Source organism: Sarcophilus harrisii, chromosome 4 (genome assembly GCF_902635505.1).
Source record: "Sarcophilus harrisii chromosome 4, mSarHar1.11, whole genome shotgun sequence".
Classification (NCBI taxonomy): Eukaryota; Metazoa; Chordata; class Mammalia; order Dasyuromorphia; family Dasyuridae; genus Sarcophilus; species Sarcophilus harrisii.
The window spans coordinates 331,559,043-331,703,221 of NC_045429.1; the positions used below are offsets into that span (position 1 = coordinate 331,559,043).

General features: G+C 38.4%; 2 protein-coding genes across 6 annotated transcripts; one reads left to right on the plus strand and one right to left on the minus strand.

The window, feature by feature from the left end:
- Positions 1-22,239: 22,239 nt before the first annotated feature.
- On the minus strand, positions 22,240-50,420 carry CALCOCO2 (calcium binding and coiled-coil domain 2). 2 transcript variants are annotated; one of them, XM_003768339.3, is made up of 13 exons: positions 50,318-50,417; positions 41,516-41,706; positions 34,292-34,394; positions 33,869-34,002; positions 32,830-32,955; positions 31,582-31,709; positions 30,878-30,968; positions 30,151-30,273; positions 29,795-29,881; positions 27,122-27,217; positions 24,906-25,041; positions 23,867-23,895; positions 22,240-23,306 (listed from the first exon to the last, which is right to left on the minus strand). In XM_003768339.3, exons 2-13 carry the CDS (start codon positions 41,693-41,695, stop codon positions 23,133-23,135), a joined length of 1,407 nt encoding a protein of 468 aa, XP_003768387.1. In that variant the 5' UTR covers positions 41,696-41,706; positions 50,318-50,417; the 3' UTR covers positions 22,240-23,132. The 2 variants fall into 2 exon arrangements, with proteins under 2 accessions (XP_003768387.1, XP_023358183.1); XM_023502415.2 differs by lacking the exons at positions 22,240-23,306; positions 23,867-23,895; positions 24,906-25,041; positions 27,122-27,217 and adding exons at positions 27,249-27,971; positions 28,253-28,411 and having other exon boundaries at positions 50,318-50,420.
- Positions 50,421-50,550: 130 nt separating this feature from the next.
- Positions 50,551-108,469, plus strand: TTLL6 (tubulin tyrosine ligase like 6). 4 transcript variants are annotated; one of them, XM_031966098.1, is made up of 16 exons: positions 50,551-51,593; positions 72,535-72,615; positions 74,107-74,298; positions 75,077-75,117; positions 76,942-77,060; positions 77,223-77,353; positions 78,207-78,363; positions 79,923-80,066; positions 82,302-82,387; positions 91,764-91,989; positions 94,153-94,328; positions 95,927-96,115; positions 101,428-101,584; positions 102,458-102,739; positions 104,373-104,727; positions 105,562-106,790. In XM_031966098.1, exons 5-16 carry the CDS (start codon positions 77,040-77,042, stop codon positions 105,819-105,821), a joined length of 2,184 nt encoding a protein of 727 aa, XP_031821958.1. In that variant the 5' UTR covers positions 50,551-51,593; positions 72,535-72,615; positions 74,107-74,298; positions 75,077-75,117; positions 76,942-77,039; the 3' UTR covers positions 105,822-106,790. The 4 variants fall into 4 exon arrangements, with proteins under 4 accessions (XP_031821958.1, XP_031821959.1, XP_031821957.1 ...); XM_031966097.1 differs by lacking the exon at positions 50,551-51,593 and adding an exon at positions 64,750-65,261 and having other exon boundaries at positions 75,080-75,117; XM_031966099.1 differs by lacking the exon at positions 75,077-75,117.
- Positions 108,470-144,179: the final 35,710 nt, after the last annotated feature.

Here is a 144,179-nt window from a genome sequence, read left to right on the forward strand (position 1 = left end):
GACCATTTATCAACTGAGGAATGACTTTTATTCTTATAAATTTGAGTTAGTTCTCTATATATTTTAGAAATGAGTCCCTTATCAGAAACACTGGCTGTAGATTTTTTCCCCCAAGTTTTCTGCTTCCCTTCTAATCTTGGCTACATTGGATTTATTTGTGCAAAGCTTTTTTATTTAATATAATTAAAATTACTCATTTTATATTTTTAAATGTTCTTTAGTTCTTCTTTGACCATAAAATTCCTCCCTTCTCCACAGATCCAACAGGTAGGCCATCCCTTGCTCTACTAATTTGCTTAAAGTATCACCCTTTATGTCTAAATTATAAACCCATTTAGATCTTATCTTGGTAAAGAGTGTTAGATATTGGTTAATACCTAGTTTCTTCCATACTATTTTCCAGTTTTCCCAGCAATTTTATCAAATAGTGAGTTCTTATCCCAGAAGCTGAAGTCCTGGGGTTTATCAAACATTAAATTACTATAGTTATTGACTATTGTGTCTCATGTACCTGACTTATTCCATTGATTTGCTATTCTTTTTCTTAGCCAGTACCAAAATGATTTTGATGACCGCCACATTGTAATGTAGTTTTAGATCTGGTATAGTTAAGCCACCTTCCTTTGCATTTTTAAAAATTAATTCCCTTGATATTTTTGACCTTTTGTTCTTCCAGATGAATTTTATTATTTTTTATTGCTCTACAAAGTAATTTTTTAAGCAGTTTCATTGGTATGTCATTGAATAAGTAGATTAATTTAGGTAAAATTGTCATTTTTTATTATATTACTTTGGCCTAACCATGAGCAATTGATATTTTTTCAATTATTTAATCTAACTTTATTTGTATGAAAAGTGTTTTATAATTGTGTTTATATAGTTCTTGGCTTTGTACCCTGGCAGATAGACTCCCCAATTTGGGGTTTTCTTAATAGAGATACTGAAGTGATTTGCCATTTCTTTCTCTGGCTCATTTTATAGATGAGGAAACTGAGGCAAAATGTATTAAGTGACTTGTCCAAAGTGATACAACTAGCCAATGTCTGAGGTTAAATTTAAACTTAGGAAAATGAGTCTTCCTGACCCCAACCCAGTGCTCTACCCATTGTGTCACACAGCTGCCCAGAGGAGTTTCTATTTAACCTTAAACCAAGAGGAGATCACTGGAGTTTATTGAGTAAGTGGGTAACATAGTGAGACATCATTTAGAAAAATTACTTTGGTAGCTGTGTGGATGACTTGAAATGAGCAAAGAGACCAAATAGGGGACTATTGCAATAATCCAGGTAAGCAGTAGTTAATAAGGACCTGAAATAGTGTGGAGACTTTGTTAGTGAAGAAAAAAAAAAGGATATGTGTAAAAGATAGCATAGAGATAGAGATGATAATTTTTGCAGCCTGTGATGGACTTGGCTCTTTTCAGCAATGTGGTGATCCAAGATAGTTCCAATAGACTTGAGATGGAAAATGTCATCCATATCCAGAGAAAGAGCCATAGAGATTGAATGTGGATTGGAAATATTTTTACCTTTTTTTGTTTGTTTGCTTTTTCTTTCTCATGTTTTTTTTTTTTTTTTCTTTTTGGATTAATTTTTCTTGTTCAATATAACAAATATGAAAATATGTTTAAAAGGATTGTACATGTTTAACCTATATCCAATTACTTGCTATTTTGGGGAGGAGAGAGGTAAGGAAGGAAGGGAGAAAAATTTGAAACAAAAAAATCTTACAAAAATGAATGTTGAAAACTATCTTTACATGGATTTGAAAAAATAAAATACTTTTGAGAAAAAAATTAAAAAGAAAAAAATTATGCAATTTGACAGTTGAATAAATATGTGGGATATGTGCAAGTGATGTATTGAGGATGATATCAAAGTCTTGACCTTGGGTGACTGAAAAGACATTTTTAAAAATTGAGAGCAGGGCGGGGAAAAGTTATGAGCTCCGTTTTGGACATGTTGAATTTGAGGCGTCTTAGGTACATTTATTTCAAAATGTCCCCAAGGGAATTAGAATTATAGAACTGGAGCTGGATTTGGCATAAAGTGGTAAATATTTGAATTCAGAGGATCTAATAAGGTGAAAAAGTGTAAAGATAATAGAGAATGGGTCCAGAGTAGAACTTGGGGTTATAGCCACAATTAGTGGGCATACAATATGAAAGATAAAAGAGCAAATAAGATTAAGAAGAAACAGCCAGACAGATAGGAGGAGAACCAGAAGAGAGTGTCAATGAAACTCAGAGATGAATATCCATGACGAGAGGTGAACAACAGTGTCAGATGCTGCAGAGTTAAAGGGTATAAGCATTGAGAAGAAGTCGTTAGATCTGACAATTAAGAAATCATTGGTATCTTCAGAAAGAAAAGTTTCAGTTGAGGGAGGTAGATTTCAAGAGTCTAAGAAGAGGCTGAGAAGCAGCCAGTGGATAGTGCCTTAATCCTGAAGTTGGGAGGATGAGTTCAAATTTGGCCTCAGATACTTACTGTGACCCTGAGCAAGACATTTAACTGTGTCTAAATTAAAAACAAAAAAGTAAATAAGAAGAGAGTGAGAAGAAAATATGTAGAGGCACCAAATGGAATTTGGCTAAGGAAGGGAAGAGAAATATAAATAAATATAGAATGACAATTATCAGGGATGGTGGGATTTAGTGAAGTTTTGTTTTGTTTTGTTTTGTTTTGTTTTGTTTTTTAAGACAATATTTCCCTTAGAAAAGGAAGGCTAGATTAACAGTCAAAATCAGTCAATCATTATCCCAGTCAGTCTTCCAGGGGATTGGCTAGATGAACATGTGGAGATTTCTTGCCCTTTAGCATTCAGTAATTTAAGAACAGGGAAGATCGGAGAGTATAGGCAAAAACCAAGAACAAATTAGCTGCATTACAATATTCCACCCTTCTAGTTCCCCACCTCCTAACCTCTAGCAAAAAGGGGAAAGTATTCTCAACTCTTCTTTGGAGTAGATAATGATATTGTTATTATACTGTGATCCAATTTTTTTTGTTCTTTACACTTACATAGTCATTTTTGTATATATTGTTTTCCTGGGAAAGGAGCTACAGGGCAAAATAGAAAATAAGATTGAAATTTGGGGTATGGCGGGTGATGGCAAACTGCTGGAGGTGAGGAAGGTACAGGATCAAGATATAAGTAGAAGGGGAGCTGTATTACTAGGCTTATATTCCAGATGCTTAAAGACAAAAAGTGGGGTCCCACATACACCAAAATAGTCATAGCAACATAGAAATCAGAAACAAGGTGGATGGTGAAACAGTGTGGGAGGAACCGGGGGAAAGGGCGGAAACAGTAAATAGAATTCTGACCAGGTCCAGAAAACTTGCTTTCAAATCACAGGATGGGGAGGAGAAAGGAAAGGAGAGAGTTCTATTTGGGAATGAAGGGGATAGAAAAAAAACAAAGGATCTCTGTAAATATACTTTTTTTTTTAAATAAAGGGTTTGACTTCACTAATTTTCATTTTAAAGTTGTAAAATTTAGACTTACATTCAGAGCTTTAATTTCCTCATTTGTGAAATGAGTCAAAGGGTTGTAAAGATCAAATGAGATAATATATGCAACCAAAATTAATAACTAACACTTTATAGTCCCAGTTATGTACCAGGTACTATGCAAAATGTTTTATAATTATTATCTCATTTGATCCTCAGAGAAACCCTAGAGGTAAGAGCTACTATTATTTCCAATTTATAGATGAGGAAACAGAGGCAAAAAAAGTGAAGTGATTTGACCTAGCTGCTTCATTATATAAAGGGCTTTGCAAACTTTAAAGTTGTATATAAATTCTGATTTTGCTTATTATTATTACAAATTGTGGTACATGAATATAATGAAATATTTTTGTATTCTAAGAAATAATGAATATGATGAATTCCAAAAAAGATGAAAATAATTTTAACTAAAATAGAATCATCTAAGCAGAACCAGGAAAACAATATACACAGTACATGTAAATGTAAAGAACAACAAAAAAAATTGGACTGCTATGTAATAACAACATTATTATCTACTCCATAGAAAAGTTGAGACTATTACCTCTTCTCCCTTTTTGCTAGAGGTTAGGAAGTGACTAGAAGGATGGAATATTATAATGCTGCTGATTTGTTCTTGTTTTTGCCTGTTATTCTACTTTTTTTTTTTTTTTTGCACAGCATGACAAATATTTTTAGAAGGAAACATTTTTAGAAGAATTACACGTTTAACCTGTATTAGATTGCTTGTGGTCTTGGGTGGGGGGGAGGGAGAAAATGAGAGGGAGAAAAATTTGGAACACAAGGTTTTGCAAAAGTGAATGTTAAGTATTTTTGCATGTACTGGAAAACTAAAATACTATTAAAATAAAAAAAAAAAACTTTGATATAAGGGATAGTTTGCTGGGAAGAGGAGGGAAAAGGAGAGGAAAACTTTATTTTGGAATAAGGGTATGGAAAAAATAAAAGATTTCAATAGATACATTGATTTAAAGATTTATATAAGATTTAATATACACTTAATTATAAAGATTTAACAAAATACAAGATTTAGATATGGGATTTAATATAAGATAAACTATGATTTAAATTAAGATTTTTTTTAAAGTAAGACAAAATTATATAAGATTTTTTAATAATAGAGGGATTGACTTCACTGATTTTCATTTTAAAGCCATTAATTTGTAGCAGGATTAGTGAAGCCTGACTGGCCTTTGGAAGTGTGGCTCTGTCTGCTTAAAGTCAAGTAAGAAAGTATATCTCCTAGCAAAATTATTTTCATGTAAATCTTTTCAGATTTTTCTAAAATCAGCCTGTGCATCATTTTTAATAGAACAATAATATTCCATTGCTTTCATATACCATAATTTAATCATTCATTCCCCAACTGATGGGCATCCATTAATCTTCCAATTCTTTGCCACCATAAAAAGAGCTGCTACAAATATTTTTGCACATGTGGGCTCTTTCCCTTCTTTGTGATCTCTTTGGGATACAGGCCCAGTAGAGATACTCAAACACCCTGGGTAAGTAACTTAAATCTGATTGCCTTCAAAAAACAAAAAAATAAATAATATTCCTGAAGCACAGGACCAGCTATGTCACAATCTCACTAACGTCCAGTATTTCCTAGCCATCTCTATAAATACAATCCAAACTTCTCTGTTAGTAAAGCCTTTCATAATATGGCTTTGATGTGCCTTTCCAGACTTATAAGTTATTAAATTTACAGTTCCAGTCAAACTGATCTTTCCTTTTCCCACACATAATACTTCATCTCTTGTCTCCAAGCTTTTGTACAGACTGTCCTCTCAAGCTTCAGAGCACATTTTCTTTATCTCAGCTTCTTAGAATCTCTGACTTCCCTCAAAGCTCAGTTCAAGGCCACTCCACCTTTCTTTATTCCCTACTCTTCCCTACCCACTGCTATCACTTCCCTCACCTTCTACAAATCTGTTTAACTTTTATTAACTTGGTCTATTTACTTGTCTTTACTATTTACTGTTAACTTGGTTGCTTTTTTCATGTCTACTTCTCAGATAAAAGTTCCTGGATGACGGGCCCGAGTTTTTGACTTGTATTCTCTGTACCTGCCTGGCCCATAGTGAACACTGAATGCAGATTTGTGGAGCTGATTTTAGTGAAAAGAAGGTGGCAGGGACTGGTAGATAGATAAAGCACTGGCCATGGAATCAGGAAACCCTGAGTTCAGACTGGTCCTCAGATCCAAGCTGTATGATCCTGGACAACTCACTTAATCCCAATTATTTCCAAAAAGAAAAAAATAAAATAAGAAAGAAGGTGACCTATGGAGTCAGTCAAGAAACTTGGGGGTCTGATTCCATGTCTTGACATTTACTATGAGACACCTTTGGCAAACTAAAATGTTTGCTCCTTTCTCTGTAAAATGAGGGGTTTAGACCCATTTTAGAGTCAGGATATTTGTAAAGTTTTTTCCATTTTTCAATCCAGTGAGCTCCTGTGAACAATATGAACAGCCACAGCCATATAGGCTTATATTTCATACTTATATTCTGTATCTTGGGGGGGGGAATATTCTAAAAAATTTGAAGTAATATAGAATGCATGAGAGACAGTGTGGCATAGTGGAAATCATGATAATAATCATAATAAAAATAATAATAGTATTTATATTAGCAAATTAAGTTTTATAAAGCAATTTACATATATTATTTTGTTTGATCTTTATAATAACCCTATGAAATAGGTACTATTATTATTAGGATTTTATAGATGAGGAAACTGTGACAAAGAAAAGATAAAATGAATTGCCCAGAATCATACAGCTACTAAGTGCCCGAGGTTAGATTTTTGTTCTTTATGACTCGTAAGATGAAGATTTTTATCCACTGCACTACCTCACCATAAACCCTGGAATTAAGGGAGATTTGGGTTCAAATGCTGCCTTAGATGCCTTTCTGTGATTCTGGGCAATTCACTTGACCTCTAAGGCTTCACTTTCCCTATTTATAAAACGCCAGAGATTGAATTTAAATGATTCTAAACTCTAAATCTACTATCCTCTTTTGTTTCAGCGTAAACTGGGATTTATTGTATTGGAAAGGAGGACAACTGCCAAGCTAGCTTTGCGGAAGGTAGCCTGCTCAGTCTAAATCACTGAATGGGTGTTGCTTCAATCAGTCCCCGCAAGGTCCCCCATTGCATCCAGGGCCATCCCCAGTTGTCCTGATCTGTGTCTGGCCACTGGACCCATTTGGCTCTGGAGGAGAATGTGAGGCAGATGACTTTTCACAGCCCTCCCTCACTCAAATCCAGTTCATTTGCATGTCATGGCAACATCTCCCTGATATTCTGGTTGTCTTTGAGAGAACGAAGGACAAATGACAACAGCCTGCTCAGTTAGAAACTTGAGAATCCTTAGTTGGCAAAATTACTTCCTATGAAAGAGGCAAAGTGCAAAGCCAGGCTGATAACAAGCCAAATAATGCTCATTTCCAAAGGCATTTCTCATATTTGCTGTGCAAAATATTCTATTTTATCTTTTTCCTCTCTTACTTCATGCAGACTGGCACCCATTGCTTAGAATGTTCAGCTCCCTGGAATTCCTCTCTTTTTTATAAGATTAAATCAAGAGTTAACTTCTACAAAAGGGTTTTCCTGATTCTTGTAGTCGTTATTGCTACTTTCCTACCATTGCTTCAAAATTATTTTGTCAGTAATAGCAATGCTCTGGGATGACCAGCTGTAAATGACTTTAAGTACAATCATCTATGACTGATTTGAAGGAATTAGATGAAAAATCCTATCTATACCCAAAGAAGGAACTGATTGTGTCTGAATCAGATTGAAGTATATTCTCTTCCTTTTTAACTTAATTTTTTCTTGAGGATTTTTATTTTCATTAAGGTAGAAAATGTTTTCTTTTACAATTTGACTTTTATGGAAATCTTTTGCATAACTTCACATGTGGTTTTTAAATTGTGGGTGAGGATAAGGGAGAGAACCTGGAACTCAAAAATTTCAAAAGCAAATGTAAAAAAAAGTTTTTTATTTTTAATGTAAATGGGGGAAAATATTAAATTTAAAAATTAAACTATAAAATAACTTTGTCTTTATTTTTTGTATAGTACTCTCTCGACTACTTTCCAAATTTGCATTTGTGTTCAAAAGTTGGTTCTTCATAGGGTAGCTGCTACTACCTTGGGTTTTAGGGACTCACTTTTGGGTCCCTGCTCCTATTACCATAGCTCACAAACACCAAATCTCTGATGTTTCCTATTAACAATTCTCCAATAGATACAATAGCTTTTTTTGGGGGGGGGGTAATAAAATTATAATAATGTTTTGTTTTTCTCAATTAAATAATTTTTGACATTCATTTTTTTAAAATTTTGAATTCTAATTTTTCCCCCCTGAGGCAATTGGGGTTAAGTGACTTGCCCAGGGTCACACAGCTAGGAAGTATCAAGTATCTGAGGCCAAATTTGAATTCAGGTCCTCCTGTGAATTCCAAATTCTTTCTCCCTCCCCCATTTTTTCCTCCCTGAGACAGTATGAAGTTTAATATAGGTTAGATTTGTGCAATCTTGCAAAACATTTCCATATTAATCATCTGACACAACAGCTTTTTGCAAAGATATTTACTGAAGTGGCATATCAAGAACAATAAGTATCAAAGAGCTACAAATCTGTGTATACCTTTTGATCCAGAAATACCACTACTAGGTCTGTATCCTAAAGAGATCAAAGAAAAAGGGAAAAAAGACCCATATGTTACAAAAACATTTATAGCACCTCTTTCTATAGTGGCTATAGAATTGGAAATCTAGGGGATGGCCAACAACTGGGCAATGGTTGAACAAATTATGCTATATCATTGTAATAAAATATTATAAGGAGTGACAAGCAAAATGATTTCAGAAAAACCTGGAAAGACTTACATGAACTGATGCAGAGTGAAGTGAGCAGAACCAGGAGAACACTGTACACAATAATAGCAGTATTGTACAATGATCAACTGTAAATGACCTTAGTACTCTCAGAAATACAATGATCTAAGACAATTGCAGAGATCTCATGAGAAATGCTGTCCATCTACAGAGAAAAAGCTGATGAAGTCTGAATACAAATGGAAGAATACTATTTTTCATTTTATTTTTTATTGGCCTGTTTTCTTTCACAGCATGACTAATATGGAATATGTTTTACATGATTGCATATGTGTAGCCTATATAAAATTGCTTACTATCTCAGGAGGGAATAGAGAAAGAAAGGAGGGACAGATTTAAAAATTAAAAAAAAAATTTAAATGAATTTGAATGAATTTTAAATTATTTGGGTGGGTGTTGCCTCCTGCTGGGTGAGTAGCTTTAGTGCAATATAATGACCAATGGAGGATTCTGATACCTTTAGGAAAGATGTTCATGCTTCATAAAAAAAAGTACTGTAAGTGAATATATGATTAATATCTTGACACCTCATTACTTTTTTAAAAAAAATTTTCTTTTCCCTCAATTGTGTGTAAAAACAATTTAAACATTCATCTTTAAAAATTTTGAGTTCCAGATTCTCTCCCTCCCATCTTCCTCAATGTCTCTCTAAGATGAGAAATAACTTGATATAGGTTATAAATGTTCAATTATACAAAACATATTTACATATTGGGCAGGCTGTGAAAGAAAACACAGACTGAACCGCATATACACAGAGTGAAAAATAGTATGCCTCAATCTGAATTTAGACTGCATCCATTCTTTCTCTGGAAGTAAATAGCATATTTTATCATGAAATTTTTGGGACTGTCTTAGATCAATCTATTTCTGAGAATAGCTAAGTCATTCAAAGTTGATCATTGTACAATATTGCTGTACCTGTGTACAGTTTTCTCTTGGTTCTGCTCACTTCATTCTGCATCAGGTCATGTAAGCTTTCCAGGTTTTTTGAAATTATTCTGCTTGTCATTTTTTATAGCACAATAGTATTCCATTACAATCATATACCACAACTTTTTCAGCCATTCCCCAATTAATGGGCATCCCCTCAATTTCTGATTCTTTGCCATCACAAAAAGAACTGCCATAAATATACTTTCCTCTTCTTCCTCCTTCTTCTTCATCTTTTTGGGACACAGACCTAGTAGTGCTATTGCTGGATCAAAAGGCATATAGTTTTATAGCCTTTTGGACATAGTTCCGAATTGCTCTCCAGAATGGTTGGATCAGTTCATAACTCTACCAACAGTGTATTAACGTCCCAATTTTCCCACATCCCCTCCAACATTTATCATTTTCCCTTTCTGTCATATTGATAGGTGTAAGATGCTACCTATATATACTTCATTACTTCTGTTATCTACTCTTTGTTTTCTGTGACTACAACAGTTGTGGAGGTGGAAGTGAAACCAAATCCCACCTCAACATGTAAATACCTTTTTTATTTACTTATTTAAATAGATGCTGATTTTCCCCAGGAAAATATGAGCTCCTTGAAGGTAGAGACAATTTCATTTTTATCTCTGAATACTCAATGTTCCTGGCATATACTAAATGCTTATTGAATTGAATGGCAAGAATCTCTGACTTGGACTCTCCATTCCAGATGGGGAAACTGGATCCTAGTCTTCCCCCATTCAAAGTACCCCGCAGGATGCTTTTATATGAGTCCTTTCCTCTGTTTCATCCCTTTTGTAATCTATCTTCTGTCCCTCCTATTCTTCTAGTCCCCAGCGTCAGGAAACCTTCCCAGATTCTATCTCCTTTTCAGTGTACACAGGCTTGGAAGTCAAAGTTCTGTTCATCTGGCCCTTATATTACTTTCATGACTTAGGGTATGTTTTTTCTGTTTCATCAAAATGGGAGGGATAGGGTTGAAAGACCTTGAAGGTAATCTAGTTCAATCACTTTCCCAATGCAGGAATCTTATCTGTGAGGCCTTTGATAGTTGTCCAGACTATGCTTGAGCACCCTGAGAACATTCAGTTCAATACATCCCAAAACAGGAAAGATCTCATTGTTAAGGGATCCCTTGTGTAACTTCCTTGTATAGGTCTTAGTTGTGCCCCACTGAGGGCTATATAAAATAAATCTTTCTGCATTATACTTCATATCCTATGCCTTTTCATCTCCCTTTCTGTCAATCCTTATATGATAAGATTTTAGGTTTTTTGTTATCATTCTACTCTGGTCATAAACCATTTGCCATTCCTAAAATGTGGTGTTCCTGTGACACTAAAAAGTTTGAGATAGGTAATTAGTCATTTTATTAATAATGTAACAGTTTAATAAAAGATCAGTAGTATTCTCAAATACCAAAAATAATCATCAGATTGGACTTATTCTAATGAATTTTGATTATGTCATTTATTTCTAAGTTATCCCAAGTTTTGAAAAATCTAAACATAGAATTTGTTCCCACCCAAATCTGAGTGTTAGGTTGGGTGGGATTGACCAAGACTAAGTAGAGTTAATTTAATCTCATTATTAGTAATATTCTTCAAGATATCCTTCAAGAGACTGAACTTTGGAATGAAGAATATAAAAAAGGAAGAAACTCTGGATCTCCTCCAATCATTGGTTATTAATAATCATTTGTCTCAAAACTGAACGCAATACTTGAGAGGTGGTCAGTCATGGCAGGGCACCAGGTGACTACCATTTCTTTTGCTTTAGATGTTCTGCCTCTATGCAGCCTAATGTTGAATTAGCATTTTCTGAAACCACATTACACTATTGATTCATACTGAAAATTGTTATTGTTGTTGGTCAGTCGTTATGTCTGACTCTTCAAGACCCCATTTGGATTTTCTTGGCAGGGATACTGAAGTAGCTTGCAGTTTCCTTCTCTCTAGCTCATTTGCCCAGAGTCATACAACTAGGAAGTATCTGAACTCAAATTTGAATTCAGAAAGATGAACCAGTCTGACTGGAGGCCAGATACTCTATGCATTATGCTACCTAGCTATCTAGTTCACTAAAATTCCCAGATCATTTCCACATGGATTCTTGTTAAGTCACATCTCCCCGAATCTGCATTTGGGTAGTTGGGATTTTTTTTTTTTTTATGTTAAAAACCAATTTTCCTCAGAATTCTTCTCTAGTAGCTTCACCATGACAAATGGTCCGGAGTTTTCAAAGACTATTCCAGTCTGTCAACAGACTGTTTCCGTCATCAAATGGATTCTCTAGCTAAGTTTGCAGATATTTTTCACTAGAAAAGTGGTGATAATTTTTATTTTTTTCATCACAGAAACCCATGATGACTATTAAGACATGCAATGCAAGGGTTGCTGTCTTTACTAGTGGCAAGAATGCAGACCTAACTGTCATCTTAAGTTTTAAAATCTAAATTTCCTTTTCTTATGCACTGACCATAATTCAGATCTTTCCAGATTCTTATGTATCTTGGTGCTCTCTAAGGTCTATGAGGCTCCTAAAACTCCCATTAAAATGTGCTTCAATTTTTGCCTGAGTTTTCTACTGATTCTATAAGCTTCTTGATTTGTCTATCATTGTCTTGACAACTGTCACATCCATATAAAGAATAAATTTGGGACAGCAATATTGAGATATTTATAAAGTACTTTGCAAACCTTAAAGTGCTACATATATACTAGCTATTATTTTTTCTTTTAGCTATTATCGTTTTCAAAATTTCCAATTTTATTTTTACAAGTTGCAGATTGGAGAAAGATAGTTGTCTTCTTCACTTGTGCATTGGAAGTAAGGAGTTGATTTCCAAATGCCTGAGTTTCTTGGAAGGTTGCTCTCCCACTATTTTCCACTGGCTCTAGTGTCAAAGATGTGGGTTCAAATTCTGCTTCTCACACCATGCTGCATATAGCAAGCTTTATATCTGTAAAATGAAGGAGTCATCATACTAGATCAAGTGAAACAGCATATATAAAGGTTTTTTGTTTTCTGCAAATTTTGCGGTATACTATTTGGTTATTTTAGTCATGTTTAACTCTTTGTGATTTCATTTGGGATTTTCTTGTCAAAGATACCAGAGTGGTTTGCCATTTCCTTTTCCAACTTATTTTACAGAGAAACTGAGGCAAACAGAATTGAGTGATTTGCTCAAGGTCCACAGCTGGTTTGAGGTTCCAGCTCTGGCACTCGATATACTTTGCCACTTAGCTGTCCTCAAGGCACTCTATATATGTTAACTATTATTATATTGCCTCTATTTTGTTCTACCTCTGGATATATGTTCCTATGGCTAGGAGAATGTTTCTCTAAGTCAGAGACTTTCCTAGGTGAGAAATCCCAACTTGTATTCTTTCTACTTCTATATCAGGGATTCTTACTTTTTTGTATACCAAAGACCTCTAAGCACTCTGGGAAAGCCTATGGACCCCACCTCAGAATGTTTTTAAATGCAGAAAATACATAGGGTTGCAAAGAAGACCACTGATTAATAAACAAAGATGCATTTGTTTTTTCACATCTAATTCACAGAACTTCTGAAGTCTGTGAAATCCTGAAGCCTAGGAACTCCCAGCACAGAGCTTTGCCTTATAGAAAACAATAGGAATAACCCCTAGAGGGCACTGTCGCACAACAATTAGCTTCCCTTATCCATCTACCCAGTTCATTTCCTCTTCTTTGCCCATTGATCTTTAGTCAAATCTGGGGCTCTCTCTTTCCTGCTACTGGAGGAGGAGATGGAGATGGGCACAGGCCCACCCCAGGAGCAAAAGGTGAAATACGCCTTGGCTCTTAAACAAGCAGAGATTCCAGTGAGTGTCAGCAGGGGCTCGCATTAGAAACACTTGCAAACCAACATCTTCTCTGCTAAACCGGCTCCATCAGTGTCTCAATCTGCTGCTTAGTTCTGCTAAGATCACAAGACCACATTTTGTAGGATTGATACCCGTGTACTGTTCCTTGTATCTAGGACATCTTAGTTAGATGAAAATGTACGGCTTAGTACAACCCATTGCAGATGAGAAAACGGGTCCAATTCAATGTCCTCTCTTGCAGGAAGCCTTTCCTGATCTTAATGGTTGATAATGACATTTTCTCCCACTCCAGATTTCACTTTGATACCTCTCTAATGCATATATCATGTAATACTCCAAACTACAGTACACATGTTGGCATCTTATCCACCTACTGGTTCATAAATCAACAAGTTATGTACCTGGATTGGGCTAGATTGTAAGGGTACAAACTGAAAAAAGTAGAACAATCCCTACATCCAAGCTTATGTCTATTGAATTATGTCTATTTATAGCTGTGCACATTCTATATATTTTGAATATTCAGAATATATAGAATGTGCACAGATATAAATGATGCAATAAAATATACAGTATGTGTAGAATAAACATAAGATAGTTAAAAAAAAAGAATAAAGAGGGTCACTAGCAACTGGGGCAAATCAGAAAGGACTTCCTATAGAAGGAAGCATTTGAGCTTTTTCTTGAAGAGTATGAGGAGCTGAGGAGGAATCCATTCCAGGTAGGGGAACTAGCACAGAAGTGGGAGATAGAATGCCATTTGAATAGAAGAATAACAATTTGGCTGGGAATGTTGAAAGGGGAATAATATATAGAGAAATTGAAAAAATAAGTTGAGACCAGGTAGGGAAGGGTTTTAAAAGCTTATGTTTACTAAGGAGGACATGGTCACATCTTTACTTTTGGCATATCATATTGGCAGTTTGTGGAGGATGTATTGGAGAAGGAAACGACTTGAGACAAGAAGATTACTATAATATATTAGGGGAAAGATGATAAAGGGGGCTGTGACATTAAAAAAAAAAGTTTGAGAGATATAGTTTTTGGATAATCAAGTTATTTAATTAACAATGCTAGCCAGTCAGGGAGAAGATGAGTGGTATTATACAAACCTGGAAAGAGATGAGATTATCCAGGAGGATAGAGTAGGGCATAGTTGTTGTTGTTGAGTTATTTCAATCGTCCTAACTCTTCATGATCCCATTTGGGGTTTTCAGAGATGCTGGAGCGGTTTGCTCTTTCCTTCTCCATCTCATTTTACAGAGAGGAAACTGAGGCAAGTAGGGTTTAGTGACTTGCTCAGGATCACACAACTGGATTTAAACTCAGGTCTTCCTGACTCCAGGGATGGTCCTCTATCCATTGGGTGACCTAGCTACCCCTAATTCCTTTGATTCTAAATCCAATTCATTTTACACTACACTATATGTTGTCTTAAAGAAGACTCACAACAGCCTTCTAAGGCAAGTGGAAATATTAATATAAAAAACAATAACAATAGTAACCATAGCAACAACAATTCACAGTTCCACAGTGCTTTTCCCTCTGCTTTGCTAAAGAAGGTACAATACAAATGGATACAAAATATATTTATGAAGTCTCTTCAGCATGCAGTGTACTGTGCTAGAAGTTAGAGAGGTTTATATAAGATGAATCCTGCCCTCAGGGGATTTTACCATGCAAAAGTTATAAATTATAACCCTATATCTCCATAAGTCGTTTAACCCTGATTGCCTTGCCCTCTCCCTGCACCCCCCCAAAAAAAAAAATCAAAGGAACTGGATTCATATCCTGGTTTTGCTTCTTATCTCTTTAACCTCAGTCTTTTCTCCTTTTCTGAAAAATGAAAGAGTCCAATTAGATATCTAATCATCTTTCATCTCTGAAATCCTATGATCCCATTATTATAAATTGTATGTATGTTAATAGTATTTTATTTTTCCAAATACATGCAAAGATAGTTTTCAACATTCCCCTTTGCAAAGTCTTATGTTCCAAATTTTTCTTCCTTTCCCCCTTCTCCCTCAACAGCATGCAGTCTAGTAACTGCATTCTTCTAAATGCATATTCTTCTAAACATATTTCCATATTTGTCATGCTGCACAAGAAAAATCAAGTCAAAAGGGGAAAAAACAGGAGAAAGAAAAAAATAACAGCAGCAGCAACAACAAAGGGTGAAAATATTGTTTTGATCTATATTCAGTCTCCATCGTTCTCTCTCTGGATAAGAATAGTCACAAGTCTATTGGAATTAAATTGCATATGTTATAATATATGGGAAGGATGATGGGAGATCAATAGAAATGCACCCAGGACAAGGGAGAATGTTCAAAGTCACAGAAGTCTTTATTCTGAAATGTTCAATCAAAAAGAGAAATGCAGAATATTCAGCTGATGTGGCCTTGATCCATGATTGGTTTAAGATTAAGCTAGGCAAGCCAGCTATCTTGAATTAGACAATGGTCAGAGTCCTTGAGATCAGTTCCAATATCCCCATATCAAAGTAAGAAGAAATGGGGGTAAGGATGAGTGTGAGGAGAGATCTTGAAAAGGGAAAGGCCTAGAGATTGGAATCAATGTGAAAAAGATTACAGAGAAGTCATGTAACCAGAAAAATGGATTAGTCACTTCAAACCTTTGTCCCCAACACTGTCCCTAACAGTCATGCTATGTAGAGTAAAATTGCAATTAAATCCACAGAAATAACAAATATGAAGGAAAATGATAACATGATTGTGAAAGTGAATTCGATATAAATCCAATGGTTTAGGCACATGGAACAATAAGAATAAACTCTAAAATGCCTCAAAAGAGAAATAAAATCCATAAAAGAAAACATTAGATATAAATTTAGGTAAGAAACTAGAACTCATAATGGAGAATTGAAAAATGGAATTAGCATTTTAGAAAAACTAAAATCCATGATGGATAATCTCTCTAAAAAAGTAATATAGAGATGAACATATTTGAAACACAAAAAACACATGGAGAATAATTTATCAGAAAAGAAGCAAAAGTCAATAATGTTAGAAAACACATGAATTCTATACAAACCAAAACAAATGATCTTGAATATAAGATTACTCAAAAACAACTTCATGGATCATAGATCTTTTAAAAGAAGATCACAGAATTAAAAAACCTGAACACTATGATGGAAGAAATAACCTAAGAAAATTGTCCAAGATTCCTGAATACACAGACAACAGTGTGTTAAACAAACAAAATAAAAATCACATTTGGCTGCCAGGAAAAAAAAAAACCAAAACACCCAACAACTTTTTTGCTTCAAACTTCAAAACATGTATTGATTAATTAAATTCAGTGGCAAATAACAATTTTGCAAATAGGAGAAAGATCTTCAAATATAAAGGAAAGGAAATTTGAATAACAAAAAATTATTCCAGACTCATAAGAAATTACAGAAGGGAATGAATGGTGTTATATCCTCCCCTATAAAAAAAAAAAAGAAAAAAAAAAAAAAAGGAATTCAAGTTGCAGCCCCAAATGACATATTCCACAAACCTGAGTGTAATCATCAATGATAAATGATGGGGGTTAAACAGAGAGGGATTTAGAACAAAGGATAAGTCTAGATCTGGAAGGAAGAGCAGAAGCCTAGATAGTCCATCCAACCTCCTCATCTGAGTGAGATATTACTCTCCCTTCAAACCCCAAGAAAAAATATGAGCAGAATATTTAACTTGCTAACATCCCAAACAGAAACATAAGTACAACTATCAAGGGAAAATGTTAAGAAATTACATTATTTTGCCTGGAAAAGGAAAGACTTAAGGGATATCATGCAGTACCATCAGATCAAAAAAGAGAAACTGGGATTAATATTAACAGTTCTGCAAAAATGTAAACAAAAACATCACTGTGATGCTGTCAAATTCTGATTAATTGTAACAATAAAACTTGGTTCCAGAAAAAAAAAAAAAGAGAAGACATAGTTACATCCTCTCAATAGGGGTGGAGAATTTAGAGTGAGAATAATGTACATACCATCAGATGTGGTTGCTTGGTCAATAAGGACTGATACAGATTTTTCTTCATTTTGAGTGTAACCCCCCATCCCAAAGCCCATTATTTTCATACATTCTCTTTATTGGGAGATGGATGCCCTGCTTTGCAAGAACCAAAGGACTTTTTGGCACAGGGAGGATCCAAAAAGACATATATTGGGAAATAATTCTGACATTTAAAAAGGTACTGAGGGAAAATGCAGTGACAGAAAACTGATGTTAAAGAATTTTCCAGTGGCAAAGAGTGTGGGCCCTTGGGACAAAATGTGGTAATTTTTTAAAGGGGTATCTCCAAAGGAGGAAGGTTTTCATCTATCTCAGAGGACGAGGGAGAAGGCTATATAGAATGACCTTAAGAAATTTTCCTGGTGATTTCTTCTGGTGAAGAGGTTGTAGACAGTATTCTGGATTCACAACTGATCTCAAAGCAAGGCTGTTTAAAACTCTGTCAGGTCTTGCCTGAAGTTTATTGCCAGGAAATGGCACACCATTGCTTCCAAAGGTCTCTATTTATAGCTCTCTTCTGGGATAGGTTGAGCATCCTTATTTATAGGCAGGAACTGCCTAGCAATAAATGTTTCCCCTTCTCAGTTTATAAAGAATATTGCTGAAGTTGTTAAACGAAGAGAGAAGATTGAAAGAGAAAAGGGAGAGAGGAGGGGGAATGCAGGGAGGAAATAATTTTATTAATTATGATAATTCCTCTTATATGTTATGTCACAAATGTCATAGTGGAGTTTAATAGCTTAAACTTTAATAGCTAAAACTGCACTAAGATAGTTTTGGAATGTACTATATGATGTCATTACAAAGCATTTTCTTTTTTTTTAATATTAGCTTTTTATTTTTCAAAATACATGCAAAGATAATTTTCAACAATGCAAAACTTTGTATTCCATTTCTCTCTCTCCCTCCCCTCACCCCTTCCCTTGACAGCAAGTAATCCAATATAGGTTAAACAAAAGCATTTTCATATATCGTATTTCCAATGATTCTCAAAGCAAATCTGTGAGGTAAGTAGAACAAATATGATTAGCTTCTATTTTATAGATAAGAAAACGGGCTCAGAAGGGATAAATAATCATAATAGCTAACATTTATATAGTGCTTTGAGATTTGTGAAGTGCCTTATAAAGATTGAAGTATTTTATTCTCAAAATAACCCTGGAAAGGAAGTGCTATTATTATCCCCATTTTTCAGATGGAGAAACGAAGGCAGGCAGAGAGATTAAGCCACTTGTCTAAAATAACACAGCTAATAAGTGTCTGAGGCCAAATTTGAATTCAGGTTCTCTGGATTCCAGATTCTGAGTATTTTCCCCCGAGTCATCTAATTGCCCATTTAAGTAACTTGCTCAGAGATGAGTGACTTGTTCCAAATCTCATTGTTCCAAAAATCATTGTTGAACTTTATCTTGTTCTGTCATCATTGAAGTCAAACTAGGAATAATTTTATGATAGAATTTTAAAGAAATCCCAGATTTAAACTTCTCATAAGGAGCATTACAAGACCTTTTTTTTTTTTCTACCTAGGAAACCCTCCTCACCAAAGTGTTCCTAAGTACCTTTTCTTTCTTTAATTTTTTTTTTAATTAAAGCTTTTTATTTTTTTTTCTACCTAGGAAACCCTCCCTCACCAAAGTGTTCCTGGGTACCTTTTCTTTAATTTTTTTTTATTAAAGCTTTTTATGCTTTAACATATGCATGGATAATTTTTCAACATTAACGCTTGCGAAATTTTGTGTTCTCATTTTTCCCTCTTCCCCCTCCCCTCTGCCCTAGATGGCAAGTAATCCAATATATGTTAAACATGGTAAAAATATGTTGAATCGAATATATGCATACATATTTATACAATTATCTTGTTGCACAAGAAAAATCAGATTGAAAAGGAAAAAAAATAAAAAAAATAAAATGCAAGCAAACAACAAAAAGAACGAAAATGCTATGTAGTGATCCACAGTCCTCTCTCTGGGTGTTAATGGCTCTCTTCATCACAAGATCATTGGAATTGGCCTGAACCATCTCATTGTTGAAAAGAGCCTCGTCCATCAGAATCGATCATCATATAATCTTGTTGCCGTGTATAATGAATTCCTCCTGGTTCTGCTCATTTCACTTAGCATCAGTTCATATAAGTCTCTCCAGGCCTCTTTGAAATCATCTGATTGTTTCTTCCTATGTACTTTTTCAAATAAGAACTTAAAACTTCCACTAGGTTTTCATTTCCTAATTTGTATTTAAATTTCTTGGTCAGGCTTCATTCTCCCAAGTGCCTATTGATTCTTTTAATGTATCCTAATTTTGTCAATACTCTTAATTTCAGCAGTGTGTGTCCTCCCTTCTCTATCAGTCTTGGATGATGAGAACATAGCCACAGATGAAGACTATGCCATCCAAATAGACTGGAACCTCTCTGACAGTTGGAGCTCCCCAGTAGGGAATGAATCACATCACAGTGGGAATTTCCTGAGAACAAAGACTGGCTCTTCCCCATATGACTGAGGTCAAAAGAGACTTGAAGGTCTAAAATCATCATTTCCATTAGTCTCATAGGATTGTAGATTTTATAGATAGAATTCTTAGAAATCATGGTCAGCAAATCCAACTCTCTCACTGTACAGATGAGTAAATTGAGCTTTAGAGTTTTTTAAACAATTTGCTCAGGGTCATAGAATGAGTGCCAGAAGTGGAAGGTTTTCATTCAGGTCTTCTAGATGCCCAGTTCAGTATACTACCTACTATATCATACTACCTCAAAGTTCTCCCAGGGTTAAAGACCAATCTATAAAACATTTTAAATTTTTTTAAAAAGCTTTTTACTTTAAAAACATATGCATAATTTTCAACATTCACCCTTATAAAACCTTGTGTTCCAAATTTTTTTCTCTTTCCTTTCCCTTATACTTCCCTCCCCCAGACAGCCAAGTAATACAATATATGTTAAACCTGTGCAATTCTTCTATACATATTTTCATAATTATCATGCTGCACAAGAAAAATCAGATCAAAAAGGGAAAAAAAAAGAAAACAAAATGCAAGCAAATAACAAAAAAAATGAAAATGCTGTTGTGATGCACACTCAGCCCCCATAGTTTTCCCTCTGCATGTAGATGGCTCTCTCCATCATAAGACCATTACAACTGGCCTGAGTCACCTCACTGTTAAAAAGAGCCACGTCCATCAGAATTGATCATTGTATAATCTTGTTGCTGTGTACAATAATCTCCTGGTTCTGCACATTTCATTTAGCATCAGTTCATGGAAGTCTCCCCAGGCCTCTCTGAAAACATCCTGCTTATAGAACAGTAATTATTACATTCATATATCATAACTTATTCAGCTAGTTCCCCACCTGATGGGCATCCACTCAGTTTCCAGTTTCTTGCCATTATAAAAGGGACTGCTACAAACATTTTTGCATATCCTTTTCTTATGATCTCTGTATCCTGGGATACAGGCCCAGTGGACATACTGCTGGATCAAAGGGTATGCACAGCTATGAAACATTCTTTAAAAAAAATCTTCCAAATTGGAATACCATAGTGGGCATTTAATAAATGTTGATTGATTCTGTGTGAGCAAGAGGCCTAGCTACCCTCCTGGAGTTACATTTATTTTTATTCTAGTGGGATAAGTAGAAAATATCAGATTCCTTAATATGATTACTTGAAATTTGTGGACTAGTTAAGGGAACCATCCTTTCAACTTTATTAGTTACATCCATCTCCATGATGAGAGCATTAGTGAATGTTATCTACAACATGGAGACAGATGATCAGATGATCAGAATAGGCAGAAAAGAGAGGCTGCAGGCCACATGTTACTTCTTCAGATAGGATGGAGGCAGAGGTAACTGGGATTTCTAGATTGCTTGTCTTTGTGTTCAGACAACTCAAGTGGACCCACATATCTTTACATAGGAACTCACACATCTTATAATTTTAACAAAAGTAAAAATAGTATTTATTTTCTATCACCTTATAGCAGCCTAAATAAGGTTCTTCACCCAACAGACTTTGAATCTTACTCAATATGATAAGGTTTAGATTTAGGGAACCAAAATGAGATTAGAGTTTCTGGTGATCAGGGAGTTAAATGATAAGGTCTAGTGGCAGGTTTGGGGTTCAGGGAACCAAGTGGAGAGGTTTGGCTACCCTATACCTCCTTGGGATTTGGCGCAAGGGTAGGAAGTTTTGGGGAACCCCCTTCTGGTGGCACAGAGGTTCTCTGTAAAAGAATTTACAGACCCAAAAACTTAGATTGATAAAAGAGATTTATTATAGGGATTGGAAATAAAGTTAGAAATCCTGACAGAGGCATAAAGTCTGGTTAATAAATAGGTGAGGATAAAGAAAGGATGGCACTGGAAAGAGTATTCCAGTGGACAGAGGCATGTTTTGGAACTTCTGCAAAGACAGGGTTTTAGTTTGGCTCTTTTATAATGGGAGCTTTAGCTGAAGGGAACTTGTGGGTGGAGTCCCAAATTAGCTCATCCCTTGGTTTCAACTTGAAGCTGGAATTTGAAATCAAAGAATTTCAGGACTGAGCTGACCCCACCTAGATAACAAGGATGAAACTGTCTGTCCCTCAGGGAAGGGTTCCTCACTAAGGCAAAATTGAAGATTTTCTCCTTTGAGGATTTTTAGAATTTTGGGGTCCCCTCTTCAAATAGAACTGAGGAAGTGAGCTGGGATGGGATATTTTCCTTATGATTTTATATATTTGGGCAAGGGGGTTTTGCAATGAGTTCACAAAAGGATGCTTATATTCTTAATTATGTCTCTGAAACTTGGAATATGGGAGTAAGAATAAGACTCAGGGTTTTCATGATGATTGATCCACTTCCAACTTCTACAGTATGTATTTCTTGGGCCCTTCATTTGTCAAACAGTAGAATGAGGATGGGGTGGGTGGGGTAGATTAGAAGATCTCTGCCTCCCAGCATCCTTTAGGCCATTTCCCCACATCCAACAAAACAAAAGTCACAACTTCATCGACTTAAATCACCAGTCACAGAAATAGATGAAGATTTTATTTGACTTTAGCAATCAAGAGATTAACAGAACTCAGTATCCATTATTCTTGCTTATCCAAAATAATTCAAACCCACCTGCTGCTCAGGAAAACAATTCCAAACCACTGGCTTCTAATTATTCACTATGAAAGGCCATTACAGCAAGGGTTGTATATTTGCATAGAAAAGAGCCTAAGTCAGGAAGTGACAGCCAGAGAGGTATCTCCTGAGATTTCCTGTGCTCAAGATCACAGAACTCCCCCTACTTGTTTCTTTAAAAAAGTTACTTCTATGAGGAAGGGGGAGGCTGGGGCAAGATACTTCACATGGCCAGATGAGAGCCTGGATGTATCAGTTCTCTGCTTTGCTAAATGTGACCAACCAAAGCAGCTAGTTGGAGATAAAGGGTTAGTGAACAAAAGGAAATTCCCAGTCATTTCTTTGAATGAACTCTAAATGCAGGGCTATAACTGAAAGCAGTGCAAATTCACTTGGACTCGCTTCATCTTGGCTTGACCAATTCAACAGCAGTTAGGTGACAAGAGAGGGCTAATCATTTCAGTGCCTAGACCAGGCTCTGGAATGCAAAGCCAGGACAGCCTCATTCTGGGGCTGTCTCACTGAGTCCCTTTATAGAAAAGTAAAGGCTACAGGCTGGTAAAGCCCGAGCTGTTATCTGAGCTAACAAAGACTGATCCAAAAGGATGAAAGTTAAAAAGTATCGTAAAGATGGGTCATCAGGACGCCATCCTCAGAAGAAAGAAGGACTGAGTAGATTTAGTAGTTTCAGATTTAGAATCAATCTTGACCCATTACTCTTAAGAGGGGCTTTTTGGCCTACTCTACCTGAGGCCAAGCAGTTGTGACACTTTTTAAAGTGAGTGGCAGAACACATGGTCATCATACACTTGTCGCTCAGCCTCTGAGAAGACCTCATCACAATATGGACAGTCCAGGATATGGGTCTGCAGGTGCTGCTGGAAGACGGTTTCTTCCACATCATCAGGGAAGACCCCATGGCAGATGGGGCACTTTTTGATAGAGGGCTATGAAGAGGGAGAGACAGAGATCAACAACCATTTAGTCACCTAAGGGGTAGGGGTCTAGTGATTCAGAGGTGGAGTTACCCAAACAGAAGCAAAGCTTAAGCTGTTTCAGATTTGGAAGAAGATATAAAAACTAAACCCATCTCCTGTCCCAGACCGCACTATGCACTCTTTCCCTCTGATGGATCTTTTCTGTCTCTCCATCAGGAGATGTTTAGGATTAGTGATTCACTGAAATGGCTTCCAATTCAGAAGGCACACTATTTCAATCTGAGTCACATCTGTGCAATTATTCTGCTCTTTGCTATTGTTTAGTTGTACCCTATTCCTCATGACCCCAGTTGGAGTTTTCTTGGCAGATATTACACTGTTTGTTCATTTCCTTCCCCAGGTCATTTTACAGAAGAGGAAACTGAGGTAAACAGGGTGAAGTGACTTGCCCAGGGTCACACATCTAATAAGTGTCAGTGGTCCTCAGGATCAGGTTTTATTGGACTTGAGCAGGGAAGGATAATACCTTTAGGATTTACTATTAGAAAGTCTAACAATCAGATACTTACCAGGCTGGGGACATGGATATCTTGGGTAGCTGGAAAAAAACAAAAATGTTTCATTCATAGAAATTATTTTCTCCTTTCTTCTCCAACTCCAATCCTTTAGGCCTTATATGCTTCCCTTCCCTCCCCACTTATCTTTAACTCTCTATGAACACCTCTCTGTATGACTGAGATGGGAGAGCCGAGTCAAGCCGATAAAGGAACAGAATGACAAGAGGAAACAAGAGGGACCAAAGAGAGAGATCCTACCAGTAACAAAAACACCTTAAACCAAAATCAGATCACATAAATTCTGCAGATGCAAATATATTTTATGCAAATAAGATGCAATTAAAAAAAAAAAAGAAAAACAGATGTTGTGACTGTTCCTATTTCACACATTTGGAAATGGCTGAAAAATAATTCCAATGGCACAGTTTCAGGTGACCCTCTGGGACCCTAAAGAAAGCTGTGCCAATAAACCCAAAATCAGACTCCTTCCTTCCTTCAAAAGCATGTTCACTGAAGAGTCTTGAAAGGCAAGCCAAATTGGCCTCTACTCCCTTTCTGTTCTCCCATCTTCTTTGCATATCTAATGAACTACTCACCTCCTTTTCTTTACTAAGATCTCTGTTAGGGGGTTTCCCCCCTTCTCTCCCACCCCTCCCCAGGTGCCTGTTACTGGACAGTACATCTCATCTCTCCTCCCATTTTTGAACCTTAATTAGCTTCCCAGCTTTGGTGTTTAGTGTATATCTTCTACCTAAAGACATTTCTTTGATTTATAAATGGGGTCTATAGCCACGGGACTCAATTTGTGTCTGCTGCCTCTGGGCGAATGATCCGATTTGTGTCTCCCAGGTCCAGATTTATTTCTCAATTAACACCTTCTACCAAGCAATCTTTCTATTGGGTCTTCAGCTTCTGCCCAACAAGCAAATCCTCCCCATGTCTGTCCTGCCAACGGGGATGCTATTTTAATGAGCAGAAGGGAGAGGATTTAGTGGGAGGCAGGGATGAAGGCAGAACATTTCCAACTAGGATGATGTGGGAGGGGCCTTACCAGAATAAGGATTTCCAAAGATGAGTCCAGTGTTTTCTTCTAGGGCTTCTTGAACAGGAGCAGGATTAGAGAGCAGTTTAGAGTCAGACTTCTCGCAGACATAACACAGTAGCTTCTGGTTTTCCTTCTGCAAGAGCTACAAAGAGAATATTTGGATGAAGTAACATCAGCTGATAAATTCTTCAGTGCTATCAGGAAGGGGTTTCACTACAACCACTGGCTTTCAATTTATCCATTGCATAGGAGTGGGGTGGGGAAGCCCATAGCAACAAAATCTTGACACAATCAACAATTTCTATGTAATCTAGGTAATTTTTTAAAAATCTGGCTATGAATTGGTTATTCTATTCATCCTATAAAACACAAAAACAAAGTTTGCATGCTAAACCTAACAGTGGAACAAAGTGGTCTTGGCATATTGTGTCATAGGACGATAAGACTGAAAATTTGCTGTAGATCCCATTATTGATTCAAATCTCTTCATTAGATAACACTTTTAATTTTTTGCACATTGTATATTATTAAACTGATTTAAATTCCCTTTCTCTTTTTTCTCTGTCTCATCTTTAAGCAACCATAGGAACAGGGATAGAGCTAAAGGAAAGTCAGGAAGAGTTATTTTTAACTGTTATATGATTAACTTAATTGCTAATATTTCTATGTTTCTACGTGCAGCATATTTCCCCAGGTGATTTATACCAATATCAAGATCCATTTTGAATAAAGCTTAAAACATGTTATTTCTCCACTTGTTAACAAAATCTTGGGACATCTGTGGAACGGTGAAGAGTAATGACCCCCAAAGTCAGAGTTTAGGTCCCACCTCTGACCTTTGCTATCTCGGTAACTTTGGGCAAGTAGCTTAATTTCCTTGAACTTCAGTTTCCCCATCTATAAAATGGGGAGGCTGGAATAGATGGCTAGCCTTTGATCTACCTTCCAATCAAAGATCTACAAGACCAGCTCCCTCAGCCAAGAAAAATCAATTCCAAACCCAGAAACAGCTGTGGCAGTCAGTCTGAGTGAAAAGAAACAGAATGAGAGCCTTTTCCTAAGTACAAAGGGTGTGCTGAAGACACTAGGATTAAATTTTCTAAAGGAGCATTTACATCTCAAAATAGTAATCTACAAATCAGGACCTGTTCCTTAAGAGTTAATAATGGAAAGTGAAGTCACCAGTGTGTTTGCATCCATTTTTCTGTTGTTAAATACTGAGTATTTATACTGAGTATGCCCCTGCATTGCTATAGGAGGGCGGTAGAAAGCTCAGAGAATGAAGTCACCACCAGACCGGAAGCCTGGTAACTACAGGCGAATGATCATGATCACAATGGGCATTTTTATAGCACTTTGAAGTTTATAAAGTGCTTTCCCCTCAGAGCCTCACAAAACGCCTAGGGTATACTTGCGATTGAGGTCAACATGTTGCTACTCTTGTTCAGTATAGCTCAGAATCACAGCCTGTGAGAGTTGAAAGGAATCTATGAGAGTACCTTATCAACTTTATTTTATAGACAGGGTAACAGGACTAGAGAAATTAAGAGTTTCAGAGATACTGGGCATCTAGCTGCAAGGAAAAAGGAGCTTGAACTCCTAAGTAGCCAGAACATGAACAATGTGTTCACTTTACACATCCTACATTCTGTGGCCTTGGATTGGCAAGCCAAATAACTTTCCTTTTGTTTATTTGCCACCAATGTGGATCCACTAAAATAGGGCTCAATAAATTTTGATGAAATGAATAATATGAAATCACTGATGATAGTGATTTCTGCTGATGATAAGCCAGCGCACCAAGATAGCTGCTGTCTTTTTTGTGCACAGCTTGGCAATGGAAACACTGAGCCAGGGGATCAGTGGTTACTCACATGAAATCAGTGCTGGTATCCAACCCTTTATTCCAGCCTTCTCCCCACCACCCAACATGATGACAGTGAACAGATGAGAAGAAACCAGTGAAGCTCAAATGAACAAATGACCTGTTTCAAATTAAACCACTTTTCGGCAATTTGCCATAGGAAGCTGCAGGTGTCATGCAGAGAGCAACATTTGGGGTAGGACTAGAAAATAAAAAAAAAAAAATTTCTCCCCTTTTCAGAATCCTCTGCCAAAATCACTATCAAAGAAATCTGAAGTTTCTGTTTCATCACCAACCAACAGACCACTGTTTCCCTCCAATTTCGAGGATCTTGTCCCTTGTCCCTTTATATTCTTACATCTTTTTCTCCTTCTACTCTGGTCTTCTCCCTCTGTAGCTCCTGATAGAAAAACTTGTTCTCATCTAGCCTCTTCATCAGGTCACTGATCTGGTTCTGTCAGGAGAAATGAGACCAGATTAAGAACAGAGATTTCAATTTGGGAACTGGGCCCATGGGTGACATGGAGGACAGCAGAAACCTTCCTTGGGTAAGACTGGGGCATGGGGAAGAGCTAGTTGGCACCCAAATGTTGATCCTTTTGATCTGGTCAGGGATATAAGTGAGGGAAAGGGGAAAGTGGGTGGTGAGGTAGAACCCTAAAACTGACCAAAGGGAAATCTGGAAGAGTAGTAGCACAATAATCCTTGTGATGAAAGAGTAACTCATTACAAGAGTTTTTACACTCTACAGTGAATCCTACCTTAGCCTACCTGTCTAGTAAGTCCCCAGTTAAGACTACCAAGTGATTCGAAAAAATTCGAAAGGGTCTTAATCTAAAGTCACAGATGGAAAAAGGATCGAAGTCTTCTGTTTTTCAATTTGGTGGTGTCCCCTTCCTGGCTGAAGGCATGACAAATTAGCTTAACCGTCGCTGGAGTCTTAGGGATTTTTCATTTATGCTTTTCCCACCTCCTCCTACATACATACACATGCACACACCTCAGAAAACACTAAAATTAATTCTCCTTTTTATTAAGGATTTTATTGGAATGCTGGTGCCCAAGCTGCTTTGTGCTTTTAGCTGGCCCTGAGGTAGGAAGGGGGAAAGGGTCTACCCGATGGCAGGGGTGACTGCAGGCTCCTTGCTCCCCAGCCCCACAGGCTCCTGTTGGCTTTTCTTGTCCTTCTGTCTGTCCCCGTTCGCTTCCTCAAAAGGCAGAAATGAAAAAGTACCATCTGAGCCTGTGGAGGAACTTGCCCAACGATGATGGAACCCTTTATGAGATCTTTAGTGAGAATGGGGCTAGTAGGTCTCAGGGGACCCCAAAGCCATGCATATATGCACATACTGATCTCCTTTCCCTACCCCCACCCCAGCCCTTAAATTCCCTTCTACTCTGCAACTGAGAGGACAGCCCCCGGCTTAGCTGCCTGAAGACCCCCAGGCCCTATTCCCCCTGCCTTCCCACCCCTGCCTTGGTCACGTACCAGCACAGCAGCCTTCAGCTGCCTGATCTGTTTGTGGAGGCGCTGACACTCTTTGTACTTCTCTATGAAACAGGCTCTCCCAGCCTCTACCTTCGCCTTCAGCCGTTCCACCTCCTGTACTAACTGCTTCTCCACTGGCGCTTTCTTGTCCCTAGGTCTCTGAAGTACAAGATACATTGCCCCCAGGGTTAGCTGCCTTTTTGAGGGAGGGATATGGTGCTGGTACCCGAGAGGTGGTGGGGCTAGAGGGCCTCAAAATGTATAGCTATAAAAACCAAGGAAACCTAGGCACTGTGAAGCATGCCACGATAAGACCTACCTTTCACAAAACAGCAGGCTAAATCATCAGGCTCCAATCTAATTCAATAATTTATTGTGCCATAGACTGTAGAACCTTTCCTTATCGTTTTATTCTAATGTCTCACTGTGGCCTGGAAGTGACTAGGTATACTCAAAGACTATTTCTGTAAAGCACAAGCTCTGACTGGTCTTTACCAAGGAGATAAAGACTTAGAATCTGGATCTCCAAGGAGACTGTGTCTGTGAATCAAGGTAGCTAAGTGTGAAATGGCATATTGCTTTTATGGCCATGGCTCTTTATAAAACATGGAGAAGGTGCCATCTGGGTCAGTTAAGAGAATGACCACATAGATGAGATCACATATCTTCTCAAATACAAGGGATAGCATCATATTAAAGAGAATCACAACCGACTCCATTCTTGATAATTTTAGGCATAGGGAATATGGGGAGAAGAATTTCCTCCTAAACAAAGCAGACTGGCAGCTGTTCTGAAAATTATTGTTGAATCTTGTGTGTTGTGTCAGTGTCTGTCCTGTGATTTCATCTGGGTAAAGAATTTCTAGGAAGGAATCTAATTCCTAACTACACAAATCACAAACTTACAAGTTACTGTGTCAAAAAGTTGCCTGAGATTCACTGTCTTGACCAGGGTCACATGGACAGCATCACTCAGTCGTCAACTTTGAAATCTGCTTTTCCCAATTCCAAGGTTAGCTCTTTAGTCATTATATTAATCTGCCTCTCATTCATTCACACACTTTCTCTCTCTCTTTCTCATTTATAAAAATTCTCACTATTTGGAATGCTACAAACCTCATTCTCCTGAACAGTTACAAATTTCACATACAGTACATTAAATGGGTATGTCCTGATACCATCTCTGTGAGGAGAAAGCAAAGGACTGTGACCGTCTTTTTCCTAGTGGGGCAACCAAAGCCCTCAGAAGGCAGAGGACTTGGGGAACTCACACAATATGTGAACAAGAAAGTGGAGAGCACTGGAATCCAGGATTCCTACCTCCTTGTTCAGGATACATCATGAGGTAACAGTTAGCTTTCTAAATATCTTCATCACTTATTTTCTACAGGAAAACCCTCACCACCCTCTATTGCCTTCAATAGCCTCTCTTTCCCTACTTGTACAGAAACAGGATGGTCAGAAAGACAATGCTGTCCTCCCTAAAACAATCTCCATCTCCTCTTCTCTCAGGCCCCTTCCCTCAGAACCACTCAGACGTGCCGTGAGTTCCTGGTGCTTCCGGGTTGATGCAGTTTCCTTTTGCTTCATTTCCTCCACAGTCTGTTCAAGCTTCTGCTGGTGCTCCCTCTGCACAAAAACACAAACTTAAGCCAAGCATCATCACTGGGGCAGGGGGAAAGAGGGACTGTGGGTGAACAGAATTCAAGGGGGCCCCTCCTCCTCAACTTCTGGGAGAAAAAAAATCCACTGAGACACCAACATTCCAGATGGGCTCCCCTGACATCCCCTCGAGTCACATGCAGATAAAGAGGCTAATAACAACAATGTGCAAAATAGCATGTCATTTATAAAGGTTTACACAAATTGTGTATTTCTATCGTTCCCCATGGTTCTACCTGTTTTGTCAAACTGAGAAGTAGCTGTTCGTTTTCCTTCTTCAAATGCTCCAACTGCTCTGTCTTGTCCCGGTCTCCCTGAGACAGCTTCTCCATTTCTTTCTCTTGTATGGAAATCTGTTCCTATTAAAAAAAAAGGCCAAAAGGATAAAAATAGAGAGGAAGCAACATGAAAGAGAGCTGATATTTTGTGAAGCACATCAAAAGACATGTATTCGCAAGGCAGGCCCCAGACCCTCACATAAAACATCTCTTGGCAGTGTCCCACCTTATTCATGACTTTATCTCCACACATTTCCATGACATCTCCCAAATGGGAGATTTGCTCTTAGGGGACAGAGTCTAGCCCAGTTCATGAGAATCCAAGGGTTCTCTCTGCAGGGCCTGGCCCTTCTTTGTACATAGAAATTGTCCTCAAGATTAGATCACATCGAGGAGGCTGGAGGGACTGGTATGCAGTTGTAGAAGTATGCATTTTAAACAGGAACTAAAATAACCAAATACTTAAACTACTTGTAGACTCTGGGATGGAAGGATACGTGGGCCAGGCCTTAAAAGAAATGAGGTGAGGCAAATCAGAATTGTATAAATAGAAATACAAACAGATTCTGATCTAGTGCCTTTTAAGCCTAAATGCTTATTATGCCAAACTACATCATCAAGTCTTTGAGGAGGAGAGACAGAACAGAGATATGCAAGATAATAGGGGCAACTTCTTATTGCCCACCTGAAGCTGATCAAGATGATCAAGAGTAGTCTTCAGCCTGACACATATTTTCTCATTTTCTGAGGCCACATTCTGGTTCTGTACTTTAAATCTAAGAAAAGAAAAGATAGATTTCAACATCTGCCCTTGTGACTCATTCATAAGGTTCAGGAAAGCAAGATCAATTATGTCCTATAGATATTTTGAATGGTTTAAACTATGGCAGCTTCACCTTATTCTTGCCCAGGCCCCATGAAAACCACTAATCCCTCCTTTTTGTTGTATTGACTGCTTGACTCTTGAGTTGTGATCCAGAATCCTGGAACACCCCATTTGAAAGGGGATCCATCCTCTTAGCTTTTGGGATAAACATGCTCTTAAGAGAGGCAGTATGGTAGAGTGGGAGGAGCCATGAAGTTGGGACAGGATCTGAATCTCATCTCTCACACTTACTAATTGTGTAACACTTCTTAGCATGTAAGACTTAATTTATTCTTATATAAAATAGAGAAAATACTGATACTCCCTACCTCACAGAGCTGTTGTGAGGATCACATGAAATTGGGCATATTAAATGCTCTGTAGGTCTTAAAGTCCTAAGGTTAATGTTCGTTACTATGATTACAATCAAGAGCATCTCTTCCAATGGCTTCTAACACTTTATTCAGGATCATCAGGGATATGTTATCTGTTAGTATTGCAGACGTCCATAAAGGCATACTCACTGAAGTAATTCTGTCTCCCAACAGCCCTTCTGTACTTTCAGACTCTTGTTTTCTTCATTCAGGACATTGACCTTCTGCTCCAATGTTTTGTTGATCTCTGTCAGCGACTCTAGTCTCTCCTGCAGTTCCTGAAAGGGAACACACATAAAGGCTATGAGTAGAGCCACTTCATCCCAGGAATTTTTACAGTGTTTAATACTCATTCAGAGAATCCTGTGTATCTCTGTTCATTCCTGCCCTCTTTCGGTGTCTTATCTTCAAAAATGCATCAGACCTGAAATGTTTTCAATATTCCACTCTGAGGAATACAGCAATATGGGAAAGACAATACAGACCACAAGATATGATCAGCTTCTCTTAAGTGTGTTCAAAGGGAACTTTGTTGAAGATAGAACAAAGAACATGGAAAGAAAAAAACAAAAAAAGACCAAAAGGGAGGAAGCAATAAAAAGGAACTCACGAAAGAAAGATCACAATTGAGAAATAAGAGGAAGAAAGCGTTTTAGCTCTATATAGCACTGAAACAATTCCAGGACTTCAATGGGAAAGTAGGAATCAATGAGCACTATGTTTTATTTCTTTCAGGAATTCTATGGATTGGGAAAGGCCTAGAAAGATGAAGCAAAAATTGTTAATAGCCTTTTATAATAATCCTACAACAGAATTTTATAAAATGTGGACTGGGGGTTATGAAAAAGCCTCAAAGTCATTAGCAATAAAGCTCAAGAAATAAAGAAAAAAAATATATAAAGTTGTAGGAGAGGAAGACCCATGATTCCAGGGTTTATTTTGTCTTATATCCTTCATTTCTTCCTCACAGTTCCTATTTTCTACTCCTTGCCTTGTATTTTTTTTTTTTTTAACATTTCTTCTCTTAAATTTCATAATCTACTTCTGTTCAGAAATTATCAGTGTTTTATAGAATCTGAACTAAATTTGTTAGTTAATACACTTTAAAGTATTAATACAGTCTATATTTACACACTCATATTCTAGATCAATCTCTAAATTTCAGTCAATTTGTAATGATTTAGGACATGCCTGTCAAACAGCTATTCAGATTCAGATTATTTTTCTCTTTCTTTAGCTATCCATCGTATTCCAGTCACTTACTGTAAAATGATGCAATTTAGCTAGATAATCTTCTGATACACTAAGAGTTGTTTTATACACAGGAGATGAGGAAAGGCTAAATTCACAAGCCGCCAAAAATGGAGCTCAAAGTTCCTCTTATAGGAGCCACCATACCTGAGTTTTTTGGAGTTCAGCATGCATGTCTGAGTTCTGTTTCTGGAGACTAACACAGTTGTCTTTCAGCTCCTGGTTTTGTTGGCGAAGTTCCTTATTGAGCTGCTCAATCTCCTCCACTTCTCCCTGGAAAACAACATCTGCTTAGATCCAAAATGAAAAATAACAATTCCAATTAGCAAAAAACGATATGGAGTACTCCTGACTGAGATTCACTCTGTCTTCTCTGCTACTGATCATACCTCAATAAAATGGAGAATGAAATCCAACTGACATTTTTATTTTCTGAATATTATTCATAATCCAGAAGCTAGAAAACCTTCTAGATTGATAACTATTTATAACCATTAACAATTCTAGAGTGTCATGTTCCCAGGCACAAATATTGGCTAATGCTATTTCCTATATGCTAAGTGCTCTCCCTTCTTTTATCCACCAAACCATACTGCTCACCTGTCTCAAAATTTATCTCCTCCAAACTGTCTTCTATAATGAATCTCACTTAATTATGAATAATTTCTCTACTCCCTTGGTATTTATACTATTTGTATTCACTATTTTGCATCAGTCAAAACCTACTTATTGAACATATACGATGCACTAATAGCTAATAAACAGAATGAACCATTTTAGCCCTCAAAGGACTCATAGTCGTCCAGTTAGGAACCTGAAACATACATAGTCAGACAGTGGACAGTAAATTCATTTCAGAGAAGATAAAGAGCAGTTACTACTATTTAGCTTGTAATGATTTTATGTTATTTCAGATGTACAATTTGGGCTCCCCAACTAGACCAGAAGATCTCTCAGGGCAGGAGCCAATGTCTGTTATTTCTTCAGGATCAGTTATTCAGTACTCAAAAAATGCATATGAACTCTAACCTAGAATTTGGAAATAAATTATTTCCTAATTCCAAATTGGAAGTGCTTCTCTTAAACCTGAGCAGGAGAAACTGGGGGTGGGGGTGGGGGGAGAGGAGGGAAAGAGAGAAGTGGTGGTTGTAGAGGGAAGCAGAGGAAAGAGGACAAATCTGCACACCTGAGTGGTGACCACCAAGATGTCCTCCTCACTTTCTGGACGGAACTGGAAAGGGACACTGGCTCCCCGGACAACACCATCCTGATCCACATAGCAGAACTGATAATATTCATCATCTTTAGGTAGGTAGTAAGCTGAAAAGACAGTCATATATCTTAACTCAAAAGGGAGTTTTCTATAGCCAGGAAATCCTGAAAATCTGGGAGAATTTTGTGTCCTCCATGGAAAATTTAATGTAGAAACTATAATCAGAGGAAACAACATTAACTATGGTTAGTTATAGCTAGAGTTCTGCTTGGTTGACCTACATGTCATTATGGTTAAGAGAGGTTCTTTCCAAGGCCTATCTATAGCTAGGAACACAGGGGAGGAGGGTCTATCATCAAAAGGGGGCAGGGCTGCTGACTCAGCACTGTTTCTTACCTTTAAACTGCACTTGTTGCTGCAAGGATGATTTACTATTGAGGTCAGCAGGCAAAGTAGCCCACATAAAGGTGTAATATTCTCGGGTTGTCTTCCATCCTACCTGGAGTAACAAAGAAATGATAAAAGCAATTTAGCAAAAATTTGCTTGTTAGGTACAGAGCACTGTGCAGAAGTTGAAATGGCTACAAAGTTTAAATAAAACACAATTCCTATCCTTATAGTAAGAGAAATAATTTAAATACATGAATAACTATAATAAAAATGATGCATGATGGCTTAATAAATTCAAGATTACAAAACATTCAGGAATGAATAACAATGATTCAATAATAAATACTGGAAAAACTGAAGATGGTGAAAAATGGGATTAAATCTGTTTGTCCTATATATGACAAATGCTAAGTGGATTCATGATCTAAATACAAAAAAGTATACTTCTATTAAAAAGTCAACATATACCACTATAAAAAATGAGAAGAAAAAGAATACTTTTATCTCAACTGCAGAAAAAGATGAAACATTTTTATTTATCTGCAAATTAAGACAACTCTGAGATACCCCTACACACCTCTCAGACTGGCTAGGATGACAGGAAAAGATAATGCGGAATGTTGGAGGGGATGTGGGAAAACTGGGACACTGATACATTGTTGGTGGAATTGTGAATACATCCAGCCATTCTGAAAAGCAATTTGGAACTATGCTCAAAAAGTTATCAAAGTCAGCATACCCTTTGACCCAGCAGTGTTACTACTGGGCTTATATCCCAAAGAGATCTTAAAAAAGGGAATGGGATCCACATGTGCAACAATGATAGTGGCAAGAAACTGGAAACTGAGCAGATGCCCATCAACTTGAGAATGGCTGAATAAATTGTAGTAAATGAATGTTATGGATTATTATTGTTCTGTAAGAAATGACCAGCAGGATGATTTCAGAAAGGCCTGGAGAGAGTTACATGAACTGGTACTGAGTGAAATGAGCAGGACCAGTAGATCATTATATACTTCGACAACAATACTATATGATGATCTATTCTGATGGACATGGTTCTTTTCAACAATGAGATGAACCAAATCAGTTCCATTTGTTCAATAATGAAGAGAACCAGCTACATCCAGCAAAAGAACTCTGGGAAATGAGTGTGAACCACAGTATAGCATTTCTACTCCCTCTTGTTTTTGTCTGTTTGCATTTTTGATTTCCTTCTCAGGTTAATTTTACCTTATTTTTAAGTCCAATTTTTCTTGTGCAGCAAAATAACCTTTTGGGTATGTATATGTATTTTGTATTTAACATATACTTTAACATATTTAACATGTATTGGTCTACCTGCCATCAAGGGGAGGAGGTGGGGGGAAGGAGGGGAAAAGTTGGAACAGAAGGTTTTTCAAGGGCCATTGCTGAAAAATTACCTATGCATCTATCTTGTAAATAAAAAGCAATAAAAAAAATTAAAGATGCACAGTAACAGCAAAAAAAAAAAAAAAAAAAAAGATTCTTATTTATCACACAAATGTTAGAAATTTCTGGGCACAAGAGATGAAATTTATTATGTAAAAATAAAGGTATTCAAGATAAGGAAAAGAAAATCTTTGCAGTAAATACACCTGATAAAAACCAGATGACATCCAGGCCATAAAGATCTGATGTGAATTTAAGAAGTTCAAATATGCTGATTAATAAATAGATGATTAACAGTCAAAAGACATAAACAGACAAAGGAGAAGCCCATTGAGGAAGGAACTTAAATGGAGGAAGACATTTTTTAAAAGAAATGATATAAAATTAAAAGGTATCAATAAAAAATGTAAGAAAGATATGAACAGTTCATGAAGATATACAAATTACTAATAATCACTTAATCAAACTTTCTAAAGTCAGAGATTAAAAAACTTAAAGTCAAAATTAAACAATTTTGAGATATCCTCTTACATTTATCAAAATAGGCAAAAAGTTTTAAAATGACAAAATTCATTACTAGTAGGATTGTAATTACATATTATTACATTGTTAGTAAAACTGTGAATTGGTACATTTTAGAAATCAAGCAACCTAGAAATTTAAAATACAAAACTTATCACTTTGACCAATGATCCCATTGCCAAGACATCCTAATCATGTTTGAAAAAGTATGGAGAAAGGCTAAACAAGCAACTTTTATGTGTTAACAGTAAAAAGCTGGAAAGTATACATGTCAAATAATAGAAATAGCTAAATAAATTATAGTATATTAATGCAATGGAATATAATTGTACCCTAAGAAATAATTAATGAATGGAATAAATGAATGTAAAAAACCTTACATGACATCATAATGTGAAATAAATAAAAATGAATCAGAGCAATAGGATATGACTACATAAAAATAACAAACTAAAGAAGAAATTTGAAATGATGCCACCCCAATGCCTTTGGGGAAGAAGGTGTCCATATATATTGAAGATTGCAATACCAGAATTAAGCTAGGTGGCACACTGGATAGAGCACCAAGCCAGGGGCCAGGAAGACCTGAGTACAAATCTGGCCTCAGACATTCACTAGTTTTGTGACATTGTTTTTTTTTGATTGTTTTTTGCTGAGGCAAGTGGAGTTAAGTGACTTGCCCGGGGTCACACAGCCAGGTAGTGTTAAGTGTCTGAGATCAGATTTGAATTCAGGTCCTCCTGACTTCAGGGCTGGTGCTCTATCTACTGTACCACCTAGCTGCTTCATTTTGTGACATTGTTCATGAAAACCTGCCTATTTCCTTCTCAAATGTTTATTAAAGATGCCCTTAGTATGCATATTAACTCTTCCTATTTTCCTGAAGATTTTGTGGCCACAAGAAAGTATTAACTGGTAGTTACTGATAGCCTCTCAATTTCCCTTTTTGGAACTATGAGTGTGATTTTTTTTTCTAATCACTCATTCTTTTCTCTTCTTTCAAGTATCATGAAAATCAATTCTTCATATGCCTGTTCTGTTATGGTCTTCTTGTCTTTGTTTCTTTTTAATAATTTGTCTACTTTCTCATGTAAGTACATCAAGGACTATGACAGGAATCCCAATGTGGTGGTTCCATTGTCATTAATGATTCTAATCTCTTAACTGAAATGAAGGCTTCTGAACACCAATGCTCTCTGCTTGTAAGACTATCTAGCTTCATACCATGGGACACCACAATTTCCTGGCAGTTAAAATTGCAGGTCATCCTAAAAGTAATGAGAAAAGACATGGTGCCTATAGGTAGGCTACAGTATATTACAAATGATACACTAGTTTAAAAAATAATTTGAAAAAAAGTTATCAGAGGTATTTATCTATAACAGAATTGCGGATTTAGAGCTGGAAAGTACCTAAGAAATTTTCTGGTCCAACCTCCTCATTTTACAGATGAGGAAACAGATGAAATGAAGTGACTTTCCCAAGATGAGACTTGTACTTAGTGTCACAGTTGGACTTTGTATCCAGCACTCTCTGGGCCTGACAAGTATGGTGAACAGGGGATAACAGATAAATAGCCATGGTGGTACCTTGTGCAATGCCACAGGATCAAAAGGAAGGTCTCTTCCATGTATGGTGGAATATCAAGAGAGCAGAACAGAAATAATTTCCTAGGAAGAAGTTATGGCAGGGACACAGATAATGAGAAGGTTGGCAGAATTTATTAGTCATCAATGGGTTCTGATCTAAACAACTGGAAGAAAGAAAATCCACCTTCAGGAGCTCACAGATCCATCACCCTAACACTTTATATTGTACATATTTGTCCAAGCCAATCTTGCAGTATGTCTCAACCTAGGAGCTGCCAGACGTCTAGATTTGCTTATTTTTTTTATGTATAAAGCAATATGTAACATAAATTAAAGTTTTCTAGTGACAATAACTATGATTCAGTGACTATAAAAAACCTTTCAAGACACTGATAGAAATAAACGTCTTATGGTAGAAGACTTTAGGTAGAAAAGGGGGAACCCCCAAGAGATGCCCCAAAGGTAAAAGACCCACCCAAATTAGTTATGGAAGAAGAACCTGTCAGAGAAAGGCAAGGGTATACTGCAACTGCACTTTCTGAGATCCTGCACAGCAAATAAACTAAATCAGCTTATTTGCTATATTTTGAAACTGCCCAGGCCCAGTGGGGGAAAAGGAGAACTAAAAATAAATTCAACTTTAGTTTATTAAAAAGTTAAAGTAGAGTTGAAAAGGCCACAATGAAAACTTAACAACATACTAAGGCATGTTTTAATGTCTAATTAGCATACACCCCAGCTGTTATATATAGGAGTCATCACAACCTGAGGAGGTCTACAAAAACTGGGTTTTTAGAATCCTCATTCATATCCTGCAGTTTCTTAATGTCTTGTGTCCAAAATATCAAGTTGAAAAGCCTCAGAATTATGGCTTCCTCCAAACAGAAGGATTATTTTTATTTGTATGTGATTTCTATTTTTTGGCTTCTTCACTGAGCCAGAGTTAGGAGGAGAATCTCTAGAGTTTATGCTATCACTTTATGACTCTTATCTCTAACACAAATTCATTTCCTTCTTTTGGGGCCTTAGCCATTGTCAAGTGGCTAAAAAAACAGGAGCCTAGCCAGGAAACAGTAACTGTAGAATGAACAGGGATTTCATATGGGGAGATCTAAAATCTCTAGTATCAGGTCAATTACTGGTTTGTGGTGTTCTCCATTTATAAAATGGTTCTTACCACAACAATTCTCACATCCTGTTTCAAAGAATGAAATGAATTCTTACAGAGAAATCCCTGGAAGCCAGAAATGAAGGATAGAACTTTTAAGATACAGTCAAGTCTCAATGATCTATTTTGACTCCCATGATACCTACCCACACATTCAGCTCATGTGAGTTAATAAAAACACCACACTGGTTCAAACCAGAGATCAACTGAGTCACATTTCTATCTCTCACATTGGCTCAAAGGGAAAATTTATAGTAAAGTGAAGCAATAGTACTTCATAAATGTATCCCTAACTTCTTTTTAATAAGTCACAGATTTATTATAAATTAAATTTATCTATCTGAATCATTCAAATGTTTTCATATTTTCATCTCTATCAACTTTTATGATAAAAAGTCCAACATCATGAAACCACAGAGCTGAAATAGATATAAAAAATCATATGAACTAATCTTCTCTGTAAAAAAAGTTGAGGAAACTGAGATAACAAACTGACTTGTCCAAAGTCAGTAGAAATTAGCCACCCATCCTAATCAGCTAAGTAATGATTAAAATCTATAATCCAGGCTTCCTGATTCCAGTTTAAGTATTTTTTTTTTTAAACAATACCAATCATTTTCTATATAAATTTTTTTCTTTTTTTTTTTTTTGTATCAAAAATTTTCTTTCAGACTCTCTTGTGAATCTGGTATATAAAGCCATCTTTACCAAAAGAGTACCGTTGAATATACTAAAATTTCTTATATTTGTGTAGTGCTTTATGGTGTGTCAAGCCTATCTTTCTCAACAACCCTGTGAGGTAAGCACCACAAGTATTATAAATGCCATTTTACAGATATGGAAACTGGGTCTCAGATGATCATAGCCAGAACCAGAACCCCAAACTAGCTATCATCTTGTCTTTCAGTAGGACATTACAAATGTCAAAATCTCAGCATGACAATAAAAACAGTGCTGTCCTCCTCCCTTCAACCTTTATCTTTCCAGGCAGAGCTTGTTGTCTTGTCTTTGGTCTCAGTAATCTGTCTTCACGTGGAAGTTATTCTATCCCCCTGACCCACTTTCATTGTTCTTCTCTGAACTTTTTGTAGTGTGCTTATTTCTTTAATGAAATTATGTGCAGCATCCCAGATGCAGATATACAGGGACAGGGATTTCTTTGGCTTCTTGGGTTTTGTTATTTTTATAGAAGATTTCCGTTTGGTTTCAAGTATCTTTATTTATAACATTTTCACTATCAGTTGGTTATTATGTGTTCAAGAAATGCAACCATTTTCAACATTAGTCTCAGCAAATGGAAATTTCAAAATGTTTCTTGCTACAAAATAAAGTCACAAAAAACATCCCAATACTGATTAAGTGATTAAAAAAATTATCCTAGTCTGAATTATAGTACTTTTACAGAAAAGGCCAGAAAAGAGAGTAAAATTTTTACCTCTGCCCCTTGTTTGTGAAACAGCAAATACTCAGCTGAGGTCTTAAAATGACAGTCAAGGTGCAGAAAACTCATAATACTTTGAAGCCTCAGAAGGTACCATGAAAGAAGCTGATACTATTTTGGCTAAATTTCCACCCAAGGAGATACCTGTCTTACTATCTCTGGATTCATTCCATTAATGAGCTTAGTATTCCAAATGACTAAGAGTGAAGAAAAGAAGTTGGGTATTTGCTTTTTAAGGAGAAGAGTGTGTTGTGTGCATGCATGCTTGTACACAAAGAAGTGAAAGCTCCTTTCAGAAAGAGCTGCATCAACACAAAGGCATATAACACACAGATGGCAAACCAAAGGTCACTACCACTGGTAACTAACTAAGTGTAAATAACAAATATTTGACCTTTAGTGTTCATCTCTAAAATATACAAATTTGTCAGGGATAGTAGTGATGGCTTGAGGTCTATTATAAAAAATCAACAGCTCCTCTTCTTGACTCTCAAGGTAATTAAACATTGGGAAAGATTGCCAAATGAAATCATGAATTCTTTGTCCTTGGAGATGTCTTATAAAAATAAAGAAATTATCTTATTTAAGGTGATTTAGACAAAGACTTCAGTAGAGGCAAGGACTTGTACTAGATTACCACCCAAGGTCCCTTCTATTTCTATGAAATTGAATTTTTTTTTTGAAATTGAATTTTAAAATAGCTAATGGTTTAATTTTGTAAATAATAAAGGCAGAAGAATGAAATCAAAGGCGCAAAGTCATCTCTAAAAGAATTAACTGACACACTGAATTCTCTGTTAGGCTAGTAAAGGAAAAGAAAGAAGACAGAGGGATGGAAGAGAGGAATGGAAAATTCAAAAGAGAAAATAATTTTTTAAAAATTTGGAATATACTTTGATATTTTGAGATAACCAAATATCCTGTACCAGTATGGCTCAGGCTAATAATGAAAATAAGTTTGTATTAGCAGACATGAGAAATCCAGTCTAGGATTTTAAAAATTAATTGCTTTTTAAAAAATCTACACATACACAGGAATAATTGAGATTCAACTACTGTTCATGAGCTCTTAGTACATAAAAGTTCCAATCTCTTACCCTAAAGATGCCAATCCAGTCCTTTCGGCGGGGAATGAAATGCTGGGTAAGGGTATAATGGCATGTGATGTCTCCCCCAGGGATGTAAAACTTCTCCACGTTGTTAAAGATGATCTGAGAGAAATGGCAATGATCCAGCAGGACAGCTGATGTTGGGGGCTCCTCGCCTGTCTCTTCCATGATGGGCGGTCCTGTCAGGGAACAAGGGGCATGGTAAGAAATAAGGAAGTGGCTGGCGCAATATGAGAGAAATCTGGGCCCTCACCCAGGGAACATTCTGTACACATCTGAGGTGGATCCAGAAGGCACAAGTCTGATGACTATGTAGAACACAACTATTTTCCTGTTTCACTTTGGGGCATTTCACTCATGATTTCCACTGCTAAAGGAAATCTGCTATTATTTTCTTTCTTTTTTTTTTAAATTCTGAACTTAAAATAAAAAAGGAAAGAAAATGAATGTTTTCACATATGAAATAGACCAGAAGATTTTGTATAACACTAAGATCTATTATGAATGGTTGGCTTAAAAAAAGCAAACAAACATATATTGTTCTTTCAAAGCTATCCTGCTTGTTTATGTTTTCTTCTAAATTTATTTTTAATCATCTTATCATGATCAACTCTCTTCTACAAATGTACTGGGTCTTTTTCTCTGCAGGGATTCAGCTTACTTGTCTTATGCCATGGATAAAACGTGGCCAACAGAAGAGACAAGTGTTTTATAAATAAAAGCATTACAGAAAACATGAAGGGCGAGTATATTATAATAAAATTTCCCACACCTCAACACACTCACTTGACTTTCAACCATGTTACACACAAAAATGAAAATTAAAATTCCTCTAGTATTTTACAAAGCAGCACACCACAATCACGCACTCATATACTGTAGGGAATCAGGGTTTCAATACATATTTGCTGAACTGGACCGAGTAAACAATCCCACAAATGAAAAAAACATGTCATTTCTTATAAAAATCATATGTTGAAACAAAGCAACCTACCACAAAGGGTGCCAACAACTAAGAGACACTATCACCAGTTGGGTCAACAGTCGGCTGGCCCCACGTAGCCTATTTTCTGGTCTTATCTAATACAGCCTTCTCTGTATTCCAAAAAACTTTTTTTGTTGTTTTGCTTTGTTAAGGAGAGAGTCAGGAATGAAGAATTTCATGTGATAAATTGTCTTTTATACTTGGGCTTGAGTACAATTCAATACAGTGTCTATATTGTGCTATGCCTAAGCCCACATCCTCAACTTTAATCTTAGATATGCCTTTCTGGAGAGAAAGCCACATTCCGGATGAGGTTAGAACTAGTTCCTTGCAGATAAACCACAGCCTGTATGATTAGCATTTCTCAGTGGCGTTATGAATGTTCTTGATGTACACTGATTCCTCAAGGTATTCCAGATTCAAGGGAAACAATAAACTGGGAAAACATTTTTACAGTCAAAGGTTCTGATAAAGGACTCATTTCCAAAATATATAGAGAATTGACTCTAATTTATAAGAAATCAAGCCATTCTCCAATTGATAAATGGTCAAAGGATATGAACAGACAATTCTCAGATGATGAAATTAAAACTATTACTACTCATATGAAAGAGTGTTCCAAATCACTATTGATCAGAGAAATGCAAATTAAGACAACTCTGAGATACCACTACACACCTGTCAGATTGGCTAGAATGACAGGGAAAGAAAACGCGGAATGTTGGAGGGGATGTGGGAAAACAGGGACACTGATACATTGTTGGTGGAGTTGTGAATACATCCAGCCATTCTGGAGAGCAATTTGGAACTATGCCCAAAAAGTTATCAAACTGTGCATACCCTTTGATCCAGCAATGTCTCTACTGGACTTATACCCCAAAGAGATACTAAAAAAGGGAAAGGGACCTGTATGTGCCAAAATGTTTGTGGCAGCCCTGTTTGTAGTGGCCAGAAGTTGGAAAATGAATGGATGCCCATCAATTGGAGAATGGTTGAGTAAATTGTGGTATATGAATGTTATGGAATATTATTTTTCTGTAAGAAATGATCAGCAGGACGAATACAGAGAGGATTGACGAGACTTACATGAACTGATGCTGAGTGAAATGAGCAGAACTAGGAGATCATTATATACCTCAACAACGATACTGTATGAGGATGTATTCTGAAGGAAGTGGATTTCTTCAGCAAAGACAAGATCTAACTTAGTTTCAATTGATCAAGGATGGACAGAAGCAGCTACACCCAAAGAAAGAACACTAGGAAATGAATGTAAACTGCTTGCATTTTTGTTCTTCTTCCCAGGTTATTTATATCTTCTAAATCCAATTCTCCCTGAGCAACAAGAAAACTGTTCGGTTCTGCACACATATATTGTATCCAAGATCTACTGTAATCTATTTAACATGTATAGGACTGCTTGCCATCTTGGGGAGAGGGTGGAGCGAGGGAGGAGAAAAATCGGAACAGAAGTGAGTGCAAGGGATAATGTTGTAAAAAATTACCCTGGCATGGGTTCTGTCAATAAAAAGTTATTTAATTTAAAAAAAAAAAAAAAAAAAAAAGGTATTCCAGATTCAGTAAGTCCTTTCTTTAGTCTCGTAACAACAATCCAGCCCAGCACTACGGATTGTTCAATTCTTTCCCCTACCTACTAAAGCATAAAAAGCCAGCAGCCAAAAATAAAAGCTTTGTCCGTAATTCAACTTCATTGCTTACTATGAAACAAACTACTTAAAATGGGGTAAGGAGTTGTGGGGGATGAAAGTTAAGATTCTGCCACCAGTAAAAGGAGAACAATACTGTCATATTGGTAGAGAAAGAAATGTAAAATGTCGTACAAGATGGGGTGGCTGGTTGTTTGAGTTTAATGAGGTAAGGGTACATACAAGTGTGCGCTCTACAACTATCAGCTAGCTTAACATGAAGAAAACTTGAATCAACTCCTCTAGTATCTACTTCTAAACACTGTCAATCTCTCTTCCAAATGGGTGCCATTTATTTATAGTAAGAGTTAAAAAACTGACCCAATGATTCAACTATTAGGATTATATATCCTGAGCATGTTGGCAATTAAGTGGTGCAGTGACTAAAGTGCTAGACTTAGAATTTAAAATACCTAAATTCAAATCATGCTAGGGACATTTACTAGCTGTGTATCTCTGGGAAGTCATTTAATCTCAGCCTCAAGTTATCTTATCTGAAAAGCAGGGATAATAACAGTACTTGCCTCAGAGTTGTGAGGATTAAATGAGTTAATATATGTAAAATGCTTTCGTAAAACTTAAAACATAATGTCCTAGCTGTTATGTTACTAAATAGTTTTTTTTAAAAAATAACTATATAAAAATATTGAGCATTGCTTTAAATGTAATAGCAAAAAACTGGAAACAATTAAGTACAATTAGAGAATGACCGAAGAAAACTGGTATACTAATTCATTGAAATATTTTTGTTATAAAAATGAAAAAAAATAGGAATAAAAAATATGGGAAAGTTTATAGAACCAGAAAAAAGCTGAATTAGTAGGACATACTCATTCATAACAATATGATGAAAGCAACAAAATTTTTAAAGAATCCAGATGCTAAAGCAGAAGCACATAAGAATATTATTTTGTCAATTTTATACACACACACACAAAAAAAACTGTTTGAAATTTACCATTTCATTGGGGATTCTTACTTTTGCTTATTTGTTAAGATTATTTATAATTAAAAACTATTACTTAAAAAACTATCATGTATCACTTTTGTATGGTGGGACCTAAGCTAATTAAAGTATATGACTTCATACATCATCCATCATGAAAAAAAAAAAAACTCACAGTCCAATTCCTACTGAAAACAGATCACTTGGGTGTTTTATGAAGAAAAGAACAGCACTTAAAAAAAAAAAAAAAAAGAAAAGGAAGACATACCATTAACAAAAAAGAAGGTAAACAAGTCAGTCCCCTTTCTAGTCATCTAAAAATCAATTGTCTTCTGAAAAAAGCCAAGAGCCCAACCTTCTTATCAAAAATTTAACAGACTTCCTAGGGTGAAGCTTCACGTTTCAGAGATGTATGATGATAAACCAGTTAAGTTGCTTATTTCCTCCTAATAAAATAAAAGAGGATCATTTTGTGTATCTGGAACATAATGGTATTCAGCAGTTGGGAAGAATCCATTTTAGTCTTGGTAGTATCTGCTAATTTTCAATAAATGTAATGAAGATTGGGACAAATGGAATCAAACATTGGATGTTGAAAATAATTTCTCCCAAAAAATGTGTCAGAAATGAAAAGTAAATGTAGAACAGGCAAAAGAGAGAAAAACAGTGCTTTTAAAGGAATATTTGCTTTTAAAAAATGGATTGTAAAAAACCAACAAAGATTGACAATAGCACTACCTACCTTAGAATTGACACAAGTTGAGAAAGAAGGGGGAAATACAAGAGGAAAAGTGAAATAAGTTAAAATAAAAACTTAGGAAGCTTTGTATTCCTGGGATAAATTAGCCAAATAAGGTAATATCAGAATATATATTTGCAAATTCATTATTTAAATAGCTAGGCTCCTCATTTCTAACCAAGATTGACACAATTCTACCTACTAGCTATCCAAAAATAATGCTCTATCCTTAGGAGGATTCTGTAAGAACAGAAAAAGGTATAAATAAATAATTAGTCCTTCTGTATGACCTTATAAATTCAGATGATGCTTGATTTTATATTTCTTTAGGAAGCAAAAAAGGTAGGAGGTACCCCATAAAATTAATTTGTAAAACTTCCCTTGTACTGTGCTTCCAACTCTGACTTCACTAAAAAAGCAATCAATTCAATTGCAATTTTCTTAAAATTCATCCTCATGGATGTTTAATTGCCATCCAGGAAGGACATAGTTAAAAACAGAGTAAATAATGTCCTAAAGAATAGTCAGATAACAAGAAAAGCCCACTGTGTACAAAACATTCATAGTAGCATTTGTCAATTTTTTTTAAAAGCTGAAAACAAAAATGGAGAGAGCAGCATGCACGCACACACATTCTCATTGATTCTTCTCTCTCCTTCCCTCCCTCTTTTTCTGTGTGTGTCTGTCTATCTGTCTCTTCAGCAATAAAGGCCAAACTACAAGGTAATACACAAGGCAACAAAATTCCAATTAAGTAAAATAATAAGCATTATTATTATACTGTCAAAGAACACATTTCCAAGTTAACTGCTTTCAATTAAATTAACTGCTTTGGGGAATATACTCTGTAACGTTAATAGGGCAGGGTTTGTTGTATCAGAACAAATTATATCAATAATTTTTTTAAATGGTTAGAAAGAATTTTCACATTACCCTTTAACCCAGTGGGTGGGGCTGTTTCAAGAGAAATGAAACTGCCATCTCAAGAAAAATGAAAGCTATTTGAAGCTCCTCTGGTTCACTTCATAAAGTAAAACATGCTCAGGAAGTTGGAGAACAAATCAATCCTTAATGACCTGTACTAATTGGACCAATAAATAAATAACTAAAACTTCCAAAAGATACATTTTTTTTTAAAAAGTCATTTTTATATAAAAGTATCAAAATTCTGCCCACTAAAACTTTTTTTCCCCCTTGGCAGTTAAGGTAAATAAACATGTTAGTCTCACTTTTCCCAGACTGAGGGAATAAATATATACAACAATGTTGCAAATATTGTTCAGACAGTAAGGTCCATGAAAACTATAGTTGTGTTTTAAATGTATTCAGCTGTGGCCAAAATAATCTGAGTATGACTTGGAAAATAGCTATGGGACAGGGAGCATAAGCAAAAAAATATGTACTAATTCCTCAAATGGTGACTTGGGAAGACCTTGCATAATACAATCAAAAATATCATGGCTTAGGACACAAACAGCACTATACTTTGGATTAACTTGGCTTTCTTTGCAGCAAGAAAATCTTAGGTCTCCAAGAAATGTTTTGAAATAGAGAGAAAAAATTTCAATAAAACAATTCAGAGAAAAAAAAATTGTGGTTATTTATAATGTTTCACACTCCTGGACCCTCCATCACTTCTGCAAAGTAGCAGGGGGAGATACCCTCTTGTAATCTCTTCTTTGGGTACAATTTTATATCAAAAAAGGTAGGGATTATTTTAATCACTTCATTTGTCTTCCAACATGGTTATACCAATCCACAGTCCCACTAACTATACACTAGCTTCTCCTCAACCTCTCCACCACTGCCTATTTTTACATCTTTGTCTATTTTCTGGGTATGAAGTATGTTTTGATTTGCATTCTCTTATTAATGGTAATTTGCAGCATTTTAAAATATAGTTGTTAATAGTTCACAATTCCTCTTTTGAGAATCAATGGTTCACATCCTTTGACCACTTCTCTATTTAGGGAAAGATTATAGTTTTAAATTCCTAAGTGACTCAGGCAATGAAAGTACTTAATATAAGTGAAAAAGGAAGTTTGCCATTTCAGGTCAAATGTGTATCAATCACTTTGTCTGGGGGAAAAAAAGACTATTTCTAAATAGGCACAGTATTTTAAGAGCAAGTCTGCTAAGTCATATGATATCAGGTTTTGCTGAAAAGATCTGGAACTGAGGCTTCTCAAACTTCCCAAGTGAGGTTTCATTAGTCTTTAAAGACCTGTAGGATTGGTTAGAATTCCTTTTTAGTAGTGAGAATGGGTTGTGCTAATTCATTTTCCCATTTCCCCCTTCTTTTTTCTCCAAATGATTATAGATTACTTCAACATTAGGCATGAGAATTTTCTCTCTAAACCACAATTTCCACTTCTGCACAAGTAACCTCTCTTTTTTATTAATACATTTACAATATTTCATATTTAACTCTATTAAAATTTTTAAAGTAATTCTCTATTGCCTATTGAGAAGCACTGCAGTATGGTAAAGGGAATGCTGGAACCTCTGAGGCGCTGATCTGATCATCATAGGCAAATCAATTAAATTCTCAGAGCCTCAGTTTCCTCATCTGCAAAATGGTGGTGATGACACTTGTACCATTTATCTAACAGAATTGAGGGAAGCAGCCACTTTGCAAGTCTTAAAAGAGTTACATAAATTAGTTGTGCAAGGCAAAAGTGATGGATTTGAGAATCAGTATACTTAACATAATGGAGCATAAAATTTCCTAATCTTTAAAGTGAAGAGTGTTGGACTAGGTCTCTTCCAGTCTGCTATTTATAATGTATGTCCAGCCTTTGGTTCTGAGTTTTATCTTTTCATTTACTTTTATGTTCTTTCTAAACTATTCTTTCATATACTTTGGGGTTTAACTTCTGATGTCTCTTCCATTTATGCACAGCATAATCCATGCTTGAAATAACTCCATGCATCTCAGATCTATTGAACTCTTCCATGAAGCAACTGTCCAAGCCTCCCAGTTGCCTCCCCATTCATTCCTTTTTTATCATTCTCTCTTGCATCACTGTTAAGTGATCTACTGCAATGAGGAACAGTAGGCAAAAAAAATTGGGCCTGGAACTAGGAAACCTTAAATTGAAATCTGGCCTTAGACACTTACTAAGGGGTAAAGGGGATGAGGGAGAAATGGGACAAGTCCCCTAACCTTTTTCCTCAATTATAAAATGGTGATAATGGTTCCCACTTCAAAGGGTTATTCTGAGGATCAAATCAAATAATATTTGTAAAGCACTTAGCACAGTACCAGGCACAGCTGCTGTTATTAATTACTGCTTCAATTATTTATGTATTACTCCTCCTCTCCTTAAATTATAAGCTACTTAAGAAGTAAAGCCTGGAGAAAATATTCAAATGTATACTGTACTGCTAGGAAAGGGAGCAGAGATATCTGATCCAAAATGGAACTGGGCTGCATATTCAACAGTGTCAAGGTCAGAATAAGTAGACAGAGAAATGACAATTCTCTAGTAAGATATTAAATAATGTGACTTCAGCAAAAATAACAATCCATCCACCAAATGGTGAGCTGGGGACTTTCTCTGCTTTTTCCATCTGTCATTCAGATCCTGTCCAGTATCCCCAGGAGGGTTCACATATGAATACCTTTGCTGAAATCAGCGGCTAGTGAATTAAACCTGGGCTCTGCCACTTAGTTGTCTGATGTTGGGGCAAGTCACTTCACCTCAGTGTTTCAGCATGCCTCAGTTTCCCCATCTGTAAAATGAGGGGGGTTGGCCTATGGGACATACAAAGTTTCATTCAGCTTTAAAAGCAAAGTTTCTAGGCAGGCTCAAATCCGAGGTCAGTAGTAGACCTGAGGTAGAATGGGAGAGGGAAAAGGGACTGCCTCTCAAAGGAGGAGGAGCAGGACAAGTAAAAGAGAAGGGGTTCGGCTCCTCTTCCTTCTTTCTAGGGTCCCGCCCCTTCGCAAGGAGAATCAAGACTAGAGCCAAAGCCAAGAAGCCCAAGTCGAAGATGGGAGCGAGGTGGGGAGGAAGGAAGTGATTGTCCAATCCTTAAGCGAGACCGTGACGTCACGACTCTCCGCGCCCGCTGGGACGCCATGACGTAAGCCCCAAGAGAAATGGGGAGCTAGTCCATACAGCCGCCCTCCCACCGCCACCCCTCGGTGCGCGCGCACCCATCACAGTCTCGCTCTCTTCCAGGGAAGGCAGTCCCCATGAACTCCCGGAGAACTAAGAGGGGCGCAACCCAGGCCACGTTCCCCTCCCCCGCCACCACCCCCTTGGCCGCGCCCCCGGAGGAAGTGCAGTGAGCCATCGGCCCTTCCTTCCCGATTACAGGTTTTCTTCTCCTTTATGGATACGAAGCGGGAAACCCGAAATCCCCTCTCCTCCCCACTCCATCAACCACCTTCACCTCAGAGACTCACCCGCTGCAGCAACAGCCACAAGCAGCTGCGTCGCAACAGCAACAGGGGCGGGGGCGGGGCCAGGCAAAGGTCCTGAGGCGAACTTCTCGACACCCACCCCGCCCCCTTCATTACGTCACAACGTCCATGTCCTCCTCCCCTCCTCAGCGTGACGCGCAAGGCCTCCTGGGACTGGTAGTTCTGTCTGAGCTGGGAGTAGAAGGAGGAAAGTGGAAGGCGGGGGGAGAGGAAGGGGAGGGGGGAACGGGGACGGTATTGGGGCCTCTCCTACCTCCAGTTTCTGCAGTCTTGAGGGTCCGGCACTGTCGACTCATCCTGGGGCACTTGGAATCTTCTTTCCCCTAGATGGTGCTGTTAACTTAGTTTTATCCTTCTGGACCACAGAATCCCACTGAAAGGTCATCTCGTCTATTACCCAGGCTCCGCTGAGCATCCTCTCTGGGATCATAGAATGACAGTGATACAGTGTTTCATCTCCCGCTTCTGCGCCTTTGCGTGGGGGTCCCCCACCTTGGGAAAGCCTTCTCTCCTCACCTCCTCAGCCTCTTGGACACTTTTCTCCTTTCAAAGCACTAAGTAGGTGTCACCTCTTACAGGGACCTTTTCTAATTCCCTTGTTGTTAATGCCGGCTCCTTCTTGAAATTATTTTGTAAAATATGGCATAGGAGACAAGATGTCAGGCCTTGAAGCCAGGAACACCTAAGCCCCAGCACTTCAAGCATGATTGGAAGCACTTTAGAAATTCTCTGCTTCTCTGTCTTTGCCCCTATTTCTGTCTATATGTCTCTCCTCCCTCTAACACAAGCTGTGATCCTGAATAAGTCATTTAATTGATTAAATTAATTACAATTAATTAGAGGGAGTTTCCTTTTCCTGAAGTTCCTTAGTCAAACGAATAGGGTTCAATCCTTATTCCTATCGTAGTATTTACATGTTCCATCCTTTTAAGCTCCTTGATGGCAGAGAACTGTTTGATTTTTGCCTTTGTATTTCCAGACCTTTGCATAGTACCTTGCCCGTATTAGGCATCTGATAAATGCCTTGTTAAATTGAGCTAAAAGAGAGCTCAAGAGATTTAGTCCAACCCCTTAATTAAAAAAAAAATATTGATGCCTTTTGTTTTACCTCACAGTTATTGGCAGATATGCATACATCATACACACAGTCCCCTTAAATTCAACAAAAATGGGTAAGCAAAGACATAAGGACCATCTCTGACAATGTATAAACAACATTCTGCCATCACTCTCCTGCCCCTCTGCTGTGAGGAGAAAGGTATGTTTCCTTACCAAATCTGTAGGATTCAGCACTCTCATTTTACCAAGAAGGAAATATCTTCAATAGATAAGAAGTTCTCCTACATTTTATCTTATCTATATAAAAGACTCCCATACTGTCTTGAGACATCAGTTCCAGTGTCACACACCTGCACTGTCAGATGTAGTCTTTGATTTTACATGTTCATGCTATTTAGAATCATAGAATCATAAAATGCCATTGTTGGAAGGAAACTTGGAGACCATAAATCAATGCATAAATATTAAACCCCCATTATGTTTCAAATACTGTGGGTCATCTATTGAGGGGAAATGACTTGATCAAAGTAATGGGGAATGGTAGGGTTAGAACTAGAATCTGGTTCTTTTGGTTTTAAGTTCAGAGCTCTTTTTCCCCAAACCAGGATTCCTTACATCTAATCTGATTATTTCCTGAAGCAAACTCAATCATTTCCTTCTGATTTGTTATAACTCTTATTACTGGCATCATTAAGTTCTAATTGTCCCACTCCAATTTTTAGTAGATTCATTACTTAGATGTTCCCCTTAGTTTCTATCTCTTTATATTCCATTTACTTCTTATTTCATTAAAATGTTTTTTTCATTTCTTTCAACCACTTTTGAGAGTCCTTGTGGGCAAGCCATTTTCATTTTATCAAGAAGGAAATATCTTCAATAGCTAAGAAGCTCTCCTACATTTTATCTTATCTATATAGAAGACTCCCAAACTCTCTTCAGATAGCAGTTCCAGTGTCACACACCTGCACTGTCAGATGTAGTCTTTGATTGTACATGCTCATGCTATCTAGAATCATAGAATCATAAAATTCCATTGTTGGAAGCAAACTTTGAGACCATATATCAATGCATAAATATTAGACCCCCATTATGTTTCAAATACTGTGGGTCATCTTTTGAGGGGAAGTGTCTTGATCAAAGTCATGAGGAATGGTAGAGTTAGAACTAGAACCTGGTTCTTCTAGTTTTAAGTCCAGAGCTGTTTCCCCTAAACCAGGATTCCTTACATCTAATTTGAATATTTCCTGAAGCAAACTCAATACATTTCCTTCTGATTTTGTTATAACTCTTATTAGTGGCATCATTGAGTTCTAATTGTCCCACTCCAATTTTTAGTAGATTCATTACTTAGATGTTCCCCTTAGTTTTTAGATCTTTATATTAGTTCCATTTACTTCTTATTTCATTAAAAAAATTTTTTTTTCATTTCTTCCAACCACTTTTGAGAGTCCTTGTGGCCAAGCCATTTTCCCAACTCTGCTCTGCTTGTACTTGTAGAGTTAATTTCATTTTCTGGGTTTACCTCTTGGCAGTCTCTTGACCGAATGATTACATTTATTTCTTTATTGTGTTTGGTATCTTTTATTTGTTCATGCCTCTAAACTCAGTTTCTGATTTGAGATTGTATGCCAGGGGTAAGCTCCTTCTTCCAAACACTTGGGTAATGTGGTCATGCCTGGTTTGGCCCTCAACTTGATTTCTTAGACTCCTGGATAGCTGGTTTCCAACTTTTCTGGTGTGTCTATATTCTTAATGCTGGCAGATTTTTTCAGGCTTTCCTGAGGCATCCAGGATCAGTGCTAAGGTCTAAAGGACTTCCTGAACAGGAGTTCTCTTTACGTTCCACAGGAGCACTGCCCTCAATGATCTATGGATTTATACATCCTAAATCTTCCCAACCTCACAGTACTTTAGTAAGAGGATAATAAGCTTCCACTATCCTAGGGATTCTCTTTCAGCATTCCACAGACTTTAGATACTCTTGGATTGTCACTGGTCAGAAAGTTGGCAGGCTGTTCTCCTGTTTTCCTGTGTTTATACTGGTTTCCAGGGTCATGAAGAGTTACTTTTTCTCATCCTCTGAAGTATATTTTGAAGCTTTATGATTTCTGACATAAGGTAATAAAAGCAAAATCAAGGAAATAACCTATCTGAAGAAGGAGAAGAATATTTGCAGGACTGGGTGAAGGGCATGACTGAAACGACTGAACAACAAAATAAATATCATTTCTATGGTGGAATCCTTATTTCAGTGCTCATAGACTTCTGACTTTCTTTTTGGCTTGCTCTGTATGAAGTGTGTCATTGCTATTTCTCTTTGTATTTTTTGATCACTATTCAATCTGGTTCTCTTTGTGTGGTTCTCTATGTGGGAGAGTTGGGCTTCTTTATCTTTTCCTTCTTCAGTCTTAACAAGAACCTCTTCCTTTTCTTTCTACCCCTTCTGGAAGGGGTAAAACCTGTATTCTGAACTCTCCACATACTGAAAAAAAGCTATAATTCAGTTTCTATTCATTGTACATTTTTCTCCAGATTATAAAATGTCAGTTCTGTCCTCAAGTCTTATTTTCCAACTCTAAAAGTTTCCAAACTGTGATTGAACTCGTGTTCTGAAGGATATAATTATAAGTATTCCATCAGAAAATTCAAAGCTAGTGATATTTTCTCCTCTGAAATATAAAATAAGAAATTATGAATATAATTGATTTTTATTACCATAATGGTCTGAATCTAATTTGCATAAAATTTGATTATATTCTTTATTTTCAAATCAAGAAATATTAAGAAACAAAAACACTGTACCGAGTATTGTAGTTATTGTAGTTATATATATATATATATACACATATATATATATAGTTATATATGTAGTTATAAATCTAAAATATGCCACTGCTACCATCCTCAAGGAGTTTACATTCTAAAGTAAAATAGAATGCAAAACATTCTTCTCCCTAGACGGGAGGGCACAATAGGTTAATACTTCTGTCCTAGACAAGGGAAAATGGAAGATAAACCCCATCAAACATTAGCATTTAGAACTACTCAGCAGGGCTTCTAAAATTACTATGAAGGCCTCAGGAATTAAGGAGCAGGAATATAGCATCTGATTTAGCAAATCTAATTCCTGCACAAGAGAGCATCTCTTCAGGAATAGCTATTGCAAAGGGGTCCTATGCTATTACTATCTATGTCTTACCAAAGCTGAGTTCCATCTGTATTAAACCACACACACACGCACATATATGTATGTATATATATACACACGTGTATGTATGTACACACAAGTATACACATATATGTACATACATGTATACATACATATATATGGTTTGTAAGTCTGGACATCCTCAAAGTAGAAGCCAGAAGGGAGAATAGGGCTGTCTCAAAAAGCACTGACATTAGTTCTCAGACAGCTTTGTTATGCTTGTCCACTCTAGCCTTGGTGACTCAGATGATTTCCAGGGCAATAGCCATGTGTCTGTACATGTCTGTACACATGTATATATGTGTACATATGCACACATATGCATTTACACATTTATTTCTACTCTGTTGTAGAGTTATCTTCCTGGGGTTGAGTTTTCATGGTGTATTCCAAGTCAGCCATTTGTCTTTATGTAGTAATTACAATGAAGGAGGGTCAAGACACCAAGCAGTATTTATTCTGTGCAAGTGTTCTTGCTGGTTGCAAAAGTGACTAGTTAGTCTTTGCTTCACTACACTTGGGACAGCTATGCTTGAGCTTCAATTTAATAAGCATTTATTAAATATTATGTGTAAAGCATTGTGCCAAGTCCTGGGGATGCAAAGACACAAAGAGTCCCTGCCCTCAAGGGGCTTACATTCTACTGTACATCCATAAGTACAACAACCACATATGTGTGTGCATGCGTATGTATACGCACTCATACATATATACACAATAGATGCATAGTAATCAGAAGAGGAAGGCAGCAATTGATAGTAAATGAGAAACAAGTTGGGGAATATCTTTCACATAGGAGATGGATAGCTTGCCTATAATTCCAAAGCATTGTAAAGATGAGAAAGGAAACATTAAGTACTCCAGTGCTAGACTCTAGAGTGCTAGTAAATATAAATATGACGCTCTTCTTCATAGGGCAATTAGGTGCCTATGAATTAGGTGCCCTATGAATAGAGCACCACCCAATTAGGTAGTGCTCTAAAAAGAGTTCTAGGCTGGGAGTCAGGAATACTAAATTCAAATCTAGCTTCAGACATTAGCCACCTGACCCTAGGCAAGTCACTTAACCCTGTCTACCTCAATTCCTCCAATGAGCTGGAGTAGAAATGGCAAACCGTTCCCCTGCCAAGAAACCCCAAATGAAGTTACAAAGAATTGGACAGGACTACACAACAACAAAACCTATCTTCATGGATCTTATAGTTTAGTAGACTACTAAATCATACCCTAATTCTAGGAAACTATGGGAATTAATAGTGCTTTAAAAATTACAACTCTATAGGATAGGACAAATAGTATTAAATATCACATTATACAGATGAAAAAATTGAGAGATTAAGTTCTTTGTCCAAAGGACACTATTAGTTTCCTTTTTTTTTTTTTTTCGGCTGAGGCAATTGGGGTCAAGTGACTTGCTCAGGGTCACACAGCCAGGTAGTATTAAGTATCTGCAATCACATTTAAACTCGGGTCCTCCTGACTGCAGGCTTGGTGCTCTATCCACTGCGCCACCTAGCTGCCCCTACCATCATACTTAATGAATGGCAGAGACCTGTGTCTTCTGATTCTTGTTCCCAAATATTTATCAATTAGACCAGTTTCTAACTGGTTTTGGGAGCCAAACAGAGTCGGCTAAAGGCAGGAGAGTCAGGGATAAAATAAATTTAATTTCTCAGTGAGAAAATCAGAAGTTGTCCTGAGAGGGAGGGTTTAACATGCTGGAGCAAAAGCTTGTATACATAAGTGGGCCAGAATAACAATCATTCTTTGGTCTTATAAGTAGCACTTTTCATGGCAGCCTTATGAATAAATTAATACAGGCATTCCTGGGTCTTATGGGAACAGTTTCCAAGTTGATTGTCTCACAGCAGGCTGCAGAGTTAGCATGGCAATCCCTGGTTTGGTTCGTTTGGCACTTAGATGGAGCATGGATTGAGAGCATGTCAAGATGCTTGTAATGGATCATCTGCTTCTGGCTCTTAGGTCCCTGGGAAATGGGGAAAGCTCCCTCAATGAACACCTGGTGCTGGTCAAAGCAATGCACTTTGCCAGAAGATAAAATAATCCATAGTACAAAGAATTGTTATTATGCCAAATTCAATGCACAGCCTGTCTCCAAAATTATTGAAATTACCCCTTTTTGGCTAAAGTGAGGGAGTCTGAAGGAATCCCTATCCTTATGGTCAGTAAAGGAGAGACAGGTATAAGCCAAGATGTCATGAAATATTGCCCAGGAAGTTGGTTCTTTAAGGGGACCTATTGGGAAAGTGAATAATTGCCTCAGATACAATTGCTAGCCATTGTTGACTTGCAAGCAGAAAAGGGAGAGGCCAAAGAATGTAGGGAGAAAAATGCAAACATACTTGAATCAGCGGCTTGGTGGTTGGATACACGACTAGTATGGCAGCTGTGGAGAGTAGTGGCACTTAATGTTTACTTATTGATTAGTACATAACGATTAGGGTGGGCTTCTATCCTCAGACAATAGAAAAACTGACCAATATTTATTTCATAGGTTGTCCAGGGTACTCTGGGAAGTTTGGAACTCTGGATTGTCCATCTCCACAGAGTTGCTAGGGAAAGAAAAATGAGTCTCACCTGTGCATAATCTCTACAGGATGTGTGTTGCCAAAGTTACTTTGAAAAGCTAAGTAAGGAGGAAGCCAGAAATACGCAGGGGAAGCTGGTTGCCATTTCACAGAGTGTTGTGTCAGAAAGGGTTAGATTCTTTAACCCCCTCCAGTGGTGTAGAACTCACTAATTCAAGAGGCAGACCTTCTGGATCTATACACGGCTCAAGTTGTTAGAAAGTCCTTATTTATGTGAGGTGATAGCCAGGGGAAATAAGAGCAATCAGGAACTCCAAATAGAGTTTATTCTTTTTGGAAAGGAAAGAGCCTTTAAAATACCTTGAGAATATATTCTCCTATGTGAGGTTGGAAGGGAACTTTGTGAGGGAACTTTGCTTATCAGATATCTAATTTCAAGGCCAGTATTGGTATCCATTTTCCCAGAATGGTGGCCATTGGACCAGGTGCTGTGTGTCAGAGAGAAGCCAAGATATGAATTAGTCTCTGCCTATATAGATCTTACAATAAAAAGAATGGGAGTTGGTAACAAGACCTTGGGAAAATCTGCCATCTGGGAAGAGAGGCCCTGATTGTCAAGCCAGGAAGCAGGGCCAGAAGACAGTGCTCCAGAGCAGCTGCTGGGTATCTCCCAGCTTTTATGTTTAACCCTCACAAAAGTTCACTTGAATGAATTAACACCTCTCTCTCCTAGTCCAATCCAGCCCAGCTCAGCAGCTGAGTGCACCCGTGGATTCTGGCTTAAGATTTTTTTTTTTTTAAAGACATTTTTATTGATGCCTTCTATATAGCCTAAATTTCTCCCTGCATCCAGTCTCCTCCCCCCAGAAAGCTATCCCATTTAACAAAGAATATTCATTTTAAGAAAAAAAAAAAAGGAAAAGGAGGAAAAAAAACGCAGCAAAATCAATTAGTTCAAGAACTTTAAATCTAAACTGTACTAGAACTGGAGATGGATGTAAGGTTCACCTCTGAAACTTGCTATTCCTCCTAATAATCTTAAGTCTGAACAGGCTTTCACATCTATTATAAATTGTTTCTATATTATATACTGGTTCAGAAGATGGGTAAAGGGATTAGTGGAAGATAAACAGTAACTATAACTATCACCATCACTTTGATGGCCATATTAGGTACAAATGGAGCTGATTGTTGTAGAGCACAAGCAAAAGTTCTTCATTTATGTAACAATTTGTTTCTGAAGAGTTATATGCTAATCATTTAAAGGACTCTTGAATTAAGCCTTTTTGTAAGGCAAAAAAAAGAATTATTGTACTTTATAATTTTCTAAGTTTGAATTTTCAAATGTTATCAGTCTCTAATAAAAACGAAAAAAGGCATCTGGAATCAGAGGAATCAAACCCTGATTCTGCCATCCATCCTTGAAGTGGTAGACCATCAACTTTCTGATCCTCAGGTTTCTTCCTTGGTAAAATGGGCACAATACTACTCAGAATGTCTATCTCTTAGGGTTGTCTTGGGAAAAGCACTTGGCAGAATTTCAAAGGGTTCTACAAATGTGACTTTGATAGCTTTCTCCTACTGATGATTTTAAAAAGCCTGTCTCTTTTTTAGGCTTCAAGACTAGAAAAGTGACACATAGCTTCTAGAGAGAGGAAAGATTGTTATGGGGCTTCCTGATTCTATGTCCAGGGCTGCTTCTATCATGTCATCCTTCCTCTCTGTTAATGTCATATTTTCTTAAAACAGGGCACACCTACATTTATCACGAATGTATACAGTCTTATCATAAACTGCCTAATTCTAACTAACATTTACATAAGGTTTGCAGAGTGCTTTTTATATACAGTCTTGATGTATCTGAGTACATTTAGAAACAAAGCTTAAAAGCTACACCAAGACTTTTGGGACAATCTCTTTTGGTCCTCACAACAGCCCTATGAGGTAACGTGCTCTTACTAACCTTGTTTTACAGATGAGGAAACTGAGACCAAGAAAGTTAAATGAATTGTTCACATAATGGTCAATTACAGCTGATACAGTCATGACTGCCAATGAATGGCAGCAAAACCAATGCTTGAATCTGGGTCTTCTGACAAATTCTAAGATGAAAACTGCACAATGATATTGAACAACAAAACAAAAACTGACTGTGTAAAGGGGGCAAATCTTTTCCTTTCCCCAGAGACTCAGGTTCCTCATTTGTAAAACAAGGGGATTGGACTAGATTGCCTCTAAGACCCACTTCAGAAAGGCAAGAGTTCTTTACACCATACCAGTGGTTCTCAAACCTTTGTTCTCATCTTCATGTTGTTAAAAAACTATCGAGGATCTGTTCAAAGAGTTTTTGTTCACATGGGTTATATTTATAGCTATTTACTATATTAGAAATAAAAAATAATTTTGAATTTGTAGACCCTCTGAAAGGATTTCAGAGACCCCAACAATTCTTTGGACTACACTTTGAGGACCACTGCCATAGACTATTGAAGCTTCTGAGGGATTTCCTTGTTCTATGGGTCTGAGTAGTAACAGTTTCACCTCCCCTAAATTGTTAGAAAGTAAGGCACCCTCTCAAATTCTACCCTTTAGCACCCCCATCCCACTCCATCCCCCCGAAAACCAAACTACTTCCCAATAATTCTGCTTCTTAAATTCTTGGATAGAGAGCAATTAGAGAATTGCCTTTTGCATTCCAGAGCAAAAGGGGCTATAATGGATCTACCTGCATCACTGATCAGAACTATACCACAATGATTATTGGTGAAAGGGCCTACCTTGCCACTAGAAATCAATACATTACCTGCTGCTGGGGTCTGAAGCTATCTCCTACCTCCCACCCCCCCTTGTTAACAAACAAGGTCAGATATGGATATTACCACCTATATGATGACCTTGCTCAGCTCCCTGTAGGTTCACTTTAAGCCTCCAGTGTCGTCTAGTTAACAACCATATAGAGTCTTTGTACAATTAGAACAACTCCTGCTCTGATACTGTGCACTTCCTTCTAGGCATCACATCTTTCCTCAGGAGCCTTGTATATGGTAGTAGTACTAATAGTAGTAGTAGTTGTAGAGGGGTGCTGTAGTAATGCAACCAGAACTGTATGAGACATCCAAAAGATAGTTTACTGCTGAAAAGTTCATCTCTTAAGATCTCTCTTTGGGCACTTCTGCCCAGTATTTAAAAAACCCAAAGACACAAAATAGAAAAGGCTGCCAGAGGTTTGGAATCCCAGTGTGGGTTTACTTGTATGAGCCCCTGCTCTAGTAGCCAGCTACATGCAAGCAATCACCATTTCTGCAAGAGTAGGGGAGACTCCCACAACTCTCACTACGTGTGTGTGTGTGTGTGTGTGTGTGTGTGTGTGTGTGTGAAGAGTGAGTGAGAGAGAGAGAGGGAGGGAGGGAGAGAAGAGAGAATTCTAAATCTTTTCTTTTGAAGTGAGAGTATAATCTGTCTCTCCTTTTAAACTGAGGCATCCTCCTATTGTCATCATAGCTGGGAGAGATAAGAAGAGGCTTAAGATATAGGGGTGAGATAGAAACAAACTATTTGCTATCTTATGCTAAAGCAAGTCCTTCAGAACCGAGCTCACATGTGGCCCACATATGGGGATGGGAGAGAGGGCAGTCTGTTAGCTTTCATTATGCTGAAATTCTTTGCCTATTCTTGCTGCAGATCCAAAGAGTTGAGCATATTTCAAGGTTACCCTCCTGGTTAACTAACTTCCCATATTTTAAGGCTTCTTCATTTTGGTGAGCACAGGGAAATATTTAGATTCCAATGTAATTGATGGCTAGGCAAGACTTGGAAAATACAAAATATTTGTTTTATACATATGAGGTGATTTTAAATGTGTTAACCAATTTTAGCTCTTCAAGTGTTCATTCAAAAGTAGAAGGTTTTTGTTTTGTTTTGGGTTTTCCCCCCAAAAATTTCTAAGATTCCACAAATCTTAAGAGGCAGCTGGATGGCTCTGTGAATGCAACATATTAATTAGTCTTGGAGTCAAGAAATCTTGAGTTCAAATCTAGCCTCAGACACTTATTAGATATGTGTCCCTACAGAAGTAACTTAATTTCTGTCAGCCTTTCAAGTTTCCCTCCCAGGATTGTTATGAAGGATAAAATGAGAGAATACTTGCTAAGTGCTATGTAAATGCTAGCTATTATAAATGGTATTCCTCCCAATAGCACTGAGTTCTGGGTCCCATGATGGATAGGGTGAATGGATGAAAATGATTTATTGTAGGTTCCATGGAAAAGCCAATTCAGACAAGTATTACAAAAATAGTGCGTTATAACAATAGAATCACAAAACATTTTTATATAATAGTAAGTTATATAACAATATAATGTGTTGCTTTATTATTGATTTCCCATAGGAATAAAGAATCAAATGTTCTGGAAATAAGACAATTCCAGCATTCAGGACCTTATTCTTACTGGATCTTAGCTTTCAGGTCCAGTTTAGACAAGTTGCCATGGTTTAGCTCTGTTACTGACTAGTGGACATTATTGGCAGTATTGGTGGTGGAAAGAAATCCTCACAGTTCTTCTTTAACCTCTTACCCCAAGCATACAAAGTCCTCCCTCCCCCACCATTACCATCATTTGGCCATGTGGCTTTTTTTTTTTTTTTTTTTTTTTTTTAAAGCAGAAGTCACAGATGCTTCTGAAGGTTTCCCATCCTTCCCCTAGTAGGGAGGGAGTATCTGATTCAATCATATACTTTATGCTTTGGTTAACTGGGGCTGGCTTTTCAGTCCCCCCCCCCCTTCTTCATTCTTGATGGGCATCGCTGGTGCCAGATCTAGTCTGGGATATTAGCTCAGTTTCAGCCAGCCCATCCATAAATAACCAGTTGTCAGGGATTTTAATGGAAACCCTCTCTAAGCTGTAAATCTTGGCCTCTCAGTCCTATACCCCCACCTTCATTTCCATTACAATATCACTCCAGTGAGAGCAAAGACTGAAGCAGCACAGATTGGTAGGACACTGGGGAGGGAGGTGAAATAAAGATGCAAAAGCTTGGGAGGGGGGTAGAGCCTAGAACAATTGGTCTTTCTGAAGCATCTGCTGGGTGGCCAGTTGATGGTGGTCACCTGGGTCTCTTCTGCATCTCTTCTCCCAATCTCTCCCCTTTCCAGGATGGGAAGATGTTGGTGGGGGTAGTAAGGGCAGTTTAGCCAGTAGCCTGAGGCAGGGAGGGGGAGAAGGGCTTCTGGGTGAGTGGCAGATGTGCCGATAGTTCTACTTTGGGCCCTCTGTTCATCCTATAGTAAATTTCAAAGCCATGTGGCAAAGGGATTTCATGTCTATGGGGAAAATTGTGTCCTTGCCTCTAGCACCTGGGTCTTTAGCAGATGAGACTCCCGGTCATGGAGAATGGTGATAGTGGTGATGACAGGATGGGGATTCTTCTTGTACCTAAGAGGCTGTTCCTGTGACAGTGCTGTGTTTTTACATTTTAATCTCTCAGTCAAGAAATTCTCAATTCATCTGCTGAAAGACTACCTCTTTTAGGAAGTCTTTCCTGATAAGCAACCCATTTAAACACTGACCTTTCTTACAAGTTCTAGCATAAACCTCCAGTTACCTAAAGGACATTTCACCTGGATATTTCATTGGTACTTCAAACTTAACATTTGTCTCCAAGTTCATCATTCATTCCAGTTTAATTCAAAAATCATTTGGTTAGCCCAGTATATAGGTAAAATGGATGTAAAAACAAAAATGAAATGGTCAAGAATCTCAAATTCTCCTGGAATATTTTTATCTGAGTCTTTTCCCCTAAACTTGCTCTTCTTCTGACATCTTTATTTTCATCTGGCTTCATCATTTAGTGTACCATGTTTAAGTTTGAATAAGTTTAAAAACTTATTCAGAAATTCTTAGTGTTGGGTTGATGAAAATGTTTTTAAAATGATTTGATAACTATTTCAATATATCTTGTTTATTCCTGTGCATTTTGTTTTGTACATTTAAAGACACTATTCTGAGTAGAGATCCCAAAGGATTCAAGGCCCAAAGAAAGCTTAAACTTGCCTTATGTTTTACTATGGCTCTTCCATCTCCTCCTACATTGACTTAGTTTTTTGAGTCTTTTCAATTTTTAGCTTTACAAGTCTTTCAAATACAAGGTTGCCTCTATTTTTTTTATCACCACTCTTCCTCCCACCCTGAGACCCTGATTACCACTTATTAAATGATCAATTTATATGGATATAATGGCTTCTTAATTTGTCTTTTCACCTCCCTCTTTTACCCTCCAATTCATCCTTCCCTTCACTGCTAGATTAATCTTCTTTGTGCATCAATTTGATTATATAATCTTTCTGTTTAAAATTTCTCAATGACTGTCTAGACAAAAAAGCAGAACAGTTCTGCTTGGTCCTAGAGGATAGGAAGAAATAGGAACGTACAATAGATGGATGTTATAGGGAAGCATATTTTTTGCTTTAAAATGGGGAGTGACTTCTTCATAATTGTTAGTCTAATATCTAGTTCCCTTATATACTAAAACTCTAGGAGGGCAAGGGCTGTATCTCTTCAGTTGTATCTGACTCCATGATGCCATTTGGGGTTTTTTTGACAAGGATAATGGCATTGTTCACCGTTTCCTACAGAGGAGGAATTGAGGCAAACTGGGTTAAATGACTTGCCCCCGGGTCACACAGCTAGTAAGTGTCTGAAGTCAGTTTTGAATGCACCTAAGAATGCACTACAGTCTTCCTGACTTCAGGTCTGGCACTCTGTCCACTATGCTATCTAGCTGCCCCATGAGCTAAACTTTTAACTTTCCTCAAACACCTAGGCTTAAGTGCATAACAACTACTTGGTACCATGTGGTTTGGTGGAAGGGCACCAACGTGGCATCAGAAACCCTAGTTAGAGCTCTTTTCTGGACTTATCAGGGAAGGGTGTGTGTGTGTGTGTGTGTGTGTGTGTGTGTGTGTGTTCAGTACAGTCATTTAACCTTGTATTAAGCTATAAGAAAAGTGATCTGTAAAACTTAAACCACTAACTTTGTAACAGATAGATGGATAAGAGTGATGGATAGAGAGAGAGATGGATAGAGGAAGGGTAGGGAAGGAGAGGAAGAGAAGGGGAAAGAATTGAATGAGGGAAGAGGGGAAAGAGACAGAAACTAAGAGAGAGAGACACATACAGAGACAGAGACAAAGAAAAGATACAGAAAAAGTGACAGAGGCATTTAGTAAGGCTTATTATGTGCCAGGTACTTACTGTGCTAAGTGTTGAGATAACAAGTATATGCAAACAAAACAGTCCCTGCCCTCAAAGAGCTTACATTCTACTGAAGAAGACAGTACATAAAGGGGAAATGCATAACTGGAGAATGTTTGTTGGAAAGTGATTGGTATCCAAAAAAAAGCATAATAATAATTTAAAAAGAAACGTAAAGCGTTATAGATGTGTGGCCTATCACCATCGGTCTTCCTCCGCTGTCTGGAGTAAGCCTCCCTCCACTTTGTGTTGGGCTATCTAATGGGAGGATCCCACTTGACTACATCACAATGTTCGGAGGATGGCGTCACGCCGTCAGGAAAAGAGCCAGTTCGAGGCTGGAAACTTATTCACACTTTTGCAGAGGGTAGTATATCAGAATATTCCGAGCCAGCTCGTTGATTGGCAGAACTCCAAGCCCTGGCCCGGACCCGCCCCCCCTTCTCGCTCTCGCTTAGCCGGCCTTGGGCTTGCGCGCCTGGATTCTTCGCTCCCCAGTTATGCGATTGGAGCTGGGAACCACCCCTTCTTAACTCGCGCTGGTTCTTGAGGGCTCTGCGTCCTAGCGTCTCCCGGGACAACCCTCGAGCTCTTCCCAATGGAAAGAAAAAGGCGGTTAATTTATTGGGAAGAGCGGTCAGGAGAAAAGGCCAATCTAGAGCCCGAGATCTGGCTCTTGCAAAAACTAAGCTTCGGCCCACCCAAAACTGCGGAGATCGCAGAGGGGATTTGGGGCAGGCGATGGGGCACAACGACCACCTGCAGACCATGGAGTGGGGGAGGGAGGAGGCTGCGTCCACTTTGGCCGAGAGTGATACGGACAGCGGAACGGGGGCGTGCGGGCGCATGAAGAACTGTGGGTAAGAGTGCCCGCTGCTCTCCCTTCTCTGCCTTGGATATCCCTGCTGCAGCCCACCGCGCCCCCATCCTACCGCGCCCTCCCAGCTCCGTCCGGCCTCCTCCCACCTGTGCAGCCAGCCCTTTGCTGCATAATCCAGGATTGTAAACATAATCCCTAAACTCACCAGATTCCCTCGAGTCCTTCCACTAACTTCTCACCTTGCCTTCACTCCTGTACTCATACTCTGTTCTCCATCTTTGTAGACCCCTCTAAAATACGTTTCTGACTCTCTTCATCCCCACAAGCTCTTTCTTGAGCAAACCCCTACCCTTTTTCTCTGTGCCTCAGTTTATTCATCTGCAAAATGAGTTCTAGATCTATGATAACTGTGGACCTCCTCCAGTAGCCTTCGAAATCTTAGCAAATCCTTCCGTTCTACCACAAAAAAGGTTTCTGGTACCATATGTTTCTCTAGAGTCTTAAATCTCCTATGTGCAAAGGATTCCTTTGCAACAAATACCTACCTTTATTTCTTTGGAGGAACATTCTCAGAAGGGGAATTTTAGGACATTCTCAGTGTACCCGCTTATCGCCTCCCTAGGTGACTTACTAGTTTCTCACCTTGGGTCAAAATTCTTGGAGCTAAAATAAAAGCTCTACAGTAGATTTGAAGCCTGGAGACTCGGTATCCATTTGTTGGATAATTCTAAAATCTTTAGGCCTTATTGAGATCAAAGTTGGCCACACAGAATCACGAAACTAAAGGGACCTTGAAAGCTATCTTGTCTAATTAAGCAGCTAAGGCTGGGAGAGGTTGAATGAAATATCCCCAAATCAGTCTATCAACAATCAATGACGTTTATACTGATTACTAGGCACTATATTAGTCACTAGGTACAAAATGACAAAAATGAAAGTCCTTAACCCTCAGGGACCGTCCATTCTACAGGGAAGACAAGTATACACATAAATATATACAACTTAAGTACAAGATAGTTTATTGAGGGTATCAGTAGGGAATTTATGAGAAAATGGCACTTAAAATGGCACCGGATTCCCAGTCCAGTGCTCCACCATACAATTGCAGCCAAGCAATTCCATATTTTTTTTAACCTTACCTGAAGAATTCAATAATATATCCATCCAGCAGTATAAAAAGATGGACTGTGAGCTACTGAGCAGTATTATTATTGCTCTTGGTGGGTGGCGATATTATTAATATGCACTTTACATTGGCAAAACACTTAAGCAATTATTTAAACATCCCCATGTTGCTGGTTTCCAATTTTACAGAGGATTGTTCCAAGCCTCCTGCTGAACTAGTGCAAGGGCCAGAAATAGAATCTAAAGAGTTACAGACTCCCAGGTCTGAGGTTCAGCTCTATCTCCTGGCATTGGTTGTCTCATGTATTGCAGCTGGGTTTTTTTTTTAAAGCAAAAAAAAAACCCCAAAATATCTTAAAGCGCTTTCCAGCTGTGACCTCATCAGTCCCTTTGATAGATTAAGGTTAAAGTTTTTATAGTCGCTTTGCTCAGATTTTTTTTGTTTTTAAAGAAACTGACATAGAAAGGACACAGTTATTTAGTGCCTGTTGAGCAATGAACCAAAGGCCAAACTTGAAGTTAAATTCTGGTTTCACAGGTTCCCATCTGCTTTCCAGTAAAGCCTTTTTCTTCAAGGATTACTTAGGTGACATAGTAGATAGAACGCTGAACCCAGAATCAGGAATTCTCATCTTCCTGGGTTCAAATCAGGCCTCAGATGCTTACTGTTTTTACTTACACTTAACTGTGGGATCCTAGACAAGTCACTTAACTCTGCTTGCCTCAGTTTCCTCATCTGTAAGTTGAGCTGGAGAAGGAAATGGCAAACCACTCCATATCTTTGCCAAGAAAACCTCAAGTAGGGTTACAAAGAGTGGGACAGTACTGAACAACTACAAAGACTTTGCTTTTGGATTGTTTTTCAAGTGACATTGAAGAGTTTGTCCTGTTTCAGCCCCATAATCATTTGTATCCATTCGTAGGGGCATTTAAAGACAGGTGGTCAGGATTTTAGAACTCCTTAGCATGTGGTGATAAGGGAGAGCAAAACTTCTTCTTTTAGGAAAAATAATCCAGTTTATTATCTTCTTATTATTAGCACCATGCTAAAATGAAGGAAATGATTGGGGTTGCTTTTGTTAATAACTATCTTAGGTGAATGAGACTGGAGTCCCCTTGGAAAGCTGAGCCAAAACACTCTTTGGGTTACCAAAACAAGTTGAGTATCTCTGTTTGGCTCCTGTGGTTAGCATGGTGACACACCTATAAGGCTTTTGCTTTTCATCTTCCATTATTCTTGCACAATTAATCTCTGGAGTATGGCTGCCTAGACTCATGGGAATTTGAGTCCAAATACTCTTAGGATATCCCTGTGGACCACATTTCCCAGCTACACTCTGGAGGTTGATTATACTCTTATTAATGCTTCATATCCATCACCTCCCAGGAACGATCAAAAAATCCCAAAGGAAAAGATTTTAGTGATCATTAATGCATGAATTCTTTGGAATTTTTTCGAGGTACACTCCAAAGAAAAACCGAGTGTATGTTAATATGATACTATTGTATGAAAAAAAAAAAAAGGTTATCAGACCTTATAGTACTGAACTTTGTGAATCCTTTCACTTCTTTGAGGAACTGGACATTAGAATTCACAATTGCATTGGAACAGAACAGGATTCCAGAGAGAAGACCTGGGTAAAAATCCTGGCGACTCTTTGGAAGATTTCAGTTCCAATTCAGATACTTACTAGCTGTGTGAGCCTGGGCAAGTCATTTTAACTGCTGTCTGCCTTAGTTTCCTGTTTTGTAAAACAATTGCCTGTTTTTTAAAACCCTTACAGGGTTGTAGTGAAGCTCAGGTGAGATAATATGTAAAGTGTTTACAAACAGGGATAGATAAATGCTAGCCTATTACTGCCTCTATGAGCTTGAGAAAGTCACTTTCTTCTGTTTCCTCTTCTGGATAATAAGAAGTTGGGCTGAATTATCTCTTAAGATCCCTTTTGGCTTTAACTTTTATGATTATAAGATTCAGCATTCATTCTGCTCCTGTATTTCCTCACATGTGATATTCCTCACAATGGCCATTCCTCCTCTTTCTTCACTTCTACACGGGCATTAATATGAGGTAGTGCAATGAAGTGATGGCTGGATTTGGAGTGGGAAGCCTGGGTTCAAATTAAGGTTTCCTGCTGGCATGATCTTGGGGAGGAAAGGTTCCACTTCTGGGGTCCTCATCTGCAAAATGAAGGAGTTAGACTAGATGTCCTTTAAGGATACTCCCTAAGGTCCTATGACATTGTAATGCTTTTTTTTTTTTTTTTAATTTTGAGGATGTAAGGTTTTTATTATAATTTGAGGGAATGAGATTGCTTCTACTGACCACACAGGATAGTCACATTAATTGGTAGTCATATTTTCTACAACTAATCAGCACAAGCTTCATTATCAAAGCATTTTGTTTTATAGCTACTATGTGCTGGGTGTTTAGCTGTATGAAAAGATAAAGTGATACACAGTCTTTGGGCTTTTCCCAAGGTGGGGGAGGGTGAAAATATATGTATATAAGTAAACTATAATTTATAATATATATATATAATACATATGTACCATATATAATATACAATAAATGAATTAGAATATGGTTAAATCCATAAGAAAGACAAAATTTGGGGAGGGTCCTTGATCTGTAACTTGAAAGAACCCTAGGAGGTCATTTAGTCCAACTCATCATTTTAGATAGGAGGAAAGTGAGACACCCAGATTAAATGGTTTATCCAAGACCAGACAGGTAATAAATGTCAGAAGCAGGCCTTCGGACCTTGTTGTATAACTTTGTAGTCAATATTTTTTCCACTGTACCAAAATGCTTGCCTGGGAACTTATAAATGGGGCTGTCAGAAAAAGCTCCATAGAACAGATGGCACCTTATTTGGGACTTAATGAAAGAAAAGGAGTAGATGTGGAAGTTCTGGTTTAGGTTCATGAGCATAATGTATGCAAATGCCTAAAGGTGAGAAAAGTCAGAATAAGATGTAGCTCACAGAGTCTCCAGTTGGAGTTGAATGAAAGTACCCAAAGGTAAATTGAGAATGGTAATTGGGAGCCATATTATTGAGGACCTTGTTTCTCATTTAGACCAAGGAGTTGGTTTTTCCTCTATTAAGGCTATGGGTAGCCATTAAAGATTTTGGAAGAGAGGCAGTCATATAATCAAATCACCTAAATTCAATTTTTAAAGTATTAAGTGTTTACTACAATGTCAGACACCGGAGATAGATACAAAGAGAAAAATCAGTCCAGTCCTTGTTCCCCTTGATAAGTTGAATTCAAAATGTATACAAAGTAATTTCAGTGAGGAAATGAGCACCAATGACTGACTGGATGGATGGAGAAGTGGGTAAAATCTCTTTTTTTAAGTAGGTGGCTTTTTGAATTGCACTCTGGAGGAAATTAGAAATTTCATAGGTTAGATGTAAAGAGGGAGAGCATTCCAGACTTGTTGCTGGTAGCCCAGAACTGAGAGATGTAATGTTTTGCTGTGAACATTAGGGAGCCATTGAAACTTTTTAAAGTGGAGGTAGGGGTACAGAATGGCACTCAGACTTGCTGCTTTGAGAATATCAATTTGGTAACAAAGTGTGGTAAAAGGATTGGAGAGGTTTGTAGGAGCCTATTAAAATAGTTAACAAGATAAGTCTTCATCTGACTGCCTGGCAACAGTATCCTCATCCTCCTTCCCCATATACCACCCCTGTCCCAATCATGTTTCCTTTTGACATGTATCCTCTTTTTCCCCATCAAGACTACTCTTTTGGACCAGATTCCACCTGAAAAAAAATGTACGAGAGTGGGGCATATAATGGGATTTTCTTTCTTAGGAATGGTTTTGATATTAATAGTAGGAAGAGAAAGAGGTGACACACTTTTTTCCCCCTCTACCCTTACATTATTTTTAAAAATTGTTAATAGCTTTTTATTGACAAAACATATGCATGGGTAATTTTTCAACATTGACCCTTGCAAAAACTTCTGTTCCAATTTTCCCCCTCCTTCCCTCCAACCCCTCCCCGAGATGGCAGGCAGTCCCATACATGTTAAACATGTTAAAGTATATATTAAATACAATATATGTATATACATTTATACAGTTATCTTGTTGCACAAGAAAAATCAGATTTAGAAAGAAGGTAAAAATAACCTGAGAAGAAAAAAAATGCAAGCAAACAGCAACAGAAAGAGTACAATTACTATGTTGTGATCCACATTCATTTCCCGGTATTAATTTTTCTGGGTGTAGCTGGTTCTGTTCATCACTGATCAATTCTACCCTTATATTCTAACTTATAGTTTATTTTCTGGTGGGGCTTGTCTCTCCCAATAGATTGAAAACCTTTATCATTGCATTGCCCCTAAGTGTTTGTGAGTTGAATGAATATAAAGCATAAGAGATATCCTAATTGTATAATTGTAGGGAGGCAGATCAGAGTCCAAAGAGCAAATCAGATAGTCCTCATTTAGGTCTTATTAATCATGTGATCTTGGACAACTTTGACACTCTGGCTTGTTACCTCATCTATAAAATGAGAGGGTATTGTGTATTAGATGATTTCTGAAGTAACTTCAGAATCTATTATTCTCTTGGGCAGGATCAAAGTAACTTGTTTTGTTAGGTAAGAAGTGGAAATGAATCTTTGTTCTGCCTCATTTGTGTCTTTGAATCTCCCAGTGCCTAGCAAGTAGTAAATGTTAAATGAATTCTAATTGGAATTGAAAAGAGAGAAGAAAATTCTCTTTTAATCTCATTCAGAAATTGGGCCAGGTGATCTCTAGAGATTCTTCTGCAAGCCCAAGGTGGATTCTTGAAATACCTTTAGCCAATAGCGCCATCATTGAGACTGAATTGTGTGTGGATGTCAATGGAATCCAAAGAAAGGCCAGCAGTACTGGCAAAAATGGGAGAGAAAAAAAGGAAATAATAGAAGATAGTAGAGAGATGGAAAAAAGGTTTCGGATGATAGAGGCTTGACTTTTTTTTTTTTTTTTTCTTCTCAACATCTGTCCATTTGGGCAGAGATAGAGAGAGGGAGAGAAGGAACACAGCCCATCCCAAATTGAAAAGGCTGACATGTGAGGGTTAGTTTCCTTACCTCAGTTCAGTATTAACCTGACCTCGAGGGCTTGATAAACACTAACTCTCTGAACTGAGGGTGGAGGCTAAGATATGTCTACACGAGTAAGGCCAGGTAATCTAGGGGAGGAGGTGGTGGGAAGGAGGGGAAAATTTGGAGCACAAAGTTTTTCAAGGATCAATGTTAAAAAATTAGTCATGCATATGTTTTGAAAATAAAAACCTTTAATTAAAAAAAATAAAGAGTAAAAGCAAAGTAAAGATTTCTTATCATTAAATTCTTTTGGAATGTGACTCAGAATTTACCTGGTTAGAGGGAGGGCCTGACTACTGGCAGTTGAAACCATATGACTTAGTTCATAGCATCTCTGTCATCTCTAGGGTGGCTTTGGGCTAATGATGTAATCTCTCTTGGGCCTCTGTTTCCATATCTGTGAAATTAGGGGATAAGAATGGAGAAAATTTCTACCTCTAAATCTGTTATCATAGAATCATATGATCCTATGACCTATATGATTGAGATTTTATTTTTCAATTCAGTGGCCTAAATAGCTTTACTTGTTGGAATAGGTAAGGCTGCCCAAGTTGTTTTTAGTGCAAGTACCAGTCCTCATAAGCAACAACTTTTCTAGGAAAAATCCAAACTGACTTTCTTCATTCCTGCTTTTCATCAAACAGAGGTATTGTGAGGAAGCTGTTACATTAAGTAACACTTCATGAGAGCAGAGGCTTTGTCTTATTCAAATTTATCTGCTCCCAACACCTCCAGAATTGGTGTCCTGGACTTGGAGTCCAGTGCTCATGTGCAGTAGGTTCAAATGCTGAGTCTTCCATTTACTACTGATTTTGGCCAAATTGTTTCCCTTTCCAGGCCTCAGTTTCTCCATCTATTAAAAAAGCAAACAAAATGAGTTGGATTAGATGACCCTTAAAGGCTCTTCCTGCTCTAAATCCCTGATTTTGCATTTTGCTTGGCACGTAAAGGGGTAGTTAATAAATAAATGTTCATTGAATTAATATATCAAGTAAGATAGAAGATATATAGATATAGATATAAATGGGCTTAAAATACTATACAAATGTAAGGGATTATTAATAAAATCTACCAATGCAGGTATGTGAACAGGGAAGGGAATGTAAAAGGGGCCCCCATCACTGATTTGAAAGATTCCATCCTGGAAGAAGAGGAAAGGGGGTAAGTATACAGTGGGGTAAATGATACTAGGGGCCAGAGTATATGGAATGCTGGAGACATGGGATGCAGGAGTAAGGGAAGGATTATACTGAAACTAGAGAATTTGAATAGAGAGAGAAAGAGAATGGTGAGGGAATAATTATAAAGAGATTGGTGAGGAAACCTGGATTTTAAATCTGCCCCTGGGTTTAATTTATGGTAAGAAGTCTAGTACAGCACCCAGAGAACACAGAGTATAAATATTGTTGAGTAAGTCACATATATTTATTAAATGCTTTAGTTGGGATGCATTCAAATAACACACACAGACCTTCCATCAAAGAGCTCACATATAATTGGGAATACAAGCCAACAAGCCAATATGTAATTAATATTTCTAATTTGTCTGAGAGGCAAAGGTTGGGGATTGTGTTGGCTTCATAGGGAATGAATGGGGCTAGTCCAGGAAAATTGGATCAGGCTCAGAACTGTGATAAAAGGGGTATGTGTTGGATGGGGAATAGGGGTGGGGGTATTTGGTGTGTAATATAGAACAATTGGTTCAAAACTTTGGGAGCATGGAGATTGGGGTAGCAGGAGATTGTCAGGAAGTCAGTTTGGATTACCACAAGGATTCTATAATTATATATATGTAACATGTATATATATGTGAAAACAGTTTTAACATTCTTTTCTCAGATTTTGAGCTCCAAATTCTCTCACTCTTGTAACCTCTCATTAAAAATTAGGCAAGCAAATTTGACATAGATTATACATGTGCAGTCATGCAAAACACATTTTTACAATTTAATATTTTATTTTTTTCTCAATTATATGTAAAAACAATTCTAACATTCTTTTTTTTTTTTAATTTTTAATTCTAAATTCTACCAAAAGGACTCTAAAGCAAAGCATAGGGAGACATGTCAGGAATTTTAAAGGTGAATGGAGCAAGAATCAATATATAAATTTATCATTGATCCTATTAGGGGTACACTCCATGCCAGTAGGTAGCATTAGCTTTCAAGCCAGTATCCCACTTACTCTCTTACTGGTCTCTTTAGGGCTTTAAAAAGTTAACAGATTTCCTCAGTGCACCTAATTGTATCCTCTGGGAATAACTCCTTCACCTGGTAGGACACAGAGCTTGCCTCTTGAGTTGTAGTATCCAGCCTGGCACAATCTCTGTCTAATAGAGAGAGCTTGTTTACCAGTTGCCACCATGCATTGGAAGGTTTCAGCCTGCTCTGCAGAGTCACAGGAGAGAAAATTCAGGTCTGGGGTTGGTTGCCCAACTCCCTAAGGTCATACAGTTAGCAGCAAAAAGAGGAATCAGTCCCCGCTTTGAATTTGCGCTACACGGGTGCATTGGAGATTTTTTAACATTAAGCCTTTGTTTTGGTGTTAGGGATGCTCATGCCATCCATGAACAAGGAAGGAGGTCCCCCTGGAGGTGGGTTCATGTAATTGCTCTCTACTTTTCCAGTGGCCCCACTTTTATTATTTTCCCAGAACTCCATCCCCAGAGATGCCGCAGTTCCTGACCTTGGAAGAAGTGGAATTGGGTGAATCAGATGAGAGAGAGGACATCTCTGTAGAAGGTGAATCAAGAGAGGAAGAAACGCTGACTTTTGTTGAAAAAGATCCTGTGGCAACCTTACAGAAGTGTTCCTCTCAGCGTCATAAAAGGAGGAAGAAAAAAAGGTTAGAAATGGAAGATGGAAAGTGGGAGAGGGGAGGATAGACCCAGGAGACAAGAACCTTAGAAATGCAGAAAACTAGATAGGCACTATGGAACTTAGAGACTGGGGAGAGCAGCTTGTTATAAAGAGGAGAGGGTCCAGAAAGAGAGGAGACTGGTGGGAGAAAGTTTAAAAACCTCTCAATTATCTGCTTTAATGAATGTGGGCAGTATGGTCAAACGCAGAAACAGGATCCACTAAACCGAATTCCTATGGAAGCATATTGATCCACAGATTAACATTATCTATGTTCTTTTTTGTTGTTGTTGTTTTGGTAATTTCTTACAAATAAATGCTGCCTATGGGAATTCCAACCATTTTGAATAAAATAATAAAGATCTGAGTTCCTCTGACTCTAGATTTCTTGTGTCTCCTCAATTTGGCATGCTCCTATCTTCTATAGAAAGAAGAGAAATAACATATTGATAATGGAGGTGAGATATGCTCTTAAGCATAACAAATTTCCATCTAATGGATCAAATATTTATATCTTTATGGTACTTACTATTGTAACAGCTATGTCTCCTTTGGGCCTTTAGATTTATCCTACAGTAGAAACTAGTTATAGTATAGTAAGGAATCAGGTTGCCCTAACAATTCAAATTTTAAGGATCCTTTCCCTTTCAATCATGGATGGAATATTTTTTGATATAGCTCTCTGATTTGTGAGTCTTGCCATCCTGTGGTCCTTTTCGGTTTCTCTGTCTCTGTCTTGCTGCTTTCTTTTTTCTCTTTTCCAGATGATTGGTGATCAATCTATCCAGTTGCCGATATGATAGTGGTGAGCATTTTGTGTTTGGGGTACCAAGTTTCATTGGTGTTAACTGGATTCTTTGGAAGGGTGAAAGCAATTTCTCTTTAAGGATCCAATTCCTTAAGGATCCAAGGAAATAATTCTAAATCCTATTTTTCCTTTCTCATTCAATTTCAATTTTTTTTCAGTCATATCCAACTCTTCATGACCCCATTTGGGGTTTTCTTGACAAACATACTGAAGGTGTTTTGCCATTTCCTTCTCCAAATCATTTGACAGATGAAGAAATTGAGGCAGAGTTAAGTGACTTGCTCATACCACTAGCAAGTTTCTGAGGTCATATTTGAACTCAGGAAGACGAGTCTGCCTGACTCCAGACCTGGCAGTCTTATTTACTATACCACCTAGCTTTCTCCCTTTTCATAGTTTGAGCTAAATATCCAGAACTTTCCTGGTTTCCCAGGATTCCTGGTTTCCAACAAGGGAAGCCAACAATACACACCTTCCACACACTATACCTCTAGTTGTCATATCAGTTGTATGGACAGCAACTTTGAGCTATATATGGTGTGAAAATGAATAAGGTCATGACCACAAAGTTTAGAGGGGAGTCACCCATCACCCTTGCACATCCTATTCAACAGGTTTTTTTCCCTTTGCCTTTTTATGCTGCCCTCCAGATTAGTAGCAAACATAGCTAATTTGAAGTTTTTCTCCCTCCTTTCCTCTCACCTTCCTCCCTTAGACAGCAAGCAATCTAATATATATTAAACATGTGCAATTCTTCTCTACATATTTCCACATTTATCATAATGCATAAGAGAAATCATTTCAAAAAGGAAAAAATGAGAAAGAAAAAAAGCAAGAAAACAAAAAAGATGCAAATACTGTGTTGTGATTCACATTCAGTCCCCACAATCACAGTTAATCAAAAAACAGGGGGCAGCCCAAAAATGAATGATATTCTTTAGTAAGTATATATATGTTAATCTTTTTTTCCCCAGACAGTTTGAAACTCTAATTAAAGTTTTGCTTGGGCTTAGGATCATAAATCTCATTTTGGAAGAGACTTAGTGATCATCTAGTCCAATGCCTTTATTTTACAGGTGAGGAAATTGAAGTCCAAAGAGGTTAAATGATTTGCTGTGATTCATGCAGACACTTTGTGGATGAGTCAGGATTGGGACCCAAGTCCTCTTGATACCAAGTCTGATAAATTTTTGTTCTCTGAGTCTTCAGTAAACTGATAGTGTTTGGAAACAATTCAGTTTGTTCTTTTTTGTTATTCTTTCTTTCCTCAATAATATTTTATTTTTCAAATTGCATGTAAAGGTAGTTTTCAACATTCATTTTTGTAAGATTCTGAATTCCCAAGTTTTTCTCCCTCCCTCCTTTTCCCTCCCCCCTCCTAAAAATAGCAGGCAATCTGCTATAAGTTATATACATGTACAATTATTTTAATCAGTTTATTCTCTATAGAAAAAATAAGCCATGAATTTAAGGTGAAGTTTGCCACAGATAAGCCATACAATCTGTATTCTTCAATAGTATTGTACCTATCTCGTTTGCTTCTCAGTGAAAATGCCAGCTTCTCATGAGGGTGGCTGGAAGAAATAGAGAACAGAAGGGGCAGCTGGGTGGTGCAGTAGATTAGAGCACCAGCTTTGGAGTCAGAAAGACCTGAATTCAGATCGGATCTTACGTACTAGCTGTGTGACCCTGGACAAGTCACTTAACTCTAATTGCCTAAAAAAAAAAAATGCAGACAGTGTGCAACTTGCTTGACACAATGTAGGTTTTCTCCCATTCTCCTCCATGGTCTGACATGCTCTTTCTGTGTGCCTAATGCAGTTCGTCGGGCAGCTAGACTGTATGGCTTACGTGAGGGAGGGGAGCATGATGACTGGACTCTTTATTGGACAGACTTCTCAGTGTCCCTAGAACGTGTAATGGAAATGAAAAGTCACCAGGTACTAGATCCTGAATCAGTCCCCAGTGTAGGGGAAGCATTTGCTGGGGGAGCGTTGGGAATATGATCCCAAGCCAGAGGCACTGTGAGAATTGGGTATGGGTATTTTCATTTCCTCCTTGGAGTTGAGATTGGAGCTCATACTTGCTGGCTTTCTTTGCAGAAGATCAACCACTTCCCTGGAATGAGTGAAATCTGCCGAAAGGACCTGCTGGCCAGGAATATGAGTCGTATGATAAAGCTTTTCCCTAAAGAATTCCATTTTTTCCCTAAAACGTGGTGTCTTCCAGCAGAGTAAGTGTAATTCTTTTTCTACTTTAGTTTTCTCAACTTTTCCAGTCAATTGGTGAGTCAACAAGCATTTCTCAAACTAGGTACTAGGCACTGGTGGATCACAAAGCCAAAAAGGAACTATTTCCTGTCCTCAATGAGCTTATATTCTGGTAGTAGAGACAACTTGCATATATATATAATCTCCATACAAAACCCAAACAAAACAAGCAACTGGAGGGATGAGGGAGGGCCTCCTGTAGACTTGTTTCTGGAAGGAAACCCAGGATTCCAAAAGGCAGATAGAGGCAAGAAAACAATGATGTTTGTGAGGAACAACAAGGAAGCCTGTTTAGTTAAAGTAGTTATCCACTTGTTTCAAACTTTGTGGCTCCATTTGGAATTTTCTTGGCAAAGATACAGGAATAGTTTGCCATTTCCTTTTCCAGTTCATTTTATATACAGAAAAACTGAGGCACACAGGGGTAAGTGACTTGCCCAGGGTCACCCAGCTAGGAAATGTCTGAGCTCACATTTGAACTCAGGAAGATGAATTTTACTGCTTCCAGGTTGGGCTCTCTATCTACTGCCCAGTAATTTTTTTTTTTTTAAATAAAAGCCAACTATTATTATTAATTCTAAACTCAGAAGTTTTTTCTGTTTGTTTAAAGAGGAAGGGACTAATTTATAATGGTTCTTAAGCATTTTGTGAACTTAAAGTACTCTATAAATGTTAGTGATCATTTTTATTATCTTATCAAAGCCATTGCCTTCTACAGTTTTTATGTTTTGTTTTTAAAGAGTTAGCCTTAGTTTAAGCTGTATTCCCAACTAATATATTTCTTATTTTCTATTTCCTCTTCACTCCCTCTGGTAGTTGGGGGGATTTGCAGAACTATAGCCGATCAAAAAAATTTAAAACTTTTATCTGTAAGCCGGACTCTGGTTGCCAAGGGAGAGGTATATTTGTTACTCGGTCTGTGAGAGATATCAAACCAGGAGAAGATATGATCTGCCAACTTTATATATCAAAGGTAATTTTTAAAGGTATTTTACCCAGGGCCCCCAAAATTAATATCTTTGCAGGATTAGAACTCCAGGTCTACTGAATCACTAAGCTACTATGTCACTTAGCAAGAGAATTTCTCTTCTTTTCAATAAATCTCTAGTATCATGTCAGCCTGAGGATGAGAATCCCATTGAAGAATTCATAGTTCTGAGACTGACATAAAATCACACAAGAGTGGGAGAATTATACTACTCACAATAGGAATGGCTAGTGGATATTTCTTTTTTCTTTTTTATAAAGGAAATTATTGATACACTTTGTTGTGACATATCGGACATTTTCCAGCATACATCTAAGCTCACCACCTTACAAATTGTCTAAAGAACAGTTTATCAATTGTTAACCAAATGGATTATGTTCAGTCACTTTCAGTCTTGTCCAACTCTTGTGACCCATTTGGAGTTTTCTTGGCAGAAATATTGATCTGCTTTGCCATCTTCTTCTCTAAATCATTTCTACAAATGTGGAACTGAGGCAAACATCCCCATGGTCACACAGATAGTGTCTAAAGTCTCACTTATTCCAGGCTTATTCTCTGTGCATTATGATGTCATCTAATGCCGCATTGTACTATAGGATGCAAGGCTATAGGATGCAAGGCCCACAGGTAAAAATCTGTCCAGGGTCAGATTATTAGTAAGTGACCAAGTCCTCAGGATACAAAGGAGGACTCTGAGGAACATAGCCTTCAGTTTTGCCAGTTTCTTTCATTGAGACTATCGTATTTTTCCAGAGTTGTATTGATCTTATTTACATCATTGTAGCCTATGTGACCATTCTTTCACTTCTGCTGCCTTTACTTTATACAAAATTGGTATTCCCGTATTTCTCTGATTTTTTTCATATTTGTCATTTTTATAGTGCAGTAATATTCCATTATACATACATATTATAATTTGTTTATTCCCTAATCATGAGATATCATAGATAATGTAGTTTAGAAGGCACCTAACTAAGCCACTAATCCAATCTTCTCTTTTTGCACTTGAGGAGACTGAGGCCTAAAGAGGTTTTTAAAATTCTTTTTAAAATTTTTGAGGTTAATTGATTGTCTAAGGTTTAGAGATTTTGAAATCAGGCCTGCCTTTGTGTATATACTCTATCTGTAGCTTTTTTGTTATCTCCAGATAATGCTTCCATGATCATTTTTATCTTCAGACATTTTTCAGGGCTATAATTTTAGCAGCAAAATTCCTGGGTCAAAGAATCAGAGGGAGATAGTGCTGAAGAGTGATGGCACCTGTAGTTGTACACAGGTATTTTACCCCAAAGTTCTTCTTTGCTTGTCCTAATCTCAAACTTCTTTGTTAGGTGGGCAAGCACACTATTTTATAGACAGATACCCTGACAATCATTGAGCTTAAATGCCTTGTCCAGTTTCACCCAAGAAGTTAGGAGCAAAGGATTAGACATCTTGATGTCCACTAGCCCTGGTCCATCTCTCAAGAATGGACTAGAATGGAGAGCAGCAGCAAACTGCAGCTACTCCCAAGTCACCTGTGTCTCTTTCCTTCTCTCATTTAGCCTTTTATTATTGATGGATTCAAGTTTGACCTTCGGATTTATGTGTTGGTGACCTCCTGTGATCCTCTCAGGATCTTTGTGTACAAGGAAGGTCTGGCTCGATTTGCCACTACCTCTTATTCTAATCCTTCTTCAGATAATTTGGTGAGTAAGGGTGGTGCAGCCTGTTCAGCAGTTAATTTCAGGAATAAGCTACAATCCAGGGCAGGTCCCAATTCAAATCTTGTCTTTCCCTACCCAGGTGCATTAACTTAGCACCTGATGCTAAAGGTTCCAGAGGTCAGCGCCACTCCCTACAGCTTTGGGGTGAAGTCCATCCTGGAGGCAAAGGAATGTATTAGGCATTCTAGAGTGCCCATTTCAGCAGGATATAAAACTATGACATTTCATTAAAAAAAATCAAACTCCAAGCTCTTAATTTCTTTTAATTTTCTTAAATTTCTCCATCTAAATATGTAAATCTATTAATGAAATAAAAGGACAAAAGCTAACCCCCTGTGGTTCCCTTAAACTGTCATCCAAGGATCATAGATTTATAGTTGGAAGGAACCTTAGAGGATCTCTAATCCCCTCAATTTTACAGATAGGGAAACTAAACTGAGGCCTGGAGAGGGTAAAGGACTTGTTCAGAGTCCCATAGCTACAAAGTGTCTGATGAATGTCTGCTTAGTTTTAGTTCCAGTGTCTTAGCCATTGTACAATAATACCCTGTAGTGCCAAACTTCCCTTTCGTAATCAAATGCCTGCAACAGGTGATCAGCACTTGATTCCATTTCTTCACCCATAATCTGGCTTCTGATTCCACCACTCAACCCAAATGCCAGGTTATCAATGAAATCATTGCTAAATCACAACCTTATTTTTTTTTTTCCTCAGTTCTCATCCTTCCTGACTCCTCTGCATCATTTGTGGCTGTTGATCACATCTTTCCTCCTCCTTTTTCATCTCTGGTTTTTCCTGATACTGCCCTCTCCTGGTTTTCCTTTTACCTGTCTGACTATTCCTTCCCAACCTTCTTACTGAATCAATATCCATATCCTGACCCCTGTGTATAAATGTATAACAGTGCTATATCCGAGCCCTTTCCTCTCCTTTCCCTTCCCTTCCCTTCCATTCTCTTCCTTTCCTTTCTCCTCTTCTCTTCTCTCTGTCTTCTTCCCTTCCCCTCCTCTCACATCTACATAGAAAGTCCTAATCTCACTCCCAAGCTTCAGTCTGTCACCAACTGCCTCCTGGCTATTCTATAATCATTTCAAATGCCTTACGTCTAAAATGGAACTCATTATTTCCCTCCCTAAATCCACTTGTCCTCCCAACTTCCCTAGGTCTTTTAAAGGTACCACTATTCTCCCAGATTCTCAGGTTTGCAACTTTGGAGCTGTCCTTCACCTATCACTCTCACCTGCTATCAGCTGCCAAGTCTTACTGAGTCTACCACACATCTCCACACATCCTAAATCAGGATCTTAGCACCTCTATCCTGCAGTATTGCAATATCTTTATTGTTTTTAATGGTATCTTTTTTTTAAACATGTTTCTCTCCCCTCTTAAAGTCATCCCATAAAACAAAAAAATATATATTTTAAAGAAAGAAAATGGGGGGGGGAGGGGAAATCAAGAAAACCGATTAATACACTGAAAAAGTCTGAAAATATGTGCAACATACTAGGCCATTGGACCCCTCACATCCTTTGCAATAATAATGTCTTTGATTTCCCTCTCTCCACACAGCAAGTTGATATTTTGAAGGCCCAGTGATAACCATGCCATTCTCATGCCATTCAGTCTGTTTCAGGATCCTTCTTTTTCCTCTAGCATAAAATCCAGCTCCCTATGTTTGCCTCTAAGGCCCTTTACAGTCTGACTATGACTTAGATTTCTAGGTGAATTTCTTACTGGTGAATTTCTCACTGTTGTTCCTCCTTTCGTCTTCATATTCTATATCCTCTCTCCCTTCTTTTGTATAGTCAATTAGGTCAGAGACACTTTCTTTCTTTCTTTCCTTCTTTCTGCCTCTTGGAATTCCCAGCTGCTTCAAGTGTTGCTCAATGCCTCTTTCTTCTTGAGACCCTTTCTGATCCTTCTGATTGTTAATGCACCATTTCCCCCCACCTTCTCCCAAATCACTTTGTATTTCCTTTGAATATACATTTTATATTTTTTAAACGCCCCTCCCCTCCCCTCTGCCCCATGTAGAATATAATTCTACATTAAATTAAAGGTAGAACTGCTTCAATTTTTGTGTGTCCAATCCCCAGCCCAATGTCTGGCACATAGCAAGATCTATATGATAATTAATAATAATAATAATGATTATGAAATGGGATTGAATTATATTGCATTTTTCTTTCTGACTTCCTAAACTCATTGTCTTTTTAGGATGATATATGCATGCACCTGACTAACTATTCTATCAATAAACACAGTTCTAATTTTGTACGGGATGGAAATTCTGGCAGCAAGAGGTAAGTTAAATGTTCCTTTTTCTATCCCACCTCCTGGCGGGGAAAGCTGACTGTTCCCTGTGCTTCTATCTAGATTCTGCCCAGGCCCAAGGTTGTACCCAACCTCTGGATCACAAAAATTCAGGAAACATTTTGCTCTCCAGACGTGGAACGATGTCTTCTGTGCCTATAAGCTGTTAATCATTGAAAGGAAGCTAGATCATAAATCCTGGAAGATTGGGAGGGAGAGAGAGAGAGAGAGAGAGATAAACATTGAACTGTTCTGCCAGCAGGATATAAAAAGTGTACTTGTTACAACTGGCCCTTTTCCTTCCTTCCTTCCTTCCTTCCTTCCTTCCTTCCTTCCTTCCTTCCTTCCTTCCCTCTTTCCTTTCCTCCTTCCTTTTTCCCTCTTTCCCTCTTTCTTTATTTTTTCTTTCTTTCCTTCTAGCTTCTTTTTTTCTTCTTTATTCCTTCCTTTTTTCCTCCCAAATCAACAAATATCTTTGATTGTCTGGTCATTTGAAGCACCCTATTAAGTGCTTTTTCATTAATTTGGGGGGGTTTTTTTGTGACGCAGTTAAGTCAGTAATACATCTCCACTAATGTCATGATGCCCTGTTATACATAATACTCTGGTATGTTTCAAACCTGTGACCAACTTATTCCTGAGAATCTACAAAGAAAAAGGAGATACAAGGATTTCAGGAATAGATCTAAACCTGGACAATCATTTTCTGATTTTTGATTTAGGAAAAGGGAGCAGAGAATGCTAAGCTGACCAGGCAGAGGGCTTACTACATAGTAATCTAGCTTCAAAGCAGGAGGAGAGTTGTGTGAATTTGAATGACTGTCCAGTTGACCTTGTTCCAAATAGGGTTCTTGACTTTTTGTGTGTTGTGGAGGGTCTGGTGAAGTCTACAGAGCCAAGTTCCAGAACTCCTGGCAACTAAAGTAGAAAGTCCCTTCATTAAGTGAAACCAAGAATTTGAAGTAGGTACAGGATGATGTCCAGGAAGGGTGTAGCCGACTCTTTCCAGAGGGTCCAACACTGTCCCACTGATTCTCCTACTCCCTGCAGCTAGCTGATTTTTTAATTTCTCCTATTTAAATGCTAAATGCCTTCCAGTCCTCCCCATCTCTAATGCAGTTTTCAAGCACTGGGTTAAACAGACAAGTAATGGGGCATGGACCACTTGCCAGTTTGATGGCAGTCCTTCCTCCCCTCTCCCAACCCTCCAAAAAGTTGATTTCGGTCCTGCTTAAGAACCTTGAGGTCTAGTGAATTCTAGAGAATGCTATCTCATTTTTGCCCTGTTGGAGATAAGAAAAGCTAGTGTGAGTGGGCTAGAACCACCCACCCACCAGTTATTATAAACCCTGCTTTGCTTTTTGATGATAAGACTTGGACAAAGATACCAAGATTTTTCAAAATGCATTGTTAGAAATAATACACATTATGGTTAACTGTTTCAGAGGAGCAGAGATTACATGGGCAGCATTTCAGATGGCATCACATCCAGGAGGCCAACTTAGGTTGGAGACAATGCCATTTTGCAAGGTTTGCTAAGGTTGGGGGAAAACCTTACTAGGTGCTTTCCCCATATAACATAGATATGTGTGTGCATATGTTTGTAAACTGTAAAATGGGGATAAATTATAAAATGGTCATTTACCTTCTAAGGTTATTGTGAGGATCAAATGTGATAGTAAAAAATTAATTTCTCTCCCTTTATCTGTACAGCAAATGATTTTAATTCATACTATCCCATCAAAATTCTACTTTTCCATCCATTAATAAATACTTGTGAATAAGATGGAGGAAAAAGAAGGGGGCACTGAATTCGGAGTCAAGCCTAGGTCAAACCTGATTTCTGTAATTTATTATTATTATTTTTTGTATTTTATTTTATTTTTGGTTACATATGTATATTTTTTACATATTTCCTTATGAATCATGTAGGGAAAGAAAAATCAAAACAAAAGGGAAAAACGAGAGAAAAATAAAACAAGAAAAAAATTTAAAAAGTGAACATAACATGTGTTTATTTACATTCAGTCTCCATAGTTCTCTTTATGGATATGGATGACATTTTCCATCTAAAGTTTATTGTCATTGCCTTGGATCACTGAACTACTGAGAAGAAACAAGTCTGTCATAGTCACACAATGTTGCTGTTATAATGTACAATGTATTCCTGATTCTGCTGTTTTTATTCAGCATCAGTTCTAAAATCAGCTTGTTCATAATTTTTTATAGAACAATAATATTCCATACCATTCATATACCATAACTTAACCATTCCCCAATTGACAGGCATCTACTCATTTTCTAATTCTTTGCCAAAACGAACTGCTACCACTATTTTTATACATGTGGGTCTTTTCCCCTCTTTTATGATTTCCTTGAGTCTATATACTCAGTAGTAGCACTGTTGAATCAAAAGGTAAGCGCAGTTTGATAGCTCTTTGGTCATGGTTGCAAATTGCTCTCTTGAATGGTTGAATCAGTTCACAATTCCACCAGTAATGCATTAGTGTCCCAGTTTTCCCATATTCCCTCTAGTATTTATGATTATCTTTTCCTATCGTCTTAGCCAATTTGAGAGGTGTGAGATCAGAGTTGTTTTAATTTGCATTTCTCTAATCAATAGTGATTCAGAGCATTTTTTCATGTGATTATAAATGGCTTTAATTTCTTCATCTGAAATTCTTTCATATCCTTTCATATCCTTTGACCACTTATCGATTAGGGAATGACTTGTATTCTTAGAAATTTCATACAGTTATTTATATATTTTAGAAATGAGGCCTTTATCAGAAATATTGGCTGTAAACATTTTTTTTCCCGATACTTTGTGTTTTTCCAATAATCTTGGCTGTGTTGGCTTGTTTGTGCAAAACCTTTTTAATTTAAAGTAATCAAAGTTGCCTATTTTTCATTTCATCATGTTCTCTGGTTCTTCTTTGGCCATGAATTCCTCCCTTCTCTAAAGATATGGCAGGTAAACTATTCCTTGCTCCTCCTAATTTGCCTCTAATATCACCATTTACACCTAAATCATGTATCTATTTGACCTTATTTTGGCATGGCATGTTAGGTATTTTCCAGTTTTCCCAACAAATTTTTTTTTTAAAATAGTGAGTTTTTATCCCATAAGCTGGAGTTCTGGGGGTTTATCAAATACCACATTACTACAGTCATTGACTATTGTGTTATGTGTATCTAACCTATCCCTGGATCCATCATTTTACTTCTTCGTCATTACCATATTTTTTGATGACTGCTACTTTATAATAGTGTTTTAGGTCGGGTAGTGCTAGACCAATGTCCTTTGCATTTTTAAAAATTAATTCTCTTGATATTCTTGAACCTTTGTAATTCCAGATGCTTTTGGTTACTATTTTTTCTAGCTCTATAAAATAATTTTTTGGCAGTTTGATTGATATGGCCCTGAACAAGAAGACCAATTTAGGTAGAATTGTAATTTTTTATTATATTAGCTCGGCTCTGCAATTTATTAGCAAGGTGACTCAAATCAGTTATCATCTGATCTTCAGTTTTATCCTATGTAAAATGAGGAAATTTGAACTAAATAATCTTTAAAGTCTCTTTAGCTATAAATCTTTGATCCTATGATCAGCTCTCTTGTGGGTATCTGATCTCCCTAAAGCTTCATTATGACAGGGAGGAAGGAGATGAATGAAGCTCCAACAATAAGCTCACATGATGACAGAGAGAATCTGAAGTGGCTCAAGGAAAAGATGAGGATGTAGGGAAGTGGCTGTAGAGAGGACAACATAAGAATTTTCTCCTTTCTAAATTCCCTTCTCTTTTTTTTTCTCCTTCCCTTCTTCCTCTTTCACTCACCTTGAATTCTGTTCTAGATACTCTGTTCTCTCTCTCTGTATAGTCTCCCTAAATAAGTCTAAAGCAATTTATTAAGCATTGTTAAAAGCACCATGTTAAGGCACTGGGGCAGCTAGATGGTGCAGGCTTGGAGTCAGTAATTTCAGAGTTCAAATTCAGCCTCAGATACTTCCTAACTGTGAAACCCTCTGCTGTGTAGGACTTAACTTGTCTGACTCAATTTGTAAAATGGGGACAATAACAATATCTACCTCATAGGGTTCTTATTTAGATTATATTTGCAAAATGCTTAGCATAGTGCCTATACTGTATTTATATAGCTCAAGAACCATTTCTCATAAATCTTTTTTTTTTTTATTTCCAGCAGAACTTGGCAAAGTACTATGCCCAGTGTAGACACTCAATAAATGTGCCTTAATTTCTAACTCTTATCATTCTTTTCTCTTTATTTCTATCCCTTTCTTCTTTCTTCCTTACTCTATAGATGCTTCCTCTTTCCTACAGATTGCCTCATTCCTATTTTTGTATGAGCCATTTTGCCTTGCTCTTAGGATCATGGGATCATAGAGGGACCTTTGAGACGTTGAGTCTAACCTCTTCAGTTTATGCACAATGTCACATGCTGTATCTGAACTTCAATCTTTTTGATTCAAAGTCCAGTGTGCTATTTTTCATCCTTTTCCTCCCATTGTTTTTCCTATTCATTTCTTTTACTCCTTTCATGCTTTTCTCCTTGTATGTGTGTTTTTCCAGTTTAATTCAACACTTACTAAATACCTAAAATGTGCCCAGAATTTTGCTAGGTATGGTAGGAGATACAAGGAATTTGGAGTCATCCTTCTTTTATTGTTTTTCTTTCTTCTTTTTTTCTCCTTTCCTCCCTCCTTTATCCCTTTCTCTTTCCTTCTTTTTCCTCAATAAATATCAGGTTCAGATGCTGGCTGCTTCTCTTGCTCTAAATTTGACCCCCCACCTTGAAACTAACTGTTTACCTCAAATAAGTTTCACTAAATGGCAGTGATTATTTGGGGAATGATAGAAGACATATCTATTTACTTCTGAGTGATTATTCCACTCCCATCTTTTTATCTTCCCTTCATGTGCTAAGGCTATTTATTTTAGCCATTTTGGATGGACACTTTCATAAAATATATTTTACATGTACCAAACTTCAAGCAACTGAAAAGGCTACTTTTTAAATTACCCATGAGAGGCACAATATTAGTTATACAAAGACAGAATGTAAAAAGTTCCTATCCTCAAGAAGGTTACAATCTAGAACAAGAGGATAACATGCACATATGTAAGAATATACAAAATAAGTACAAGTGATTTTAGGGAGGAGAGCACTGGTAGCTGGAGGGAATTAAGAAATATCTCATGACGAAGTTAAGATTTGATCTGAGTCTTCAGAGAGACTAGGTATCCAGAGAGATGGCATCAAGGAGGAAATAAGTGCCTTTCATGCATGAGAATCAGCAGGTGGAAAAGCAGAGTTCATTCAGATAGAATATTTAAGATGAAGAAGAGCAAGAGTGAAGTGAATGTGAAGGGCAGTGATGTACAAAAAGACTGGAAAGGTATTGGTTATAATTTCAGGAATGGAGTTAAGGGAAGAAAGTTTGGAACTCAAAAAATTTTTTAAAGTGTTAAAATTAACTTGGAAAAAAAAGGACTAGAAAGATAAATCTAGACTAGCTTAGGATTAAGGTCTTTAAATGCCAAAAAAGTAGTTTATATTCAATCTTAGTGATACTAAGAAACCACTGAAACTGAGAAAGAAGAAAAAGAGGAAAAAAGAGAAAGGAGAAAGATAGATTTTGTCTATGTATGTCTATTTCCTCTTTAGGAATGTCATTTTAACAGTTTGGTGAAGGGTAGATTACAGAGGAGACTTAAAGAAGGCTCATTAGGACCAATTAGAAGTCCAGGCAAAAACTAGAGCAGTGGCTGTGTGAATGGAAAGAAAAGGGGAGAGATATATTGTGGAAGTAGAAATAATATTTGACAACTGACAGGCCATGTCAGGTGCAAATTAACACCATTTAAGTTTGTATGACTGGAGGAATATTGGTGACCTCAGCAGAAACAAAAAAGTTCAAAAAGGGGATGGATTTTGGGGGATCCTTTTGGACATATGTATTTGAGATGTTTGTGGGATATTCAGTTTTAAATGTCCAGTGGACAATTTGTAGTATATGACTGAAGCTCAGAAAAAAAGATTAAAACAAGAGAATATATATCTTTGAAGTCAATAGTGCAGAGATAATTATTAAACTCACCTGAACAGATGAAGTCATCAAGAGATGAAGAAGAACGCCCAGAGAAAGAACTCTGGGTGATGACTAAAAACCATTACATTGAATTCCCAATCCCTATATTTATGCCCACCTGCATTTTTGATTTCCTTCACAAGCTAATTGTATAGTATTTCAGAGTCTGATTCTTTTTGTACAGCAAAATAACGGTTTGGTCATGTATACTTATTGTATATCTAATTTATATTTTAATATATTTAACATCTACTGGTCATCCTGCCATCTGGGGGAAGGGGTGGGGGGTGAGAGGTGAAAAATTGGAACAAGAGGTTTGGCAATTGTTAATGCTGTAAAGTTACCCATACCTATAACCTGTAAATAAAAGGCTATAAAAAAAGAAAAAAAAAAGAGATGAAGAAGAGAGTTCAGTAAAGAATCTCAGATGGCATCTACAGTCAATGAGTAGGACATGGATAAAGACCCAGCCAAGGAGGCAGAGAAGGAGTGATCAGACAGGTAGAAGGAGAACTAAGAGAAAGGAGGGGAGAGGATGGTTAACAGCTGAGAGGTCAAGCAGCTGAGTCCTGAGAAAAATAATTAAACTTTGGTGACTTTGGAAAGGACAGTTTTAATTGAGTGATCACGAGATTGTATATTTAGTACTGGAAATTTAAAAGGAGTGGTTAATATATACTGATGAAAGGGGTTTCTACTCAAATAAATTAATTGATCCAAACTCCAAAAAGTAGAGAATGAACCATTCTTGTAATAGTACCAGCACTAAATGATTATTACAAGGCTCAAATGAGCATTGTGTGTGTGTGTGTGTACATATATATAAAATATGTAGATATATACATAAATATGGATCTCTGAAAATTTCAAAGCGTTATGTAAATGGTTTTTTTTTATTTTTATCTCTTCCCAACATCATGCCCTTAGAAAAGATAAAAAACAAGAGTGTTCAACCCTATCATATTACATCATGTCCAGCCTTCTCCCCTTACTAAACCTGAGCACATAGAGATGGTAAGGTTTAAGTGATTTGCCTAGCGTCACACAGCTAGTCAGTGTCTGAGACAGGTTTTGAACTCTGATCTTCCTGACTCAAGTCTAATAATGTCCTCCCTCTTGTGCTGCTCACCTACCTACTTTCTGGAGAAGGTTTTAAAGTAGGAAGCCAGACTAGAGAGGCTGTAGAATAGACAAATTTGGCTGAGAAAGGGAGGACAGATCAGATGGTAATGAACAAAATATATCCCTTCCTAGTGAGTAGAGGTCAGTATTAAAAAACATCATTCTATTTTTCCCCAGTGCACAGTACAACTAAATTCTGGGTTTTTTTTGGTTTTTGTTTTGTTTTGTTTTTAGTTTTCTGTCTCCTTGGTCAATGTCAATAATAATATAGCAATAACACTTATATAGCTCTTTAAAGCTTGTAAAGCACTTCACATATTATCACATTTGATCTGACAGATTGTCAGCTGTCAAGTTTCACTGCTCTCAGTGGGCCTGCCCATAGCCATCTTCTTGTCCTATTTCTAGTTTGCTGCTTCTAATCTGTTGAGGGGTTTGAAAACCAAATATGGTTAATTTTTATTAGATTTTTTTGTTAAATAAGAGTCATTTAGCTTTGAATGATATCCTAAGAGCTTTTGGTTAAAATTAAATACTTGATTTTACTTCTGGGGGACTTTGGACAATTATTTCTGAATCTTTTAGGTGCTTTTGGGGGCTTGATTTTAGGTTTGGGGTTCTGTGATTTTAATGCCCCTATGTGGTGACTCAGAAATCCCTTTATAAAGAGTAATAAGAGCTGCCTTTATCTATCTTGATAATCCTAAAATTTTAATCAATATACTATTCCTTGGACCTTCATTATTAAATAGAGAAGTTTTAGCTTACTTTTGTTATCAACACTGGAACTCTTGACTCCTTTTTCTAGCTTAGTAGTTAGTTTTTAAAATTTTTTCAATAGTATTTTATTTATCCAAATATTTGTAAAGATAGTTTTCAACATTCATTTTTGTAAGATTTCATGTTTCAAATTTTTGTTCCATCTCCTTTACCTCCCCTCTCCCCAAGACAGCAAATAATCTGATACAGGTTAAATATGTGCAATTATTTTAAACATATTTCCATAATTGTCATGTTGTTTGAGAAAAATCAGAGGAAAAGGGGAAAAAACCATGAGAAGGAAAATAAACAAATTAAAAAGGTAAAAATGCTATTTTTTATTCCAAGTCTTAGTAGTTATTTGAGGGGGAAATGAGGGAGAAGGAATAGCAGCAGGGTATTCTCAATACATTTGTTCTCCAATCCTGCATAATTTCTATAATTTTGTTTTGTGTCTTTTCATTCTGGACTTTGGCCTGGAGCTGTCAGTCCTATGTCCTCTGCCCACATTCCTGGTTTTTGAATCTCATCTTGTGCAGCACTGTTTTCAATGTAGCCACTGGACAGTGTAATGAAATGGAAAGAGCAATGGATTTGAACCGGGAGGAATTGAGTTCAAATAATGATAAAGTTGGGGCAGCTAGGTAGTGTAGTGGATAGAGCACCATCCCTGAAGTCAAGAGGGCCTGAGTTCAAATCTGGCCTCAGACACTTAACACTTCCCAGTTGTGTGATGCTGGGCAAGTCACTTAAACCCCAATTGCCTCAGCAATAAATAAATAAAAATAATAATGACTCTGTCTCTTATGACCTATATTAACCTTGAGCAAGTATATTTTTTAGGTTCCTCATTGATAAAATGAGGGGATTAAATTAGATTTAGATCCCTTCTAAATCTAAATCCTGAAGATTCCAATGAATTCTTGAGGGGAAGGGTTTGAAGATGGGACATGGAGTAAGGAAGGGGAGACACTGGCTCTCTCCATTTCCTCCAAACTGCAATTGCAGCAGCACTCCTAGCTTTCTGATCTGGACAGATTTGCCCCTCTATGAAGCCTGCTGCTCCCCACTCCACATACACACACTCTGGGGTTCACCATATTGGTGCCAGACTTAAAATGGACTTAGTTTCTCCCCCTCCCTCATTGTTTTTCCCCCTATGGTAGCTCAGAACTCCTGAACTCAAATCAATCCATCAACCTCAGCTTCCTCCATTTAGTAGGGACAATAATACCATCATGTAGTGCTTTTGTTTTTCAGTTTCCAAGATGTTTCAATCTCGACACAGCACTGAAAACCTCTGGGGACCCGAAGGTTAGCCCCGTTCCCCCCCCCTTTTTTTTTTAATAACATTTTAACATTTGTTTTATAGAAAGCTCTCCACCTTCAATGACTACATGGACAAACTTGGCTGTGACACGGCAAAGATGTGGAAAGATATTGAAGATATAATCATCAAGACCTTGATTACTGCTCACCCTATAATTAAACACAACTATCATACCTGCTTCCCCAACCACATCATGAATAGTGCCTGCTTTGAAATTTTGGGCTTTGATATTCTGCTGGATAGAAAACTTAAACCCTGGCTTCTGGAGGTAATCCGATTCAACAGATTTTAAATAAGCACCTTGGTAAGAGATGGACAGGGAATATGTGTCCCTTGCCCACTTCTATTCAAGTCATTTTTTTGGTTTCTCCTCTTTTTCACTCAAGCTTTTTTCCCAAGCTCCCTAGTGCCTTATCCCTCAGGGGCAAGTGAGTGTGACCAGCACGGGAAGTGACCAGCAGAGGGGGACAGACTTCAGGGAATAATACATTTCTCAAGTCCACCCTGATCTGGAAATTCAAACTCAGTTCCTGCTTTGTGAAAATATTGGAGTCCCAGAGGCAATTCCACCTCTCAGTACAAAGGAGGCTCCTGGGAAGGGATATCCTTGATTTGGGATCAGGCAAAGACAGGAAAAGAAAAGAGATAAAGATGTTTTTATTCCTTTCCCTTTCTGTTTACTTAGCCAGTCTCTTCTTTCCCATAGTCCTTTATTTGATATTTTGAAACTACTCAGTCCCATTGTTTTCTCTATCATCCCTAACTGGTGTCAGATGTAGATGCTTTCTTTTAGGGTCAGTTCTCTTTTTTATTTTTAAAGCTTTTTTTTAAATTTTCGAAACATATGCATGGATAATTTTTCAACACTGACCCTTGCATAACCTTGTTTTTCAAATTTTCCCCTCCTTCTCCCACTCCTTCCCTAGATGGCAAGCAATCCAACATATGTTATACATGTTAAAATATATGTTAAATCCAATATGTGTAAACATATTTATACAATTCTCTTGCTGCACAAGAAAAATCAGATCAAAAAGAAAAGAAAAGAAGTAAGAAAACAAAGTAAACTATAATAAAAAGAGAGAGAATGTTATGTTGTGGTAAGGTCAGTCTCTTTTGGGTTGACTTGATGTGGAAGAAGAGGAGAATGAAAATTGAGGTGATTTTCTTCCCTATTTTCTTTTCTTTTTTTTTTTTTTTTTTGTACTCCTTGACTTACCTCCCCCAACACACACACACACACACACACACACACACACACACACACACACACCTTCCTAATAGATAGAATGCTGGGCTTAGAGTGAGGAAGATCTTCTTTCAAATCTTGCCCCCAGACAACTATATTAGTGAAATGACCTTGGCCAAGTTAAACAAACACTCTGTGCCTCAATTTCCCCAGCTGTAAAATGGGTACAATAATAGCACTTATTTCCCAGAGTTTTTGTGAAAATCAAATGAGATTATATATGTAAAGTACTTTGCACAGTACCTGAACATATAGTAAGAGCTATACAAATATCAATGTGGGATTATTATTACTAATCCTCTATATGTACACACTTTCAAAAAAAAGATCTGAAATAGAGTTAAATTAGAGAGCATTTCACAACTTGTTTTCATCCACTTAGAGTAAAATGAAATGAAAACCATCCCAAATGACAGTGTTGCCTTTTCCTTATTCTACATTCTTTTCTCACATACCTTTCTTTCCTCTTGCCCTTCAACAGCCTCCTCTTCTTTGAAGACCCCAGGATATTCCTTGGTGAAAGGGAGTATGGCTTAATGGGAAGGAGTTCTAGACTTGGAGTTAGGAGATAGATCTGAATCCTAGTTCTGACACTTAGCTTGTGGGAGCATGGGCAAGTCAGTTAACTTTTCTGAACCTCACTTTCCCCATCTCGAAAATGGAAAATTGCTATGTAAATGTGAGTCATTGCCCAGTACACTTGCACATACCCCTAATCCCAGTTACTGTTAAATCTTTTGAGCCTGGGAATTCTAAGCTGCTGTAAAACTGAAGCTGATGAGATGGCTGCACTAAGTCTGGCACAAATGTGGCTAGCCACGAGAGGAGATGGGAACTTGTCCATCAGGTTGCCTTGGGGAGGAGTAGATCAGCCCAGGACAGAAAGGGGGGTGGTGGTCACCACAGGTGGAACTGGCTCACGACTAACCCTTGTACTTCCAGCTGAGATAATACGGGAGAGCTGGTGGTCTTTAGAAACAAGTGAGTTATTCTTGGATGGAGGGTCCCATTAATTTCTACTCTTAGGAAAGCTGAGGTAATATGGGGGAGGTAGTAGTTTCTAAAAACAAGTGAGTTGTTCTTGGTTGGAAGGTCCCATTAATTTCTACTCATAGGAATTGCTCCCCTTTCCAATCTGGTAACCTAACCCCCCAAGCCACCATCTTGGTTAATCACTCTCAGGTTAATCACTCTCCAAGCTTCTCCACTGATTCCCGGTTAGACAAAGAAGTAAAAGATAGTCTGCTGTATGACACCTTGGTCCTGATCAACCTGGGAGCCTGTGAGAAGAAGAAAGTCCTGGAGGAAGCGAAGCGCAGGGCAAGGTTTCTGCAGGATTTCCGTTCCAAGGAGATCAGGTGTGCCCTTATCGAGAGGAAGGAGGAAATGACCTCGATGCTCCTTCCCTCCTCTCTCCCAGGCCCGCTTTCTGCTTTCCTAGGCCTCAGTGCCATGCTCCTCCTGCACCCAATGGGTCCCAGGGCTGCCTGCTTGGGCACCCTGCTGGGCACAGCAGCCAGGCTGAATCTTTTCCTTCCTGCCCCACTCATTCTCCCTGCTTTACACTCAGTCTGTCACATTCACATTCCCTTATCCGCTTTCCTTTCTTTGCTCTGAAATTAGTCTAATGACCCTGATAAATTGACCAGGTGTCAGTTTTAGTGTTACTTCTCCCATTTTTATGTTTTAATTACAGTCTTCTGGAGTCACAATTCCCAATGGTAGACCACACACCAGTGCTCAATGTGTAGACCACAAGACCCAATAGTAGACAATTGGGTAGACCCAATGGGTAGACCCCCCCCAAAAGAGGAGCCTTTCAGCATCTCTCAAATGATAGCACTTGGGCAGCCCTGAATTGTCACTTTGAAGACTGGATTACTTTAACTCCTTGAAAAGGACACCTTTTGGGACAGCTAGGGGGCACAGTGGAAAGAACCTCAGTCCTGAAGTCAGGAGGACCTGAGTTCAAATGAGGGGTCAGACACTTAACTCTTACTAGTTGTGTGACCCTGGGCAAGTCACTTAACCCTAATTGCCCCAGCAAAAGAAAAGGAGACCTTTTTAGAATTTTTTGGGGGGTGAGGGAGATGGGGCATCGAGATGCTGAGATGGATAGAGCACTGGCCCTGTAGTCACAATAACCTGAGTTCAAATCTGATGTTAGATACTTGGCACTTATTAGCTTTGTGGCCTTGGACAAGTCACTTAATCCTGGTTGCCCCTCTCCCCCAAAAAAGAATTGGCTGGGGGGGGGAAGATAGAAATCAGAAAATCTGGATTTTGTTTCTGGTTTGGCTGCAAATGTAGCTCACTAAATATATCAGTAGGACTTGATTTTGCTGCTTTGAAAAGGAACAAAGAGCCTTTTAATATAGAAAAAAAATTACAGAATATTAGAGCTAGAAGAAATGACTTTTGAGAACTTTTTGCTCAACCCCCTTTTTACAGACGAGGGAGTTGAGGAATGGGGAACTTGACCATCAAAGTCATATTCTGAATTAGGGGCAGGGACATGTCTTAACACCTAAGGCTTTTGAATTTCAGTTCTTTCACTCCTCTCCATCAGACCTTTACCTTCTCAGGGAGATTCTGAGGAAAAAGACTGTTGTGTTTATAAAAGCATGTCAAACTCCTTGGAGAGAGTCCCTTGAATTCAGGTAAAGACAAATTGTTCCCTGAGATTGTTTCTCTTTGGGAGGAGAATGATTCCTCATCTCATCAGAACTAAACCCAGGAAGGTATGAAATCCTTTAAGCTCCTTCTGCCTTGCTACATTTTAGACATTTTAGAGGATGTCTCCACTGGTAGTAATGATCATGGAGGGATCATAAGTGAGGTCTGAACTGGAGGTGGGAGAACTGGATGAGGTGACTTCCTTTAGCTGTCCTAACACCCCAATTATCTGAGTCTCATTCTGAGAAAAATTGTAATCACATGTCTCTGCTTCTTTCAGGATCGAAGAATTAAAGAATTATCAGGCTATGTGGCTGGAGAAAATAGAACGTTATGAGAAGGAAAAAAGTGGTGGCTTCCGGAGGATTTATCCAGAGTTTGGGTTTGAAAAATATCAGAAATATTTTCATCACAGCAATTCACTCTTTCAAAACACGGCGGCCTCCAGAGCCCGGGAAGTGCATGCCCGGTACGAAAAGGAAAGCCAGGGCCATCAGAGGGTGGGCAAGGCCTTGGGTTTGACTCTGAGATTGTCACCAGTGTCTTCTGTGTCCATAAACTATTCTTTGACCTTAGAAGGCCTGCTGTAGCCATAGTTTTCCCACCATTAAAGTTGCTTGAAGAATATTTGAAGAAGGGGGGGATACCCTTATCCCATAGGCTGCCCAGAAAGATGGAAAAGTATAAAATCTCAAGTTATCAAATAGGTGGGTCCTTGTTTGTGGGCACTCACTTAACCCAGATGGACAGTATTGCTGACTTGGTTCTGGATCAATGTGTTGTTTGACAAACAAGCAGGAGTGTCTGCTGCTGGACATCTGTGTCCTTTGGGTTCCCATAATTGTCTTCTCCAGAATCAAGGGATGAGAAAAACAATGGGATGTGAGGCAGCTTAGAAATAGCAGCCCAGTTTCTTTAGCTTGAATTCCACAATAACCATGTTTGGAGTATGAGCTTGGCAAAAGGGAATGGTTTCCCATTTTCTGTCTTCATCCAGAGAGTATTCTTAGGGCTAGGAATTATGTGTGTATAGGGTATATGTGTGTGTCTGTACATGTGTATGTTGTTGTTTGTCCTTCTGTAAAAGAAGGGCAAACTCTTCTAGAAGAGGACCATGACATCATGAAGGTAATTCCATAACTTGCAAGTGAATTGGATTTAAATGAGGGAGGGCTGTGCAAAGTCACCAGCCTTACTGTGTGAAATTGGGGATGAGGGGGTTTGGGGAAGAATAAATAACTTCTGATATAGATTTCTAGATTTCAATGCTGATTGCCTAGAACTAGTTGTTGAGAATTATTGGGCTGCTCTGAGAAAAGAGGGGTGAAAACTTGTAGAAAACTAGGGACCCCTTCCCCCATTTAGGTAAAAACCCAAGCTGGAGGAGCCCTGGGCCAAAACCCTCACCATCCCTTATTAGTTGCTACCCCCAAGCCCATTTGTCATTATCTATTGTTAATAAGGATTTTCTTCATTTTTCTCTTTTAGTATTCAATACTTCTAGCATCCTCATTCACCCCATCTCCTTCCTTCTGGTCTTAGAGGAGGGAATAAGTATAACAAGTATGTTCCTTGAGAGATCAATTCTTCTATCTGCACCCTTGGTTTCATTATTTCCACCTACTCCAGTATTATTCTCTCCTTTTTTCTTCCTCTTTTTGATTTTTGGATACAGATCTGTGATTTTACTGATGTAGGGAGCTCCTGGTGGGGAGATTTCTTTTGTCAAGAAAGATCAACTGTTTTGAAATGTACAGTCTTAAAATGATAGTCCTATGGGGCTCTGAGAGGTTGAGTGGTTTTTGTCCATAAGCCTTTTTAATCTTCCCCTCTTCACTGGTTCCTTCCCATACCTATTTACTAACATCCTTGTCTCCTCATTTCTAAATTTAAAAAACCTATTCTTAACTCATCTAACTCTGTGCTATGCAGCTACTGCCCTATATTTCCAATTGTTTTCCTTTAATCCTTTCCACTCCATACCCTATTCTAACCTCCTCCTATTAAAACTGTTCTTGGTCAGATCTCCAAGGATCAACAAATCCAGTGGAAATTTTTTCAAACCCCATCCTACCAGATTTCTTTGTACTTTTTAATCCTATTGTCTATGTTTTCCTTCTACATAACCCTCTTAATCAGCCTCATTAATGCCAAATTCTTCCATTTTCTTAATTTTCTAATCACTTCTTATTTTCTTTCTTATGTCATATTCTCCAAGGGTCTATTCTTTATCTACTTACTTTTTTTTTTCTTTTTCTCTGATCTTCTACCTTTCTCATCCCTTCTCTCTCCTTTCTTCTCCTCCTCTCTCTTCTTCTTCTTCCTTTTCTCTTCTTCTTTAGTAATTGCATTCATTTCTATGGGTTCAACTCTCACTTCAATGAAGATGCCTCCCAAATCAGTATCTCCTACCCTCAGCTCCTTTCTGACCTCCAATTCACTTCTTTTAGATTCAATTTTCTTAAGCCTTGCTTCTAGAGGAGGCCTTTCCTGGTCTTTCTCCCTTTACCTTCTGATAATTATCCTTCATTTATGCCATGTATATGTATTTTGTGTGTGCATAAGAGATTTGAATGCTATCTCCCCATTAGAATAGAATCTCCTTGTAGTAGTCAGGGATTATATTATTGCCTTTCTTTGCATCCCCATGCTTAGTACATAGTAAGACTTTAACAAATACCTATTGACTGACAAAACTCAAATCTTGAACTATTCAGGATATTCTTACCTGGATCTGAAGAGCACAAGATATTTCTATGGGACATTTCTACTTGAATAGTCCACCAGCACCTTAAATTCAAAGTATCTAATTGAGCTCTTTTTTTCTTCCATAATCTGTTATCCTCTCTGACTTCAATATTTCTATTAGTTGCATCACATACTCTTTTTCTATATTCGATTTCCTATTATCTATCAATTTAGGGATTTCTCTCCATCCCCTTCATGTTTCCTATCCATTCAACTATTGAGTATGGTGGAATCCAATTCTACAGGATTTATTTCTTCCCTTTTGTCTTTTCTCACTCTCACTCTCACTAATTCATACCCACCTCCTTACTCAGTTTGGACAATTACAATAATCCCCTACTAGAACTTTTCTGATTCACTTCAACAAATGTTCATTAAACAAACATGTTTGAATACAAAAACAAAAAGTATCTGCCTTCCAGCAGCTTACACTCTACAAGAGACAAGTGCCATATATCTTGGAAGTAATGTCAGCTAACTTCGAGAGGGTGAGATTTTGACAACTGAGAAGATCAGGGAAGGTCTTCTCTAGGAGATGCTTTGAATGAAACCAGGGATTTCCTGAGATAAAGATAAGGAAGGAGGACATTCCAGGAGGAATGACCCGCTGTAAGACATGGCCAGTTTGACTGAAACAGACTTTATATATGACTGGAAAGGTAGGTGAAAGTCATATTGTGGAGACCTTTACTTTCCAAAAATTCTCATTTTGTACTTTATCCTAGAAGCAATGGGACAGAAAGTTGGAGGTGGGATGTAGTCAGATTTCTATTTTGGAATATCAACTTGGCAGCTGTGTGGAGGAAAGACGGGAGAGAGGAGAAACTGGAAATAGGGAGACCACTGCAATGGTCTAAGCTCTTCCTGATTCCTGCCCACCTCCTTTTCCCTCCTCCCTTCAAATGGTTAATGTTCTGTTCCTTTTGAAATGTTTTATTGTTTTGCATTACTTTTGCAGCAAGGTGGCATAGTGGACAGTGTGCCAGACTTGAAGTTAGGAAGACCATAGTTCAAATCCAGCCTCGGACGCTTAGAGCTGTGTGATCTTGGGCAAGTCACTTCATTTCTCCTGGCCTCAGTTTCCTCATCTGTAAAATGGGGGTTACATAGCACATATTTCACAGGGCTATTGTGAGAATCATAACATGAGGAAAGGTCCATATGAATGATAGCTCTTCTTATCCACGGACAACCCTGGTGTAGTAGTTTGAGAGCAGGCCAGGGAGCCAAGGAGACCTTGAGTTCTAAATTGCCCCTTGATGCACACTGGCTGTGTCTCCCTGTTCAAGTCATGTAATCTCTTGATTTTATAGGCAACTTTAAAGATTATAAATTCCAAAGAAGGCATCTATCTGCCTTGTTAGAGAGAACTTCATCTGAGAGTTTGCTAAGTCAAGTCAGCAAACTTTTGTTAAGCCCCTACTCTGGACCAGGTACTTTGCTAAAATGATTTTAGTACAAAGAAAGGCACCAAAGTAGAACCCACTATCTAGGAGCTCAAAAGACTAATGGGCTGGGAGTGGGAGGATAATATTCAAAGAACTATGTGCAAACAAGTTTTAGATAGGATAAGATGGAGATGATCCATAGAGGGAAGGCAGTAATATCATAGGTGGTCCTCTGGTTCCTGCTTCTCTCACACAGAAGTGTGTACTTGTTATACACCCTTTCCTCCCCTCAGGAAATACAAAGTTAGGGTAGATGCTGTGCAATCAGGACAATGGTCACAGATGTATAAGGTGCTACGGTGGAAGACCCCACAAGTTTGAACAATTGTTTGGCCATGGGGAGTAAGAGAAAGAGAAAAAAGTCTTATGTGCATCTGGGGATGCAAAGAAAGGCAAAACACAGTCCCTTGCCCTTGAGGAGCTCACAAACCAATGAGACAGCAGGCAAACAGAAGTGAGATACAAACAGGAAATGACAGAGGAAAGGCACTAGAATTAAGGGTGAATAAAGGGAAGAGATTCCTATGGAAGGTAAGATTTTAGTTGTGACTTGAAGGAAGCCAGTGAATCAAGTATAATTTAAAGATGAGAACCTGGGTGGCTGGGAGGATGAAGGTGCTCTCAACCAAACAATGAGAAACAATCCCTTCACCAAGCTATTCTTCATATTGTTTTCAGATTGCTTTTTATGTATACATCTGGTCGTGTCATCTACTCAAAACGTCTCTCATCAAGTAATATCTCATTGTCTGGTATTCAAGGCCATCTTCGATCTTAAATGTTTGCACCCTTATTCTCTGTCTCTTGAATGTGTCATATACTTTTTTCCTATGCCTTTTTACCCTGTTCCCTATTCTTGTACTATGCACCCATTTCCTCTTACCCTTTAAAGTCCAACTCAAATTGAACTGATGTTACCTCCACGATGTTACCCATTTAATTACTGGTCCCTGTACCATGGGCACTCCTCCCACCTTCCCCTTTTCCCCTAGCACTTCAACCTACCTAGTCAGGAATAACCTCTCTTTGGACCTCAAATAATAATCTGTACCTCTTTGGTGAATTTTTCAGAGCTGTAACTGGGACAAGGTCACCGGGAATTGTCTCAGGCTGACACTATGGTGGTTGTGGGGTTGCCTCCTTTATATATTTATCCAGATACTATCTTTTCTGTGTCTAACCTGTGCCCCTGAGCAGTATCTGGAAAGACAGAGGGTGGAGAAGGGGTCAAGGACAAGCAGAGGTCAGGGGAGAAGAAGGGGTGAGAATGAGTTGTCCGCTTTCTGGGTATAACTGTGTACAATTGGATTGTGTCTCCTGGGACCTCTCTGGACCACTGCCTACCATCCTGCCCTTCCCCCCCATAACTGAATTTAACCCAAGGGTCAGAATTCCTAGTGGTGGCTCTGGTACTTAGCATGAATTATTGTTACTGCTACCTGTTAGTATCTTATCCTTTCCTAGACTGCCAGCTTTGTAAGGGCAAGTCCCCTTATCTTATCTAAACTTTGTATTTTCCCCAGCAGCTAGCACAGTACTCTGTTATTGTTGTAACAAATTTGTTGAATTGGATTGAATTGACTAGGCAGCAGATCCAGGAATTACGGCTGAAGCAGGAGAAGAAAGCCTTTTATTCGAAGGAAAAGAAGACAGAACTTCAGGGTGAATCAGCAGGCGATGTGACCAGGGTCTCTCTCCCAAAGGAGACAAAACAAAGAGCTCCCGTGTACAGCGCCAGACAAGTAAATGCTGATGGTCGGGAAAATCGGAAATATCCAGTACACCTCCCTGCCCTGCCTTTGGGGGTGGAGGGGCTGATCAAGACGACCACGGACCAGGGTCCAAGCCCGCTGAAAGTGTTGGGCTGAGAAGAGGGCTGGGAGCCGCAATGGGGTGGGGGGCTGGAGAGGCACAGGATTCCCCCTTGTCCTTTTCCTGGCCAAACAGTAAAGAATGCTGCGCAGGTCCTGTCTTGTACACCTTCCTTTCTGCCTTCAATAAGGTGTCTAGAAAGGCCACAGGACTGTACTGCTGCCCACCCCTTCAGAACAAAAAAAGTCATGGGGGGTGTGGGAGGGGCTGGTTCCAAGACTACCTTTACACCCCACACTCCTAGTTCCCCCTCTAGGAGAGGATGATTTCTCTGTTAGACCCGGCAAATTATCCCGCTACCAGACAACTGGGCAAAACTTCTGAGATGTGGAAATTTCAAGGGACTCTGGTGATTTCGTGAAGGACATAACTTAGGGATGACTGTCTTCTGCTCTTTCTTTTGGCCCCCCCATCTGGAAAAAGCATGGCACTCTTCCCCCCCCCAGCCTAGTCTTACCTTGTCTCACCTAAGTCTTGAGCTTCCCTTCCAAATCCCATTTTACCCATCCCCCTTATACATTACACCTTCCCCCTTTGTACATGAGTGCAAAGATCCAGATTATTTTTTTATTTTGCCTACTATCTCAAAACTCTAGGTTTGGTATTGAATGAGAGAGGCTTTTATAATGGGCCCTTCCCCCCAACCCCCCACAACCTCAGCACCCTCTTATGCAAATGACTTAACAGGGATAAGAGGTGGATTCACCAAGTACCATGCATATATTTGGTTTGCTCCTTCTCAGCTCTCCACTTCCTCCATGTTGATGCCCTCTCCATCATCCATCTTGGTCTCAAAGTCAAAGCTGAAGCTAAAGAAAAATGAGTCTCTGAAATGCATAGAACCTTTCAACTTCTATGAGGAGATCCCCAAGCAAAAGGTCAATGCAACCTTACCGGAGAAAGCTAGAGTGTGTCACTACAGCTCTGTGCCGGACCTCAGGAAGACACACTTCGCCGGCACAGAAAAGCAGGAGCCCTGGAAACGAATCTCTGCAAAGGCTGAAGGATCCAAGTCGTTCTCTGATGTGAGCATGTTCTCAAGTGGTTCTGGGAAGGAAGGCACAGTGATGCTATAGAGTAGGGGGCAGCTAGTGGAGAGAATGCTGGAGACAGGATGACTTCAGATGTAGCCTCAGGTACCAACTAGGACAAGCCACTTAAACTCTGAGTCTTCATCTGTACGTGGATGGAAGTACTGACTTCCCAAGGCTGTTGTGAGATTGAAACGAGATTATAAAATTCTTTGCAAACCTGAAAGCAGTGTGTAATAGTAATTTTTGTTAACGTTAGGACCTAGCTTCAACGTTAGGACCAAGTGGTAAGACTACCACTTAACTCTATGCAGGTCCTTGACCCAGTCAGGGCCACTTGGGTTATGACTATAGCACCACCCCAGTAGTTTCCTCCACCTGGTATCCATATCTCAAGTAAACTCCTCCTCCCTCCACCTTTCTCCGCCATTTGTTTTAGGTATAAAAATTACTACTTATACCTTTGCCTGGGTAAATCTGTAAAAGTGATATCCTCTTTCCAGGCCTCAGGAGGAGGTTAAGACTAGATGGCTGCTGTAGACCCTTCCAGATCTAAATGTATGAGACTAAATCCAAAAGCTGAAGTTCCTAGAGTCTGAGGCTAAGTAAGCCAAGGGGAGAGACTCCTGGATCAGTGGTCAAGTACTCTGGACTCTAGTTTTTATTCCATCTTATTTTGTGATATTATAACATTCACTTAACTGTTTCAGGTCTCCGTTTCATAACATCCTAAATCTGTGATATATTTATAGGATATAAATATCTAGATATTAGAGCTGGAAGAGACCTCAAAGACCATTAGGTCAAGCTTCATATTTCAGTAGAGAAAACATCCAGGGAAGATGACATACACCCAATGTTTCATAGTTACTTATTAACTCTGATACTTATTATCAGAGATGGAATTTGAACCCAGGACCAATGCTTGTTCTTTTTCAAAATTCTCCCTTCCTAGTTTTAAAACTTAGATAATGGAATTGCATACTCAGTGAGATGTCTAGATAAATAAATGGTGTAGTGGACATTTTCTCATCTGTAAAATAGCACCAAACCACCTTGGGTGATTATAAGAATTAAAGGAGATAATAAATTTATAAAGCACTTCTTAAACCTTAAATATGATAGCATTTATGCCTGTCATGAGTGGGCAGGATCGTAGGCTCAGGAGTGACTTATCCATTTCTTTGTCCTTACTGAGGGAGCTAGGTGTTTGGCAGTGGGTAATCAGATCACTAGATTTGGAGTCTAGAAGACCTGAGTTCAAAACCTGCCTTCCGTGCTTTGTAACTTGTGTGAACAAAACCACACTTGCTGTGTGATCTTGGGCAAGCCACTTTAAGCTCTTCCCGCCTATCAGTATAGTTATTGTTGGGTAGGAGTCAATGCAGGCAGTTGGGGCCAGTTATTTAAAGACCCCTGGGAGGTAGGGGGTGGGGAAGACTTCTGGAGGAGTCCCTGTAAACCAGTCAATCTGTTCTAATGTCCCGGCTTTGTGATCAGAAAATTCTTCTAAAGTTCTTCTATCATTGATTAAATCAATTTCTCATCTTTCTGTTCCTACCAAGGACCCACAGGGAGAGGCTGTTCTGGTTTTTTCCAACTGCGTTTTGCCCTCTTTTTCTTTCAGCTTCTTGCTTTGATGGACTCTTCATCTATGACCAGTGGCTATTCCCTAGAGTCCCCACAGCCATTTCCAACTCTGAGCATATCCCCCAGACCCATGTCAACTAATTGCATCCACTTGGAACTAGACAATCCCGTCGAGATACTTTACGAATCACAGGACTACCAAGAGAAAACATCTACTTCCATCAAGCCTCAGAACCCGTGGTGCGACCTGCCACAAAACTGGAACTTAGTGACCTCTGAGAGCAACAAGACACAGTTCCTAGTTTCCAGGTTTATTAATGCAATCCCCGCGAGGACAAAATTTTCCTTATCAAACAGCTGTAACGCAAAGCTATTGCTGAACAAACAAAGAAGTGAGTTATCCCTTCACTAGAGTTATTTTACTTTCCTGGAGGAAAGGGCTCTGTGTGTCAGGTGCCCTCAATTCTGAGAGAGCTAACAGTTTACCCTGGTGGGGAGACCAAATAGATAAGAATGGAATCATGTTTTCAGGGTGCCCTTACAGACAGCTCATCTCTCTCTAATTGGACAGTCCAACTAGCTGAGTCTGCTCTGGCTAGAGGCAGTGAATGGTATGAAAAGCCAGGGCATGGCTTGAGGCTTCCCTGAAAGTAGATCAGTGGTGATTTCAGATCATGAAATCTCTTGATACCTTTTGGACTATTTGAGATGATGATTTCCTAGCAGCAAGGGTTATTCCCCTGGCCTGAGTAACTAGACAAGGGAAGGAGGAGGATCCAGTCTCAAGCCCATCCAGTCTCAAGCCCTGATCAACCACTTATCTTGAAGACTTGGGAGCTTGAGACTATCTTTGTAAAGTGAGAAGGTTGGTCTACATCAAAGAACTCCTTTGACAGTCTAGTAAAGTCTATGGACCCCCTTCTCAGAAGTTTTTTTTAAATGCATAAAATCCATAGGAAATCAATTATATTGAACACAATTATAAATAAATACATATATGTGTGTATATATGCATATATATGTGTGTATATGTATATGCACATACATATACATATATGTGCATATATATATATATATATATATATGTAAGTGTTAAAGACCTAATTTAAGATCCCTTGGATTAGAGGTCTTCCCAGCACTGGATCCCACCCTTGTATGAATTTGTGTTGGACAGCACCTTTTCCAGCACCGTGATTTGAAGATGATGATGATATTTGTCTTTCCAGAAGCTACCTTACAGCACCGTGGCTGTAGGAGCCAAAGTTCCGTAGAGAAGAAATCCTTGGAGGATGCTGCCTTACAACTGCTCTTACAGAGGCCAAAGAGCCAGCATTTACTTAAGAGGGACTTGCTAGTGATCGCCACACCAGCCCGACTTGATCCAAGGCCTCGAAAAAACAGCAAGATTGTAGGGAGGGAGCGCAGTGGTGGGCAAGGCCGGGCACCGTCCAAGGGCTCCCCATCCTCCATCAAGGAAGCTACCTAAAAGACTAGGTAGGCAGGGCCAACATTTGTTAGAATTTTTCTGTAGGAAGTTCCTTCCTTGTACTACTGATCATACCCCACTCCATAATAACCACTACCTCACTTTCACTCATGTCCGTCCTAAGTCAGGAATGCAAGGAATTCATTTCACAAAGACCAAATTCTGCCCACAGTTGAGGAGGTGATTTTAATGCTCTTTCCTTGAGGTACTATGGACAGGAGCAGAGATGGGTGGCCAAAACCTGGCCCTCCAAGTCATTAGACTTGCAGGTGGGCATAATAAATATCCTGACTTTACAGGCTGGGGGTACTCTGAGGACGGAGACTTTAAAGAAGTGCCATTATCTATCATACAGCAGAATATGGGGAGATTGGAGGAGATAACAACAACCTCTATTAAATCCTTAGAACATTTGAAGGAAGTCAGTATATAAAGATGTATGGAACTTTTTTTTTTAGAGCATCATATATATCTGGAGATGCTGCTACCAATGTCATCAAGGTGGGGCACTTATTTTGGGGTGGTTTTTCTCCATATTGAGAGTGAATTTTGCTGAGCCATTATAAACTGACCATCTTACCTGGTCCCTCAAGTGAACAACAGTACAAATGGTAAGATGATCAGATGTCAAGCAAAGCTACCCAACCCTTTGAAGAACTCTGACCTGTGCTCTCTGCCCTATTGATACCATCTTTTCATTAACTGGCCTAGATGGCTTTTAGGATTTTCTAGTATGGGTGGGTAGCTCTTTCAAGATGGACTTCATGGATTGGTTTCCCCTTACTTGGGAAAGTATATAAGAAAGTTGAGATCCACATCCTTTGAAAGTTCAGAAATTTGTCTTTCAGTTAGGTTTTGGGTGATTGACTCACCTTAAACAGATTTATAAGCTGATGGTGCCCATCTTTCACTTTTGCTTATTTCTCATGGGCACTGAGGGCAGCTAGGTGATGCAGTGGCTAGAGTGCCAGTCCTGGAGTCAGGAAGACTCACCTTCTTGAGTTCAAATCCCACCTCAGACATTTATTAGCTGTATGACCCTAAGCAACTCAATTCTGTTTGCCTCAGTTTCTTCATTTTTAAAATGAACTGGAGAAGGAAATGGCAAGCCAGTCCAGTAAGTTCATACCAGGAGACTAGATTTCTAGGTCAGGAGATTGTAGAGAAGAGTGAGTTTAAATTAGCACCATTAAGAAGAAGAATAATCACAACCCTATATTTATATTCGAGGTGGAATGGTATAGGGAGTTAAGGTTCTACCTCAGAAAACCTGTACCAGTGTCTTGGGCAAGTGGAGAATTGGTATTAGAGGAGGGGGTTTGACCCGCACTAATGAAATCTTAGTCCACCCCACCCCAAAAAAAGGTGTGTAGTGTTTTATCACTTGATTATGGTTAAGTGACTTGCCCAATGTCACACAGCTAGGAAGTGTTAAGTGTCTGAGATAAGATTTGAACCCCAGGTACTTCTGACTTCAGGGCTGGTGCTCTATCCACTGCACCACCTAGCTGCCCCAGAAAACATTTTCAAAAAGGTGAAATGATTACCAAGGTCATGTACTTGCTGAGGGTCCAACAGAAAGGGAAATCCAGGTCTCCTGGCTCCCACCCACTCTACTTTGCTGTCCCAAAAAGGGAGAAAGGGAAGGAATAAGCATTTATATAGCACCCTTTGAAGGTAGGTGCTATTATAACCTCCATTTTACATTTGAGGAAACTGAATTAGGCACTAAATTACTTGCTCAGAATCATAGTCTCTGAAACTGTATTTGAACTCAGGCAGTACATAAAGGCAATATATATTCTTGACTCCCAGGCTTTATCCATGGCCCCACCTAGCTTCTAGAGCTACAGTGTTGGAAGAATTCAGGGCCTTTAAAAGGACACTTTGTATTAAATTTGCCTTCCCAAACCTTGGGGATATATATATATATATATATTTGAAATCAGAGCATCCTTCTGTGCAGTTCTGGGAAGTATGTACTAACATCCTTTATCTCACCTGTTCTCAAACTCTATGCAAGAGACCATCCTACTGTAATGGGTTTGTTTTTCTGCATTGTTTTAATATAATTACTCCTTTTCTCTTAAACCTCAAAGCACAGTACAAGCTTTCCAAGCTTGAGTTTTATGTTTTATTGTTGCAAGTCATCTGCTCTCTTGATGACCTTTTTGGAATTCCCACCTCTTATATCCTTAGTAACCTTTTCCCAAACCACAATATAGAATGGTTTACTTCTGGGAAGATTGGCGTGAGATGAACTAGTACATGATTGGGAAAGGGTGGGAGGTTGTTCCTTTCAATTGCATAGAGTTTCAATAGGCCTTAGATTTAGGGGTTCACCTCAATGGGGGGGACCTATTGCCTTCTCTCTTCTGAATTTGAAGCAAATAAGAGAAAGCAGAAGTCAGTGGGAGATATTTTTTTTATGAATGTCACACCTTGCCTTAGGCCCTTTCCCAGTATTTTGAATACTTTGCTTCTTATAATAATAACCATCCTTTCCATGTCAATTTAAGGTATTCACAGCACTTTTTTCACAACTATGTGCGGTAGGTAGTGCAAATGATCTCCATTTTACAGATGGCAAAACTGAGGCTCAGAGGTAAAGTGACTTGCTTAAGTCCAAGCAGCTAAGAAGAAGCAGAGCTGAGAGACCAACCCAGGTTTTCTGACACTTTTAAGTGCAACGCTTTCTCCCCTACATTCTTATGACTTCCTCATGTTCCACCTTCTTGTGTTGGTCTACCAAGGAAGATTCTCCAGTGCTATCTTCATAGTAACAATAGTTTCTCAGATGCAAGGGGTGGGAACAGCAGGGCTATCCCCACCAACACTATTTCTGGGATGGGGGGGGGGAATAACTCGGGGCTTAGGGAGTCAGATGGGTTTTGGCCTCCTTGGAAATACCAAACCGGTTTGCCTTGGAGTCAATGTATTAGTAGTTCCCAGGGTCTTTAGAATACAACAAATTGGGATGAGCACCCCAAAACTCTGAGGTTTAGCATGGGTGAGGGTGGGGATAAGCTTCGGTTGTTCTGGCCAAGGGACTGGGCTATGATTTATGACACAACCAGCAGAAAAGGGAAGTCAATTAGATTGTAAGCTCTTTATGGGTAAGGGACTATTTTTCAATTTTGTGTCTGTGTTGTTCAAAAACCAAGTGCTGTACAGATGTTTTGATGAAAGAATCCCAGCTGTTGTTTTCCAACCCTCGTGTTCTTTCCTCTTCCCTGCAGGCCTGAGATATTTTCCTAGGGTTCCTACACTGTGTATACAAAAAAAAAAATTTATTTTCTTTTTCAAATATCTGAAACTGTAGATACCTCCCTTAGTAGCTACTACATATGGCATAGAACGGTACCACTGAGGCCAGTGGGTGTGTTTTTGACATCCTGACAGCTGTCTGACCAGACTTCAGCTGGTCTTGTAGAAATGTAACTCTTTGGAGGAAATGCCTTTCCTGGACTGGGCAGGGACTACAACTTTGCAGCTGCTGCCTATGGAAATCTCCAGCATTGCTGCCAAGAATCAGTCTACTGGCCCCTTGAATGGTACCATCAGCCCAGGGTTTTGTCTGAGGAGTCAATTTCCCACTTAGGGGTTGGAGAAAGAATTATGCTCTCCAGAAATTTCTTGGTAGTTCTATGTCTTTGTTTAAAGGAAAGGTACAGGACCAGGGACTTCATGAGAAATTCTTGGGAGGTTGTATACAGGTCAAAAAATAGCCCCTTTCCCCAAGCTCAGCAACTAGCTCTCTTAATGATCTGGTAGTCATCTTTCTGCTACAGACCTCCCCTGCTTCTTTTTGAGGGGAGGGATGGAGAGAAAAGAATGGAAAGAAAAAGGAAAGGTGCTATCAGTGAGATAAAGCAACTTAAAAAGTTTTATGAAAATTGATCTTGTTGTGCCTGCTCTTGTTACACATTCAATAAAATTTTTTTTTAAGTACTAAATACTGGGGGGAAATTTTTTAAGTACTAAATACTGGGAGGGGTGGGGCTTAAAGAGATTGGGCCCCTGGATGTGGTAAGAAAAATGGTCTTCCTGTCAATAAGACAGGTATATGTCAGTTGCAGAGGTGTCAAGAGCCAATGATTTATAGGGAAAACTGAGTTAAAAGACCCATCCTATGCTTTTTCCCAAATAGGACCACCAAATGTGTAGTTGACAGTGGAAGATCCCTTGCAGAGTTTCCCAAATAAAGGGGGAAAGCAAGTACAAGGAACCACTCTTTTAGCTGGGACAAAACACATCCACTTCTGGATTAGAATCTTTAAACTATGAAATACAATTTAGAGACAGAAGGAACTGCAGTTCCTTTAAAGTCATAGAAAAGGAAAGCAAATTATTGGCAAGAGCAGCAATTCCCCCCATGTTCTAACTCTGAGGTCCTAGAATCATAAGGTTATATATAGGACCAGAGATCTATGACTGGAAAAAACTTTTGAAAAATTATGAAAATGAACCCAGGAACTCTCTACTCCGACTAATCTAGCACACCTTCCATTGTACCCACACTGCCTCCAGGCCAAGTGTTAATGTCTTGATTCCTATTCTCAGTGCTCAAACAGTGGCTGGACCCCTTTGCTCCTTTGATGACTAAAAGTTCTAACCCTTGGCTAACCCTTGGCTTACCATGCTTTAGTGTGACTGAGGACCATGACACCTGATTCTTGTTGCTGTCCCCAGTAGCATCACTACTCTTGTACAACTCATTTTGATTTCACAAAATCTGAAATGAAATTGGGAAGCAGAACAATTTGTCAGTGATTTAAGGGCTATTGCTGCCATCTTGTTCAGTGTATACTGGTTTGAAACTAATATTCTTAATTTCAGGTAAACGAGTTCTTCCAAAGGCCATCTTCAAGGTAGAATGCCTCTTTTGTGAACTTACCCATTGATAACAATCAAACCTCCTACCCTTTTGCTGAAGACCCTACTAATGATTTATATGAAAATTTTTGCAGAAATAATTTGACATTTACATTGTAATCTGAAAGATCTGAGAACAGGTTTCTATAGGTTTTCTTTGTGGTGAGAGGAGATTGGAGAAATAAAGATCACAGGACCATAAATAATTGGAAGGGAACCTCAAAGCTATCCAATCCAATCCCCTTAAAATATATGAAAACTGAGGCAGAGGGAGTTTGTCTTGTTCAAGATCACACAGTAAGGTTCAGAGGCAACACTTGAATCCGGTTCCTCCATTACTCCATAATTGCTGCTTCCCCTCCCCCACCCACTATAACACCAGAAGAAAAAGGGGCAGAAGGGAATTGTGCTTTGAAGACCATATTTGGGCCAGGTAAGTATACCACTTGTGTAAGGTTTCTGAGTGGAAGTCATCTCAGTTAAGATGAGCCAAGAAAACAGATCTATAGACCACCCACCTAATTCCTTAATTTTCCATGAAAGCAAATAAGCATGAATAATAAAAATAGAATTATCCTTAAATAATTTGTATTTAGTTCTGGAATACACATATTGGAATCAAGTCTTTGTTCTCTCTGTGAGACACTTCTATTTTCTCCTGATATACAGATATCCAGTAGAACTCAAGTGGATGATGGAGGTGATCCATAAGCAATTTACAATTCAAATAATAGAGTTGAATAGTCCCTTCAGTATCTTTCTCCTTTACCAGAACAGTTCAGAAGAACTGATCTAGACCTAGACCTAGAATCCATGGAAGAAATGTACTTGTTATAGTTGGAGGAATCCTAGGTTTTCTAGAAATTTTGCAAAAGATGATTTTGAAACTTGAAATAAGGAATTCTAAGATATGGAGGAGAAGAGGGAGAATCTTTCAGGAATAGGGAACAGCCAATACAAAGGCACAGACATGAGAAATAGAGCAGGATGCTCAAAGAACAGCAAGGAGGACAGTATGGCTGAACCATATGGTGCATTAATAATGTGAAAAAAGACTAAAAAGACAGAAAGGGGCCAGGAGCTTCAAATGCAAAACAGAGAAGTTTGTACTTGATCTTAGAGGTAATTGGGAACCACTGAGTTTATTGAGTAGGTGATAAGGTTACTTGGTTAAACCTATGTTTGGGAGATTCAATATGGCAGCTGGGTAGAGAATGGATTGCAGTGGGGAGAAATTTGATCCAAAGTGATTGATTAGAAAGCAATTATAATAGTTCAAAGAAGAGGTGATGAGGGCCTGAGGGGTGTATGGTGAGAAGAAGAGGGTGTATCTGAAAATTTTGTGGAGAAAAATCAAAATGTTTGATAAACCAATTGGTTATACAAGGTGATCGAGACTGAGGACTTGGATAACTTAGTGCTATCTAAAGTTGAGAACTTGGGTGACAGGAACAGGATGGCGGTACCTTTGAAAATAACTTGGGAGTAGGAGTGAATCTGGGGAGAAATATGAGTTCTGTTTAGGACTGTTGAGTTTGAACCAGCTTCAGAACATCCAGTTCAAAAAGCCCCAGTAGACAAGTGATGATGATATTAGAGGTCAGGAGACACCAAAGTTGGATAATTAGGTCTAGGAATTATTTGCATCTGAATGATAATTGATCTCAGGAGAACCAATAAGATCACTGAGAGAACCTGAGGAAAAATTAGAAGAGGGCCCAGAATAGAGCCTTGAAGGTCACTCCAAGTTAGTAGTTTAAATAATCCAGCAAAGGCCCTTGAGAAAGAATGGTCAGATAAATAACACTAAGAATGTCATGAAAACCTGGAGAGGAGAAAATATGCAGAAAAGTGCTCAGCAATATATTGAAAAGATGCTCAACAGTGCTCAAAACAGCTAGACATAATGCTGCAGAAAGGTCAAGGAGGATAAGAATTGAGAAGTCATTTAATGTGGCAATTAAGAAATTATTGTTAACTTTGAAGAAAATTTCAATTGAATGTTGAGGTTGGACATTATATTGCCAGTGGCTTAGATAACAATGAGAGAAAAATAATTTTTTTTAGATGTTTAACAGACACCGAATTTTTCTTTCTTCTAAAATTGCTGTTCTCACTACCATTGTTGACTCAGTTTTTCTGTTAGGAAAATTGTTACATTTATTGTTCTTCTCCTCCTCCTCTCCCATTTCACATATTCAATTGGGTACTAAGTTCCGTTAATGTCATCTCGACAATATATCTTTCAGTCATCTCTTTCTCTCCATTCTCACTACTGTATAGAATTACAAATAGGATAAGTCCTCATGGAAACTGACTAAAATGGGTCTTCCTATTTTTTCTTTTATCCATTCCTCCCCCACTAATCTAACATTAATTTCCCTGCCAGACTAATATTCCTCATGCTTAAATACAGTGAAACAAATGAATTAGTTTTATAATATTATAGTCCCTGGTACATTGCATGAGAAAGTAGAAATGACATGAAAGAAAATATAAGAAGAGCACCTGGATCAGATTTAGTGCAGAGATAAAGAAGCCCCTGCTGGAGATGATAGAACTTTGATTGCATTGTGAAAATATGAAGAAAGATAGGGATAAGTTGGGGAATAAATTAGGAGAGAAATTACAGATTCTATTTCTATTATTATTGTATTACTTAAAAGACAGTTGAGAGTTTGTCAATAACTTCTCTCTACAAAATCTTCATGAGAATGATTTACACATGAATTAAGGGCATCCTTGATGAAAACATAAGATGTGAATAAGGGGTATTCTACAATAAGCACTATCTTCTCAATTATATTACTGACCAAAAGGTGAAGAAAATACAAGATCTGTGCTTGTTTTTTTTTAAATAAACTACTAATAAGCATTTAATTCAGTATAGTAATATGTTTCCTTAAAAGGCTCCCCCCCCAAAAAAAAAGCAATCAAAGAAACAAATAGTGAAAATACTATGCTATGATCTACTTTCACTCTCCATAATTCTTTCTCTGGATGCAGATGGCACTTTTCATCCCAAATTTATTGGAATTGTCTTGGATCATCGAATTGCTGAGAAGAGCTAAGTCTATCATAGTTGAGCATCACATAATCTTGCTGTTACTGTGTACAGTGTTCTCCTGGTTCTGCTCACTTCACTCAGCATCAGTTCATGTAAGTGTTTCTAGGCTTTTTTTTTTTTTTTTAATCAAGCCTGCTCATCATTTTTAAGAGAACAATAATATTCTGTTATATTCATGTACCATAACTTATTCAGCTATTTCCCAACTGATGACTATCCACTCAGTTTCCAATTCTTTGCACAAAAAGAGCTGCTACAAATATTTGTGCTCATGTGGATCCTTTTTCCTCTTTTATGATCTCTCTAAGATATAGACATGGCAGTGATACTGCTGGATCAAAGGATATGCATAGTTTTATAGCTTAGGAACAAACATTTATTAAACACCTATGCCAAGCATGGGTGCTGAGTGCTTTACAAATATTCCCATATGACCTTCACAACCACCTTTTGAAGTAGGTGTTTATTATTTCCACTTTACAATTGCAGAAACTGAGGCAAACAGAGATTAAGTGATTCTCACTGCCATCTAGCGGCAAAAAACTGGAAGCAAAGTAAATACCCATCAATGGGGAAGGGCAAATTGTGGTAATGGTAAATATAGTAAATAAATTGTGGTATATGCATGTAATATGTTGTAAGAAATAATAAGTATGATGAATACAAAGAAACATGGAAAGACTATATATGTACTGATGCAAAAGGAAGGAAGTCAGAAAAAATATATATATACAATGATTACTAATGGAAATACAAAGAATAGAAAGGATAACAAAAGTTGCCAAAATATAAATAACAATCTTGGCCCCAAAGAATAAGAAATATCAAGAAACATCTTTCTCTACTCCTTTGCAGAGGTGAAAGGTCAAAAGATATAGAGCACTACACCAGATTTTTGTCAGTATGGATAGGTTTTGCTTAATTTTTTCTCTTCCTCTTTTTCCCACTTCTTTTTAAAAAAGACTGTTAGAAGGGATGGTTCTCTGGAAGAGGAAGAGTAAGGCATAGAGGGAGAAAGCTAGGGGAAAGTAAAAATAAAAGATAAACAAAAAAATTAATTTTTAGAGAAGAGATTACTCTGATAATCTTGATTGTTGTCAAAGATGTTTGCCACAGTCATTGAGAATGTCCAGTAGAGATTCTGAATGGAAGAGAAATAAATGACTCCATCAAGAAATTAGATTTAACTCAGGTCTTTTGATCCCAAATTTGATAGTTCTTTCTACAAGATTATGCTTCTCTCCAGAGGAATTTATTATGAATCTATTTGTCCTTTAATTTGTCTAATCTTTCTTGAAATTATTTTCAAGGTAAGAAGAAACACAAATTTATTGTATTTTGTACACTTTCTCTTTTCTGACCTAAGACTGTATTGTTTAAGCTTTAAGGAGACCCTCTTTCCTCTTAGTGTTTCAGGGTCCGGCAACTTATTATTTCTTATATTATCATTATATACATTCTGTCTTTTTTTGTGACTAGACTATAAAGTCCATGAGGGCAGAGCTATCTAAATTTTTTTTACATTTACAATTAACCCATCCCGCCCTAGATGCAGGGAGTTTCATTTTAAAATGTGTGTTGAATGATTGTACAAGTAAAACCTGTATCAGATTACTTGCTGTTTTAGGGAAGGGGGGAGGGAAGAGAGGGAGCAAAAAAAATTTGGAGCTCAAATTCTTATAACAATGAATATTGAAAACTATCTTTATACATTATTGAAAAAAGTGGGGAAAATTTAATATATTTAATAAAAACAAAAATGTGTTGAATTAAATTGCAATCTTCATTGTTAGAAGAAGTACTCATATCCAGAGATAAATTGTAAATTTCTGTGCCTGGATCAAATACCACAAGTAACATAAATGACAAACTACAGGAAAAATGCTCTCAGTTGATGTGGAGACAGCCAAAGCACCAAATGAAAAAGGAGCAGATATAGTCCAAGAGGGTGTGCAGGAGGGAGTGTAAGCATAGGAGAATGGGAGAGGAGCTTCTATCATCAGCCTTTTGATAGTTTCCTTTTTTGACAACTAGCTGTCTAACTGCTAAGTTCTTTTTCTGTCCTGTTGTCTGTGCTTTTTGAATCTCTCTCTCTCTCTCTCTCTCTCTCTCTCCAAATCTGGTATGCTGGGACAAGACCCTGATCATTATGCTCTGATTATAGTACTTTTTAGGTGGAAGAAATCAAAATATTTGATTTCAGGGATGGGGTGGAAATAGGGTGAGGGAGGGTCAATTATCTTGGTAAGAAGGTGTTCCTGAAATCTAACCTAAGCAGTATTTCGTTTATCAGTCTCACACTTTTTCTTCTGCTTTTGAAATGCTGAATGGTTTAAAGGAGGTAATTGTTCACAGCAAATTTTTTTCATAGTAGCCTTGCCTCACTAACTGGTGCAATGGCTCTATTTTAAACACAGCCATTTTCAGGAAGAAAATCAGTTAAAGCAATAAAGAAGGTTTGAAAATTGTTGGGTAGGGCAATACTGTAATTTACTAAGCATGATGTTCAATTATTTTGCATTCTTCAGTCATGACTTCATGCTATTAACTGGTGTCTCAAGAAAGCCAATAAGGCAATATGTCATATGATGGTTATTCAGTGTTCTCCCAGCACAAACAGTGTGTGTTTGTACACAAACAGAAAAGAAACCAGGACATTGTTAGAGAAGTAGTTGAAAGGAAATATAACCCAGGGAGCAGTGGTTGGAAAGTAGGATGTGGATTCCTAGATAGATGCATTTCTGCTCCTGCAAAACCAGTGGACAGCCAATATTTTGCAGGGACTCTCTGTTAAGCATATTCTTCTCCATATACCAACCTGATATTTCAACGGGCTTTCAGAAATCAATGTCCATCCCTCAATCTCTCCCCTTCCCCTCCTCCCCATTCTTCTAAAAGCTTTAAGAAAAAGGTATGACAGCCAAAACTAAGGTGGGGCCTCTGGGATTCTTCTCTAGGCTGACAAATTTGGAGATAGCTGACAGCAAAGAGAAGTACACAGCTCTTATACAGTGTCACTTATACTTGATCTCAGTTTGCCTTATGATCCTGGTATGTGCTTGTTATAGATCTGCATTATTGGATGGAAAAAATAAACTTTATAAATCTCAGGGCACATGGAATGACTTGTTTGATACATCAGTTTAATATCTTTTCTTGGTTTCCTGTTTGGTTTTTTTCAATTCCTGTGCCAATACTTCCTTGGAATGTCCCTTTTGAAGTAAAACAGATATATGGTCCCTCTCTCTTTCTTAACCATCCCCTCATTTTCTCATTTTTGGAAACGTTTCCTTTCTTTAAAAAAATGCTTTAAAAAATTAGTCTCTCTCAAATTATTCCTTCCCCTTCCCATAGAATCCTTCTTTTAAACAAATTATAAGTATAGTCACATAAAGTAAATCATAGCTGAAGTTATGATTGGTTATTGCATTAATTAGCTTTCTGAGGTCTGAATTCAATGGTTCCCCCACTTCTTACATTATTGCATTTATCATGTAAATTGTTCTCTTAATTCAACTTCATTCTTTCAGGGGTTTTTTCAAGTTACTCCTAATTCTTCATATTCACTGTTATTCCCTGTGCAATAACTTTTCAATAGTTTCATACATCACTTTATTCAACGTTTCCCCCGACACTCATTTTCCTTCAAAATCTTTATTATAAAAAAGGGATAGGGCAGGTAGGTGGTGTTTAGCCTATCTCTCCAACAGCATATCCTTATCATTGATCAGTGTGGCTCCATTAGCACTGAGTAGTTGAGATTTGCCATAGTTTTTTGGTTCATAAATAGATTTCAGGCATTGGGGAAGCATTTTGGATTATAGTTATCAGTATAAAACTGAAGCTCAGGAGGACTTGAGTTCAAATTTGATCTCAGATATTTAACACTTCCTAGCTCTGTGACCTCAGAGAAGTCACTTAACCCCAATTGCCTCAGGAAAAAAAAAGGGGGATGTGTTTCCTTTCTTGTACATACCTAGTAGGGGTTTTATTGATTAAATGCCACAATGATATTTTTGTGTGATTCCAAAGTCTTTTCGAAAATGATTGGACCAACTCACAATAATATATTTTCACAGCCCTTCCATCATTTGTCATTGTTGTCATACCAATCTGACAGTAATGAAGTGATCCCGCAGAGTTGTTTTAATTTGCATTTTTTCTTATGTTTTAGTCATTTAGAACTTTTTTTCAAAAAATAGTAGTTGAGAACTTTCATTTCCTTTTTTGAAAACTGTTCACATCATTTGACCACTTATCCTTTGGGAAATGGCTCTTGTTCTCATAAATTTATATCAATGATTACATATCTTGCCTATAGACTTTTATCAAATATATTTGCTGCAAAATGTTTTCAATTAGTTGTTTCTTTTCTAATTCTAGTTGCACTCATTTTTTGTCATGCAAAAGCCTTTAAACTTTACATAATAAAAATTTCATTAAAAATTACATTACTTTACATAATAAAAAGAGAAAAGAAATCATTTGTGCAAAGATATTTATAGTACCTGTTTTTGTGGTAGCAACAAATTGCAGATATAGGGGATGTCCAGCAATTGAGGAATGACTGAACAAGTTGTGGTATATAATTATAATGGAACACTCTTGTGCTATAAGAAATGCTAAGTAGGATGACAGAAAAATCTGGAAACATTTGCATCAATTGATGCAGAATAAAGCAAGCAGACCAGAAGAACATTGTACAAAGTAACAGCAATATTGTATGATGATCAGTTGAGAATGACTTAGCTATTTACATCAAAACAATGATCCAAAGAAATCCCAAAGGACTCGTGATGAAAAATTATATACACCCCCAGAGAAAGAACTAATGGAGTCTACATGCAAATCAAAACAAATTATTTTTTACTGTGTGTGTGTGTGTGGTGGTGGGTTATGTGTGTGTTTTCTCTTTTACACCACGACTAATATGGAAATTGTTTTACATGATTGCACTTGTATATATGTATAAAATGTCTTACCACATTAGGGAGGGGATAAAGAAAGGAGAGAGAGAATTTGTAATTGAAAAATTTTTTTAAAGGATGTTAAAATTGTTTTTACATTCAATTGGGAAGATATAAAATATTATTTTAAAATTTCTATGTTTTTATGATCATTTCTATTCTTTATTGAGAATCATTTTCCTAATCAAAAGTGGTATACAAGTAAGTTTTCTCCTTTTAACAATTTTTTAGTGATATGACTTTTTACATGTAGGTCATATATCCATTTGTAGTTGGTCTGTATCTAACTTCTGCTAAACTGATTTCCAGTTGTCTCAGTGGTTTTTATCTCACAGAGATCATGTCTCTCGTCCTTGTCCTTGCTATTGTCCAAGTCCATGACTTTAAGTTTACTGAATATTAATGATGTCAATAATTTCTTCTGAGTTTTATCTAGTAATCAACTCTTCTATTAGTCAAATGATATTTTTATCATGACTATTTTATAGTATAATTTGAGATCTGGTAATGTTGGGCCCCTTGATTCCCACTTTTTTTCTATTAGTGGGTGAGAGTTTCCAAGCCTAAGGCTTGTCTCCAGGAGGCCACAGAAAAGGAAACCAACCCAGATTGAAAAAGAGGAATTACCAGGATCCAGGCCACCAAAGACTCATCCCATTGGCTCAGATTATCTCCTGGGGTAGGGAAGCAAACAGGGGATTGGCCAGCAAGGATAAAATGGAGCAGAATGCCAGCTGCTTCAGCAGTCATGCCAGGCAGGAGAGCAAATACAAAAATCCTGTTGGCAACTACTGCCGAACACTTGCAATCTTGCCAAGACAAATAAAGGTAGCTCTGGATTTGCTGCAAGAGACATCCACATCTCTCCCACCCCCTTGAAGTGGACACAGATTGAGCTGAAGAACCAGCTCAGCACAGGTGACGACACTGTTAGGAAGTTGGTGAATAGATAACCTTCCTAGGTCATTTTCTATTTTGGTCTCCAATCTCTGGAATAGCTCTGGCGAAGACTTTATCATATCATATGTGTTTTTACATTCTCCCCAATCCCTGTGCCCCTAAAAGGCAGAGTAATCCTTCTTCTCAGCCTCCACCCCAATTCTACCCCTCCCCCAAACCTATCTCTATTCCAAAACTATTTCTGTAGTTCTTTCCCAGGCAGGCCTCCCACAAAAACTAATCTACCCTCAAAACAGGCTCTTTCCTTCCATCCTGTTGGAGAGATGCCCAAAAGAAGTCTTATTTGGAGAAGATGGGGAATTTTTACCAATATATTCTGTTATTCTACATTCACAAAATAGAAAATTTGGAGAGGCATTTTAAATAACCCGTTGTTTGAGGTATTTAACCAAGTATTTGCTGCTTTAAAAAAACAAACTTAATAATTTTGATCTTGACTTCGAATCTACACTTCATTTTGTAGGTATTTGTGTGCTGAGTCTCAAGTTAATTCCTTGATTATGGGAGAGATGATTGGGTATCTCCCAGGATCTCGGGGGGGGGGGTCTATGTTCCTATTAAACTATATACATTATAACTTCTAAGAGGAGACTATATTTTCCGCATTAACTCCCGCTCCATATACGGTGGGAGGGTTGCATATCCATTTGGGGCAAAGGTTCTTAATCTCTTGGAGTCCTTCGGCAGTCTAATGAAACGTATGTATTGCTTCACAGAACAGTATTTTTAAATTCATAAAATAAAATAGTTGAATGACAAAAGAAACCAATTATATTGAAATAGTTACCAATTTTTTTTCCTACAAAGCCATTTCCGAGATCTCGAATTAAGAATCCTTGATTTCTTCAGTGGACATATATAGATCACATTGTGTAGACAGTTTTAACATTTTTAAAATTATTCAATAAGCCTACCAAAACAATAACCAAATTTCTTGTCCCCCCCCCCTTTCTTTTAAATATCTATTTGAAATAGAGCAAGCTAAAACAATCTTTTGAGGGGAAAAAAATTAATGGCATAGAAGAAAAACTAAAGGAAAGTGAGAACTGCAGAATGATTCGAGTGGGTGGAATACATTAAATCAATGGATTAAGTTAATTCCCAGGGCTCTTCTTCATTTCCTCTTTGTGAACCCTCCAGACACTTTATAGGGTCCGAGTGAGCTGCCTAATCTAGTCTTCCTGGAAATGCTGCAGGGATGGGGGATGGAAGTCCCCGAGTTAGAGAACCCCGGGCTAGATTCTATCCTATGATGGGTGGACTGTGAAGCTACAGACAGGCAACTGCGGGTGGCAGAACCGAGGGGCGAGTCAATCCTCACCCTTTCCAGTGTAGTTAGGAAACAGTGTGAGCTCGGTGTGTTTCTTGCAGATATCAACGGAGTAACATAACAAATTTTTGAAATGTTGCTTTCCCCTCACAGTTTAAACACTAAAGTCAGGAGCTTCTATAGCCCAGGGCCTGCCTTTCCGCAATTGCTAGATCCCAATCCTATTCTCGCTTTCTCCTCGCAGTGATTTGTACTTACGCTCGAGTTGATTTACCTGAGAGGCTGGCAGCCAAGCATCGGATCAATAAAGAAAGAGGGAGTTTCTTTTGCTCGGCTGCTAGCTCGGGGTGGAGGAAGAGGGCGTCCCAAGAGCTTGGGACCGGACAGAAACAGGAGCGGGGACTGTGGGGAGCGGGAATGGGGGTGGGAGGGAAGGCTCACCAAACTCCCCTGCGAAGTGCTGCAGACAGATATAAAGTGAGACAAATCCTTTGGAAAGACTGCCAATGGAAAGAAGGCTTTTTGTTCCTCGGGGCAGCCGGGCACAGAGTGATCAACCCGGACGGAGAAGAAGGTGGGCGGAGAATTAGCTCGCTCTTTCTGCCTATTATAGTTCCACTTCTACGGAAAAGGGATAGGAGCAAGGCTATGCGGAAATCCAAGAAAATTCTTAGCAATTCACGCAAACCGTCTCAGGGTCTCCCTACAAATCCTAATACGTCGCCTTTTTCTATATACCCAGTTCGGTCCAACCTTCCCCACCTAGTTTCTTCTCACTCCCTATCCCCTACCCCTTTCCATCAATTGTTGCAAGCTTGGAACTTGCTATGTCAGAGCACCGGAGAGGGACTCGATGTCCTTCTCGGCTGTCCACATATTTCAGATCCCAGGACCCTGCTACTCTCCAAATTAAATTTGCTTCCAAAGGACCAAAAGCATAGAATGAGGGCACTAAGGCTGGTTGTCCTTTCTGCAGCTGAGAGAAATGCTGAGGCTGCAGACCACTAGTCTTGTCTGTAGTGCCGTCATCCAAAAGAAAAAAATCTGGGTCACGGGAGATGCCTGGCTTCTGGGGCCTAGGTGACCTATCCACCCCCGACTCTTAGAGTCAGCCTGGTTGTGGAAAAGCGAGTCTCGTGTGTCCCGCTATGCAGCAGGCTATAGGCGAAAGAGAACCGAGAATTGGGGATACCTTCAATAAGGGATTTATATATGCACCTCAGTCGCTGAAAGGAGCTAAATATGTCGGTCTGTCAGACACTAATTATAGTGTCTTGAAGGGAACCTCAGAGGCCAACGAATCTAACCCCTTCATTTTACAATAGAAGAACCTCTAAAGCCAAAAGATATCAAGTAAATATGAAACGTCTGAGGTCGGATTCTAGTACAGGTCTTCCCGACTCCAAATCTAGACACTGAATCACTTAGTTCGGGGTAGCATGTTCCAAAGGTGCAGGGATTCAGATAAACCCAGAAGCAGTCAAGGCTACAGAGAAATCTCAGAACGACCAAAGGAGAGATGAGGCCATGGCTTGTCTGTCTGCAGAACTGTTTCTGAGATGTTAAGTGCTGTCCGAATTTTTTATTCTCGATTTCCAAATAAAATAATTTTTCTTCCACTTAATCTTTGCATTAACAATAACGAGTACAAAACTATTTTCTTTAAATCCAATGATATCCTCTCTCACAATCGAAAAATGAAAACTATTTTTTTTCCAAAACTATTCTAGTCCCTTATCCTCCCCAAATCTGAAGCTTTTTTAGTATTATAAGAAAGTCTTCCCTTTGAAGCAGTTCAGAACTTGACGCAGATCGATAATAACCGTGCAGACTTTATCTTCCATTTTCATCTTTGTCCACACAAGCTTTTTCAGTAGCCTCCATTTCTGAAACTCGTTTAACGTGTTTCCATCTAATTGAAAACGAAAATTTGTCCATTAGGACGCATTTGTTTTAGAAAGAAAGAAATATGGAAAACCGTATCGTTTCTCCTCCACTCCCCACTAAAATGTCCACAATAGGTTATTTCTTATTTTCAGGAGAAATAGATTTTCCTCCCTTCCTCTATGCTTTTTCCTCTCTCTTCCCATTCATCGATTTGGGAAGAAGGAGAGAAAAGAGAGAGAGACAAAGACAAATAGAGATATAGAGAAGGAAAAACTTCTGGAATCGAATTGAAAATAGCAGAGAGAAGGATCTAAGAGTCAGACTCCAGGTCCATGGGCCCCCCATCTTGCAAAATAAATAACTGGTGTGAACTCAAAATTAGCATTCCCCTCTATAAATTATATCCCTCTGTCATTACAGCTTTTCCGACCTTATGATACATATCTCTTATTTAAAAAAAAATGTTTCCGGAATCCCTAATGCCCACTAATTCATGAGAAATTTCGAATATCAGCGAGGAAAGCCAAGTCTATAGGGTTTACACCTTTCCCTCTAAGGTTGTTTAAGTTAAAATATGGAGACTCTACTCAGGATAATGTGATGGCTCGACCCAATTTGGGGATGACCAGATTGAAGCCGGAAAGGCTACCTACTATTACCCTCCAATGTTCACTTCACTTTTGGAAGTGTACACAGTCCGCTTTGTGATGTGCCTAGAGAGCCTGGATCTGACGAGGTAGAATCTTTCGTTCCCCAGACTGAACAGGATGCGGGAGTCCCAGGCAGAGAGTGAAAGTTTCCCGCTGGGGGAGATGACCTGGGAATGGAAATCAGATTAGGGTAAATTTTATGGACTGGATCAAATCTGGAGGAGAGGCGAGTTCTTTCTGGCCTGGTCTTGAATCCCTTGTTCCAGATAGTCAGTCTTTCCCCGGGAATAACCCTGAAGTTGACTCTCTGTGGCGCCGCAGCCGCTCTCCGCACCTCCTGAGGGTTTAATCTTTTACCAGGAGGCCCTTTGCCGACCCCTCTTCTCTGAGTGGGGGTGGGGGGCTTCCGAGTCTCTCTTCCTAGCAGTCGGAGCTGACCCAGTATGCAACCCAGGCAGGTGGGAGGGGGTGTGGCGAGGTCAGACTGGTGAAATCCGCCACCTCTGACCTTATAAATCGGTTGTTCCCTAGTCAGACCGCGCACCTGCGCCTCTCACAGAGCCCCGGGCCTTGTCTGGGATCCTCTAGGAAAGCAAACGTCTTTCAAGTCCCAAGTTGACTCCCACATCTGCTGATAAGAAGCTGGCCTCACTTCTTGTATCCCAGCTGGCGGATCCGAGACAGCCAAACATCGTTAATTTCTTTGTATTGTGGGGAACTTCCCCCCTTGCACTCTCCCCGACCCCCCGGACCCAGGCTACTAACTTGAATTAGGCTACACTGAATAAACTCGGGCAGGGAATATTTCTTCAGAGAATGCGGCCCTTGTAGACGACCCATCTCGTGGAAGCACTTTATAAATCTTGAAGTTGGAGATGCACGCTTGTTATTGTTATTACCTCCGAGATCAATTGCTCTTTTTTCCTCCGCACCAAATTCGGAAGTGGCTCCAGGAGTCACTGCCTCCTTTTAATTCGCTTTGCCTTTGTAGACGTGGTTTGGAAATAACTCAGAGATGTTTTGAAAATTAGTTTCGCCGTGTCAATCCGAGATTCGAACCCAGAGACTTCCTACAAATATTCCAGAAATTGAAGAATTACATTCTCAATGGGAAGAGGTGGGATTAGAGTGGAGATGGGGATCCTGGTTTTGGGGGCTATCTTTTAAAAAATGAAAATATCCTTGTATTGGTGCTGCCGAAAATGCCCCTGTAATTGAAATCTTGAACACACTGATTGGATTGTTGTTCTTTTGGCCCCTGAGCTCAGTCTCAGAATGGCGAGGTAGGCTTTGAGGCGAAGGAGTCCTCCCGGAAAGTCATTGATGGGAGATTAGGACCAGGTCTATATTATTCTTGGGGGTGTGTGTGTATGTGTGTGTGTGTGCTTGTTTCTACTCAGCCAAGTCTTCTGGTTGTCTCTTCCATAGTTAAATCCAATCTGGTTCATAGTATTGGTGGCTAATATTGTGACCAGCAGTTCGTCTATGCCTCTGGTGGCAAGGGCTGGCGGTGGGCGGTGGCAGTGGAAAACTAACAAAGAGGGACTGAAGCTGTTAAGTCCTTGACGGCTAATGAGAACAGGCAGTTCTCACTGCTGTCTGGAAGAGTCTGTTTTTATGAGCGTCAGGAGTAAGCTTGCTCTGTCTGCAGCCGGAACTCTTGGGTTCTTTTTCTGTTTCTTTTCTGAACTCTTTAAAAAGAGTCTTCTCACTCCAGGCTGGGAGTGCCGAAAAAGAGGACTAAAGAAATTCAACTATTCGTCGTAGGGAGGAAGCTCCCCATAGGTGTGGGGTGAGGTTAGGGTGGAGCATGAGGGTCAAATTCCAGGCCTCTTCGTTCCACTTTCACTCTATGAGGCTAATAGGATAATTCCCAAAGTTTCCACTCCTAACCTTAGCCACTATCTTGGAGAAACACCAAGGAAGAAGTTCACATCCTGCTAAAATGTCTGGTGCTTTAGCCCTGAAGAATGATTAATTAAGTTGATTGAATGGATTGGATTCAATTCAATAAAAGACTGCTTGATAAATCTTGCCTTATTCTCTGCTCCCTCCCCCAACAAACACTTTTCATCGGAAATGTCCAGATCATTACAGACAAAATGTTAAATGTGAGTTAAAGGCTAATTGCTTCCACACTCTCCACACTGATGTATCCTTGGCCACAAAACAGAATAGAGAATTGAAACAATTTTCCAAAGTAACTAAAGGAAAACAAACAAATAAAAAACCTAATTCAATTCAAACTTTTCTACCATCCCCCCATTGAAATCCCCCCCCTTTTCTCCTCTCACATTCCTTCTCTCTCTTCCTCCTTTCCTTCCTTTTTCCCTTCTTCCTTTGAGTTCTTTTTTTGCTCGTTTTCTCTTTTTTCTTTTCTTCTCCCAGTTCTATTGGTACCGTACTATGGACGTCTCCTCTAGAGCCAGTTCTCAGGATAGGCGACTACCTAAACACTTAAAGTACAGGAGATCACAATAAGAAAATTCTTTAAATATTCTCTTTTTAAAAAGAGTGTTGAAATTGCATCTTGATCATTCTGGTGTGTTTAAGTGTGCCTGTAGCTAAGACTTTGCTGTGTTGTCTTTTATGGCTGTGACAAAACGAAATCGTTCTCCTACTTGAAGCACATATACCTGGCCTTGAATTACTCATTTCTTTTCATACTGCCAGGAGTTTGTAGCAACTTTATAAACGGCCTTATCCTTTATCTTATTTTACAAATGAAGAAAACATTTCCAAGAAGTGAAGTGACATTTCCCTATAGCTTGTAATAAGTATCAAAGTCAAAATTCTAAAGCAATGAGCGAACCCAAGATGCTATATTCTGTCTACTACCTTTACCCCAATCTTCTCTCCCTGCTCCTCCACTCCAAACTAGATCAAGTCAACGTCCATCTCTCTTCGTTGGAGAGGGGCTTCCAGAAAGAAATGGGAATTGTTGGGGTCTTTCTTCCTGAGCCAGTCTCCAGAAATGGAATCAGAAACTCCTAGGCTAGTTATGTTCCAGTTTAGCATAAGGCACCCAGGAAGAAGTATCTCTAAATTTCACCATGTTTTCAACGAAAGCTGTTCCAGTGCTCTGAGAAAATTTATCCAGCAGAGACATCGAAAAAGGAAAGGGGTGAGGTGAGTGGGGTAAAGGCTGTTCAGAACAGTGGCTTGATGCACATCATATTTACATATTCAGCTTCCCCCTTTGCACATACATATCCCTCAATACGTGGATTATTTCTGGTATTCAATCGAGCAAAGTGTCCCAAGTGAGTAAGCTTCGTTCTAGCTAAATGGGGAGAACCCACTCACTCACTACTCGTTCAAATCCCTCCGAGATTTGAGGCTCCTCACAACCAGAGCCCAGGGTTGCTGCTTACCCATAGCTATTAACTTTCTCTTTCCAAATATGCCGTGGGAAGATTGAAAATCTGGGAGAGTCCACCATACTGCTAGACGTCTAGGAAGACATTTGTGCTCCTCTTTCCGGCTTTGAACGATGAAGTGTACTCTAAAAGATCCCTAAATACACTTCCTGAAGTTATAGTCGCTTGGTGGAACTGACCTTTTAGACTTCCTCCTCATTCTTTTTTAACTTGTTCTGATACTGGGCCCTGGATTCTGGGGGGGGGGGGGGCAGACAGCAGAGTCCATTGGTAGAAGGGAGAGTGTGAAGTAGTTAGATGGGGAGGGGGCTGGTGTTGGAGACAGGGAATAAATTGTTTACTGATTTCTGTTCTTATTGCTTCAAAAGTAAGTGAGAATTTGAGAGCCCAAGGCTAGAGATTTGGGCCTTTGCCTCCCTGGTCTATGGGAGCACTCAGGAAGGGATCTGCCGAAATTATTTAAAAGTAGTCATAGGAGACGATGGGGTTTAAAACTCTGTCTCAAACTCATAGTGCACAATGTTTTAAAAAACTGGGGCAATTAGATGGCTTAGTGGATAGAACACCAGTCCTGGAGTCAGGAAAACCAAACTAATAGAGACTTTGCCATCCAAGGAAAAGAACGACCTAGATCCCCTTTCTCTATGACAGATAATTTGTAACCTGCCATCTTTCCTCCCCCAATAATCCATCTCCTATTTATTAATTACTTTTTCACTTTATGCTTTAACACACATATTTCAGACACTTAGTTTTTCCTATCACAGAGTTTATACTAAAAAAATGATCTTCACAGGCAGAATTATTCAGGGATGTTATTTTAAAATAACGGTTTTATTTGAGGATGAAGCTACATGACTTAGCTCTCCGCTAATAAAACGAAGGGACTTTATAGTTCTTACTTCAATGGGTTGGATTAAATTTTCATTATCATGAACATGTTTAAAAAATACAGGGTTTTTTTTTTTTTTTCTGACTGAGTTTACACCGTCTGTCTCAGCTGATTAAGGAGTGGGAGTGGGAACTGAGAAGTGTCTTATCTGTATAATTCCGACTAAACTATCAGTCTCAATATTTGGAAATTTTGTACAAAATTGACCGATACAAACACTGGGTCTTTACAGCTCAAATAGCTAGTTGTTCATAAAGCCAGAAAGCTATTCGACGCCTTCGGATCGTATCATTAGGTAAATTTTCAGGAAATTCAGGCCCAAGTATTTTATTGCTGATGTTGTACATTTGAATTCTCCGAATATGTGGCTGAGTAGACCTTCGTAACGGTTAGAGACCTTCACGAAACTCGATAGGGTGGAAGGCAAATCAGGCTAATTTTCCAGGCAGCGAATCCGGAACTGGCGCTTGAAGGAAGATTTTTTTCACTCTTCTTTACCCTCAGCCAGTGGGGACAGCCGGAGAAGAGGAGGGGGGGGGGGAGGGTTCATTACTTCCTGGGGATGGAGAAGGCCTAGAAGGAAACGCAAGGCAAAGTAATCTGAAATTAAAGAGTCAGGCGTTTTCCACACCAATTGGACCTCCCACTCCTCTTCCCTTTCTTAACTAAGTGAAAACACTTTAAAGATCAAGAAAAAGAGGTTTCCCAACACCTCCATCTCTTTCTGTCTTTTAGAGGATAGTCAGAGGAAAGGACTGAGCGTCTGATAACCCGGAGGACAGCCGCAATACAGAGGAGAAAAAGAGATTTCTGGACAACTACAAGTCAATCTCGAGGATCGCTTTCTTCTCAGTATCTGATGGACAAGTCTTTTTGCCTTGTGGGATTTCCCCAGGAAGGTGAAAAGTAGTACATTATCCGAATATTTCATAGGAACTGGATAGGTGGTTGGTTGAAGCGGAGGGGTAGGTGTTAAAATGAACGGGAACAGAAAAGGGAACAGACAGGATGCGGTCTGGAAGGGATATTCGCTGCTTATCCTTGTGGCCACAAGATCTCTTTGTATTTGTGTGTGTGTGTGTGTGTGTGTGTGTGTGTGTGTACAAAATTGGACCCTGCCTTCCGAGATTTTAGAGTGCTCTTCTTCCCTAATCTCAATTTACCCCAACTCTACAACTTATCCCACACTACTTTGGTACCTCCTGGGTGACTTCGGTTGAGCTGATCTCAGAAAGAAGGCTTATTTAGAGGCTGGCAAGGGCGTGGGAAGGGAGATTTGGCATAAATGGGTTGGAAAAGAAAAGGGGCACAAAAATTATAGTAAGGGAACCTCAGCTTTCCTGGCCCTGTGGTGGTCCCTCTGAATGTTCTTGTGAGAGGGATTCAGAATCATTTGGTTTGGACAATATAGCAACGCACCACACTTTGCAGACTCAGGTTTCAGTGGGAGAACAACTCCAGTTCCAGGACTCTCCAGGACACTTTCATTTGTTGAGTAAAGATCCATTCTGAAAATCCCTAATAGAGCTCTCTTCCAATATCTGGGAGCCTATTCTTCGAATTCCTTCCTTGGTTCTGTGGCCTAGGAAGTTTTTGTTTCTAGAATTCAACTATCCCGTAGTCCTTTCCTCTCTTGTAATGTGAAGACCAAATTACAAATTAACTGGCTCATTGTCCAAAATATCATCCTCACGAAGACATCTGTGATTCTGATAATTACTTAAATTCAAAACTTTTAGTTATAAACACCTCCCTCACTTCAAAATCATCCCTTTAGTTCTTTCCCCAAATCTTTTTCCTATTCATATTTTCAGCTCTAGGAAATCTTCACCAAACTCTATTCAAGAAATACTTATTGTTTGCCTACTTTGTGCTAGAAAGGCTCTGTGCTAATTGAGGAGAATACAAGTTCAAAAATAAAAATCCTTTCCCTCAAGCAGCCTATATTTTAACTGGAGGGAAGTCACAGATGCCCACAGATAAATAAATCCAAAGCCATGCTCGTCATTTACACACAGCAAAAATAAAGTGAAATTGAAACAAAGATCTAAATTCCTTTAAACCCTCAAATTCCAAAACAAATTTAAATTTACAGGTATACCAGTAACCAGTCTGAGGAATTTCCCCTCATTCTGATCATGTGATTGGTGAAATTGAGCTAGTTGCTTTGGCCTGTGTATGTTTAGATTTGCATAGCAGTCAGGGGACCTCTAAATTCCACAATGCTGCCTTAATTCTCAATTTCTTTTGAGCAGAGAAGCAGGTTGCTTCCCTTCCCATCAAGCAAACCTGAGAAAACTGGAGGAAATAAAATAGAGAGAGGGGGGAATAATTTTTATATCGCTGGAAACTTCCCAAAGCTCCATAAATCCCACTATCTCAGCTCAGTGAAGACTTTTTACACACACCCAGACAAGTGTGGAGTTGAAATATCTGATTTACTGGTGGTGAGGGTTTTGAAGGACAATGTTAAACTCTTTTACCCCAGGCTTCCAAAATGTTAAGAGCGTTTCCCTTAAAGAATGACGCAGACTTTTGCTTTCTCTTTAGTCTTCCCCTAAAAAGTGTGGACAGGATCACAGCCATGGGCCTTCTTTATACCAAACTACAAAAATCCTTTAAAAAATGAAAAATCTAGATTAGGAGTAGTTTTGGGACCCAACAGGTTCATGGATAATTTTCAGAGGGTCGATGAACTTGGATAGAGAAGGAAAAAACTCATTACCCCCACCCCCAACTTCTAGCTTTTCTTTCAATTTTGAATTTAAAATAAATTCTGGGAAGGGGTCCATTAGGTTTCAGATTCCCAATAGGATTTGTGACACAAAAGAAACTTATGAACTGGTAAATCCGCTTGTTGTTTGGTTTCCAATTCCAAACAAGAAAGGGTCCCCATCCCACACCCTACTGAACAGGCTGAGTGTGGCTCTTTTGACCAGCTTGGATAGCTAGCTTTAGGCAAGTGCTGAGTTGTTTGAATCTTATCTGTGCACACAGATGCTTACCTGGAAAGTTCAAGTAACCCATGCTAACTTGAACCTCCTCCCCCCCTTTCTGTGATGTCTTCGGATTTGGACTGCTTCTAAGGTAATTATTTGCTTCTATTTTTGTCACCTTTCCCGTAAAGGTCAAAGCCTCTACCCAAATTTCTGCCTGTTTATTACTTCATCTATTTGGCTGGCTACTTCTGCTTTCAGGGAGTCTGGGAGTGGGAGGTGGGGAGCCAGGGAGATAATATCATAAACGATTGAGACTTCAGTGCCAGGTCCCAAACCCAGGTGTTTGTATTGACCAGGAAGTTTAGTAGGAAACGATTTGTGTGTATGTATCCATCAGGTTTCCCTTTTGCCTATGTGTACATGGGTTTCTGGATATACATATATGCATGTGTATTATATACATACCATTCTATATCCCTAGATTTCTAGTTTCAATTTATAAATTGAGAGAGACAAAGAAAAGAAAAAAAGATAAGACAGACAGACAGACAGAGAGCGTGAGAGAGCAAGAGAGAGAAAGATTTTTAGAAAATTGTTCCTAATCTCTTTGGCCTGGGTGGGTTTTGAGGACCCTTTTCTTCAAAGAAAGCTTGACTCTGAAGAACTGATTTCAGTTATCTTCAAATCTTAGTCATAGATTAGCAGATGTTTTCCACCTTGGGAGTAGCCTGTTCCACTGGCATGGGTCTCTATGAGGGAGAAGATCAGAAAACCTAGGCAACTGAATTTCTGATACAGCTTCATTGTCATTCAGAAATCTTAACTCCAGCTCAAAGAAAGAAGTGAAAAACACAGAAAAAGTGTTGAAGCAGAAGGAGGAAAAAGAGAAAGAAGGAATTCTTTTCCTGATTTAAAATCCCATTTGAATTGAAGTAGGGCTTTTGGATATGACTCTATTCCAGCCTGGAATAGGCTGGGGCAGGGATGGGGATGAACAGGAGAGACTTCAACCAAAAGTTCCTTTTTTAAACTGTCTGTGAAAGAAAAAGACCACAGGGCATAGAATGGAACTGGGACCCCTATCTCTGGAATTCTTACCTACCTCCTACCTTGATTCCATTGCCCATACTCACATGTAGGATATTCCTCCCCACCATGTCTTTGATGAAGAGCAAGGCTGAGATATGAGTATCACGACTCTTTCTTGCTTTGCATTCATAACATCATTTCTGTTGCATGGTAGAAAGATAGTTAAGGTAGCAAGAACTAACAAGCAACTCTAGCTGTGGTTTGAAGCTATTTTTTGTAGGTTCCAATGCATTTGAATTTTTTAAATGAAACATTTTTTTTTTTAAAATTACAAACAGCAAACTTGAAAGCATTAGCAAATCAGAAAAAGGGGATTATCTATAAGGCTATGGACTTTTGTTATATAGATTTTTTTAAAATGCATGTTAAAAATTAAGCATGGCAGTATCTGAAATGTTTTGTTTGACTGTGAAAGCCTTCAGGATTTTCTTTTACGCCACTTTTATTTTGTTTGATGTTTCATTAATACTTTCTTTCTTTTTTCCTTCTTTCTTCCCCCTCTTCTTGCCCCACTCTCACCAAGTATCTCTTTGTTGTTACAGTCATTTAATTTGTGTCTGACTCTTTGTGATCCCATTTTGAGTTTTCTTGGCAAAGATATTGGAGGGGTTTTGTTTTTTGCCATTCCCTTCTTCAGCTCATTTTTACAGATGAGGCAAACAGGGTTAAGTGACTTGCCCAGAATCCCACAGCTAGTAAAGCCAGATTTGAATTTAGGAAAATGAATCTTCCTGACTCTAGGCCCACTACCCTATCCTGTGTCACCTAGCTACCTACCAATTTTCTCTCCTCTCCTCCTCCATAGAAGTCTTCCCTTGTTATAAATAAGTAGAATGAAGCAAAACAAATCAACACATTTACCATGTCTGAAAATGGATTCCCGTTCTATATTTCTAGTCTATTATCTTTCAGCGAAGAGGAGGAAGCATGATTGATCATCAGTTTTCTGAAATCATTATGGGTTACTGTATTGAGCAGAGTTCTGTAATCTTTCAAGGTGATTTTATTTTAAATTATTATAATGATGATGTAAATTATTCTCTCAATTTATGAGAGCATTTCTGGGTTTTCTGAATTCCTCAATAGTGTCAATTTCTTAGTACTTCATCACATTCACATACAAAAATTTGTCAAACCTTTCCCCAATTGATGAACACCAACTATATTTTCAGTTTTATTTTTTACTTCAACAACAAAAAAATCTGTTGTAAGTCTTTTTCTATATAGTGATCCTTTCTCTCTTGGACCTCTTTGCAATACAGTCAGCAAGTCAATAAGCATTTATTAAGTGATTACTTTTGCCAGATATTGTGTTAAGTAAGCACCCGAAAGGTCTAATAGTAGTTTTCTTTGGTTAAAGGGTATGTACAGTTTAACAATGCACTTAAATTTTAGAAAGGTCCCAGTAGGATCAGGGATAAGAGAGGATATTCCTAGATTATATACATTATGTCATCTCTGCAATAACCATCAGAGTGATCCTTCCCCATCCTGGATTTCTTACTTTTCTTTTTCTTTTTTTATTATGACAATTTTTTCTTCTTTCTTTTTATTTTTTTCTGTTTATTAATGTACATTCATTTTTTAAAAACACATTTCTTTATGAATCATGCTGGGAGAAAAAAATCAGAACAAAAAGGAAAAACCATAAGAGGAAAAAAATGGAAGAAAAAGGAAAAAAGTGAATAATAAAGCATTGCTGATTTACATTTAGTCTGCACAGTTCTCTCTGGATGCAGATGGCATTTTCTATCCAAAGTTTGTTGGGATTGCCTTGGATCATTGAACCACTGAGAAGAAAATCTTTCATAGTTGATCATTGCACAATCTTGCTGTTACTGTGTACAATCTATTCCTGATTCTGCTTGTTTTGATCAGCATCACTTCCTGCAAATCTTTCCAGGACTCTCTGAAATCATCCTGCTAGTCATTTCTTATAAAGCAATACTATTTCATTACTTTCCTATACATAACAAAACTTTTTCAGTCATTTCCCAATTGATGGGCATCTACTCGTTTTCCAATTCTTTGCTACCACAAAAAGAGCTGTCACAACCATTTTTGCACATGTGGGTCTGAGTTTCTTTTTTATTGAGACAATGTTCATGAGAACAGGGAACAAACAATGCTCTGGGAAACAATGATGATGGAAAGTGACATTGTACCTTAGTGTACAGAAAGTGGACTTTTGAGTCAGGAATATATGACTAAATCTGTATTGTAATACTAATGAGTCCCTTTGTTTCTCAGCATCTGCAAAACTAGAGGAATTCACTTCACTGAGAATTCCCTACGACAATGAAATCACAGGCTTGAATCAAAATAACAATGATAATGATGGTAGCAACATTGTATGTGTGTATATGAATTTAAGTTTTGCAAAGAATATTGCGCAACATTATCTTATTTCTTCCTCACAAAAACCCCATGAGACTAAATACTATAGGTATTATATTCGTTTTTCAGGTGAGGCTCAGAGACTTGGCCAGGCTCACACAGTGTAGTACGATTTTAGTTCTTTTCTTCTTTTTGGGGTGTAAAATCTCCCTGATTTTGGAGCGGGAACAGTCTGGTTTCTGGCTGTAGGCAGGTAATTTTTTTCGGAGGAATTGCAAATAGAATCAAAATCACAACAGAAAAGAAAATTGTCCTCCAAAACAGTTATAGCAAGGAACCCAGCGAAGGCACATCACAGGATCTGGATGATGAGTCAGAAGAACTCCACTCTGCCTTCCCACTTTTTTTTTTCCTACCGAGAATTCCACATAATCTCCTACAAGGATTGGAAGGTGACTCGATATTAGGGCAGTTTCCAGGGTTAAGTGACGCTTTCTCTTCGGGTTCTTGTCCTGTATTGGCAATCAGCCACTATTAAAGAAAAACAAGCTTCCTTCGGAAGCTCGCAAGATCGCTGCCAGAGAGCAGCTTTTGGAGTGTTTGAGTAAAGTCCGGGGTTTATACACGAGTTACCTGGGATAGCAGATTATTAATGAAGACCATACTGTCGCTAATAGCTAATTTGCTTCCACTATGACAATGTCTCCTAAGAGCTCTGTGAAGCTTTCAGGGAAAAGGTTGATTCTGGATTCTAAAGTCTCCGTAAGGGGGAAAGAGGACTCCTCTCTCATCCCCCACTTCATTTCTCAAACCACTGAGTACCCGCCTCCGCTCGATTTTTCTTCTGTTAAAAACATTTGAGTCAATTTATCTGCAGATAACCCCTCCTGCCGAGTGATTCTGAGAGTGAGGTAGGTGGTTAAATGTGTTATAGGAAGAGTTCTAACCAAGGAGAAAAAGGAGGTCAAGAATAAGGTGTCCAGGTATGAAGAGGTAGCATATCCAGCAAAACCAGGTGACATTTATATAGAGCTTTAAAGTAAGCAAAATGCTTTATCGACATTATTTTAAAGCTTCCGGCTCTGGACCAGACATTTTGTGAATCTGGTCGTAGTATTTGTAGGAAATTGGAAAACAAAAAAAGCATTTAGGCTCTTTTTAACCAATATCTTTTTTCCCCATCTTGTTCTCCACGGATTCGATATTATTTAGCTGGATTCAATAAACATTTATGAAGCGCCTACTATGTGTAAAACACAATACCAAGGTTCTGGGGATACAGAAACAAACCAAAGAAACAATACCTACCCTCACGAAGCTCACTCTCTATTCAGATGCATAAAACCAGAAGATTGGCAAAGGGTGAATCCAGGAGTAGCTGAAAGATAGACTCGTTCCCCTCCTCAATCAGAAGAGAGGAAACAGGGGTTTCTATCCATACAACAAGTAGGAATCTAAAAGTCTTGTTTTTTCTCTCCTCTCCAAACTTTCTTCTACTCTTTTCAGGAGCAGTGTCCAAATAGATTTGGGATTAAGCTTCTTTTTAGGAGGTAGAGGAAAAGGTAGGTGGAAGCAGATGACAGAGCGTGGCTCTCTTTATTCTCGGCAATCTGTCCCAATATCACATCCTCTTGAAAACATGGAATATTTAACTTCACTCAGTCTGGTAAAATCTCCTTCGAAATATAGAGTATCCTTAGACACCTCTCCTTCCTTCTGCGAGATACGAAGACCAGAGCATCTTCTAACTTTTTATCTTTTATTTATTGGGGGAGGAAAGAACCCCGAAGTTACATAACTGCAATAGAAGCTACAAAAATTCGCTAATAATGCTTGCATGTGTGCGCAGGGAGCAGCATGGGGAAAGACAACTGGTTTGGGGATACTAGTAGACAAAAATATTAATTTACTGAATAAGCATAGTTTCTATGTAGTTCAGCCAAGCTACTCACAGTCTGAGTGTCTTTGAAGAAGTCATTTATTATGTTCTAATTTCCTTTTCTATAACTTGAAAGGTGGGACTTGTTGGTTTTTAAGGTTTCTTCCATCTCTGACAGTCTTCTTGCTGATTTTTTGTTTTGGCATCTTATTATCAGAGAAAGAATTTTCCTTCTGTGACTATAACAATTTGAAAAGATAATGTAGCTGCTAATACAATTATGAACATGGCTGAATAGATTTAAAAAGCACTTTGCACATATCTCATTTGATCTGAAAATAAAAAAGATTTGGGCCTTAGCAAATGGAATTTTCCATAGTGCTACATCTTCTCCATTTCTTAGTGTAGACATAGATCTTTACTTAAGGTATAGTTGGAGCCCAGATGGCAGTTTTCTTGAAGCCTAATTCTCAGGGATTCTAGACAAGTCCCTGCCATCTTCTCTGTCTCGTTGGAAGGGAATCTCAATGAAAGGAAGAGGAGAAAATTGAAAAATAAACAAACAAATCTGGAAGAAACATTGCATTGGGTTGAAGTTGGAACTGAAGGCTAGAAATCTCTTCACCAGAATATTCACTCTGGGACAAATACCTTGCAAAGGGTCTCTCAATAAGTAGTTAAGAGAGCTCACATAATAAGCAGGTTTTGAATCTATAGAGCTCCCCTCACTTCCAACTTCCAACAAGTAAATCTGAAGGGGAATCCTTGTGGTCCTGGAATGAGATGAGATAAGAGTTGGGAATATTTTCACAGGGATTAATCATCAGAATTTCTTCCACTATTCTGTCTGCCTACATTGGCACAGTATGGGAAGGAAGCACTCCATGGTCCAGTGGGTTGCTTACAAAGATACTAACCTTAAGATAAGGATTATCAGAACCTGAACTACCTACTATCTCCTCTTAAACTGCGTTGCCCAGAGCAAACTCTTCATGACCCATTACTGCATAATTGATGGCAAGTGGATAGATTTTTGGCTTGAGTTTCCTGGATTCATGGGACAATTGTCTCCATTGTCTATCTCCCAGTCTCCCCCTCTCCCTAATAAACACACACACACACACACACACACACACACACACACACACACAAACACACACACCTACAGATCCTGATCTATTTACATAGACAAAGTTTAAGAAATTAAAAAAAAACTAGGGGAAGGTAGAGAGAGAAAAATGCTTGAGCTAGTTTCTCACCTCCCTCTTTTATTGTAGAAAAAAATCCTGGGTTTTTTTTTTTTAAATATCTGACTTGATTATTATTTACTACCCTTGAATTAAATTATCTCAATCATCTCTCAATTTTCAGCCTCTTTCTTTCTTCTTCCCTCCCCCTTCTCTGTCTCTCAGTCTGTTTTTCTATGTCTGTTTCTGCCTCTGTCTTTGTCTCTGTCTCCTCTCTCTCTCTCTCTCTCTCTCTCTCTCTCTCTCTCTCTCTCTCTCTCTCCCCCTTTAGGTCTAGGGATCTCAGTCTCAGCTTGGAGTCTCTCTTGACTAACTAACTTCTTTTCATGTGATCCTGACTCTCCTTCTGTTCTTTATCCTTTCCCTCTGGTTTTCCTGATCCACTCAGCAGCACTGTCTCTGGTCTTCCCAAGGGACCAGAGCCAGAAGGAGTAGGGCAAAGAACCTGGAAAACTGAGAATAAACAGAAGTATGTGGGGGGGGGGGATTAGTTTGCTAGTATGTTCTCCTTAGAAATGGGGACACCTTACATCTCAACTTTGTATTTTTAACTGAACCTAGGGGAAAAACAGCTGTACTGGGCAAGAGATGAAGAGGGAGAATATAGTTGGAGTAGAATCATTTTGAGGCACTCACTGGTGCTCTGCATGAGTGTAAGAAAAGAGAAGTGGGAGAGAATTAGATCCATATTTTGCTCTTTGAAAATCCTTCAGGGACTTTGTTTCTCCTTGAGCTAAGCCCAGCCCACCCTAGGGGTAGAGTTTTCTTTTTATCTTCATGTGTGTATGTGTGTGTGTGTGAATTATATTTTAAAATTTTGTTTTATTTTCATGTCCATATTTTCTCACACTTCCCTTCCTACCCTACACCTACTATAAAGTCAAGAAAAATAAAACATTTTATAGACATTTATTATCTTATCACTATATATTATATACATGCCTCGATATATATATATATATATTATATATATATATATATATATATATATATATCAGCAAAACAAATTCCTTTTTCTTGGTCATGCTCCTCTTTCTTTTTAAGGAAGGGTGATGGGAAGAAATCTGAACTTTCTACCCTCCTGCTGAGATTCTGCTCAGTTCAGGTGGCACTGAATGTCTAGACTCAGATTTGAAACTCTCCCTCAGTCCCCAGCTTTGAAGGCAGTTCCAACAGCTGGAACAAAGGACTATATAATAGTCATTTCTTCATTTATTCAATAAACAGTTATTAAGCTCCTACTATGTGTCAAGTACTATGCTAAATCCTGGGGATACAAAAAAGAGGCAAAAGACAATCCCTGCCCTCAAGGAGTCTGAAGTTTAATGGAAGAGACAACATTTAAACAAATATTTACAAAACAAACTATATGCAGAAGAAATAGAAAATAATTAACAGAGGAAAGGCCCTGGACTTAAGAAAGATTGGAGAAGGAGGTGGAATTGTAGTTGGGGATTATAGAATAAGAAATGACCTTGATGTAATGAGGATTTATCATCTACATCTACAACAGAAGATAGGAGGGGAAAGCCAAAATAAAACAATGGAGATCTTTTTGAGTTCTAAGGGATTTTCCTTTTTGGGGCTTCCCATTTTTTGGCCCATTTCACTACTTGCTGGTTCTATGGACTCTCCCCCTTATTTCTTTCTCTCTGCCCACCCCCCTCTTCATCCCCCATGCCCTTTCTCTCTATTTTGCTTGATAGCTGAGGAGTCATAGAGAAGTCTCTGGCCTGATTGAGACATTATGAGTACATCTATTCTAAATTAGGTGAAGAAAGGAGGGAATCACTATAAATGGAGAACATATGCATGCATAAATTTATGTGCAATATATAAAATTAGTTTGTTATCTAATAATTAACATAGCATAGTTTAATATAATTAGTATTATATAATATAATTAGTATAACAATATTAATATATAAGTATATGTGTATTTATGTATATGTGTGTGACAGCCTATCTTAGTAGGCAGTCTTGCAATACTCTTGAAGCCCAAAAAGATTTGGGTTCATATTCTGCCTCAGACATATACTTGGAATGGGATCATGAATTACATCAACCTCTTATTGACATAGGCAACATCTAGGTAGATAGAGATTTGCACCAGAAATTTCACTTGGAATATGGATAGGAGAGAAAAAATCTCCATATAAACGCAGCTTGGTGAAGGCAAAGACACACTGTCTTTGCAGTTTAGAAGGATAAGCATTCTCTAGTCCCTTGAAACAAAATTCTTTTCCCTCCTTGGGCTCAATTTTCTTATCTATACAATGAGTTTAGATTAACTGATCTCTGAAGACCCTTTGTAAATTAGAAGATGAGCTCCTTGAGGATTTAGAATGTCTCGTTTTCTGTATATGTGTAGTGTCTAGAATATAGCATTAATAAATGTTTGTCAAGTAGAAGTCTCTCAATTTGCTTTGTTGTAATGTTACACTGCTAGTCAGATAATTCTGTTCTTCTTGGAACTATGGGGGACATAACCTTTTAATTGTTGTAGAAGAATCTGAGGAACCAAGATGATCCATCTTGGAGAAATCTTCATTTAAAGCTTCTTATTGTCTGGACTCTCAAATAGGCACCTTTCCTCCATGATTAAAATGCTCTTGCTTACTTCTGCTTCCTTCAGCTCAAATTCTTCCTTCCTCAGTTCAAATCCCATCTTTTGAAAGATGACTTTTCTGTTCTATCCTCTCTCCCCCCACTGCCTTCTCTCTGAGATGATCCACCATTTCCACTTGTATGAAAGTAATTGTTTGCATCTTATTTCCATGAGAATGTGTACAGGATTCATGGTTTGTTTGTTTGTTTTTGTATGTGTGTGTGGTTTTTTTGGGTTTTTTGCCTTTCCTTGCTTTTCCCAGAAATAATTAGCACAGTGCCTGGCACACTTTTAAGTTCTTAGTACTTGACATACAAGCTTCAAGGGTTCAAGGATATTGCAAGACTACCTACTATGATAGGCTATCACACACACATATACATATATATATATATGTGTGTGTGTGGATGTATAAAGTCTCCTGATCTCAAATACTAGGTACCATTCTTCCCTAGAAGAGAGAAACTGATCGCTATATTAAGATATAACAAAAAGTAGAGAATACTGAGAATTGAAAGATACAGATAATTCAATGACTTAATTATATTGACGTTCCTGGCTCAAGGGTTTTCTCATCTTTGTGAACGGAATTGTTACTGCAGGTTTTTTCAGTCTGTGCAAACATAATCACAAGATAGATGTATTGGAGGAGCAAGGAACAGAAATTCCCATTATAACAGGTATGGTTAGTTTTCTTCCCACCCTTAGCTTTCTCTCTAAAGGAATTTCCTGGAAATCTCCTAGTGGGACTATTTGTTTGGGGCAAGCGAAAGAATAAATCAAAGACCCACTTATGAGATTTGGGAATGAAGATAATTTTCCAGACGAAAGTGATGTTAGAGTCCCAGAGACAATCAATATAGATGTAGTAGGGACTGAACTATCAGGACTCCCACTGAATAATAGAACCAGGGGACTGGTTGATTCAAATAATGCCTGTCTAAGACATGAGCTAAGGAATGGGAGCAGATTCAGATTTTTCAGGTTTGCCTGAATTCAAAGAGTATTCGCTATTCTTATCTTGGGATAGATTCTTCAGGAAAGTTCAGAGATACTCAAAATATCATATCTGGTATTGATTAATATGCAAATATCAGAAAACTAGAGGAATCATCTAGCAATGAAAGAAGAAAGGAAGGAGGCATTGCTTGTCTTAAAATAATTTTTCTGCTGGATTTCAAAAAATGGATTCACATCTTTGGTGGTAGTGGTGGTGGTGGGTTGCCTAGGGCTAGATTCTTTAGGAGAAGAGAGCAAGGGGGAATCTCGGATAGCATGAGTGGTTGGAGAAGGCTTGAAACAGACAGCTGTTCCCTTCCTCTCCCCCAACAGGATATAAATAATTTTTCCATTTTTCTCCTCTGTTTCTTTGAAAAGGGGACTTGGTGATACATTAAGATCGAACTTTTTTTCCCTATAAGGATATGGTGAAACCTGGGGAGGAAATGAAGGAGAATAGAAAATGTCATTTCTTCCTGGGAAGCTGGGGACATTGTCAAGTTTGGGAATTTCTGTTTTGTTGAAGACAAAAGGAGCGGATAATTGAGAAGATTCCGAGAATCTGAGCGATTCTGTCCCAAAGAACTATAATTTACACATTGTCCTGGAAGTTTTATTGATTTCAGGTCAAAAGACTTTGCTTTGGGCTTGAATAATGTGATCAGAGCTTTCCTCCACTTCATTTATTTAGAAAATGTGTATCTAAACGCTATCTCTGGCCAAGTTTGCATTCTAGAGGTGGAGAACGAAGAGTGGTGAGTATTTATCAAGATAAACACCTCGTGGGGGAAAAGTTTAGGTGTTCGGGGCTCAGGGAGGTTAGAAGTCTTGAATGATATGGGTCTTGTCCCTGAATCCGATTTAATGGAAATTTGCTTCATCTCTTTTAGCACCTGAGCCAGTCTGGACTAGGTTTTTCACTGACCGGGGAGAGGAACAACAGACAAATAACGGGGAGTAGAGAAAACTGTGGCCTGCAGTGTGAGCAGGGAAGGTGGCTGCAGGCCCCTCCGTCTCTCGATATTAACTGAAAACCCATTCCCTGACCCCAACTAATTCTCTTCGGTCTACAAACCTAATCTGAATATTTCTTTTCGAACCGGACTTACACATTGCATTTAGGATGGGATAGCTGAAGGGATTATTATTATCCCCAAAAATTCCGGGTCAATTTTTTAGTACTGTTATGAAGGTGAATTAGTGATTTTAAACCCGGTACAGAGCTATTCACCCGAAATCAACCTGCAGAGGTTTTATCCTGAATTCTCTGTGCTCCAGGGCTGGCTTCCTCCCAGATCCTATTGCCTTTATGGATTACCCAGTTCTCCGAAAGTTTGTATTTTGTAGAACAAATTATGCCTGATTCGACCCTCTCACCCAATAAAGAGCTATTTGCAAACTTCAATTCGAAGCATTAACGTCAACTTCCCTAATACCCGCCTCTCTCCAATTCTGGTTTCCTCCAGATTTGCAACGGCTCTCAATTGCTCCCCCTTTTCCCCGTTCATAACTGCCCTCTGCTCAATCCTACTCCAAACTAAATCTATGCGAATTAAACCTGAATAATCCCCTCAAGAGTGATTTCTATTTCTTTTTGGTCTGATTGATGGGGGAGGGAAATAGGAAAGAGGAGGGTGTTCTGGCATGACCCCAGTGTTCCGGGACCTGACCCAACTTCTCTCCCCTTCCTTTCTCTTGAGTTCTTGCCGAGCCCAGAGTCTGGAAAGGAGACGAGCGCCAGAGCTGTGGGAGTATGGGAAGGAAGGGGTGGGTGGGGGGAGTGGAACTCTCCTTAGCTCTTTCCGTTCACACGTGGCAGAAAAATGTGATGAGGGTTTTGTCAGCCTCCCGACAGTCCCCTGAGTGACCGAAAGGAACACGTTGTCTCGTGATTGGGTTTGGAGCTCAGTCCCCTGTCCCCTGGCCTGGCCTCTCCACTCCCAAAACAAAGAGCCCGGGCTGTGGAGCCTTCAGCTCCTACAGGCTTCAGCCTGAACTGGGGAGTATGTCTTGTTCCAGGATCCTACTTACCCCGGGGTTTCCCGAGCTTCGCTAGGAGAATCTGGAGGATGGAGCATTGGTGTTCCTTCTTCCTCTTATACTTTCCTCTTTTGGGATTTTGTCTTAAATTTTCTGCCCCCCCTGCTTCGTAGTTTTTCTATGTTACACCCTTGGCGTGCGTGTTTTTGCCTGATGTGGTCCAACTTTAGGGTATCGATGAACCAGTCTGGAAACTTGGCGATCGCAGTTTGTGCATCTAGGCCAAGGGGGACTCGGGGAAGGGTTGGAAAAGAGTTGACTTGCTGTTCTTTTCCGAGAATTCCTCTGGCTACTCTGAAATTTCCAGGGCAGGTATTAGAGACTCGAAAACTCAAACTTTTGGTAACCGAAAACCAAGTTTGCTTCGTGGCTTCTGAAAACTTTCGGCAGCTCAGTTCCTGGATTAGACTGGCCAGATCTCTCGGTCAGCTCGTGGAAAGGAGGGTTTTCTTGGTGGAAAAAAAAAATCTCCAAACCAAACCCATCTGGCTTGGTCCATGTGCCTTGGTGGATAAACAGAAATAAAGGAGTGCTGGGTCTCCTGGAATAGCAAACTAATAAAGTAGTTTTTAAGGAATTAAAGATTGGAATAAATATCAACTTTCTGGGCTGGGCCTTTTAGAGAAGTCCTATTTCCGAATCAGGTAAGAGCTGAGTGGAGGTTTGGCAGGCAAATGTTTGGGGCCCGAATGGGGGGGCAGGGCAGGGCTTTGGATATTTGTTTTTTCACTTCCTGTAAGAACAATGGAAAGTTGCAAGAACAACCCAGAAGGAAAGAGGATCAAGGAAAGAAAGAGAAAAGAGAGCTGAAGAAAGAAGGGAGAGAGAAGAAATGATGGGGAAAATGTCAGCGAAATATAAAGGAAAAAAGATTGTTATAAAGAAGGAAACAAAGGAAGAACTAGAAAGATGAAAGAAAACTAAAGAAAATTTTTTAAAAATAAAGAGGAGAAATGTGTGTGTGAGAAATTGAGAGAGACAGACAGGCAACCTCAAAACTCAATTGGTCAGTTTTCATAAAATTTCAAAATGTCTAAGTCTCACCGCCTTAGATTTCTTCCAACATGTAAGTTTGGAGAAAGTAGCATCAAGAGAGTGTGAGTAGAGGATTATTCATTATTAGAAAGAATTAATGGCATCACATTACTATCATTAAAATGACTGCTTCCTTCCTTTTTCAGCCTTTATAGGGGCACCACTCCTAAAATCATGGCTACTCAACTGCTCCACAGACAGCAGCAGTGTCAAAGACATGAGTTGCCTTGCCAAAAA

Coding starts and splice junctions, on each gene's coding strand:
- CALCOCO2 (XM_003768339.3), bottom strand. CDS start 41,695: ATGGAAGAGACAGGCGAGGAGCCCCCAACATCAGCTGTCCTGCTGGAT. Junction 34,395..41,515: donor ACTGGATTGGCATCTTTAGG/GTAAGAGATTGG, acceptor TTGTTACTCCAG/GTAGGATGGAAGACAACCCG. Junction 25,042..27,121: donor GAGTAGAAGGAGAAAAAGAT/GTAAGAATATAA, acceptor TTCTCTTTGTAG/CTCTTGCAGAAGGAAAACCA.
- TTLL6 (XM_031966097.1), top strand. CDS start 65,143: ATGGGGCACAACGACCACCTGCAGACCATGGAGTGGGGGAGGGAGGAG. Junction 80,067..82,301: donor ATCCTTCTTCAGATAATTTG/GTGAGTAAGGGT, acceptor TTGTCTTTTTAG/GATGATATATGCATGCACCT. Junction 82,388..91,763: donor GGAAATTCTGGCAGCAAGAG/GTAAGTTAAATG, acceptor TTTGTTTTATAG/AAAGCTCTCCACCTTCAATG.